This window comes from Triturus cristatus, chromosome 5_1 (genome assembly GCF_964204655.1).
Source record: "Triturus cristatus chromosome 5_1, aTriCri1.1, whole genome shotgun sequence".
NCBI classification, from domain to species: Eukaryota; Metazoa; Chordata; class Amphibia; order Caudata; family Salamandridae; genus Triturus; species Triturus cristatus.
Genome location: NC_140587.1, coordinates 312188817 through 312332995, shown reverse-complemented (window position 1 = coordinate 312332995; position 144179 = coordinate 312188817). Strand labels below are relative to the sequence as shown.

General features: G+C 43.3%; 1 long non-coding RNA gene across 1 annotated transcript; it reads right to left on the bottom strand.

Moving 5' to 3' along the window:
• Positions 1-60940: 60940 nt before the first annotated feature.
• On the bottom strand, positions 60941-123024 carry LOC146830846 (uncharacterized). The gene is made up of 7 exons (XR_014961201.1): positions 122916-123024; positions 122747-122815; positions 122613-122659; positions 100890-100972; positions 68029-68106; positions 62046-62289; positions 60941-61870 (listed from the first exon to the last, which is right to left on the bottom strand). It is a non-coding gene; the product is annotated as an uncharacterized LOC146830846 (long non-coding RNA).
• Between the last annotated feature and the right edge of the window lie 21155 nt (positions 123025-144179).

Genomic DNA, 144179 nt, shown 5'->3' with positions numbered 1-144179 from the left:
TACCTGATTAGCGTATGGCGCATTGCATTTCTCCTGCATAATGAATTACCCGATAAGTGTCTACGCATTGCCTTATTTTTGCAGAACGACATATCTGGTGGTGGTATTACGCATTGCATTATTTGATCCTGCAAAGTGCCTGATTGTTGCATTACGCATTGCATTCTTTTAATTGCCGAGTGTCTGATTGCTACGTTACGCATTACAGTATTATTATATTGCAAAAGTATCTGATTCTAGCATTACGACTGTGTGATATTATTTTAGGAGTACAGGAGATTGTTTAGAAGTGTCATTGATATCACCAGAACTTACAAGGGTTGGCTGGCCTAACAACCGGCCAGGAGAAATATTACACAACCTCATATGTTGGTTTCATATCGTGGGGTCTTATCGTATATCTTTTTACATAAAGTTTATACTTATTTTATAAAACTCGTGTTGAGTCTATTTGTGGTGTCATCATTGGGTTATTGTGAGCGCGGTTGTGAATGCTTTACACATTTGCCTTGAAGATAGGCCTGGCTGCTCGTGCCAAGCTAGCGAGAGGTGAGCGAAGCTATCTAAAAAAGATGACCTTCCTTTCCCTGACGTTGGAACGCAGGTCCTCACTTGGCCTAAGGTACCTACCTCAGCCAACCAGGGATCCCGGGTCTAATAGTGGCAACTTCTCCTATGCATTAATTTTCTGGTTATGTGTAAGTTTGTGGTAGTAATAAAAATATGCACACCAATAATATTCAGTAATCGTGCAAGAATCAGATTACCAAGGCATTTGAAAAACATAAATAAATAAATGAGGAAAAGCAATTGGTGACAATGTTTTCATTTGTAATTTTTTGTCACAATGACAGATTTACAAAACCGATATATCGTTCCGTCCGTCAGACCCTTTTGGTTGCAGAGATATATAGAGTGTATAGGTTTTCCAAAAACATATGAAACCCAGTCAAAAACTGATCTGTCGCTCAATATGATTTTTATTGTGTTCTGATCATAAAGCAATTCACATGGTAAAATCTAATTAATGAAAACTTGATAGGAAAGAACCCTGTGTATTTCAAAAATGTGCATAAGGTACTTAGTTTAGGAATTTGGTTATTTGTACACCTCTGAATTAGAAGGCATGTCTTAAAACGTGTGGTTTCCTGCACACTGACTTAATTTTGTGGGATAAAAATAGAGAGGCATCCAATTGGTAATGATAGCTGTTACCACATATCTTTCAATAAAAATGGTGCTCCACTTCTGTGGGTGGGCCTAATGGCTGACACAAAACGCCCTAAAACTCGACCTAAAAACATATGTGGAAAGCTCCATAATCTGTGCCCTAGCTCAGCCACCACCCGGAGAAACCTACAAAGCACAAACATTTCTGAAAACTAGACATCCTATTGTGGCCCAGATAGCATGGATCTCCCTACCTTATCTTAGCCACAATCCTCTTCAAACCTCAAACATTCGCAAAAGGCACACATTTTCAAGGTATTTCTCTGAGAGAAAGCTCCAGAAGCTGCAGAAATCCACAAATATCCTACCATCCAGCGTTTCCACACTTGTACCTATGAAAATGGTACCCTACTTGTGTGAATGGACCCAACGCATGGGACAAAAATGGTCCCAAAAAACAACATGGATGGATCAGTTTTTCCATTCAAAAACATCCCTTTTTTTAAATGTTGGTAGCTGTTGATTCTGGGGTTGGGATTGGCAGGCACCAAGAGAAACCTACAAAAGCCAGACATTTCTCAAGACAATTTTGTTATACATAAGGGTGAAGGAGAGGAATACTGAACAAAAACAAATCTGAGTACGATTGCACACCAAAAGTGCAAAATGGAAAATGTTGTTAACTAAACAAGGGTGGTTGCAGTTAATTAAACTGGGAATTAAGCGGTCATCTTTTTAAAGGTCGGATACCCTCATTATCAATGAGAAATCAATAGACATTTTGTCTCTGACATTATCTGTGTACACAATTTCTGTTTGTCCTCATTGATGTTCTTATTATTCATATTATTCATATTTATTGTTCTGCCTCAATAAAAGCTATTTTTGTATTTGATTAATCATTTTTTGTCCCTTCATGTGCCAGTCATGAATTAATGTTACGTATTTAACTATGTTTGAGTTGCCCTAGGATTTTGCAATTTCATGGATACCCTCACGCACCATAAGATGGCTTGCTTCGTCATAGGGTACATTCGCATCCCGACAACAATTGCCACCAGAGTGGGCTTGTTAGAAATGGGATTTCTGGTAGGCTCAGGCAAGGGCAGAAGCCAGGTAAAAATCTCCACTCTAGTCAGGATAAGGGAGTTACACTAGCTTGGCACGAGCAGTCAGGCTTATCTTAGAGGCAGCGTATAAAGCATTTGCACATAACCCACAGTAATACAGTGAACACACTACAAAAGGACACCACACCAGTTTAGAAAAATATCCAATATTTTCATATAATTAAAACAAGACCAAAAACGACAAAAATCCACAATACTATATGTAAAAAAAGGTCTGTAGTTATCAAAATAAGTTTCAAACAAAGTTCCTTGATGTCAATAGCCCCGTCCGGGGCTACCACGGCGTCGTGAACAACAAATCCAACAGTTCTGGCTGGTCGCAGTGTCGCAGGCCAGCTACGGTGTCGGGAAGACTCGCAAACAGTACCTGTGAGAAATGCAGGGCGATGAGGCCCTCGAAGTCACTCGCGTTGCAAGTCGAGCTCCTCTCTGATGGAATCAGGAGCACTGGCGTCGACAGGCATCGGGTGCTGCGGTGCGAAGTGCAGCGGTGCGGCGTGCGGTGCCCTCAGGTCGCGGTGCGAGCAGTGGCGGCGTCGGATGGTGAAGTCGGTGAGACCAGGGTCGCGGTGCGAGATGCAGGTGCTGCTCGTCACGGTGCTAGCAGGTCACGGTGCAAGCAGCGGTGTCGTCGTTGCTGAAGCTCTGTCGTCGGCTGACGAGCGGGAGTCGATGTTGCCGGCGTCGGTGGGCCAAGGCTGTGGTGTGGGATGAGGGTGGTGCTTCGGGTGACTTACGAGCTGTGCCCTAAAACCACGGTGCAAGCAGCGTCGTCAATTTCGGCATGGAGCGGCAGGGAGGCCAAGGCATCCTTGTGAAGCAAGGCGGTGCGGAGTGCGGTACCCACAGGTCATGGTGCGAGCAGCGGCTCGGTGGAAGCCTCAACAGGCGTCGTCGGTGAGACCAAGGTTGTAGTGCGGCATTGCGGCAGAGCTCTCTGGGGTGCCAAGGCTTCGACATGAAGCAAGGCGGTGTGGAGTGCGGGGCCCACAGGTCGCGGTGCAAGCAGCGGCAGGGTGGTGGCGTCCACAGGTGTTGTCGGTGAGACCAAGGTTGCGGTGCGGCGTTGCGGCAGTGCCCTCTGTGGTGCCGTTAGGAAACGGAGTCGGCAGCGGCATCGTAGACGTCGTTGAGTTGCTTTTCCTCTGATACAGCACAAAGCACACAGTCCCCAGTGCTGCAGGCAGAAGAGCTTGGAAGTCTTTGCTGTTCCTGAGACTTCGTGAACAGGGGGCAAGCTCTACTTCAAGCCCTTGGAGAGACTCACAAAATGGGTTGCAGAAAGTCCAGTCCAGACCTTCCACTGCCCAAGACAGAAGCAACCACTGCAGGTCAGCCCAGCAAAGCACACAGCAAAGTGGTAGTTCCTCCTCACAGCTTCTCCAGCTCTTCTTCTTGGCAGTCTTCTTGATCCAGATGAGTTCTAAAGTTCATGGGTCTGGGCCCCAGTATTTGTATCCAAAAATCCTTTGATCCTCTAGGCAGAGGGTGTCTGTGCACAGCCAGAACCAGTTCTGCCTTCTCTGGTATGAATTCCTGGCAGGAGGTGGAGACGGCATTGTCAGAGGCAGACCAAGCCCTTTGAGGTGCAAGGAAATCTCCTCCCCCTTCCCCCATTGCAGCCCAGATCTATTCAGCCCTTTTCTGACCCTACCTAGACTATCTGGAGCCCTCCTGCTCCCCAGCCTTCTGTCATCCGAAACCCAGACAGGCAATCCACATTCCAGCAGAGGCACACGGGATGACTGAGCAAGAAAATACTTACTTTCTAAAAGTGGTATTTTCAAACACAGAATGTAAAAATCACCTTCACTAAAAGATGTATTTTTACATTCTGAGTTCAGGCATATAAAACTCGAATTTCTACCTTGTTCCCTGGGTCAGTTTAGGATTATAAAATGCTATAATCAAACTGCCCATTCTGGCTTATGAGAACAGATAGCCTTGCAATAGTGAAAAACGATATTGGCTGTCATTCACTATCAGGACATGCCACGCACACCCGGGCATGTCCTACCTTTCACATACACTGCACCCTCCCCACAGGGGTACCTTGGGCACCTTGGGCCTAACTTAGGGGTGCCTGACATGTAAGAAAATGGAAGGTTAGGAACTGGCAAGTGTGTGCACTGGATGGGTCGACATGGCAGTTACAAACTGCGCGCAGACTCTGCAATGGCAGGTCTGAGGTACCTTTTCAGGGCTACTCACGTGGGTGGGACAATCAGTGCTGCAGGCCCACGAGCATCATTTGATTCACGAGCCCTGGCACACTCAGTGCACTTTACTAGGGACTAACAAGTAAATCAAATATCCAATCGAGGAAACACCAATCCATAACACAATTGACACAGGGAGCGCCTGCACTTTACCACTAATCAGCAGTGCGAAAAGTGCGCAGAAACGTTACGCCAGCAAAAACAAAGTCAAAACCGGGAGGTCAGAAAGCAAAAACTCAGGGGAAGCACGCCAAATATGCCAAGCCTAACAGGGCTACATCCTTGAGGAGCAGGGAGAGCACATCTCGATATTTCTTGTGTTAATCTATCAATGGTGAAATAGTGTGATGTGGGTGGCCAAACACATAGGTTTGTGTATGAAGGTGGGGAGACTGTTCACGCTTCCTAAAATACGGAGATCAATTGACTAATAAAAATACCTCAAATAGGAATAGAACCCTTTATTACAGTCCCTTTGTGGAATAATTAAAAATGAAAGGTGAATTATTCAACCCTTGGGGTTGTTCAACATGTTTCAGACCTTGAAACTCACTCCTTAGATAAGCCAAGGCTTTCTTTGGGACCTTACAATGTAAGAATCTCTGTATATGTTGACTATATAGTTTTGTATGGTGCAACAAAACATGGATACTCAGGTTTAGTACTTGACCCTGCAATCCTTACTGGGCACCTCAGTTGCCACTCAGTTTCTCAATCTGTAGTGGAAAAAAAGTAGACAGTAGTCCTCATTATTTCTTCCATACGCCTTCTACAAATTTGAACATAGTCATCTGGTGATGAAAGTGTCACTACACATGCACCCAATGAGGTTTTACTACTATACTATTGTGCACACCATGCATATTTCTGTGTTGTCCCTTATTCAAACTTCATACTCTTTGTACCTTTTCCTGGGATCTTTCTACTGGCCTAAGTTCATGGGTCTAACTAAAGGCAATTATAACTATATATCCCATACCCCTATAAATAGTCTAAAATGCCATAGTTCTCTAGGGTAGTATTCTGACATGTGTTCTCTTCTTCCTGTTTAAATGCTGGTGTTTATCTTGTTAACTACTGTAGAGAATAAATGGAGTCAGATCTTCCTTTTTACCAACTGTAGAGTTACTCCTTCCTTCACATTTGAGAATGCGTGTGGATGTACAAAACAAAATAGCGTACAGTTGTGTTTTTTATAATAAAGGAGGGGAGCATCCTATCAACATTCCACAGTAATGAAACAGTAACTCAGCTCTTATCAGTTTGGGGGGTCTAACTAATTAAATAATGAGTAACTTGTTTGCCGCTGTCAAAGTGGCAGTTGAGTTATCCCCACTCAATAAAATAATTATAAAAGGGAAACCTGGTTCGGTTAACTTGGGCAGCCTTACTAAGTATACAATGGGTAATTCATTCTTCGCTGTTAAAGTGGATACTCGAGTAGTTGAATTACTCCTGCTCAATAAAATAAACATGAAAGGGCATGCGCCTGTACCTATCATTTCTGTTGCTCTCTATCTTTGAGGACGGTGTCCACAGTTCCGAGCAATGTTTACCGTTGTGTTGTCTTTTCTATATGTCATTTCCTAAACTGAGACTGCAGTATCAGGGGAAGTGTAATTCCAAGCATTATTTGGTCATCACTGTTAGTTATTTTGAGCGAGAACAAATTGTCTTACGTGTGTCTTAACAATTCATTATTTTGCGACAAAAGTTTAGTCATTGTGATTATCCATAAAACTGATGTAAACTGAATATATAGAATAGGTATTTTACTTTGAACCCAGATCTAATATCCCCACTTCACTCCGGCTGATTAGTATCCTAAAGGTTGTCTTACTAGATGTTTCTCATGTATATGATTATAATTGATTAGAACCTAATTACAATTGTGGTATTTATATAAGGTGTAGGTAAAGCTGTATGCATGTGACAATTGCCAGGGCTGGAGAAGGAGGACTAGCATTTTAAATATCTGCTACAGCAAAAATAGAAGTATGCCATCCATTAGTGTACGTACCAACATTACTTTGGGCGGTATCATTCAAGGAGTGCATCACATAGTTCAATTATGTGAGTCTGGAGTCTAAAGATCTATTGCTGCTCCTTGTAAAATATGGTAGTTTGTCATCTATTGGTGTTGGTACATTGATTGAATCAGGCAGCCTCATTCATGGACATCCACAGAATGTCATAATTCAAGCAAATTATATGAGTCTGGAGTCTAATGATCCATTGTTGCTCCTAGCAGAATAGGCAAGTAGTTACAGATTTTTTTGTTTAGCCATATTTTCTCTATGCCAGTCCACCATATGTTATCCTCATGATGACCTATGTGTAAAAGGTAGCTGGTGAGCTTAGTGGTAGTTTTCTTACAACAGATGTTACTGCTAGGCTCTTGGATCCTCACCTTTATCTTACACTTAGTCATGCAAATGTATCATAAACCACATGGGCATGTGATCAGGACAAATCTCGCAAAATCCACTGTGTCTGAGGACCCAAATCCAGCTTTTAACTTTTACTTGTTGACCACACGTGTTACAGTTTCCACATGGGTGATGTCCATTTATCTTCAATCCAATGAATAGAGTATTAGTTGTTATAGCATCCATGGTTGACTTGACAAGTCAAGGATGAACTAATTGATCACGGCGACTCCTATTGTGCTTGAATGCAAATAAGGAGGTTATCGAAGCAGAAGTTGGTGAAACTGAATCTACCCTTAAGGAAATAAGATCATCTAGCAGTAATGGTATTAACTTAATGCACTCAACATTGGGGTATCAGCACCTGTACATTGAACAAAAGAAGAAATCCTTAAAACTATATAGACCTGGATGGCACTGTTGCTAATGCAATGACAATAACTATTCCCCCTTCTGTCACTAATATGTTGAACTAAGTCTTGTCCACTGCCACAGTACCAGCTATCTTTAGGAAATCTTGCAAGCCTTTCACCTGGTGGACTATGATACCTTGATCTGTTGCGTCAGATCAGATGTTGCAGAGTCAGCAGATGCAGTCAAGTTGTTGTTTCATTTTTTTTTTTTAGAATGCAAAGCATCAAACTTGGCCCTTCTGAATCATCAGGATTAATTATAAAATACTACAGGCTTTGCACTATCACTGTTCCTGGTCAATATATTAATCAGTCATCAAAATGAGAGGGTAGTAGTACTACTCTTGTGCTGATGACACACAGATGTATTTGTGGGGCGAAGGACCTGGCCATATTAATACGGAATGGAGCTTAAAAGTAGGTTTTTTTCAGGAACCACTTGAGCTATTTGGCTTGCCCACTGCTTTTGCAAAAAGAAGCAAAAAATCTAGATTTTAAAACCTGCCTTCTTGTACCTTAGGCATTTGAAGCAGGTACTATGCTACCAAGACAAACTCATCATAAAAGTCTATCAGGCTCACTCATTAACTCAAAAAAAAGAAAGCAATGTCCATCTTAAAAAATTACTAAAGGACAGATCGCACGTGCAACTTGTTTGAAACACGGCAGCCAGGTCAGTGCTGATTTAAGAGAGAGACTTGTGTAACATTATAGTTAATTAAACTTTTATTTATAATTGAGTGTAAATTTAAGCACTGTTCATTGGTGCCCAACTCCGTCCTGAAATCATACTAAACATCTGACACTATATTATTGTCATGGCGCAAAATCTCTGGATGATCTAAAATTACTCTGTCCATTATCTTTGTAATGGAATTAGTCATTACTCTGCCCATCATCTTTGTAATGTAATTAGTCAAAGATAGAACGATAACACTTTGGACCACCCGTCCCTCTTTTTGAAAATAGGCACAATTACTGAAGTTATCTTTAAGATGATCAACTGGAACCCCATCTGCTCCTGGAGCTTTGCCTATGGGAAACCTAGGTGAAACTTCAATACCTTCATGCAGTTCGATTGTCAATCCAGACTCGTTTAATGGCAAATTAACCTCGGCTAAACCACAGGAGTGGTCATGCGATGAAAAATTTCCATAAACTTCCTTGAAGTGCTTTAACCAAATATCCGATGCAATCACAGCAGAGATCTAGGTCTCCGGTTTATTTTTAAAGAAAGCTTTATTGATCACCTTCCAAAATGCACTAAAGTCCTTAATTTCGCTAGCTATTATCAGGGACTTTCAAGCTTCACACCTAATTATGCGTTTCCTATTAGCGAGAGTCGCTCTGTAAACTATGCGGCACTTACTGATCAATGCACGTCTCATTGAACTATTTTAACAGTCTTCACAAAATCAGCGTGTGCTCTAGGACACTTTACATCAAACCATCTACATTGTTTCTTCTGACCATTAGCTATTTGACAGGTAAACATCTCCCTGAATGAAAGGCTTAAAAACTCAAATCATATAATTATATTGGAGGGGACAAGTCGAAAACCGAATTTAATGACAAGCTGATCATGGATTGTATGAAGTTAGAACATGCCTCCAGAAAGCCATGATGAATGTATATGAAGAATATCTGTCAGTCCTCGGACATACCAGAATTCTACACAGTTAGAAATGGGGGTCTCTAGTTGACAGAGAAAGGTACCTTTGACCAAATAGACAGGGGAAGGGGGATACACACTTTAGATAACCCCTGCTCACCCCCTGGGTAGTTTGGCACGAGCATACAAACATCCCAAAGGCAATGTATTTGAACTCAAAACACACAGTAATACAGTGATAACACCACAAATGGACACCACACCAGTTTAGAAAAATAAAGTATCTTTATCTAAACTCAACAAGACCAAAACAACAAAAATCCAACATACATGTAATACGAATATGTCTTTTCAATGGCTTCAAGCAACTGGGTCCATAGAAAACTATGGATGAGTGATTCTACACAAAGTACATGTAAATGCGTCAAAAGTCAAAGCCAAACAGCCGCAGAGAAGGGAAGCGTGGAGAAACAAAGAGATGCATCAGTCCCTGAGTCCTCGGGGAGATGATGTGAACGTTCTGCTGCACACAGGAGAAATGATGGGTTGAATCCGGACTGTAGGGGGAAGTGATGCTTTGAGTCCAAGACGGTTCAGCTCCATGGCTGATGCATTGGAAAAAATTGCCACACAGGTGCAAGGCGTGGAAATCCAGGATGCGCTGGCAATCGATGCGTCAGCAGCAAGCGGTACTGTGTCCGTTTCTTCAGCCGTGATCCCATGATGCGTCGGTTCTTGTAACCATGACAGGCGCTGCGCCGTCTCTACAGAGGCGTGGTGATGTGTGGAAATTCTTCTTACTCGGTGATGCTGCATCGGAAAAATAGCCACAAGAAGAGTGATGCATCGTTTTTTCTCAGTTCTGCAGGTTTCTTCCTGCTCCAAAGAGCAGGAACAACATCCATAGGCTAAGAACTGGAATCGGCATCTTCTGGCATGTCAGAACTCTCAGCAGCAGAGTTCAGGGGAGCTGCAGGTGATGTCTTTGTGTCCCAAAGAGATCGAGGCAAGATTCCTTCAAGAGCGATTTTTCTTCTTCTGATTCAGTGATACTTCTGAATGTTACAAAGGAGAAGATTTCTGCTCAGCAGGTCGCGCCTGTAAAAAAAACAAGAATGACTGAAAATAAAATAAAAGAGGGATACAAGATACCTGACTTCTTAATAATGACTAAAAGAGCTAATACAAATAAAACCGGCACAAGTAACATCAGTCTTTCATCACAGATAGAAGTAACAAATCAAGCAGAGCCTGCATTGCTCTCGCAACTGGACTATGAAACAGCAGAAGAGCAACAACAAGAAAGTGACTATGTTCTTACGAGGGTCAGCGAGGACTAGGTAAGTCAAAAGGACTCAGAAGATGTGACAGTCCAGAAAAACCTGATCATAATAAGCATGACAAATACATTCATAACGGAAGCAGAAGTTCACAAACAAATTTCATGAGACTCTCTTTTTTAGTTAAAATTTAGTAGCTGGGAAGAACAGGAACAGATACACGAACTGATACCCGAGACAGTTCAGCCAAGGGATTCATCAAGTCCCCCAGAACAGGTGATAGCTCGGGAGCAATTATAAATAGAATTATTAGAATCCACAACTCCTGTACACTCCACGGGTACACAAAGGCTTGACCATCCAAGGACTTCCTCTGTAACCTCAAAAGGAGCTGTTGGAGCAGTCAAGAGCGCAAAAGCAACAGTGTTAGATCAGAGCAAGGTAGGAGGTATCTGCAATATGGACAAAAAGACATCATTCAATGATAACAGTCCCATTACAATTCAAGCTAGGGAAAATGAAAATAATTTGTTCTCGGCAGAGATTCAACATTCAGTTCCAACCAGTAAACACTCCCTCAAAAATAAGTACGATCTCAAAGATGTAGGTGACAGAGTTCCATCTAGCACATGGGGTGTCTTATTATCGACTCTGGATTCAATCTCGTCAGCATTCTCCCACCAAGCGGATAAATACGACCTCCAAATGGACCTTCTATATATCATGGCTACCTACATTGTAGGAATAGACAAAAAGTTACAGTCACTCAATTATTTCATTATGAGAGCCCAAATCAATTGTCACTATTTACCGCAAGGAGAGCGCTAGGAAAGTTCAACATCAATGTTGACGGATATATTGAGGGAAATAAGAGCACAAGCAGCAAGGTCAGCTACTAGCGAAAACTTCAACGAATCCGAGGAGAGTAGTCAAAAAAACATTAAACCCCAGTAGAGAAGCCTCAAGTAATGGAGGCCGGTTCTTCAACCAACCGAACCTCTACCACGGAAATTCCACAGTCAACAGAAACAACAGACAGCCCCCTTGACAGTCAAGTCAAAGGGACAGTGATTCATCAAATCAGTCCTTTTGTGGGGATAATCCTGAAGCAACAGAAATAATAGACAACGCCTTGGACAGACAGGTCAAATGACCAGTCTACAGAAAAATAGAGGAAGAGGAAAAGTTGGAGATAGAAGAAGCAAATCTGAGGCCCACAAAAAATGAAAAAAAGAGAGCAAGAAAGATGTGTAATAAAGGGAAATCAGCGCAACAAATGAAAATATGGTAATTATTCTCTCAGCAGAAGAACGAATGTCCTTCTATTCAGGAGAACGTACATAAGGAGGATTTAGATCCAGTAAGTAAGCAGCTTCCGAAGCCCAGAAATAGTTTCTAATAGGAAAGAGAACACAATAGCCCCATTCAACTCGAATAAAGATATAGTTCCACAGAGCGGGTCTGCAGTCCACTTTGAGCCTGTTCCCAACAAACAAATATCAAAGGCACCTATGACAGTGGATTCTCTATGCCATAATCTGGTAGGAGAATATAAGCCTGAGGCACAAGTGCGAAGGAAGTCAGTAAACAGGGAAATTATACTTGAGGCGCAGAAACAGAGTAGTTTACACGAACAACAAGGTGATGGAATATGGCCAGTGCAAAAACAAAACACAAGTTGAGCCTTGGAAGGTCGCATGTCGCAAAATGTCGGTCACCACCTCAGAAGACTGACCCAGTTCAAAAGCTCATAACAAATGGAAACTATTCAAATCAGTTAGTGTTTCTTCCCAATTACATCTTAAATAGAGGCTCAATCATTAATTTGATAAAGGAAATAAGTGACATAGCAGATATTGAATTTACCAACTTGCTATCAGTTGAATTCAAAGTTAACCCATTGCTGATTAACAGAGAGGCAACAGTAACAAGTTAGTCCTCACCAGAAATAGTAGATAACATCATGATTCATCAGCAAAGGTTCAAGTCCTGGGGGATTGAGCTACAAAGGATTGAGGTACCATGCTACCCAGGGCCTCTTGTACCTATAAAACAAAAAGGGAGAGCGATCTTAAGGGGTGCAATTGGTGCAGGAACCAACCAAAAAGAGTATGAGAACCTAAAAATCACTAAGTCCTTAAGCACGAACACCCAAGGAGGAAATTTACAAGTTAAAAACAAGATCAATTGCGGAGTAGACGACAAATGAACGGGGCCACTAAAATTCCATGCCCACACGCAATCCTGACAACACGTGTAAAGGCCCACAAAAAAGTCCTAAAATGCTTAGCATCTGCTCCTGGAACACCCATGGGTTAGAAAACCTACTAGAAAACAACAAAGCCATTGATTTCCTCTTAAAATATGATATAATGCTGACGCAAGAAACGTGTAGTCTTAAACCCCTGCCAATCTTAGGTTACACAGATTTTCATATACTGGCAGTAAAATCAGCAAGATTGGGCCATCCAAACTTGAATGGTCTATGGAAATACCACCAACGGGGACCAAATAAATCCCTGTAATAAAATTGGATAATCAAAAGACTAACATGACACCAACAATAATAATTTTAATAAATATCTATATACATCCATGAAAATGACCAAAGAGGCGCACATGAATACCTTGATTATATTGATAAAAACAATGCAGAGACAGCATGCGCAAGCACAGTTCATCATCACAGGTGATTTCAACACAAATTTATGCAAAAACGTCTGGAACCTTCATCAAATGGGTAATAGATTCAGAAGTCAGCTAGAATCGTTAGGTGTAAAACATATGCATGGAAACACCAAAGAGGGCTCTCCTGCATCAATCACCTTTCTAAGTGGGAACAAGAGCTCAACTATTGACTACATGTTAGTGAATGAACATGTAAGGTCTCAGAGGCATAAATTCCAAATAATTCAATGCACAGAGAGTGATCATTTCCCACAATCAATACAATTGGAACAAATATTTTCCTGTCTGATTGCACCCAAAGATTTAATCACCATGCCCTTCGTATGTAATCTAAAAAGTATGAGATGGAGAGGAAAAGGGATAGAGAAAGTAATGGCTGAAGTATATCTTCAAGCAGGAACAAAAGAAGAAATTGAGAAGGGAATAGGGATGCAAGAAAATCGACAATCGGTAAACGGGGAAAGACTAAAGGCTTGGATCTCCTTATTAGCTGTTTTATTGGAAAAATTTGCACATGAAGGGAAGCAAGCGCACCATATCTCATACAGGAAGTACATTCCGGCAAACAGACACCAACCCTTGTACTGCATGAAAAAAGAAAAGGAAAATGCCAAATTTTGCGAGAAATTGAAATAGTCTCAAAGCAGCTAAGATGCAGAGGAATACCAGATAAACGTAAGCTTATAAAAAAAATGAAGAGCTCAATACAAGAAAAGCTGCCGGGAAGCAAAATTAAATCACCACATGCTTATTTGGAACAAACTGCTCATGCCAAGTAAACAACCAGACGGGAAAGAATTTTGGCAAATGATAAACATTCTGATGCACGTAAATTCCAGACATCATACCGTAGGTATCAACGCAGACATGTGCAAGCGATGTACAAAGAACCAGAGTTCAAACTAAAAACAGACAGTCGTGATATCATAACTGAAAAGAGAAGGGGCTTGTTAACAGCTACACAGATATCCTCAGGAACTCAAGAAAAAACCATCATGAATAAGGAACATCAAAGCAAAAATATCCTTAAACTTACAAAAACAGACCAATTAACACAGATCCTGAAAAAACTAAAAACAGAAGGTATACCACATGCTCTCTTTAAGGTCGAAGCTTCGCACTGTTTTTTAAGGAGCTGTTTTGGACAAATAGAATCCCCGAATAATGGAGGGTAAGTATATTTCAACCAATCTTTAAAGGTGGGAATCCATCACTGCCTAGCAACTATAGACTTATTGCTTTAATAGATGTTGAAGCTAAGCTATATGCCACCTGTCTGCTAGAACATCTCAAAAAATGGTCAGATGACAATAAACAGTTACCTCGGTCCAACTGAGTTCGGGGTTGGGGCAGGTACCTAACTAATCTTTCAGCTCTAACGCTAGTAATCGAAAATGCCAAACAACAGAACAAGTGGATATTCGCCTGCTTTTTCGACCTAAAGTCAGTTTTCTATTGCTTGCCCCGAAAACACTTATGGGAAAAACTAGTAATGTGGGGCTTTCCTAACAACTTATTGAATGCCATTAAAGACCTGTACACTGATACCTGAATTCAGGTGAAAATAGGTGACGACAGTTGCAAAACAAAGAAAAGAGACAACCACAATGGATTAAAACAGGGGTGCATGTTAGCTCCAAGCCTCTTTAATTTGTATTTATCCGATCTTGAAGAAGCACTCACTGAAGCTAACAACCATCCACGAACGTTAGCCAAAGAGGAAATCAGGTGCCTGCAGTACGCTGATGACATAGTGCGTCTTAGCCAAACCCCAACTGGGCTTCAACGAAGCATGAGTACACTAGCTAAGTATATGGATCGGCATAGGTTAGAACTAAATTTATCTAAAACAAAGGTAGTGCGGTTGGTGGATGCCAAATACAAAAAATATGTGTGGTTTCTGGCCTGGAAAAAAGTCGAGGTAGTTGCCTCATATAAATTTCTGGGGTTTAAAATCAAGAGAAAACTGAGTTATAAGCATCAGCTTCTAGCCATGAGGGCTTAAGCCAAAAATCTTATATACAGCTTCAATTTACTAAAAAAGAAATTAAGCTTTCCATCCTACAGCCACCTGCTATCAGTTATGTCGGCACAGTTAATGTCTTCTGTCACATATGGTAGCAAAATTATGAGGGGTCGCGAGATTTCAATCCTAAACAACATCCAAACAAACAAATTATAAAAATGTCTTCCTCAAGTCCGAGTTAGAGTATGGTTTGACCAATTAAATATTCCGGAGTAAAAGTGCCTTTAATAAACTATGTGGAAGGCTGAGAGCAGCCACAACCGACTCAATTGAGAATCTGTGCTGGAAAGAAATAGAAGCTCGAAGAAGAACAAAATGCAAGGTTCCTGGGGCTGCAGGTGATTGAGAATCTTTGCGCTTAAGAAATCACAAATTCAGGCATGGGGAAACATGGCCCTCAACAAAACATTAAATCTGTCAACAAAACTCCTGTCTAACATAACAGATGAAAATCAGCTTATTACAAATATGTCATGCCTGGACGGTGATTAAGTCATATGGTACCAGGAAACCTCAGGATTATTTATCAGTGCATTTCTCAACAATTAAAAAAAAAAAAGAAAATTATGAATTTACGCTTTGGTATGTGGGAAGCAAAGGATCTGATCCTCTCCTGGAAAGACCAGCTCCAAAATCAAGACTGCAGATTGTGCAATTACAAACATGAATCCTTATCACATATTCTGTGTGCATGCCCGAAGTTATTAAAAGAAAGATACTTTTGAAAGAAATATTCATTAATATGAACATAGGAACATGCAGAGAAGCTGTAAATACCTGGTTAGGTGCGTCTTTGATTCCTCTGGTTTGCAGGGGAGTAAGATTCATAAATATGAATCTAAAGGAATTAGGAACAGTTCCAGAAGAAAATCAAACAATCTAATATACAGTTTTATGATGAAGGTGGACATTATGATGAGGACGATGTTAGGGTTGCAGTAATTTATGGACATGGTCTTGATTTTATTAAGTGCAGAACAATGAGCAAAGACGTTTATACTTTTTATTAATGTTTTTTACAGCTTTAAGTAATGTACATGAAATTATATGATGTAATGGTTTTAGAAGACCAAACATTTGAATAAACTTGACATAAATGACATAAAAATGGTGTCCCTGAGACTTCAGAACAGGAAGCCAGCACACACAGGCCCTTGGAGACTCTTCTTCAAGCAGGTTCACCGCAAAGTTCCAGTCTTTGTCCTTTCCGTTGCAGAAACAGCAACTTCAGGCCAACCCCACACAGCATACAGCAAAGGTGCAGTACTCCTTCTCACAGATCTTCAGCTCTTCTCCTTGGCAAAGGTTCCTCTTGAGTCCAGAGGAGATCTAACGTTCTGGGGTTTAAGGTCTACTACTTATACCCCATGTTGTCTTATTTCTCTTTGTGTAAGGGTCTCTGAGCCCAGTCCAAACCAGTTCTATCCTCACTGGTGCAGTATGACCACAGGGGGTGGAGACAGCATTTTAGAAGGGAGACATGTCCTATTCAGGGGCAAAGGAATTCTCCTCCCACTATTCTAAATACAGATAAGCCCCATTCAGCTCAGCTCTGAACCATCCAGGAAGGACCAGGAACACTTACGTCCCAGTGTCTGTCTACAGTGAATGCACATCCCCAGCCCCTGTCACTCCAAAACCAGACAGTCAATCCACAAACAGGTAGGGGCACACAGAATACTTTCTAAAAGTGGCATTTTTCACACACATAATTTAAAAACCATCTTTAGTAAAAGATGTGTTATTAAATTCTGAATTCGGAGAGCCTAAACTTTATTTCTCTATCTCGTTCCAATGGGAAGTTATACTTGTTAGATGTTGCAAAGTATTTCCCATTCTATCCTATGGGACATATGGCCTTTCAATAGTGAAAATCGAAAATGGCAGTAATTCACTATCAGGACATGTCCTGCCTTTTACATACACTGCACCCTGCCTGTACGCTGGGGTACCTTGTGCTTACCATAGGGGTGCCTTACATGTAAGAAAAGGAAGGTTAGGGCGTGGCAAGTAGGTGCACTTGCCAGGTCAACGTGGCAGTTTGAAACTGCACACAGACACTGTAGTGGTAGTTCTGAGATACCTTTTCAGTGCTACTCATGTGAGAGGCACAATAAGTGCTGCAGGCCCCTAGTAGCATTTGATTTACAGGCCCTGGCACACTCAGTGCACTTTACTGGGGACTTACCATTAAATCAAATATGGCAATCAGGGAGAACCAATTGTAGTAACAATGTACACAGGGAGCGCTTGCAATTTGATACTGATCAGCAGTGGCAAAGTGCCAAAGCATCTAAGCCAGCAAAAACTAAATCCAGCACAGCATCAAAAATACAGGAGGTAGCGGCAAAAAGTCAGGGAAAACCACGCGAAAGATGCCAAGTCTAACATACACCAGCCCTGAATAGCTTACATCGACCAATAAGCAAAGATTAAAGGATAGCTTTTAGAGATGAAGGAAACAATACATATAGTATAGAATCCACTAAAGGTTTTGTCACTTTTTACACTCATATTGCCTCTGCACAAGGCATGGAACAGTGCCTTATATGGATAAATAACAATTACTCATGAGCCTTGTTGATTATTTTGAGGCTAAACACATTACAGTTTATGGTTTATGGTTTATCTTGAACCATTTAGGTATGCATCTTGTTTAAAGCTTGGAAGTTGGTCCTTTTTTTGGCCTATCTGCACAATCCACCTTGCACATTATGCTGTTTTACACATTTTATCAGGGTATAAGTAAAATACCATTATTACTGTTATTTAAGACACTAAAATAGAAATTCATAAGAAAGCTCTGTTTTATGTACAGGTAATGCCCTCTATGAGAACTTGCTTAACAGAAATGAATGTTATTCAATGTGTAATTAAACACCTGAAATAGTAATTTTAATTGATGGTTTCTCTTATTTTATAACCCTCAAGCTGCAATGAAGTTTTTATCTGTTTAACTAATTTTGTATTTTATATTTCATGATAGTAGCAACTTGATCAAATGTTTTTATTTGGCTTTTATTGCGGGGAACGTGATTAATTGGTTGTGTTGATATTAGATCAAATAGAACTTCACATTCTAATGACTTATATGATCTTGTTTGTTTCCCATAATATTCTGTTAACATAGCAGACCCATATTTAACGTTTTTGTTGACAGGTTTAATGTTGAGTGAGTCCACTGTTGCTTAATTGTTATCATTATCTGTCTGTGGAAATTGTTGTTCGCACATGTTCTTCACATATGTCTTATATTATGTGATGTATAGGAGATCAAGGATGAGGGAGGTAGAAGACGCGATGAACCATTCAGCTTCCTAATAGTCATACAAAATCAAGGGGGAATGGATCACTTGTACCTGCTACCAGGGTTCAGGGATAGTATCCGTCTTAGAAAACCCTCATTTACGTAGACAGGTCGATAGGCGGTATATCTTGATTCTCCGCCCGGTGATATACGTGACAGCATCGTCATTGGGTTTCTTTTATGCTTCCTCCACCTGGAGGGAACCACTGGTTATTTCAGTAGTGATCAGAAATAAAAGTGAGGGTGCTCAAGTGAGGTGAGTTGGTTAAAAAGACAGTCCTCATGCCACCTAAACTAAGACTTTATTCAGTTTGGAGCATGGGGAAAGGGTAAAAACAGTGTTGTGCGTGGTGGGACGAGCTATGAGCCCACTGCACTGATTAGTCCAGGGTGATGTTCAACATGTTTCAGCCCCTTAATTGCCCATGTGGGTCGGGGGGCTTTCATCAGGACCAAGAAAGTGTGAGGGAGATGGATATTGTCCAAATCCTGGTTTTAGTTCTGAGAAAGCTTCTCTGAACGGAGGTCGATAGTACCTATAATATAATGTAAAAGAAACAAACGGCGACAAAAAAAGAATAATTCTAATGCGTAAAAACAATGTCTCATGATGATGATGATCACTGTTCAAATTGGCCATAGTATACACTATAATAAAATATAAGCAAATGAGAAAATGGCAATTCTTTAGTACCTTTTAGGTTTCTGCATAAGGAACAGCTTCAGATACCTTTGAGGTGAGCATGTCGATATTTGAAAAAGTGAGTATATAGTTTGTGGTTGCTTGCTAAGACAAATCATGTTAGTGGGACCCACCTTGGATATCGCCTGCGATTGTGTTGTGAGTAGCATTATGAACGTCCCATTAAACTTGCCACCTGTGCGTTTATATGCGTCTTTCAGGCGTGGGGTTTGTGCGCCAAGCGGGTAGCTTCTAACAAATCAGGGTTGGAGCATAGGCGCAAGTTAGGCATGTAGTTAGTAATCTGGCAACATAATTTGATGGCGCTGTAGCTTAAGATGCTGGGGTAGTGGAGGGTTAATATTGAGGCTTCTTATGGGTACGAGTTAAAGTATAAACTAAGACCCGTATGCATACAGTGTCTAGATGCATATTCGTGAGGTGATGTGTATTTAATAATCATGCAGATTAAGTGACCCCGCTGTAACTTAAAAAGAACTTTGTACATTTTTATTTATTTATTTATTTTATTTATGGCATTTATAAAGCGCTCTGTAACCCTACGGGCATCCTGGCGCTGTGTACATGTAGCTGAAAGCGCTGTGCATCAGGGGCAGGAGGGATATCTTATGATTCTGGGTGGTTAAATTTTAGGGAAAAGCCATGTTTTCATCTGTTTTCCTGATGTTAATAGGTAGTCTGTTCCACAGATGTGCTCCCGCTATGCTGAAGGCTCTGCCACCGCAGGTAGCTTTCCTGATCCTTGGGATGCCGATAAGATTAGAAGAGGAGGACCGAAGGGACCGAGTGGGTTCGTACCACTTAAATTTGTTTTGAAGTGGTCGGGGGCCCATCCCATGTACAGCCTTAAAGACAGTGCATAGGGATTTAAAAAGGATCCTCTGGTGTACAGGTAGGCAGTGAAGATCTGCCAGGGCGAGAGTGGTGGAAGATCTTCGCCCTCGGGAGAGTGTCAATTTTGCCGCAGCCGCCTGAATACTCTGAAGTCTGGAATTCAAGTAGGCAGGGGATTCCAGTAACAGGGAATTACAGTAATCCAGGCGGCTGAGGATGGTACTCCTCACTATGGTGGCTCTAACCTGTGTTGGTAGAAGGGGCAGCAGCTTACGAAGTCCTCGTATTAAAGCAAAGCAGCTACCAACCTGCTTGTTGACATTGGTCTCGAGACTCAAACTGTCATTGAAGCTAACTCCGAGGTTCCTCACTGATTTTACTGGAGTTAATGACTCACCTGGCTCCAGCGGCCAAAAGCCCGTGGGTAGACTTCTAGTGATTCTACCTACTTTGCAATGCATTATTTCGGTTTTGTCACTATTGAATTGTAGAGAATTCTGATTTAGCCAGGAAGTCATTTCCCACATACAGGTGTGAAAGGTCTCAAGTGAGTCTGCATGGGCACCATCAAGAGAAATCATCAGCTGCGTGTAATCCGCGTAGTTGACCACGCTAATGCCGTGAGCCTTGATGATGCCCATCAGGGGTTGCATGTATACATTAAAAAGTATCGGACTGATTGCAGACCCCTGTGGGACCCCATATGGGACTGGAACAGACTCTGACTGGTACGGAGGAATTGCTACTGCCTGCCATCTGTCCGTCAAGTAGGAGTGAAACCAGTCAAGCGCAACTCCCCCGACTCCAATGCTCTTCAATCTTGTCAGCAGAATAGCGTGACTTACCGTATCGAAAGCGGCGGACAGGTCGAGCAAGATTAAAATTGCTGATTCTCCCCTGTCCGCCCTCATTCGTAGGTCGTCCAGAACCGTCAGCAGTGCTGACTCGGTTCCATGAGCTGGTCTGAAGCCGAATTGCTCTTCCTCTAGGATGTTGTTAGTTTCCAGGAAGAGGGCCAGTCCTCTGCTGACCAGCCGTTCCATGATCTTAATTGGGTATGGTAGGAGCGATATGGGTCGATAGTTTTTATGGCAGTTCGGATCGAGATTTGATTTTTTCAGCAGGGGGGTGATGACTGCCAATTTCCAGTCCTTTGGTACAGTACCTGTGTTGAAAGACTGCATACACAGCTGTCGAAGTACTGGAAAGAATTCATTCCCAAATTCCTTTACTATTTTGTGGGAAGAGGGTCTAACGGGGATCCTGATGTTATATTGAGGGCTATCTTCGAAAATTCTTGTTCTGTCGGGGTCTCAAAAATCTCCAAGGTGGCCCTTCGGGTGGGGCATCTTACATTACCTCCACTCTTCTCCCTATTCCCGGTGTTACTGTTACCCTGCACCAGAGGAATGGAGACATCCTTCATACCCTCGATTATTTTTGCAATTTTCTCCTGAAAGAAGGAGGCTAAACCATTGCATAGTTCTTGTGAGGGCTTAATTTGACTATTAGCACATTTCGGATGGGACAGCTCTTTGACTATCCTGAAGGTATCACGAGATTTGTTAGAGCTATTAAGTATTAAGTCTGCAAAATAGTTTGCTTTAGCTATGGTGATCTCTTTCTTCTAATACCCAATTGTCTGTCTCCAGGTCAGTTTCTCCTGCTCTAGATAATTTATTCTCCAAAGCCTCTCTGCCTTTTTACAAGCAATTTTCAGTTCTTTCAATTTATCCGTGTACCAGGGCACAGAGGGTTTTCCTCTTTTCCTAATAACTTTCAGTGGTACAATGTCATTAAGTTTCCTGGTCACCTCATTACATAGTAGATTGTAATTGGTGTTGATATCGTTCTCTAAACCAAACGACATCCCAACTTGACGGAAGTCTAACTTCCCTTCCTCTTTCCTTTTTAACAGACCCTTCCAGTCACGACTGATGAAGGTCCGAGTCTGTGTGTTTGTTGGCCCTGTATTGATCAGAGTATGGATGTTAAATAGTAGAAGATGGTGGTCTGACCAATCTACTGGTAGAGTTATTCCCATAGTAATGAGATCCTCTGCAGCGAATATTAAATCCAGTATATTCCCTTGCTTGTGTGTGGGGGTGGTTATCCATTGTTTCAGACCTAAGTTGTTACAAGATTGTGTAATATTGTATAAGGCCGTGTGTAGTTGGTCGTTATCCCACAAGTTGAAGTCTCCCAGTACCAGTAGCTTGCTGTGTGAGATTGACATGTTATTAATAACAGTGATCAGTTCCTGCTGTTGCAATGCATTAAAGTGCCCCGGTGTCCTATAGCAGATTAGGACCGTAATACAATGGCCTGAATCGTGTCTGATCGATATCCCGAGGATCTCGGCACATGAGACCGTGTCAATACACAATGTTGCGATATTTAGCTCTTCCCTGAAAATAATTCCTATTCCTCCACCTCGTCCCATATGTCTGGGTTTGTGAGCAATCTTATACCCTACCGGGCATGCCGGCCCCAACTCTAAATCCATTCCCACCGTCGTCCATGTCTCGGTTAAAAATAAGATATCCAGGCTGTTGGATTCGATCAAAAGCTGTATTTCAATAGCATGTTTCGGAAGGGATCTGACATTTAATAATCCACAAATTAATTCTCCCTTAGTGGAGTGCTTATTTTCCACATGCTTTACGGGGAAAAGCCTGATACCTGAGATCTGATCCGGATTAGATAGTGATTCCAATGGGAGGGGCTTGATATGTGGCAGATGCCCTAAGCAGTTGGGGCAAGGGTTCTTATCCTCAGAAACTAAGTTAGGGGCTAGGCGTGGGCAGTTGGCTCTGCCAAGCAGTGGATCCAGCAGCATCAGTGTTTCTCTACTATATCTATGGGCTCCAGGGTCCAAAGACGGTCGTACAAGGGGGGTTGCCCTGAGCCTGGTCTCGGCGCGGACAAGCTCAGACGAGCTTGCCTTGAGTGCCTTCGGCGCGCAATCGTCGCGCCCGCTGCGCTCGTCCGCTGCGCTTCTGGCAGAGACACATCCTTAAAGGATGTGGGGGAGTGGGCAGGGGGTGTGGCTGGTGACAGTGGGCGTGCCTAGCAATCCGGCCAATGACGTGCGGTCTATGAGGAACCACCCGCCCGCGTCAGCGTTCTGCCCGCTGTGCGAGGAGATGGTGCCTGTCTCCTTTTAAAATACAATAGAAACGCTAGTAATTGCACAATATATGCAGCTTTAAAAAACTCACAGAGTCCCTGCTCCCGGCTGTGCCTCAGGAGTAACAGCTAAGACGCTAAGGCGTCAGTATTGCGGAATGTTTGAAAGGCAATCATGTGGCGGTTGAGAAAATCAATTGGTGCGTACCTCAGAGAGTCCTATTACGGGCTCCTTTGGGAGTTTGTTGAGGGTGCAATAAACTGCTGTAAGATTAAGAGAGGGGATACAATTCAATATAAGTACATAGTACGATACGTTACGTGTGCTCCTCAGGCGATGCAGTCTCTATGCTCTTCGCACCAAGTTTCACAGCTTTCCACAACTTGTGCTGATGCTGCCTTCCGGGTCCCAGGTTTCACTACGGGCAAGGCTCGAATGCCATTAAATGACTGAAGAAAATGAAGAAAGACTTGGGGACGTTGTGGTAAAATGCATACCTCGTTTTTACAACAAAAAAAAAATGGGAAGCTGTGGTGTGATACCCAATCTTTTAAAAAAATATTAAAAAAGATACAAGGGTTCAAGGAGTTAAAAAGAGGTGAGGGGGTTGGGAATTAAGTCATTGATTGGTTGTAACACTTATTGGCAATGATTTTTTCATGTTATCTCTATGCAAAGTTATAGATGATCATCTGATGCTGAGCCAGGGAATATTATCATTCAAACCTATGAGATTCGTTTTTAGGCGGTGCACCCATCTTTGTTCCTTTTCAAATAGTATTTTCTCTGCGTTTTGGGTGATCCCCGTTAAGGCTTCAATGATGATCCAGTGAAGGTCATCAACAGTATGTTGTTCTTCAATCTAGTGGGTGCTCATTTTCATGGTGCCTCTCCTACAGTTCACGTTGCTCCTATGTTCACAAATTCTTTGCTTTACTTTGTGACAAGTCATGCCAATGTACCTGAGGTTGCAAGGACATGTAATCATATAGATTACATGTGTCGTGTTGCAATTAGTGTGTTGCCTCATGGTCCATTTTAAATCGGATTTTAGGTCGATCGACTTTGTGATGGTGGTTAGTTTACAACCTGAGCAGTGTCCACAAGGGTAATGGCCAATAACTGGCTGCATGTCCCATAGAGTGTTTTTCATTCCACTTACTCTTGTTTCTCGAGGTCGTGTATGGACAAGGATGCCCTTATAACTCCTTGTTCTCTTGTTGGCAAATCTCGGTTTTGGCCAGTCTAGTGAGCCTGAAGTTAGTATTTGCCAATTCTTATTTATGATCTTTTTAACTGCGTTACTCACTATGCTGTACGTAGTGAAACAGGTCACGAGATTAGGTGTAGACGCCTTGGGTGTTGATTCTAACAGACTCTCTCGTGGTTGGTTTCTAGCTCTCTTCTGGCATTTCTTCACTGTCTTGTTTGGGTAATCTCGTCTTGATGGTTTGGAACAGAGGTCTTTTGCTTGTGTCTTATACTCTGTCAGTTCACTGCAGTTTCTTTTAAGGCGGAGGAACTGACTGTATGGTAGGTTTTCTCTGAACGGGCGTGGGTGGAAGCTGTTGTAGGAAAGTAGACTGTTTTTTGCAGTAGGTTTGAAGAAGGTCTTGGTTTTGATTGTGTTATTCTCCACGTATATGGTTAAATCCAGAAAATCTAGTTGTTTTTTTTTTTTGCAGTGTAGGTGAATTTTAAACATTCATCCACTTGTAAGTACTAAAGAATTGCCATTTTCTCATTTGCTTATATTTTATTATAGTGTATACTATGACCAATTTGAACAGTGATCATCATCATGATGAGACATTGTTTCTACGCATTAGAATTATTATTTTTTTGTCTCCTTTTGTTTCTTTCCCCATGCTCCAAACTGAATAAAGTCTTAGTTTGGGTGGCATGAGGACTGTCTCTTTAACTAACTCACCTCACTTAAGCATCCTCACTTTTATTTCTGAGAACTACTGAAATAACCAGTGGTACCCTCCAGGTGGAGGAAGCATAAAAGAAACCCAATGATGATGCTGTCACGTATATGACCAGGACGGAGAATCAAGATATACCGCCTATCAACCTGTCTACGTGAATGAGGGGTTTCTAAGACGGATACTATCCCTGAACCCTGGTAGCAGGTACAAGTGATCCATTCCCCCTTGATTTTGTATTATGTGATGTAGACATCCCTATCAATAAAGTGCCTTGGGATGGTGGCTTTCCTGTGGAATTTTACAAAACATGCAAACAGATTATGGTGGCCCCATTGCAGAAAGTTTTTAGGGAGGCCAAACGCATAGGCGAGCTACACCCAAAATTTAGTACGGTGATTATCGGCCTTATTTTAAAAATAGAAAATGACCCCATTCAATGTTCGAGTTACCGCCCGATATGACCAATAAATACAGATATGAAAACATCTTAGCCATTAGGTAAAAAAGGTAATCCTGAAATAGATCAATGCTTCACAGGTGGTGATTGTACCGAGCAGATTGTCTAGAAATCACATGCGCCTATTGGCAAATATTGTATGGCAAGTGTAACATTACCATGGTGATAAGAATCAGCTGTCAATAGACATGGAAACGGCATCAGATCAGGTGGAATCAAGGTATTTATTCCATACCCTAAGTAGAGCTGGGATAGGTCCAAACTTTTTTGCGAAAATTAAATAGTTGTACACAGACACCCATGACACACATTGACTGGGAAAGTCACATGCCATAGACCTTATTTTATATTTCATGATAGTAGCAACTTGATCAAATGTTTTTATTTGGCTTTTATTGCGGGGAACGTGATTAATTGGTTGTGTTGATATTAGATCAAATAGAACTTCACATTCTAATGACTTATATGATCTTGTTTGTTTCCTATAATATTCTGTTAACATAGCAGACCCATATTTAACGTTTTTGTTGACAGGTTTAATGTTGAGTGAGTCCACTGTTGCTTAATTGTTATCATTATCTGTCTGTGGAAATTGTTGTTCGCACATGTTCTTCACATATGTCTTATATTATGTGATGTATAGGAGATCAAGGATGAGGGAGGTAGAAGACGCAATGAACCATTCAGCTTCCTAATAGTCATACAAAATCAAGGGGGAATGGATCACTTGTACCTGCTACCAGGGTTCAGGGATAGTATCCGTCTTAGAAAACCCTCATTTACGTAGACAGGTCGATAGGCGGTATATCTTGATTCTCCGCCCCGGTGATATACGTGACAGCATCGTCATTGGGTTTCTTTTATGCTTCCTCCACCTGGAGGGAACCACTGGTTATTTCAGTAGTGATCAGAAATAAAAGTGAGGGTGCTCAAGTGAGGTGAGTTGGTTAAAAAGACAGTCCTCATGCCACCTAAACTAAGACTTTATTCAGTTTGGAGCATGGGGAAAGGGTAAAAACAGTGTTGTGCGTGGTGGGACGAGCTATGAGCCCACTGCACTGATTAGTCCAGGGTGATGTTCAACATGTTTCAGCCCCTTAATTGCCCATGTGGGTCGGGGGGCTTTCATCAGGACCAAGAAAGTGTGAGGGAGATGGATATTGTTCAAATCCTGGTTTTAGTTCTGAGAAAGCTTCTCTGAACGGAGGTCGATAGTACCTATAATATAATGTAAAAGAAACAAACGGCGACAAAAAAAGAATAATTCTAATGCGTAAAAACAATGTCTCATGATGATCACTGTTCAAATTGGCCATAGTATACACTATAATAAAATATAAGCAAATGAGAAAATGGCAATTCTTTAGTACCTTTTAGGTTTCTGCATATCGAACAGCTTCAGATACCTTTGAGGTGAGCATGTCGATATTTGAAAAAGTGAGTATATAGTTTGTGGTTGCTTGCTAAGACAAATCATGTTAGTGGGACCCACCTTGGATATCGCCTGCGATTGTGTTGTGAGTAGCATTATGAACGTCCCATTAAACTTGCCACCTGTGCGTTTATATGCGTCTTTCAGGCGTGGGGTTTGTGCGCCAAGCGGGTAGCTTCTAACAAATCAGGGTTGGAGCATAGGCGCAAGTTAGGCATGTAGTTAGTAATCTGGCAACATAATTTGATGGCGCTGTAGCTTAAGATGCTGGGGTAGTGGAGGGTTAATATTGAGGCTTCTTATGGGTACGAGTTAAAGTATAAACTAAGACCCGTATGCATACAGTGTCTAGATGCATATTCGTGAGGTGATGTGTATTTAATAATCATGCAGATTAAGTGACCCCGCTGTAACTTAAAAAGAACTTTGTAAATTTTTATTTATTTATTTATTTTATTTATGGCATTTATAAAGCGCTCTGTAACCCTACGGGCATCCTGGCGCTGTGTACATGTAGCTGAAAGCGCTGTGCATCAGGGGCAGGAGGGATATCTTATGATTCTGGGTGGTTAAATTTTAGGGAAAAGCCATGTTTTCATCTGTTTTCCTGATGTTAATAGGTAGTCTGTTCCACAGATGTGCTCCCGCTATGCTGAAGGCTCTGCCACCGCAGGTAGCTTTCCTGATCCTTGGGATGCCGATAAGATTAGAAGAGGAGGACCGAAGGGACCGAGTGGGTTCGTACCATTTAAATTTGTTTTGAAGTGGTCGGGGGCCCATCCCATGTACAGCCTTAAAGACAGTGCATAGGGATTTAAAAAGGATCCTCTGGTGTACAGGTAGGCAGTGAAGATCTGCCAGGGCGAGAGTGGTGGAAGATCTTCGCCCTCGGGAGAGTGTCAATTTTGCCGCAGCCGCCTGAATACTCTGAAGTCTGGAATTCAAGTAGGCAGGGGATTCCAGTAACAGGGAATTACAGTAATCCAGGCGGCTGAGGATGGTACTCCTCACTATGGTGGCTCTAACCTGTGTTGGTAGAAGGGGCAGCAGCTTACGAAGTCCTCGTATTAAAGCAAAGCAGCTACCAACCTGCTTGTTGACATTGGTCTCGAGACTCAAACTGTCATTGAAGCTAACTCCGAGGTTCCTCACTGATTTTACTGGAGTTAATGACTCACCTGGCTCCAGCGGCCAAAAGCCCGTGGGTAGACTTCTAGTGATTCTACCTACTTTGCAATGCATTATTTCGGTTTTGTCACTATTGAATTGTAGAGAATTCTGATTTAGCCAGGAAGTCATTTCCCACATACAGGTGTGAAAGGTCTCAAGTGAGTCTGCATGGGCACCATCAAGAGAAATCATCAGCTGCGTGTAATCCGCGTAGTTGACCACGCTAATGCCGTGAGCCTTGATGATGCCCATCAGGGGTTGCATGTATACATTAAAAAGTATCGGACTGATTGCAGACCCCTGTGGGACCCCATATGGGACTGGAACAGACTCTGACTGGTACGGAGGAATTGCTACTGCCTGCCATCTGTCCGTCAAGTAGGAGTGAAACCAGTCAAGCGCAACTCCCCCGACTCCAATGCTCTTCAATCTTGTCAGCAGAATAGCGTGACTTACCGTATCGAAAGCGGCGGACAGGTCGAGCAAGATTAAAATTGCTGATTCTCCCCTGTCCGCCCTCATTCGTAGGTCGTCCAGAACCGTCAGCAGTGCTGACTCGGTTCCATGAGCTGGTCTGAAGCCGAATTGCTCTTCCTCTAGGATGTTGTTAGTTTCCAGGAAGAGGGCCAGTCCTCTGCTGACCAGCCGTTCCATGATCTTAATTGGGTATGGTAGGAGCGATATGGGTCGATAGTTTTTATGGCAGTTCGGATCGAGATTTGATTTTTTCAGCAGGGGGGTGATGACTGCCAATTTCCAGTCCTTTGGTACAGTACCTGTGTTGAAAGACTGCATACACAGCTGTCGAAGTACTGGAAAGAATTCATTCCCAAATTCCTTTACTATTTTGTGGGAAGAGGGTCTAACGGGGATCCTGATGTTATATTGAGGGCTATCTTCGAAAATTCTTGTTCTGTCGGGGTCTCAAAAATCTCCAAGGTGGCCCTTCGGGTGGGGCATCTTACATTACCTCCACTCTTCTCCCTATTCCCGGTGTTACTGTTACCCTGCACCAGAGGAATGGAGACATCCTTCATACCCTCGATTATTTTTGCAATTTTCTCCTGAAAGAAGGAGGCTAAACCATCGCATAGTTCTTGTGAGGGCTTAATTTGACTATTAGCACATTCCGGATGGGACAGCTCTTTGACTATCCTGAAGGTATCACGAGATTTGTTAGAGCTATTAAGTATTAAGTCTGCAAAATAGTTTGCTTTAGCTATGGTGATCTCTTTCTTCTAATACCCAATTGTCTGTCTCCAGGTCAGTTTCTCCTGCTCTAGATAATTTATTCTCCAAAGCCTCTCTGCCTTTTTACAAGCAATTTTCAGTTCTTTCAATTTATCCGTGTACCAGGGCACAGAGGGTTTTCCTCTTTTCCTAATAACTTTCAGTGGTACAATGTCATTAAGTTTCCTGGTCACCTCATTACATAGTAGATTGTAATTGGTGTTGATATCGTTCTCTAAACCAAACGACATCCCAACTTGACGGAAGTCTAACTTCCCTTCCTCTTTCCTTTTTAACAGACCCTTCCAGTCACGACTGATGAAGGTCCGAGTCTGTGTGTTTGTTGGCCCTGTATTGATCAGAGTATGGATGTTAAATAGTAGAAGATGGTGGTCTGACCAATCTACTGGTAGAGTTATTCCCATAGTAATGAGATCCTCTGCAGCGAATATTAAATCCAGTATATTCCCTTGCTTGTGTGTGGGGGTGGTTATCCATTGTTTCAGACCTAAGTTGTTACAAGATTGTGTAATATTGTATAAGGCCGTGTGTAGTTGGTCGTTATCCCACAAGTTGAAGTCTCCCAGTACCAGTAGCTTGCTGTGTGAGATTGACATGTTATTAATAACAGTGATCAGTTCCTGCTGTTGCAATGCATTAAAGTGCCCCGGTGTCCTATAGCAGATTAGGACCGTAATACAATGGCCTGAATCGTGTCTGATCGATATCCCGAGGATCTCGGCACATGAGACCGTGTCAATACACAATGTTGCGATATTTAGCTCTTCCCTGAAAATAATTCCTATTCCTCCACCTCGTCCCATATGTCTGGGTTTGTGAGCAATCTTATACCCTACCGGGCATGCCGGCCCCAACTCTAAATCCATTCCCACCGTCGTCCATGTCTCGGTTAAAAATAAGATATCCAGGCTGTTGGATTCGATCAAAAGCTGTATTTCAATAGCATGTTTCGGAAGGGATCTGACATTTAATAATCCACAAATTAATTCTCCCTTAGTGGAGTGCTTATTTTCCACATGCTTTACGGGGAAAAGCCTGATACCTGAGATCTGATCCGGATTAGATAGTGATTCCAATGGGAGGGGCTTGATATGTGGCAGATGCCCTAAGCAGTTGGGGCAAGGGTTCTTATCCTCAGAAACTAAGTTAGGGGCTAGGCGTGGGCAGTTGGCTCTGCCAAGCAGTGGATCCAGCAGCATCAGTGTTTCTCTACTATATCTATGGGCTCCAGGGTCCAAAGACGGTCGTACAAGGGGGGTTGCCCTGAGCCTGGTCTCGGCGCGGACAAGCTCAGACGAGCTTGCCTTGAGTGCCTTCGGCGCGCAATCGTCGCGCCCGCTGCGCTCGTCCGCTGCGCTTCTGGCAGAGACACATCCTTAAAGGATGTGGGGGAGTGGGCAGGGGGTGTGGCTGGTGACAGTGGGCGTGCCTAGCAATCCGGCCAATGACGTGCGGTCTATGAGGAACCACCCGCCCGCGTCAGCGTTCTGCCCGCTGTGCGAGGAGATGGTGCCTGTCTCCTTTTAAAATACAATAGAAACGCTAGTAATTGCACAATATGCAGCTTTAAAAAACTCACAGAGTCCCTGCTCCCGGCTGTGCCTCAGGAGTAACAGCTAAGACGCTAAGGCGTCAGTATTGCGGAATGTTTGAAAGGCAATCATGTGGCGGTTGAGAAAATCAATTGGTGCGTACCTCAGAGAGTCCTATTACGGGCTCCTTTGGGAGTTTGTTGAGGGTGCAATAAACTGCTGTAAGATTAAGAGAGGGGATACAATTCAATATAAGTACATAGTACGATACGTTACGTGTGCTCCTCAGGCGATGCAGTCTCTATGCTCTTCGCACCAAGTTTCACAGCTTTCCACAACTTGTGCTGATGCTGCCTTCCGGGTCCCAGGTTTCACTACGGGCAAGGCTCGAATGCCATTAAATGACTGAAGAAAATGAAGAAAGACTTGGGGACGTTGTGGTAAAATGCATACCTCGTTTTTACAACAAAAAAAAAATGGGAAGCTGTGGTGTGATACCCAATCTTTTAAAAAAATATTAAAAAAGATACAAAGGTTCAAGGAGTTAAAAAGAGGTGAGGGGGTTGGGAATTAAGTCATTGATTGGTTGTAACACTTATTGGCAATGATTTTTTCATGTTATCTCTATGCAAAGTTATAGATTATCATCTGATGCTGAGCCAGGGAATATTATCATTCAAACCTATGAGATTCGTTTTTAGGCGGTGCACCCATCTTTGTTCCTTTTCAAATAGTATTTTCTCTGCGTTTTGGGTGATCCCCGTTAAGGCTTCAATGATGATCCAGTGAAGGTCATCAACAGTATGTTGTTCTTCAATCTAGTGGGTGCTCATTTTCATGGTGCCTCTCCTACAGTTCACGTTGCTCCTATGTTCACAAATTCTTTGCTTTACTTTGTGACAAGTCATGCCAATGTACCTGAGGTTGCAAGGACATGTAATCATATAGATTACATGTGTCGTGTTGCAATTAGTGTGTTGCCTCATGGTCCATTTTAAATCGGATTTTAGGTCGATCGACTTTGTGATGGTGGTTAGTTTACAACCTGAGCAGTGTCCACAAGGGTAATGGCCAATAACTGGCTGCATGTCCCATAGAGTGTTTTTCATTCCACTTACTCTTGTTTCTCGAGGTCGTGTATGGACAAGGATGCCCTTATAACTCCTTGTTCTCTTGTTGGCAAATCTCGGTTTTGGCCAGTCTAGTGAGCCTGAAGTTAGTATTTGCCAATTCTTATTTATGATCTTTTTAACTGCGTTACTCACTATGCTGTACGTAGTGAAACAGGTCACGAGATTAGGTGTAGACGCCTTGGGTGTTGATTCTAACAGACTCTCTCGTGGTTGGTTTCTAGCTCTCTTCTGGCATTTCTTCACTGTCTTGTTTGGGTAATCTCGTCTTGATGGTTTGGAACAGAGGTCTTTTGCTTGTGTCTTATACTCTGTCAGTTCACTGCAGTTTCTTTTAAGGCGGAGGAACTGACTGTATGGTAGGTTTTCTCTGAACGGGCGTGGGTGGAAGCTGTTGTAGGAAAGTAGACTGTTTTTTGCAGTAGGTTTGAAGAAGGTCTTGGTTTTGATTGTGTTATTCTCCACGTATATGGTTAAATCCAGAAAATCTAGTTGTTTTTTTTTTTTGCAGTGTAGGTGAATTTTAAACATTCATCCACTTGTAAGTACTAAAGAATTGCCATTTTCTCATTTGCTTATATTTTATTATAGTGTATACTATGACCAATTTGAACAGTGATCATCATCATGATGAGACATTGTTTCTACGCATTAGAATTATTATTTTTTTGTCTCCTTTTGTTTCTTTCCCCATGCTCCAAACTGAATAAAGTCTTAGTTTGGGTGGCATGAGGACTGTCTCTTTAACTAACTCACCTCACTTAAGCATCCTCACTTTTATTTCTGAGAACTACTGAAATAACCAGTGGTACCCTCCAGGTGGAGGAAGCATAAAAGAAACCCAATGATGATGCTGTCACGTATATGACCAGGACGGAGAATCAAGATATACCGCCTATCAACCTGTCTACGTGAATGAGGGGTTTCTAAGACGGATACTATCCCTGAACCCTGGTAGCAGGTACAAGTGATCCATTCCCCCTTGATTTTGTATTATGTGATGTAGACATCCCTATCAATAAAGTGCCTTGGGATGGTGGCTTTCCTGTGGAATTTTACAAAACATGCAAACAGATTATGGTGGCCCCATTGCAGAAAGTTTTTAGGGAGGCCAAACGCATAGGCGAGCTACACCCAAAATTTAGTACGGTGATTATCGGCCTTATTTTAAAAATAGAAAATGACCCCATTCAATGTTCGAGTTACCGCCCGATATGACCAATAAATACAGATATGAAAACATCTTAGCCATTAGGTAAAAAAGGTAATCCTGAAATAGATCAATGCTTCACAGGTGGTGATTGTACCGAGCAGATTGTCTAGAAATCACATGCGCCTATTGGCAAATATTGTATGGCAAGTGTAACATTACCATGGTGATAAGAATCAGCTGTCAATAGACATGGAAACGGCATCAGATCAGGTGGAATCAAGGTATTTATTCCATACCCTAAGTAGAGCTGGGATAGGTCCAAACTTTTTTGCGAAAATTAAATAGTTGTACACAGACACCCATGACACACATTGACTGGGAAAGTCACATGCCATAGACCTTATTTTATATTTCATGATAGTAGCAACTTGATCAAATGTTTTTATTTGGCTTTTATTGCGGGGAACGTGATTAATTGGTTGTGTTGATATTAGATCAAATAGAACTTCACATTCTAATGACTTATATGATCTTGTTTGTTTCCTATAATATTCTGTTAACATAGCAGACCCATATTTAACGTTTTTGTTGACAGGTTTAATGTTGAGTGAGTCCACTGTTGCTTAATTGTTATCATTATCTGTCTGTGGAAATTGTTGTTCGCACATGTTCTTCACATATGTCTTATATTATGTGATGTATAGGAGATCAAGGATGAGGGAGGTAGAAGACGCGATGAACCATTCAGCTTCCTAATAGTCATACAAAATCAAGGGGGAATGGATCACTTGTACCTGCTACCAGGGTTCAGGGATAGTATCCGTCTTAGAAAACCCTCATTTACGTAGACAGGTCGATAGGCGGTATATCTTGATTCTCCGCCCCGGTGATATACGTGACAGCATCGTCATTGGGTTTCTTTTATGCTTCCTCCACCTGGAGGGAACCACTGGTTATTTCAGTAGTGATCAGAAATAAAAGTGAGGGTGCTCAAGTGAGGTGAGTTGGTTAAAAAGACAGTCCTCATGCCACCTAAACTAAGACTTTATTCAGTTTGGAGCATGGGGAAAGGGTAAAAACAGTGTTGTGCGTGGTGGGACGAGCTATGAGCCCACTGCACTGATTAGTCCAGGGTGATGTTCAACATGTTTCAGCCCCTTAATTGCCCATGTGGGTCGGGGGGCTTTCATCAGGACCAAGAAAGTGTGAGGGAGATGGATATTGTCCAAATCCTGGTTTTAGTTCTGAGAAAGCTTCTCTGAACGGAGGTCGATAGTACCTATAATATAATGTAAAAGAAACAAACGGCGACAAAAAAAGAATAATTCTAATGCGTAAAAACAATGTCTCATGATGATCACTGTTCAAATTGGCCATAGTATACACTATAATAAAATATAAGCAAATGAGAAAATGGCAATTCTTTAGTACCTTTTAGGTTTCTGCATATCGAACAGCTTCAGATACCTTTGAGGTGAGCATGTCGATATTTGAAAAAGTGAGTATATAGTTTGTGGTTGCTTGCTAAGACAAATCATGTTAGTGGGACCCACCTTGGATATCGCCTGCGATTGTGTTGTGAGTAGCATTATGAACGTCCCATTAAACTTGCCACCTGTGCGTTTATATGCGTCTTTCAGGCGTGGGGTTTGTGCGCCAAGCGGGTAGCTTCTAACAAATCAGGGTTGGAGCATAGGCGCAAGTTAGGCATGTAGTTAGTAATCTGGCAACATAATTTGATGGCGCTGTAGCTTAAGATGCTGGGGTAGTGGAGGGTTAATATTGAGGCTTCTTATGGGTACGAGTTAAAGTATAAACTAAGACCCGTATGCATACAGTGTCTAGATGCATATTCGTGAGGTGATGTGTATTTAATAATCATGCAGATTAAGTGACCCCGCTGTAACTTAAAAAGAACTTTGTAAATTTTTATTTATTTATTTATTTTATTTATGGCATTTATAAAGCGCTCTGTAACCCTACGGGCATCCTGGCGCTGTGTACATGTAGCTGAAAGCGCTGTGCATCAGGGGCAGGAGGGATATCTTATGATTCTGGGTGGTTAAATTTTAGGGAAAAGCCATGTTTTCATCTGTTTTCCTGATGTTAATAGGTAGTCTGTTCCACAGATGTGCTCCCGCTATGCTGAAGGCTCTGCCACCGCAGGTAGCTTTCCTGATCCTTGGGATGCCGATAAGATTAGAAGAGGAGGACCGAAGGGACCGAGTGGGTTCGTACCATTTAAATTTGTTTTGAAGTGGTCGGGGGCCCATCCCATGTACAGCCTTAAAGACAGTGCATAGGGATTTAAAAAGGATCCTCTGGTGTACAGGTAGGCAGTGAAGATCTGCCAGGGCGAGAGTGGTGGAAGATCTTCGCCCTCGGGAGAGTGTCAATTTTGCCGCAGCCGCCTGAATACTCTGAAGTCTGGAATTCAAGTAGGCAGGGGATTCCAGTAACAGGGAATTACAGTAATCCAGGCGGCTGAGGATGGTACTCCTCACTATGGTGGCTCTAACCTGTGTTGGTAGAAGGGGCAGCAGCTTACGAAGTCCTCGTATTAAAGCAAAGCAGCTACCAACCTGCTTGTTGACATTGGTCTCGAGACTCAAACTGTCATTGAAGCTAACTCCGAGGTTCCTCACTGATTTTACTGGAGTTAATGACTCACCTGGCTCCAGCGGCCAAAAGCCCGTGGGTAGACTTCTAGTGATTCTACCTACTTTGCAATGCATTATTTCGGTTTTGTCACTATTGAATTGTAGAGAATTCTGATTTAGCCAGGAAGTCATTTCCCACATACAGGTGTGAAAGGTCTCAAGTGAGTCTGCATGGGCACCATCAAGAGAAATCATCAGCTGCGTGTAATCCGCGTAGTTGACCACGCTAATGCCGTGAGCCTTGATGATGCCCATCAGGGGTTGCATGTATACATTAAAAAGTATCGGACTGATTGCAGACCCCTGTGGGACCCCATATGGGACTGGAACAGACTCTGACTGGTACGGAGGAATTGCTACTGCCTGCCATCTGTCCGTCAAGTAGGAGTGAAACCAGTCAAGCGCAACTCCCCCGACTCCAATGCTCTTCAATCTTGTCAGCAGAATAGCGTGACTTACCGTATCGAAAGCGGCGGACAGGTCGAGCAAGATTAAAATTGCTGATTCTCCCCTGTCCGCCCTCATTCGTAGGTCGTCCAGAACCGTCAGCAGTGCTGACTCGGTTCCATGAGCTGGTCTGAAGCCGAATTGCTCTTCCTCTAGGATGTTGTTAGTTTCCAGGAAGAGGGCCAGTCCTCTGCTGACCAGCCGTTCCATGATCTTAATTGGGTATGGTAGGAGCGATATGGGTCGATAGTTTTTATGGCAGTTCGGATCGAGATTTGATTTTTTCAGCAGGGGGGTGATGACTGCCAATTTCCAGTCCTTTGGTACAGTACCTGTGTTGAAAGACTGCATACACAGCTGTCGAAGTACTGGAAAGAATTCATTCCCAAATTCCTTTACTATTTTGTGGGAAGAGGGTCTAACGGGGATCCTGATGTTATATTGAGGGCTATCTTCGAAAATTCTTGTTCTGTCGGGGTCTCAAAAATCTCCAAGGTGGCCCTTAGGGTGGGGCATCTTACATTACCTCCACTCTTCTCCCTATTCCCGGTGTTACTGTTACCCTGCACCAGAGGAATGGAGACATCCTTCATACCCTCGATTTTTTTTTAAATTTTCTCCTGAAAGAAGGAGGCTAAACCATCGCATAGTTCTTGTGAGGGCTTAATTTGACTATTAGCACATTCCGGATGGGACAGCTCTTTGACTATCCTGAAGGTATCACGAGATTTGTTAGAGCTATTAAGTATTAAGTCTGCAAAATAGTTTGCTTTAGCTATGGTGATCTCTTTCTTCTAATACCCAATTGTCTGTCTCCAGGTCAGTTTCTCCTGCTCTAGATAATTTATTCTCCAAAGCCTCTCTGCCTTTTTACAAGCAATTTTCAGTTCTTTCAATTTATCCGTGTACCAGGGCACAGAGGGTTTTCCTCTTTTCCTAATAACTTTCAGTGGTACAATGTCATTAAGTTTCCTGGTCACCTCATTACATAGTAGATTGTAATTGGTGTTGATATCGTTCTCTAAACCAAACGACATCCCAACTTGACGGAAGTCTAACTTCCCTTCCTCTTTCCTTTTTAACAGACCCTTCCAGTCACGACTGATGAAGGTCCGAGTCTGTGTGTTTGTTGGCCCTGTATTGATCAGAGTATGGATGTTAAATAGTAGAAGATGGTGGTCTGACCAATCTACTGGTAGAATTATTCCCATAGTAATGAGATCCTCTGCAGCGAATATTAAATCCAGTATATTCCCTTGCTAGTGTGTGGGGGTGGTTATCCATTGTTTCAGACCTAAGTTGTTACAAGATTGTGTAATATTGTATAAGGCCGTGTGTAGTTGGTCGTTATCCCACAAGTTGAAGTCTCCCAGTACCAGTAGCTTGCTGTGTGAGATTGACATGTTATTAATAACAGTGATCAGTTCCTGCTGTTGCAATGCATTAAAGTGCCCCGGTGTCCTATAGCAGATTAGGACCGTAATACAATGGCCTGAATCGTGTCTGATCGATATCCCGAGGATCTCGGCACATGAGACCGTGTCAATACACAATGTTGCGATATTTAGCTCTTCCCTGAAAATAATTCCTATTCCTCCACCTCGTCCCATATGTCTGGGTTTGTGAGCAATCTTATACCCTACCGGGCATGCCGGCCCCAACTCTAAATCCATTCCCACCGTCGTCCATGTCTCGGTTAAAAATAAGATATCCAGGCTGTTGGATTCGATCAAAAGCTGTATTTCAATAGCATGTTTCGGAAGGGATCTGACATTTAATAATCCACAAATTAATTCTCCCTTAGTGGAGTGCTTATTTTCCACATGCTTTACGGGGAAAAGCCTGATACCTGAGATCTGATCCGGATTAGATAGTGATTCCAATGGGAGGGGCTTGATATGTGGCAGATGCCCTAAGCAGTTGGGGCAAGGGTTCTTATCCTCAGAAACTAAGTTAGGGGCTAGGCGTGGGCAGTTGGCTCTGCCAAGCAGTGGATCCAGCAGCATCAGTGTTTCTCTACTATATCTATGGGCTCCAGGGTCCAAAGACGGTCGTACAAGGGGGGTTGCCCTGAGCCCGGTCTCGGCGCGGACAAGCTCAGACGAGCTTGCCTTGAGTGCCTTCGGCGCGCAATCGTCGCGCCCGCTGCGCTCGTCCGCTGCGCTTCTGGCAGAGACACATCCTTAAAGGATGTGGGGGAGTGGGCACGGGGTGTGGCTGGTGACAGTGGGCGTGCCTAGCAATCCGGCCAATGACGTGCGGTCTATGAGGAACCACCCGCCCGCGTCAGCGTTCTGCCCGCTGTGCGAGGAGATGGTGCCTGTCTCCTTTTAAAATAAAATAGAAACGCTAGTAATTGCACAATATATGCAGCTTTAAAAAACTCACAGAGTCCCTGCTCCCGGCTGTGCCTCAGGAGTAACAGCTAAGACGCTAAGGCGTCAGTATTGCGGAATGTTTGAAAGGCAATCATGTGGCGGTTGAGAAAATCAATGGGTGCGTACCTCGGAGAGTCCTATTACGGGCTCCTTTGGGAGTTTGTTGAGGGTGCAATAAACTGCTGTAAGATTAAGAGAGGGGATACAATTCAATATAAGTACATAGTACGATACGTTACGTGTGCTCCTCAGGCGATGCAGTCTCTATGCTCTTCGCACCAAGTTTCACAGCTTTCCACAACTTGTGCTGATGCTGCCTTCCGGGTCCCAGGTTTCACTACGGGCAAGGCTCGAATGCCATTAAATGACTGAAGAAAATGAAGAAAGACTTGGGGACGTTGTGGTAAAATGCATACCTCGTTTTTACAACAAAAAAAAAATGGGAAGCTGTGGTGTGATACCCAATCTTTTAAAAAAATATTAAAAAAGATACAAGGGTTCAAGGAGTTAAAAAGAGGTGAGGGGGTTGGGAATTAAGTCATTGATTGGTTGTAACACTTATTGGCAATGATTTTTTCATGTTATCTCTATGCAAAGTTATAGATGATCATCTGATGCTGAGCCAGGGAATATTATCATTCAAACCTATGAGATTCGTTTTTAGGCGGTGCACCCATCTTTGTTCCTTTTCAAATAGTATTTTCTCTGCGTTTTGGGTGATCCCCTTTAAGGCTTCAATGATGATCCAGTGAAGGTCATCAACAGTATGTTGTTCTTCAATCTAGTGGGTGCTCATTTTCATGGTGCCTCTCCTACAGTTCACGTTGCTCCTATGTTCACAAATTCTTTGCTTTACTTTGTGACAAGTCATGCCAATGTACCTGAGGTTGCAAGGACATGTAATCATATAGATTACATGTGTCGTGTTGCAATTAGTGTGTTGCCTCATGGTCCATTTTAAATCGGATTTTAGGTCGATCGACTTTGTGATGGTGGTTAGTTTACAAACTGAGCAGTGTCCACAAGGGTAATGGCCAATAACTGGCTGCATGTCCCATAGAGTGTTTTTCATTCCACTTACTCTTGTTTCTCGAGGTCGTGTATGGACAAGGATGCCCTTATAACTCCTTGTTCTCTTGTTGGCAAATCTCGGTTTTGGCCAGTCTAGTGAGCCTGAAGTTAGTATTTGCCAATTCTTATTTATGATCTTTTTAACTGCGTTACTCACTATGCTGTACGTAGTGAAACAGGTCACGAGATTAGGTGTAGACGCCTTGGGTGTTGATTCTAACAGACTCTCTCGTGGTTGGTTTCTAGCTCTCTTCTGGCATTTCTTCACTGTCTTGTTTGGGTAATCTCGTCTTGATGGTTTGGAACAGAGGTCTTTTGCTTGTGTCTTATACTCTGTCAGTTCACTGCAGTTTCTTTTAAGGCGGAGGAACTGACTGTATGGTAGGTTTTCTCTGAACGGGCGTGGGTGGAAGCTGTTGTAGGAAAGTAGACTGTTTTTTGCAGTAGGTTTGAAGAAGGTCTTGGTTTTGATTGTGTTATTCTCCACGTATATGGTTAAATCCAGAAAATCTAGTTGGTTTTTTTTTTTTGCAGTGTAGGTGAATTTTAAACATTCATCCACTTGTAAGTACTAAAGAATTGCCATTTTCTCATTTGCTTATATTTTATTATAGTGTATACTATGACCAATTTGAACAGTGATCATCATCATGATGAGACATTGTTTCTACGCATTAGAATTATTATTTTTTTGTCTCCTTTTGTTTCTTTCCCCATGCTCCAAACTGAATAAAGTCTTAGTTTAGGTGGCATGAGGACTGTCTCTTTAACTAACTCACCTCACTTAAGCATCCTCACTTTTATTTCTGAGAACTACTGAAATAACCAGTGGTACCCTCCAGGTGGCGGAAGCATAAAAGAAACCCAATGATGATGCTGTCACGTATATGACCAGGACGGAGAATCAAGATATACCGCCTATCAACCTGTCTACGTGAATGAGGGGTTTCTAAGACGGATACTATCCCTGAACCCTGGTAGCAGGTACAAGTGATCCATTCCCCCTTGATTTTGTATTATGTGATGTAGACATCCCTATCAATAAAGTGCCTTGGGATGGTGGCTTTCCTGTGGAATTTTACAAAACATGCAAACAGATTATGGTGGCCCCATTGCAGAAAGTTTTTAGGGAGGCCAAACGCATAGGCGAGCTACACCCAAAATTTAGTACGGTGATTATCGGCCTTATTTTAAAAATAGAAAATGACCCCATTCAATGTTCGAGTTACCGCCCGATATGACCAATAAATACAGATATGAAAACATCTTAGCCATTAGGTAAAAAAGGTAATCCTGAAATAGATCAATGCTTCACAGGTGGTGATTGTACCGAGCAGATTGTCTAGAAATCACATGCGCCTATTGGCAAATATTGTATGGCAAGTGTAACATTACCATGGTGATAAGAATCAGCTGTCAATAGACATGGAAACGGCATCAGATCAGGTGGAATCAAGGTATTTATTCCATACCCTAAGTAGAGCTGGGATAGGTCCAAACTTTTTTGCGAAAATTAAATAGTTGTACACAGACACCCATGACACACATTGACTGGGAAAGTCACATGCCATAGACCTTTCCTATACACAGTAGGACGAAACAGGGATGCCCACTATCCCTCCCTCATGTGTTGGCCGTGGAGCCCCAGAACATCCAAATCTGTGGCATTGAGATGTCAGTGGGGTGCAATAAAATCATGCCTTATGCTGACTATACCCTGTGGACCCTTACTGGCCCAAACATTCGATGCAGAACCTAATCTCCCTGACTGATGCCTTCTCTGGCTATACAATTACCTGGAATAAGAGTGAGGTACTTCTGTTAACCAACTGAAAGACTTGACCTGCCGGTGGCGGCTTTGGCTTTACCTGGAAGACCCCCAGGGTGAAATACCTGGGCATCTTAATCAACAAAGGACTTGAGTAAATGGTTGCAGACAATTTCCAGCCATTGATGACAAACATGGAATGTGATTTTCTTTCGTGGTCCGCTATGCAAGTTTTATTTTGAGGCGGGGCACAGATAGTGAATATGATGGTGGTGCCCTGGTTTAATTATGTGCTGGCAATGCTACCACATCGGTCTCAAAGAGCATGCTCTACACCTTCAATAAATGCATTAAAAGGTTTTTGGGGGCTGGCAGAAAGCCCAGATTAAAACCTTCAAGATTACACACAGACACTAAAGCAGAAGGGCTGAGCCTGCCAGACATGTATTTTTGCTACACTGTGCATCATTTATTGCAGCTGATCTACTTTTTGGTTGATAATGACAAGCTGTGGGCTTGGGTGCCTTTTGGATGCAATGCAGTAAAGTCGCCATCTGGTCTGGGAATACTCTATGATACCAGTACATTAACATCTATTTCCTGCTCACCTACCCTAAAAGCGATGTGGGCTAACAATGAAAGATTTCCATAAATTAATGAGTTTGGACAGCTGTGTCCACAAAGCTACATCAATTGGGTCCAAAGAGGATATAAAAATAGGTTGCAGAATGGTCAGGTGGTCCCAGTGGGTGTAGAGGGGGATTCGGACTATTGATGACCTCCTTGACAAGGACGCCTTTCTGTCCTGAAGATGATCCTAAATTGACAGGATCGAAACACCGTCGACCACTATCCACCAGCTCAAACGCCTTAGGCGCATGCCAACCTGGTTCATTGAAATGATGAAATGTACCAATTATACCATTGAGTAATTTGTTATGTGAACCTTTTAATTGTACATATTGCTTATCCTTCTGCGCCGTCTGCTGTGGTTTGTTCACGTTGTCACTTGCGCCGTTGTTTCACAAGCACGAGCACTTTGTACACCTTCCACACTAGGGTTGCCTGAGTATTCATACCCTGTTGTGCTCTTACCACCACTGTTTAAATTCATTTGATTTCCTAAAATATATGACGCCTATGGGCGCTTTGAAAGAACAACCCTTAGCCTCTTCTCCTTTTTTTGCTTGCTGTAATGTCTTGTACATACCAGTTTAAATAATTCCAATATATCCCACTGAGATATTGTCGCATTTACACAGTATTCACCCAAATCTCAGTTGGGTCTATGGGTATTACTCCTGTGATTGTTCTACTTTCTGTCCTTTGAGGCACTCAGAATGGATTTTGCATTACCGCAGTAGGAATATTGGAAGTCTTGGCATTGTTTGAGGGGCAGACAGTGCTGAGACTCTATCCTCCTTCCCCAGTCGCCTCTTTTGAAGCATGTGAAGACATGGAAACTTCTAAGGGCACCATTTCCAATTTGTACCAGATTCTCCTAGATAAATTGTACTCAGACGGTACATGACTAAGCTTGAAACATGCTGGCAGATGTGGTTGGATCTTGACTACTCAAAATGTGGATTGAAGTGATCTCATGACCGTACTCTATGGAAAGCCAGTTTGAAGTACTCCTACTTTAAGGTTTTAAATAACTGGTTGTGGTTCCCATGCAAGGGAGGGATGTGACCTACATTGTATGCTTTTGTCTTGTACACACATGGGCCCCTACTAGCATGAACTATGGCACACATTACATGACCCAAGCCTCATTCACTATATGGACTCAGCTAAAACTTGCCACTTTGCATCATTTTTCGGATATAGACAACACCATCTCTCATTGGTGGAGATGGATGCCCTTTCTGGTAGCAAAGATATGTACACTGTGACACAGGTGATTTCCAATGACATGGACGGTCCAATGATGTCTGACAGAACTCTATGAAAGATGTATATACCATGTCCAAGAAGAAATGCTTTTCTTCAACAACATCTGGGGCCCCTTTATGCAACTCTGGGATCCTTAGTGTATGGACTGAATGTATTGCTTCTCTCCCCACTTTCCCTCCTCCTTCTAGGCATGGATATAGGTGATGGGTATCAAACAGAAAAGGCAGGAAAGGCATAATACATGGGATTGGGAAACCATTGACACACATGCAGAACTACTATCACATTTGACTAAGAGGGAGAACATGGGAGAAGTGTTATGTGCATATATATTAGAACTGGGAAATTTGTATATGCTTTACCTTTACCTTTATACAGAGGAGGGAGTGCGAAGGGATGTTCATGGTGATGGGAGAGATGAGTACTGTGATGATGTTTATAGATCCTAGTACTGCGTATCCGTGCACTCTGTTTTTGTCACCATAGAAATAACATCGATTGGGTGGCTTATACTGTCACATACAATGTTCGGGGCTACAGTGGGTGCCATGATTGTTCATTATGCTTATATCCTTTTTCTTTTTACTTCCTTTTCTTATACTTTTCATGAAACGTATGTGTGATCCCTTCCTACACCTGTATGGGTTGCCATGGACTGTACAGCGATATTGATTGTAACAATCTGCAAAACCAATATAAAAATATTTTTTTAAAAAGAACATGCAACAGCAGAGACCAGTAATTTAAAAAAGGTGTATGAAGCCATTAGAGATCTGTCAAAAGAATTTTGTCGGAAGGCACTGTGGAGAATTAAAGAATATAATAATGTCTCTTGTTCAGCTGGTAAATCTGCTGCACTGAGATAGGGCATTGGTACATGCTTGTCTGTTTATGACTTTGCCATACCTCCATCTCATTCCATATATAATACCCAATCAGATAACTACATCTAGAGACGTGCTTATTTCTCCTTTCCTAAACAGCCTATGCCCATGCTTTCTACCTCTTGCGCTAGCGAATCCCCCCATAATAGTTGCTTTCTACGGTAATCTAGGCATTCATTTTCCCAAGTGTCCCTTCCATCAGTAAGCAGATTTAAATGATTGTGTGAAGATCTATGTTGTGCCAGCAAAGTCCAGAGTGTCTGGGAACTCTGTTGTCCAGGATTGTAGATCTGAGACATCCATATGTTTCTGAACTCCCATAAACAGACAGAGGTGAATATATGAACTCACTCCTCACTTTTCTATGATTTAGCAGTTAAGTCAGTGGGTTGCAATCACCCGCTTTGTGTCATTGACGCTTCAAGAAGAGGTATCTTACGTTGCTTGCTTTGCTGGCTCTTGCCTCAGTGGTCATGGCGGTGGTATGGTTGTGGGTTCATCACAACACTTTGCGGCATGACTTCTTCATACTGTAAGTTCATTTGGTTCTAGCAAACCTCTTTATGCAGGCAAATTAGATACTGCTGGAGCAGTTCAATGGCAATTAAGTATCTCTCATGGTGATGTATTGTCTGTGGTTATGGGCCTGGTTGTTTTCCCAACATCAATTGTACGGACGTCCAGACATTGTTCTGAAAGAAGTTCAAAAGGTCTCAAGTGTTTGTCAGTCCCATCATCAAAATGAAAGCTGTAAGTCCCTATAGACAAAGTTTCAGCACCCTTTGGGAGGATAGGGGGACAATACCCCATATGAGAAGCACAAAGTAAAAACAACCCTCAGCAAGGATCTTACCACAAAAACAGAGTGGTCCAGCAAAATCAGAGTGAGGGCAACAGGGAGTGCCAGCAAGTAGAGAGCTAACATGATTTGTTTAGAGAAAACGATGAAGGCCAAAAGAAACATAATGCATTACCAATGCGGGAAAGCTCCTTTCAAAATAACCAGGGACGAGCTAAGGAACAGGGTAAACATATATTTGGGCAGATGTGGAACAGGGAGCTTGTCTCAAATACTGGACATCAACAGGCGCACATGCAGACATATTTAGGTTTGGAAACCATATTGACCAGTTGTATTCCAGATTTTTGACATTCCGATGACCAAACACTTTATTTGACCGTGCTTATCACCTATTCTCCAAACTGTCTAATGTCAATTTCCTAATACAATTATCTTCTTTCATAATGAACAGAATAGTATATAGTCTACGATTATATATCTATTTTAAATATAACACATGTCCATGTCATAGATGCCTTTATCTTGCTAAAGGCCAGATGGGTGTTCATAGGCATGTAATTATATTCTTTCACATTGTACATTGCTTAGAAAGTTTTGCTTATGAAAGTGTGTCAGATCTCAGCCTTATGCTACCCTGCCAATTATTGTCCTGTTAAGTAGAACCAATGAAGACTTTTGTGTATTCTTCACATATCTAGACTGAATGCTCAAACTTATTTACGTTTTTATTTTATATTAATTTTTATTTAACAATGTTTGAATTTTGTTTCAAATGGTGTCAGGATGGTATTGTAAATACATCAAAAAGTTGATCCTACTTACTGTTTTGAGACATGGCCCTGTTATGTGACTCAAGACATCTGGAGAAGCACAACCAAAATACCCTGTCTTGAATTGCCATTTAGTCCACATCCTTTCAATTCAATGGCTACATGCATGTACAGGCACTCTGTGGACTGCTTCTGGATAGAAAAACCTTGTTGCATGATTTCTGTCCCAAATGCTCTTGCCAAAGACTAATGGAAGATGTTGCCATAAAGTGTCTTTTTCAGAATGAGACAAATACTCTGCTCCTACTACTCTGGCTTCAACTTGGTCTCTTTATTTTGTGTGAAATAGGTCCACAACAGTAATAAATGTGCAAAATACAATTATTTTTGTGCAAAATAAAATTATAGCAGAAGAGAAAACAAATTTAATTTCTCATTTTCAAATGGCATGGGCCAGTTATTATGATTGGGGGTACGTATGGTGAGGGACCATCCTGTTCCTGAGTAAATCTAGGACACTAATCGTTAAAAATGGTTTCACAGGACCAATGGATCATCAATTGATGGTCCGCCCTCAACGTTCCAGCTAGTACAATGGACTACGCCGTTCAGCTAACCGTTCGTCAACTACAGTCAAAACTTTCCCTACAGCATAGCACAATATTATATAATTGCATTTTAAAATTCTATCATTGGGTCATAGGTATGATGATCTTGTTAAATTCTAAAAATGAGTAGCAGCAAACTTCTACTTTTATCAAAGCATGTGCAAAGTTCAATTATTTGTGGAAAGGACAATTGAGCGTTTTGGCTGAAGGGACACATGCCACTCACCGCCCCAACCGGTAAACCCAACTTCCACTTTATAAAGGCTGGGACCTGCCCCTGCCTGACCTTCAGGGCCACCTTCATAATATTACCACTTTTTATGTCCTGCAGGTAAGGCTGGGCATGCCCATCATAGTATGATCCATTAAGTAATGCAGATTATCTCTATTGCGCACGTCCTCAATGTCAGCCTTCCTGGAGCACTCATTTACTAAGTTTTTTATTATTTTTTCTCCTGGACTACTAGAGATATATTTTGAAATTCGTACCCCACTGGAATATCCAGAGAGGCCTTGATATCTAGGAGAGTAACAGCCCATTGGCCAACATACTTTTCCTTCAGGTAAGGTTTTATTATTTGCTTTAGGGAGCCCTCCACCTTATGGAGAGAAAACCAATAGTTAAGGATCCGCTATTCATATTTCAATAATATGTTAGTGAGGCACAGTTCTAATATCAGGGTACTGATTATAAATTCTCTGGGCAAGCTTAGCCATTTTTTGGGGGTTTTCATTTCAATAGTCTGCAACTGCTTAAGCCATTTTTATGGCATGGCCTCACAACGATGCAATAATAGATTTGCAATTTTAGCATTATAGGTCTCTCTTAGAACCTCAACAAACTTGTGACCCAGAGAAAGGTCCAACCTATGTAATGCACCTACAATAGCCTTGGAATGGTCTTCCTGAAGATCTATATGGGATTTAAAATGTAGATTATATTTAAAAAGAAGGCCTAAATATCTGAATTCATTTACCCCCTACTCTATGTCCCGGTAGGTGTCAGCTTAAGTTTCTGGTCCTTTAGTACATTTCAACCTATTAGTAACACTTGCCCTCCTGTGGGTAGATGGTGTCATGATTCAAAGTATGGGAAAAGGTGTAAGTTTTCTATAGCTATTGACTTAACAGATTATCAGAAAGTCATTGCCCTTTCAAAAGGTATTTTGGAACAAGGACACCCGTGAACTTCTAGAACTTTCCATGATTTCTGTGTGACTGCCGAGGCTTCTGCTCAAAGACTTGACACTGCTTGATATATCCACATTCCGTGAGGACAGTGACAAGGAAGAAGAATTACTTACTTACTTAGGCCTACTACCCCTCCTGATATACAGGCCATCAACCTGGACTCTCCAGTCCTCTCTGTCCTGTAATTTGCTTTTAATCAGACTCAAAGTGTAACCCATCTAGTTGCAGTCAGCCTCAAGGCCTTCCTCTTTCCTTTTTCTCTTGAGGGTTCCAGATCACAGCTTGCTTGGTGGTGTTTGATGCCGGCTTGCGGAGAGTGTGACCTATCTAGCCCGGGGTAACGAGCTGTGTCTAAGGTGTCCACTCGATCTCATTTCTTCTCTTTGCTGTGGAAGTCTTCATGAGCTATTCTATGACCAGCAGGAAGAGAAAAGTCGAGAGCAAACAGCCCTGGTGGAATCCAGTCCTCACTTGTAATGTTTCCGTGAGTGGTCCTCCATGGACTGTCTTTCAGGTCCTTCCCTCGTTAGAGTCCCTGATGATTCTTACAAGTATATCTAGCACACTGTATTGGAGGATGAGTTTCCAAAGAGTCTCTCTATCTACCCTTTCAAATGCCTTCTCATAAACGATGAAGTTGACATAGAAGGGAAGTTCCATTCCATCAATCGCTCAATGATGATGTTCAGTGCTGTGGTCTGGTCATGTAGGATCTATATTTGCGGAAACCAGCTTGCTGGTCTCTCAACTAAGTGTCAACATGTTCCTTAATTCGGTTCAGAATGACTCTGTTGAGCACTTTGCCTGAGCTTGATAGAAGAGCTATCTCTCTGTAGTTTGCACAGTTACTCAGGTCACCTTTCTTGCAGATCTCGATGAGATATCTCTACTTCCAGTCTGATGGCACCTTTTCCTCTTTCCTGATCCTTCCAACATGAGTTAGAGCACGCCTACTGATGTTTTAATGTCTGCTTTCAGTGCCTTTGCAATAATGTTGTCAAGTCCTGCCGCATTCCCATTTCTCAGATGTTTGATGACTTTCCATATTTTGTCTGTGGTTTGTCTTCTGCAGTCGATTGGCAAGTCCTTGTCAGCTGGTTGTATGTCTGATGGAGACTGCGGCACGGACTGGTTCAGCACACATTTTTGTTGTTGGCCATCATTACTCCTGATTGTCCTGATTGGCTTCCCAACTTTGTCTTCAACAGGTTTTTCTGGCTTGCTGGATTTGCCGGAGAGTTTCATCGATATATTCTGCTGGGTTCTTTCAAGTTTCCACGGCTTGCTACTTTCTGGGCTTCTGTGGCAAGACCACTGATAAATCTTCACTTGTCTGCTCCTAAGCTTCTATTTGCTTCTTTGTTGATTTGGTGTATTCACCTTGAGCTCTCACTTTTTCTGCTATTGTTCGACTGGTGTTCACTGCAGCTTTCTTTTCCTTTCTCTCTTGGATTTTGCGGAGAGTCTCAGCAGAGATCCATTCTTTATGCTGATATATATTGGGACCCAGTACCTCCTGACAGGTTGATGTCACTTTTTCTTTGATCTTCTCTTGCTGACTTTCTACAGGGTCTCTGTCATCTTCTTGTTCTTGTACGACTTGAAGATTGTTACTGAGGGTGACTGAATATTCACTCCATTTCTGTGCATCTTAGAAGAGGGTGGTGATTTATTGCTCGTGCTGGTTTGTAGGTTTCATCAATGCTTTCACCAGCTTTAGCTTTAGCCTGGCCATGACAAGATGATGGCATGATGCCACGTCCTCTCCTCTCATCACTCTCACATCTTGCTGGAACCTCCAGACCTTCTTGGCAATGCAGACATGATTGAGCTGATTTTAATCAGTAGAATCAAAGATATTGAATTTTAAAGTTGTTAGCAAAAATACTGACAAGAAGCAGAAAGAAGCAACCTTGGTCATCTGGTCGCAATGGACCAGGACAAAGTTAAAAGTTAAGGTCAACCCCAATGGAGTGCTGGCTGGTCACAAGACCAAGTTCGGCCTGCCCAGAATTATACCTTATGTCTTGATGTGAGGTCTTCATGGTGTTATTTAATGAGGCTTCGCGTCGCTCGGTATCAAATATAGTGATTGAAGTTGTATGGCTTTGTGGGTCTCTGCGTCGCTGCACACTGGATCTGATGGAACCTTCAGTTAGGGAGGGAGGAGTGCTCTCTGATGCCAACAAAGTCTCCACGAACTGAGGGGCAACTCTTGAGAATCAGGAGTCTGTCTAGCAGAGGCCACCAGAAGGGCTCAGGCAGGTCTAGTTGGTACTGGTCAGCTAGGCAGTTGCATGGGAGGCCACTGGAAGCTAGTTGTGTCCCTGTGGATCAAACACGAGGTCAGCCAACTGACCATTGGAGTGTCTCAGAGTAGCCTAGAATCAAGGTAAGCAGGTCAAATCTTCCTTTGTCAGACAGCAAGGCAGTCCTTCAAGGAGCAGGACAGTCGTACTTGCAACTTGTTTTCTCCCTGTAGCTCAAACAAGAGGTCAGCCAAATGACCATTGGAGTGTCTCTGAGTGGCCTGGAATAAAGGCAAGCAGGTCAAATCTTCCTTTTCCAGACAACAAGGCAGTCCTTGAAGGAGCAGGGAAGCCCTTCATGTAGCAGGGCAGTCCTTCTTCTAAATCTTCCACAGGTCCAGGAATGTTCTAATGATTGCTTCTGTGGGTCCTGTTTTTATACCTGGTACCAGCCTTTGAGTGGGGAAATTTACTGGCATACCCCCAAACTCATTGTTGTCAGTTCCTCCCCTGGGTTTGGCTTCAAACTGTCTAGGATGACAAAAGGTGGGGCAAGCCTGGTGTCAGGTTGCTTTGTGAGTGCTATGGGTAAAGTCCTTTGAAAGGTTCTTATGGCAGGGTACAGCTCCTCTCCAGTCATCCTGCAAGGATGGCACTGCCCAGCTACATGCAGGTCCTCTCCAGGCACAATAAACATCCTTGATGAGCGAACCATTAGCAGGCTCAGCAGTTAGAATACCCTTCAAAAGGTCCCAGAGTTTTTCGGAAGGAAAATACCAACTTTCTAAAAGTGGCATTTTCAATATTGTCATCTAGAATCCGACTTTACCATTAAAGAGAATTTTAAACTACAATTTATTTGAGTGTAAACATAATTTCTCTATCTGCTCCCAGTCTGATGTTAGCACTTCTTAAATCTAATAAAGTAACCCAGTGTTAGTCTATGGGGGAGATATGTCTTACAACAGTGAAAAACGCCTCTAGGTTTTTTTTTCACTTTCAGGACATGTAAAACTCAACAACACAAGTCCTACCTTCTAAATAGTATGCACCCTGCCTTTTGAGCCTCTAGGGCCTACCTTGGAGGTGGCATACAAGTAGTACAGAGGAATATTGATACCTGGCAAAATGTTTACTTTGGCAGGTCGAAATGAAAGTTTGAAACTTCACTACAGGCTGCAGTGGCAGGCCTAAGACATGTTTTAAAAGGTCAATGTAGTGTGTGGCAAAATGAGTGCTGATGTCAACTATTAGCATTTATTTAAAAGACCTGGGTACATGTAGTGCCATTTACTAGGGGCTTACAAGTAAATTAAATGTGCCAATTAGGTGTAGTCCAAATTTTACCATGTTCGAAAGAGGAGAGCGCAAGCACTTTAGCACTGGTTAAGTCCACAGAGTCCTAGTGCCAACAAAAACCAGTTCAGCAAAACTCAGAGGGTAACAGCAAAAGGTTTGGGGGAATACCCCACCAAGGATATCAAGCTAACTCCTCCCTAACCATCCTGTTCCATAGTCTCTTTTCTACCATTGTAGCTTGGCAATAGAAATCAAAATTTGTGGTTAAAGATCAGGTGTTTGAAATGGGGTATCCGCTGAATTGTTCTGTTAAAATGCCTTTGACTCAAAGTTATAATGTAAAGATTGTGGTGAGGAAAAAGTAGCAGTCAGTGTAATGAATTCTACTCGCAAGTAATGAGAGCAATACAAAACTATTCATTCTATTGCCACTATGCCAAAATATAAAAGATGGATTTCACAATAGCTGACCTAAATGAGCACCAGACATGAAGTTTGAGGCCAGTCCCAAGGAGCATAATTCAATGCTAGATGTTTCATTCATTTGACAAGGAGGCGAAGGAGAGCGTGTTCCCAGTGGAGAGTTCTACTGAGCCTATTTTTCAAATTTCCCTGCATCCGGAAAAGGATAATGAGGAAAGATTGCTGTTGGTCAAATATTCTGTTTGTGCATCGTCTAGTGAGAGTGTAATACGAAATATTGTGTTTTCAATAAAGAGCCCGAAAGAAGTCTGTGGTCAGTTTGTGAGTGTGATTGGCTCAAAAATACATTCATAAGACTTGTGCTGCATCCCAGAAACAATCAAAGAGAATACATTTAATGGTATGACCACCGCATATTCCAATAGTGGTCGCCACATGTTGCATCAACCCAGTGGAGGAATGTATAACCACGGGCCCACTGTGGAATGTGAAGAGGGGCCTGTTAGTCTCACAGTCCTCACAGACATTCATTGGTCTTGAGCTAGATAGGGCCCCATGAATAGTGAGGGGCCCATGAAGGGCACCTCAGGGGTTGCAGGAGCCTGATCACGCCCCTGCGTCAATCACTGCATTTACCGCCACACCCCAATTACACCCTGATATCTAGGGAACCTGCTTGACATTATTCTCCTAGCAAGGCAATACCATCTCTCACTCCCCTTTTCGCATAAGTATATTAAACTGAGGAAATCTACTTTTTTCTGTGCTCATGGCTCTTAACATTCCCTTTGATTGTGTCACTAGGTCAGAGCACTGGCAATGGTTAATTATTGAAAGAACGGAAGCTACTAGAAACCAGCAGATTACATTTTGCCAAGATAGTAGCATTGTCAGGATCTTTCTGGGAAGGATAAAAAATAACTGACTATAGATGTATAATTATAGTATAGGTATGAAAATGTGCGTAGTTTCCCTTTGCAGAATTACGTAAAATTACCCAAAAATTAAACAAAATTCTGCATAATTAGGCGAAATGCATCTCCAGCATATCAGGCTAAAAAATGACACCGGAGCTGCATTTCGCGATCAAAAAGGGGCACGATGCGAAGGTCGCATTGCCAGTGTGAGGCCATTTTTTACTTTTACCTACTGCTGGCCTACTTTCTCCTTGTCTCCTAGGACCATCCACCTCCATGAACCTATCCACCCCACAAACCCATCCACCACCATGAACCCATCACCCCATGAACCAATTACTCTCCATGAACCCATCACCCCATGAACCAATCAATCTCCATGAACCCATCACCCCATGAACCAATCCACCTCCATGAACGCATCACCCTATGAACCAATCCACCTGCATGAACCCATCACCCCATGAATCCATCCACCTCCATGAACACATCACCCCATGAATCCATCCACCTCCATGAACCCATCCAGAACCCATCCACCCCATGAAACCATCCACCTCCATGAACCCATCCACCCCATAAACCCATCCACCTCCATGAACCCATCCACCCCATGAACCCATCCACCTCCATGAACCCATCACCACATGAACGCATCCACCCCATGAACCCATCCACCTCCATGAACCCATCCTCCCCATGAACTCATCCACCTCCATGAACCCATCACTCCTTGAACCCATCCACCCCATGAACCCATCCACCCCATAAACCCATCCACCTCCATGAACCCATCCACCCCATGAACCCATCCACCTCCATGAACCCATCACTCCATGAACCCATCCACCTCCATGAACCCATCCGCCCCATGAACCCAGCCACCTCCATGAACCCATCACCACATGAACCCATCCACCCCATGAACCCATCCACCTCCATGAACCCATCCTCCCCATGAACTCATCCACCTCCATGAACCCATCACTCCTTGAACCCATCCACCCCATGAACCCATCCACCCTATCAACCCATCCACCTCAATGAATCCATCCACTCAATGAACTCATCCACCTCCATGAACCCATCACTCCATGAGCCCATCCACCCCATGAACCCATCCACGCTATGAACCCTTCTACCTCCATGAACCCATCCTCCCCATGAACTCATCCACCTCCATGAACCCATCATTCCTTGAACCCATCCACCCCATGAACCCATCCACCCCATAAACCCATCCACCTCCATGAACCCATCCACCCCATGAACCCATCCACCTCCATGAACCCATCACTCCATGAACCCATCCACCTCCATGAACCCATCCGCCCCATGAACCCAGCCACCTCCATGAACCCATCACCACATGAACCCATCCACCCCATGAACCCATCCACCTCCATGAACCCATCCTCCCCATGAACTCATCCACCTCCATGAACCCATCACTCCTTGAAACCATCCACCCCATGAACCCATCCACCCTATGAACCCATCCACCTCCATGAATCCATCCACTCAATGAACTCATCCACCTCCATAAACCCATCACTCCATGAGCCCATCCACCCCATGAACCCATCCATGCCATGTACCCATCCACCCCATGAACCCATCCACCCCATGAACCCATCCACCTCCATGAACCCATCACTCCATGAACCATCACTCCATGAACCCATCCACCTCCATGAACCCATCCACCCCATGAACCCATCCACCTCCATGAACCCATCATTCCATGAACCCATCCCCCCTTGAACCCATCCACTCCATGAACCCATCCACCTCCATGAACCCATCCACCCCATGAACCCATCCACCTCCATGAACCCACCACTCCATGAACTCATCCACCCCATGAACCCATCCACCTCCATGAACCCATCAACCCCATGAACCCATCCACCTCCATGAACCCATCTACCCCAGAAACCAATCCACCCCATGAACCCACCCACCTCCATGATCCCATCCACCTCCAAGAACCCATCACTCCATGAACCCATCCACACCATTTATCCATTCACCTCAATGAACCCATCCACCCCATGAACCCATCCACCTCAATGAACCCATCCAACCCATGAACCCATCCACCTCCATGAACCCATCACTTCATGAACCAATCCACCTCCATGAACCCATCGAGAACCCATCCACCCCATGAAACCATCCACCTCCATGAACCCATCCACCTCCATGAACCCATCCACCCCATAAACCCATCCACCTCCATGAACCCATCCACCCCATGAACCCATCCACCTCCATGAACCCATCCACCTCCATGAACCCATCCGCCCGTGAACCCAGCCACCTCCATGAACCCATCACCACATGAACCCATCTACCCCATGAACCCATCCACCTCCATGAACCCATCCTCCCCATGAACTCATCCACCTCCATGAACCCATCACTCCTTGAACCCATCCACCCCATGAACCCATCCACCCTATGAACCCATCCACCTCCATGAACCCATCCTCCCCATGAACTCATCCACCTCCATGAACCCATCACTCCTTGAACCCATCCACCCCATGAACCCATCCACCCTATCAACCCATCCACCTCCATGAACCCATCACCACATGAACCCATCCACCCCATGAACCCATCCACCTCCATGAACCCATCCTCCCCATGAACTCATCCACCTCCATGAACCCATCACTCCTTGAACCCATCCACCCCATGAACCCATCCACCCTATCAACCCATCCACCTCAATGAATCCATCCACTCAATGAACTCATCCACCTCCATGAACCCATCACTCCATGAGCCCATCCACCCCATGAACCCATCCACGCTATGAACCCTTCTACCTCCATGAACCCATCCTCCCCATGAACTCATCCACCTCCATGAACCCATCATTCCTTGAACCCATCCACCCCATGAACCCATCCACCCCATAAACCCATCCACCTCCATGAACCCATCCACCCCATGAACCCATCCACCTCCATGAACCCATCACTCCATGAACCCATCCACCTCCATGAACCCATCCGCCCCATGAACTCAGCCACCTCCATGAACCCATCACCACATGAACCCATCCACCCCATGAACCCATCCACCTCCATGAACCCATCCTCCCCATGAACTCATCCACCTCCATGAACCCATCACTCCTTGAAACCATCCACCCCATGAACCCATCCACCCTATGAACCCATCCACCTCCATGAATCCATCCACTCAATGAACTCATCCACCTCCATAAACCCATCACTCCATGAGCCCATCCACCCCATGAACCCATCCACGCCATGTACCCATCCACCCCATGAACCCATCCACCCCATGAACCCATCCACCTCCATGAACCCATCACTCCATGAACCATCACTCCATGAACCCATCCACCTCCATGAACCCATCCACCCCATGAACCCATCCACCTCCATGAACCCATCATTCCATGAACCCATCCCCCCTTGAACCCATCCACTCCATGAACCCATCCACCTCCATGAACCCATCCACCCCATGAACCCATCCACCTCCATGAACCCACCACTCCATGAACTCATCCACCCCATGAACCCATCCACCTCCATGAACCCATCAACCCCATGAACCCATCCACCTCCATGAACCCATCTACCCCAGAAACCAATCCACCCCATGAACCCACCCACCTCCATGATCCCATCCACCTCCAAGAACCCATCACTCCATGAACCCATCCACACCATTTATCCATTCACCTCAATGAACCCATCCACCCCATGAACCCATCCACCTCAATGAACCCATCCAACCCATGAACCCATCCACCTCCATGAACCCATCACTTCATGAACCAATCCACCTCCATGAACCCATCGAGAACCCATCCACCCCATGAAACCATCCACCTCCATGAACCCATCCACCTCCATGAACCCATCCACCCCATAAACCCATCCACCTCCATGAACCCATCCACCCCATGAACCCATCCACCTCCATGAACCCATCCGCCCCATGAACCCAGCCACCTCCATGAACCCATCACCACATGAACCCATCTACCCCATGAACCCATCCACCTCCATGAACCCATCCTCCCCATGAACTCATCCACCTCCATGAACCCATCACTCCTTGAACCCATCCACCCCATGAACCCATCCACCCTATGAACCCATCCACCTCCATGAATCCATCCACTCAATGAACTCATCCACCTCCATGAACCCATCACTCCATGAGCCCACCCACCCCATGAACCCATCCACGCTATGAACCCTTCTACCTCCATAAACCCATCCTCCCCATGAACTCATCCACCTCCATGAACCCATCACTCCTTGAACCCATCCACCCCATGAACCCATCCACCCCATAAACCCATCCACCTCCATGAACCCATCCATCCAATGAACCCATCCACCTGCATGAACCCATCACTCCATGAACCCATCCACCTCCATGAACCCATCCGCTCCATGAACCCAGCCACCTCCATGAACCCATCACCACATGAACCAATCCACCCCATGAACCCATCCACCTCCATGAACCCATCCTCCCCATGAACTCATCCACCTCCATGAACCCATCACTCCTTGAACCCATCCACCTCCATGAATCCATCCACTCAATGAACTCATCCACCTCCATGAACCCATCACTCCACGAGCCCATCCACCCCATGAACCCATCCACGCCATGTACCCATCCACCCCATGAACCCATCCACCCCATGAACCCATCCACCTCCATGAACCCATCACTCCATGAACCATCACTCCATGAACCCATCCACCTCCATGAACCCATCCACCCCATGAACCCATCCACCTCCATGCACCCATCACTCCATGAACCCATCCCCCCTTGAACCCATCCACTCCATGAACCCATCCACCTCCATGAACCCATCCACCCCATGAACCCATCCACCTCCATGAACCCACCACTCCATGAACCCATCTACCCCATGAACCCATCCACCTCCATGAACCCATCAACCCCATGAACCCATCCACCTCCATGAACCCATCTACCCCAGAAACCAATCCACCCCATGAACCCACCCACCTCCATGATCCCATCCACCTCCAAGAACCCATCACTCCATGAACCCATCCACACCATTTATCCATTCACCTCAATGAACCCATCCACCCCATGAACCCATCCACCTCAATGAACCCATCCAACCCACGAACCCATCCACCTCCATGAACCCATCACTTCATGAACCAATCCGCCTCCATGAACCCATCCAGAACCCATCCACCCCATGAAACCATCCACCTCCATGAACCCATCCACCCCATAAACCCATCCACCTCCATGAACCCATCCACCCCATGAACCCATCCACCTCCATGAACCCATCACTCCATGAACTCATCCACCTCCATGAACCCATCCGCCCCATGAACCCAGCCACCTCCATGAACCCATCACCACATGAACCCATCCACCCCATGAACCCATCCACCTCCATGAACCCATCCTCCCCATGAACTCGTCCACCTCCATGAACCCATCACTCCTTGAACCCATCCACCCCATGAACCCATGCACCCTATGAACCCATCCACCTCCATGAATCCATCCACTCAATGAACTCATCCACCTCCATGAACCCATCACTCCATGAGCCCATCCACCCCATGAACCCATCCATGCTATGAACCCTTCTACCTCTATGAACCCATCCACCCCACGAACCCATCCACCTCCATGAACCCATCCACCCCATCCTTGTGCACCGCTCCCCCTTTTTTCAAGTTGATTTTCAATTTTTGTCTCCTTTAGACTGCCTCGACATGTTTATTTTTAATGTGTGGAAACCCTTTCTGTCTATTTTTGTTCCTTTTTTTGTCATCCCCACATATTCAGTGTTATGGCGGAGGAAGGCAGCACTTCCACCATGCCATCAAGGCCCCCCTGGACAACCATATGTTTTATACAATTGAATGTTTGACTATTTCATTTTGCAGGTACACTTTTCAAAGTCATACTTTCGCTATAACTGATTTCACATTCATTAAGTGTTGTTTTTAACTTGTGCAAATGCTGTGGTTGCTTGTGGGATATTACTAAGTAAGTGTCCTCTGTTTTGTTATAGCACCTACCCAGGAAGAGGCCAGACCACCATCCTTTAGATGGGCCAATGATGGGTGAAGAGTCAGCTAGAAGGAGTGGTAGTGGTGGTAAGTTGGTTTCCATTCTCAAGAACAACTGCTGTATTTGTTAAGGTATTCCTTCCTTACTTAAGCCTGATCCCTAATCCCTTTTTAATTATCCACCTTCTGATAGTTCTTTCTCTGTCTTGCCACCAATTACATAAATGGGTAGCAGAATTGTGTTGCTAAGTGCACATTGCCCAGTGTCCACTAGACCGTCTTCCAGCCCATCCAATCCTGGCTCATGCCACATTTTGCTGACGGCTTCTCCCTAAATTTCTTTATCTATTATGCCATTTCTTACACTGATCCTTCTCTTACCTCTCTTTTGCAACATGGTGCATATGAGTAACATCACATAACCCAACTTTTCCCTAGCCAGTGCTTAAATGATCCCAATACCTGATGTTTTAATCAAATCTTTACAAACACTTACAAGTGACCTAACATAGTTATTAATATGTTGTACTCTAATGATTTAGAGCTCAGGGTTTGGTGTGGGGTTTGTACGATTGATAACGAGATTCTACAGTAAGAACACTAGAATTATTATTCTTATGATATTCTATGCCAATAGTAGTCCAAAAAACATTCTACCACACCAAGTTAGCTCAGTTTATGTTGTATGATAGATCTAGTCAAATATCATGGCTGCAAAAATACGTTTAAATCACTGTATATCCCTGCGGGAATATATATTTACCTACAGTTTAGCCATTTCTTTAAGGTCACATTAAGAATCTTGTGAAAGTGTCCCCCCTTGAATATAACTAATGTATTTACACATTTCATTGAGTTCTGCCTTTTTTTAAAATATGCAAAAGATCCTCCGAGATTATTTAATGCCACATGCTGCAAATAGTAGAGTACTATGCACATTTGGTGTAAAAGAAAAGCCCCTGGGACACATAATCACAAAGAAGAAATCCAGTGACCCCAGACAAACAGCAACAATATGTGACTGTCTGAAAATACAGTCCATGTTCTTGAAGTGGAAAGACACTTTTTTCTTCTTTCGTGGGCCAGAGGGCCAGCCACAGATTTCTGGGGTGTGACAGATCATCCCTGTTGGGAGAGAGCAGCTAGACTCCGTCTTCAAAAGTGGAGGCCATTGCTGGGTAATATTATCGGGGGAGGAGGAGACAGTGGTAGCAGACGCCTCCAGTGCTACTCAGACAGTGGAACCCCAGAGGCCACCACAACTTCACTGATGCCAACGCAGGTGACCAAGTCTTCTACCATCACAGCCATTACCTAGACCAGCCCAACCCTCCACCCCCTCCAGGAGCCTAGAGGTCATCCTCCAAGAGGTGATGGAAGACCTCTGACAAGTGAGAGATATCCAGAGGGAGATCCTTGACAGACTTGACATTATTGAGGGACTGTTAAAAATGTAATTAAGGAGAAGGCATTGCCTGTTGTGGGTGGAATCAGTTATGGGGAGAGATAGATTAGTTTAAATGTTTTTTAGGGTTTAGGTAGGTTTGGCCAGTCACTGTTGAGAACAATTGGGAGGGTAAATTAGTTAGATTAGTTCCATTATGTGTAGGTGTTTTCTATTGTTTATAGAGGGCGTGATGTGGGTGGTAACAGTTGGGTTACGGGTAAAATTCTTTAGGTATATTTTAGGGTTTCGGTAGGGGGTGGGCCAGATGAAGGTGGTGGTGAGGGTAGATTTATTTTGCAATTAATAGGTTTATTCAAAACGAGTTTTGATTTCTTTTCATTGATATTTTAATCCATGCATTACTGTTTAAATTAAATGTAGCATCCCTGTAGATCAAAACAGGAAGCTCCATCACATAGAACATACCTACCCAAGGCTGAACCCTGACTTGTACCATCATAAAAAAATTGTCCAACCGTATCCATCCGCTAGTCTGTCTGTGCCTGAACTCCCTTAAAAGGCTACCAGTGCCACTTCCAGTCCAGTGCACCCTCTTACTGTCGGAAAATTGAACAGGCCCAACCCTCACTCACCTTTAACGGCTTCATTTTACTTAAGCAGCAACCACTTCCCATCAGAAATAGTTGTTTGTGCACTGCCCTACTCTTTGCATTGATGGCTAAGTAGAGTACTTACTTCAGTAGTACATAGATGTGTCACAATATTTGTAGTGCCAATGCCAACCCTGACATAAACCCACTCCCTACTTCAAGTTCAAGAAACGTCTTAGCTTAGTAGAAAAAGTATTGTTTGCCACCTACCCCATATGATCCAATATTACATTGATACTTGGTTTATTTTCAAAGAGTAATACTGCTGGTGGTGGCGCTAATAGGCAAGATGCCACAGGAAAAATGTGTTTATTCTTATTGTGAATGAAAGTGGAGAACCAACCAAAGATTCACATTTTGCAACAGTCAACCCAGCTGAAAGAAAACACAGAGTGGCAAATCCATGCCTGAGGCCATCACAAATCACAATAGTGCACAGAGTTATATTTATTTATTAAAGTAAGCATAATAGACCATCACACCTCATGACTGGGGTGAAGGTTACATTGATAGAATCCAGGGAGCATAGATTTTGGAAAAAAGTGCACTCTGCCTATTCTTGTCCAACCATCCCAACCATTGTTGAAATGTATTCTCTGCAATATGATCTCCCTTTCTTGCCTGAATAGGCGGGGTGGTGTGGTCAAATTTACAGTTTTTGTTAACTTCATCCTATAACATTTTGTGTAGCTTTGACCTTTTCCGCCACCAAGTGTGAGATCTGTTAATGGTGGAAATTTTCAGTACAACAGAAGGCACAACTTGAGGGAAGAGGTTTAGGTATTTTATGAATGGATGGATAGGGGGGAATAAGGAAAGGTGAGAGATATACAAACATAACATTCATCAAGTTCATCAGAACAATGAATTTGTTGTGAAAGGAAGGTAATAGTTCAGTTAACAAATTCAAACTGTCTTTCAGCCCCCAGACTCCCAAGACTCCGTAGTTAGCTGATAGTTACCTAAGCCTGAGAAGTGCAAAACAGGGAGGACACACACACAGTACAAAAAATTGTCATAGTAAAAGAAAAATGATACTGTATGCAAATGGACGGTGCAACTACAATGTTCTGGCATTGTCCCTCATAAGTGCAAGGCTGACTCACGTAGCAGGAGCAATATGAAGCTTTGTTGCAGAAGAGAAGGCCAGTAGAATGCAAAAAAAAAATGGCAGAGTCAGAGTAAGCATTGGCATGAGGAACAAGTGGATGAATCATAGGCTGGCACAGTGGTGTACCATTAAGTAATAACCAGTCTCTCAACACACCTCTCTTCAGTTTACAGGAGTTGGCCTCTTTGAGTACTCTTGTTTCCCATAGTAGTAGGGAGGCATTGGTCTTCTTCTGGCTGTTGTCAAGGGTTCTTGCTGATTTTATTTCATCCAGAAAATGAAAAGAAATTAGGTCTTAGGGCTGGATTTATTTTTTAGCAGGCGGTCTGTTTCTCCATAAGGGACATGGAGTAAATAACTCCATAAACCTGATGGAGGTGCCACCACCAAATTTAGAAATGACCACCAAGCTGGTGTCACAACCACTCACCTGGAGTACTTGTCTGCAGGGATGATGCTGGATCTCCGCTCTCCTCTACAGCAAATTCCGACTGAGGTTGGAACCCTTAGCCAGCTGGCGCTCTAGAAGGGTAGGTGGATTGGGAAGAGAAAACAGGCAGAGATCCTTCATCTTGGGACCTGATGTGGAAATCCTCTGGGAGATTGCCTCCTACCCTGATTTCTGGGTTTTCAATCAGACCACTGCTCATCTCAGTAGGAAGAGGTATAATGATCTGTAATCGGTGTAAAACAAGAAGAGCTAAATGACGCTAAAATACAAGTGCATTTGCATTCATGAACTGTTTAACAAGCAATCAACTACTCTGTGTACCTACACAGGCAAGAATTCTAGCACATTCAAACAAGAGATCCTTACTTCAGGATTGTTCTAGCTTTTTAATCAATACTCGTTGATTCCCATAATAGTATTCTTGATTTATCAACAGAATGTAAATTCCAGTCAGGGATCAATGATCCTACTCAGTCATTGTTGCCTTGAGTAAAGCGCACCCTGACCTATTCGACAAATACATTCAAGTTACTTGACATAGTTGATGCCCTAACCTTCGTAGTGTGTTGGACCTTGTCGATAGAGTAACGCTGTTTTTTGTTCTTTTATTCTTTTCCAGGAGCAGAGTTCGACAGCCAGAGTGAGCTGCCGCAGGTGCAGACATGAGGATTCAGGGAAGTATGAACTGAACTCTGAATCTGGGGCGAGGTTCCTCAGAAGGGGGCTGGACTCCGACCAGAAGAAGCCAAGCATTGCCCTGTGGTTTGGGCCACGTGTCCAAAATCTCACAAGATTACAGGTGGCACATGTTTTCTAGGGAGCAGGCCAGATCTTCGGAGATGGCCTCAGGGAATTAATATGATTTAATACCATCATGAAAATACAGGGCATAAATAATGGCTTCAACAAGTAAAGCTTTAGCACAAATGCCCCAGGGGATTACACTCATAAGAATACAGGGAAAATAATGGCACCAAAATTAAGGGTCATACACAAAGGGTCCCAGAGGATACCACTCTACGAGCTCCCAAAGAAAATTGGTCCTGGGAAATTACACTCAATGGGCTACCAAGGAAAACGGGCCCTGGGGATAGCAACATGGGCAAGCAAGGTGAATCCCATTGTCTGATGATGCAAGAAGGAGCGAATGGCACCCACAATCATCACAGCTGGTGACAATTTCTGAAGCACTGGCAGAAATCGGTGTCACAGCGGTTCTTGTAAATGCTGTTTCCGGTTTGATGCACATTTCGATCAGCATGACGGAGCCATGCACCAAAGTGGGATTTTCTTTCTGAAAATAAAAAATAAAATGCTCAAATAGGCATGGGTGTAGTTTTCAGAGCCCATTACCACCATGGTTTTCCAGGTGGTGACGGGCTGTGACAACTGACCTTTAATTTTGCCTATATAAATTAGGTTAGTAGCAATTGAGGCCTGCCTCCGACAGCCCTGACTCCACAGGGCTTTGGATGGACTTAATCATGGAGGAGATGGAGTAATCTCTGCCGTGATTAAACCAAAGGTCCACCCGCATGTAAATACTGCGGGCGGATCAGAGTCTTGGCAGTATAGATATGCCATTGCAATGGAGTATACATAGCGTTAATTAGGCCCTAAGGTACCAAAAGGACAATCAAGTAAAGTTGATATCACAGTAACACGCTAAATGCAAGTGATGACCTAGAATGACCCTCCAAGCATTGCATACCAAGTTTACTGTTCTCGCCCCGCTCTTTTGGAACTCCCATCGCACATCTCCTTCCTATGCACAGTTTCGGAAGGACCTCAAAACCTTTTTATTCCTGCGCGCCTACAATGTCTAGTCTCTCTCTGCTGACGGCCACCGCATTATCCAAAGCGCCATGAAACCGTATGGTATAAGTGCGCTTAATAAATGCTTTTAAATTCAAAATTCAAATTAAAGACCGAGGCAGACTTATCCTTCTGACTGCTACAACTACCCCAGCTACACTGAACACATGCTATAAAGGTACACTGGCCACCGGACATATAAGGTACTTTATTGGCCGACTGCTGAGTTCTGGCCACTGTTCCTTCTTTCCATGTTAACAGGTCATTGAGATGTGATCCATGTACACCACTGTTGGGTCACGTAGATAGTCTTGGACTATCTTCTGAATTGTTAATAGAGCACCTATTGGCTGTGTTGGCATTGTATCCGCCTGCACACTTGACTTAAGTCCTGCAATGTGAAGACAACCAACTGCAGAGGTTGGGAGTCAACTTGAGGCTGTTGTGGCTGTGAGTTTGGTAGCAGGCAATGGTGTTGGTTGCAGCTGCAGATATTGTTAGCCAACAGCACAGCCATCTCTGGAGGTTCAAGGCTGCACTTCAGTTCTGCCCTGGCCATGAATTTGCAGTCATTCTTTTTCTGACAATCCAAGTCTTTTATATTGAGACACCTTGCATTGAGAAAGAAACAAAAGTGGCCAGCACTTCTTTGTACTGTGGATCCAGTATCATGAATTACTACATCTGCCCCTACACCTTGCCCTGGGTTTGCATCCCAAAAGTAGTGCAAACCTGTGCAAAATAATTATTTTGAATTTACTTTTATCCCAAGATTTGTTTTGCAATGAAAATTAGTCTGAAAGTAACACAAAACAGTGCATTACACTACTTTTCATCAAAGGAGCATTTCATGGGTGGGAAATGGGTGTTCCTATGCAATCATCCATGGCTTTTGCCCAAAAGCCATGTCTACTAACAATAGTAGAAAGGGCTTTTCAGTAAAAAAATAATGTCTCTTTGTAGCTGAAGAAATGGAGAAATAGAAATGTTTTTTCTCTTAACTTGTCCCACTTTGCATGTGTGCTGCACTGTTCAGCACACATTAAAAGTGAGAAAAAGTTAAAGTTATAAGTATGTGCAGTTCTGCATATACTAATCAACAACGTTTGGTGGTCGTTGTTTCAGTTTCCTTTGACGCGGTTTTCGCGTAAAATGTAATCTTCTCAATACTAAGTCACATAACCGTGCGCAAATTATACGTCACTGCTTTCCAGTAACGTTTAAAAGTTAAAGTTAGCCTAAGTATAGTATTTTGTACTGGAAGGGTCCCCCTCTAGTATAAAACCTTTACTAGACATGATGCAGACACCTTTGCACTCTCTTCCTCTGATGCACTTCAGTGAAGCAACTTTGGTTGTGTAAATTTGCCCCACAATCCTTGGAGGCCACAATCTCGTTTAGTATTCTTTGAGTATAAGTGAAGAATTAAACTGTTGACCAAAGAATCGCGTTGAGAAATTTTTGTTCCACCTTTTGCAAATGGTCATGAAGCAGGTGCAACAACAAGATTACTTGGCTCATTGCACTCTCCTCTTTACTGATTTCCCAAGTCATAAGTCAAAAGATAGTAGCAGTTGGATCAGGCACTCCACTTACCCCTGTTTTACCACCTCTATTGTCAGGGTTTTGGCAGTCGCATAATCATCAATAAATCTGTGCAGCTCAAATAGGCACTACAGCCTTCAGAAGGCTCATTTTCAACCTGTTGTCACCTCCAGTATGAGAGCTTTTACAGGTACTTTATTTACACACTGCATGATTCTCAACTGCTTCCGGGCTTTAAATAAATGATGAAAATGAGTGAAATATTTTTTAAGTGTAGCCAGCACGTTGCTGACTACTTGTTTTTTGTTTAGGAGGTCCTGCAGAATTAGGTTTATGAAATTTACTATACACATGACTCTGGTGTGTACACCATCAGTATTACTGCCATTCTCTATGGCAACGGACATTTGTAGACATTAGTATTAAAGTCATCAAAGATGCTGGCAGCTGTATGCAAAGTCGCTGAATGCCCCGAAAAGCATCATCGGGGTGATAGTAGCAGGTAGCTGATGCTTCGTTCCCTGAAGGAGGTCCAGTGTGCAGTGATGTGCATGTAATCAGTTACATGACAACTGGATTACATGTGCGTAGTGAGGTAGATGGACTAAACAGAGCTCTCCTTCATACCGTCATCAATTGCAGTGCTTGAAGGTACAGTTCTGGCACACAAATATTGGACAAATAGATCTGGCTGGGAGCCTTCCATTTTGGGCAGGGATCTCCACAAAAACTAATGTAATTATTTTTTTCATAAAAGTTATTTGTACATTAATGTTAAAATGCAAATATCTTATTAAAATATTTTATAATTACATTACAAATATGTACTATTTTTTAATATATTTTTAACATTAAATTATATTGATTTATATTTTAAACTACGTTAATTAATTTATTGTATTTTAACATTATTTCCTAATCGGTTTTATTGTAAGTCCCTAACTACATTCATTCTATGGAAGGATGTTGCAGTAACAGTGCTTGGCCATCTCTAGTGCTGGACTAATTCACCTTTGCGGTGGAGTAGTTTACAACCATTTGTACGTCCCTTTGTGGCTGTAGTAACTTTAGAAGGACAGTTTGTGAATAGGAATGGGCTTACGCTTTTATAGGTGGGTAGATGTCCCTCCTGAACCCTTCCCTGATTCTCCACTAAACCTTCTGTATGCCTCCCTATTCCCCTTTTCTTTAGTTGTAAGTATTCCCCATTTTCTAGCTACTCTATTCTGTCCTTCCCACATTTACTAGTAAAACATATACTTAAGTGTGCAGGGACTTCACACTAGGGAAGGAGATATCCGCACGGAAAAATATAGGAAAGACAGAAGGGTCAACTTCCCTATGTAGGTTTGTGAATAGCATTTTGTAGTACATTATGTAGTACTACAAAATGTACTGCAAAATCCAGTTTGTGAATAGATTCCGGTAATTCTAACTTTTCTAAAGTCCAACAATGTGTCTGCTTTCCCTTACATTGAAATGGAATAGAAAATGTTGCCACTCCAAAGTCCAACACTCTTCCTACTGTTGCTCAGATTGAAATGGGGATAATAAACATAACCCCTCAAAGCCCAACACTTTTTCCGATGGTTGCTTATATTGGAATGGAAACAGTAAATCTAACCTCTCCAAAGTCCAGCACATTCCCTATTGGTAGGAAGGTGAAGTATTATGTGGTGATGCTGCTTAACTTTCACGCCTCTCACAGACCCCAAAGATGGTCTTTGGATTCACAATAATAAATCCTGAGCTCAGTCCTAGTGGCGTGGCAAAGAGCAGTCAGGCCTTACTAGAGGAACATCTGTTAACCATTTTAGAGTGCCATGTCTGAACTGGGGTGGCAGAGTGGGCTAAAGAACGGTGATGGATTAAACCCAGATCAGTTGACTGGGGGTGAGTGCTTGCAATGTTCAACACTCCGTCCATCATTTCCTTTGGTTTAAGTATTTTAGAGTGCCAACATAGACGATAGGTAATTGACATGACTAAAAAAAATTCCAACACCAAATTATAAAAATAAATCAGATTTAGACACCAAAACGAACGAGATCAGATACATATAATCAGAGTAATGGATTTTAGAAGAAAACATAATACTGCAGAACTTTTGCATTGCGGTCAATGGGAAAAGTGGTAATGACAATCGGTCACTTGCAGGCCTAGGTGCATGTGTCAGAAGTCCCATATCTGATGTCATTGTGTGTCACTAATTGTATATAAATCGAAATCATTGTTGTACTAATTATTGTTATTTACAATTATGTGCTTGGTTGGTATCATGCTGGCCAAGAGTAATGTCATGTATTTTGATGGTTATCTCAGGCCCCTGCACTGGGAGTCATAATGGTAACAGTTATCTGAGCCTCCCATTTTGCCAAAGGTACAGGACTAATAAAACAACATAATTGCACAGAGAGCTATGACTATGGACTGAGTACATACATTGTTTGCAAGTATTTTCCCTGTGATAGCTCGGGCTGAAATCTTGCAGGATTTGATGGTCTCGCCAGCCATCTTGGGTGCGGTCAGAGACGCGGTCTATTTAAACTGCGCCGGTCCGCCAACACGCTTTTTATAGAGGACTCAAACAGCACACACCGACCTGCTCCAGCTCAGCGTCATGAAGCCCCTGATGCTTTTGACATTCCTGACTCAGTTGGTGGCTTGCCCTGTGGCAGAGCTGTAGGAGAAAACACAAGAATTATAAGGGCTTAATTGATAAAAAAAAAAGACAAGAATAGGTAAAACTGAAAACTCATCATGTAACAGAACGGGTAACTCCTGGCCCAGGTAACACAGATATTTTGGGATATTATGACTCGCGCTTAAAGGCATTAATATTAACACACAACTAACCCAGGGTCAAGAACATTAATGCATAACTTGTGCATGCTAATAGTCATGGCACAAACGCATGGATGTTTTTGTGGACATTTATAAAGGTTACTAAATGTTGTTTGACATTGTGTTCTTCACACAATCCAAGGATCTCAAAAGGCTGTGATAAAAACAGTGGCGCTGTTACGGACAATTCCTTTGATGCACATATGTTTTGTAATTCATGAAGTCTAGCAGGTATTATGCAGAAATGATGCAACTTCTGTAAAAACAATCATAGAAAGATTAAACCTATATCATAAATCCAGAGATGCCAAATGTTTGTATAATGATTACACTCATGAAGGGTGTATTCATATATCTTTGTATGTGTGATCCTGATTTGTATGTCTTTCAGTAATCAACCAGTACAACACTTTTCCAGTCAGAGAAGATTTTCCCGAACATCGCATTCTTACCAAAAACGGCCTTCCAATTGATCAAAGAGTCATAGATCTCACTTCATGGAGGGTGGATGAGGGTTTAGCTCATATATAGATTCCTCTGGTAACTCCGTCCCATTTTGTAAAGGTTGACAACAGGACAACATGACGGGGAAGACAACGTAATTCTCAGAGTAAGCTGTAATCCCCAAATTACAGATAGGGCACTAGGAGGTGGGTCTTTATTGTCTCTGCAACACCATGGTGCAAGTCAACAGGTAAGGTTCCATCGCTGAACATGTCAGAACATGAGGCCCACAAATTTAACGTTGCCCATATGAAATGAACTCGCAAATAATTCTGTAAGACGTAGCCAATATGTTAGCAACTTTTCAGATGGAAAACAAAATGCTAAGGCAAGACATGGCCTCAATCCAAGATCAGTTGACTAAAAGAGACAACCATCGGGTGTCACCTCCCACTCACGGTAAGACAAAAACATTCTGAAAACCCCTGCCTTTTCTGCTTCTGGTGGCGCCTTGGCATCCGCCAATTCCGCTTTCACATCGCCTACGCAGATTCAAGTGGTAACTCCTGTGCCTGTTCCTTTAGGCCCGCCAGAGATAGTCAAAAGTTTGGCTTTTTCATGATTCAATGCCACTTACATTTCATGGCTAGAACAATGGCGCTTCCCGATAACACTATCAAGGTGGCTTTTTTTCTTTCATGCTTAGTTGGGGACACTGCGATGTAGTCAATTCCGTTAGTCAAGCATGACCCTCTGTTTTATAATTTACTGCACTTACAAGAGGCCATGCAAAAACACATATCTTGTCACGCCTTTTTGCAGGTGGCAGAGAATGAATTATTGAGTCTAAGACATAGGTATCGGATCTCTTACATTACATTAAAGCTTTTAACCAGCTGGGTATAGAAGCAAAGTGGCCAGAAAATAAAATAATAGCTCTCTTCTATCGGGGACTTATGGATGAGCTGAAAGACTTACTCTCACATATCTTAGAACCACCAGATGACTGTGCCAAGTTTATCAATTTAGTGGTCAAGTTAAATCATCGGATTTATTAAAAGAAGGTTGAGAATGGAAAACACCCAGACGCTAAGCTGATCAATTTTCAGAAAAGAATAGGGGCGATTCCCAAGCTAGGGCCTCACCTGACTCCACCGAACCAATGCAAATTGGTTCTATTCGAGGACCGTTGACAAAAGATGAAAAGGATAAGAGCAGAAAACTGAATCAGTTTTTTTATTGCAGTAAAGCAGGGCACTTTGTAAAAGAATGCCTAGCCCGTCCCCAGAAATCAAAAAACAACCACCGGTGCTTCCACAGCTGCGACTTCATAAACAGTCGCACCAGCAAAAAACGATTTAACTTGGTAAGCTATAATGCCTGAACGACAGGTAGGGCACAAGGAGGTGGGTCCTTACCATCTCTGCAACACAATGGTGCAAGTCAACAGGTAAGGTTGCATCACTGAACCTGTCAGCGTTGAACCCAAGGTGGGTAAAGGAGATGCGTGTCCCAGAGCCAAGCAGCTACTGTTCAATTCTACCTGGCCTGTAGAGCCCAGGTGCAGAGTTGTCCTGGCTGTCGCTGGTGCTGAACAGGAGCTGTGGGAGAGCTGCTTTTACCGCTTATACTGTGCTGCGGGAGAATCGGGTGCAAAATATCAGCAATGGAGATGCTGCTGACGTTGGACGAAAGTTGTATGGAGTTCCCTCTACCTGCAAAATCGAGTGAAGGGGTTGGTTTCTGGACTGGCGATTAACAATCCTTGGCAGTGGTAAGTATAGCAGATGGGTGCTTCAACGTCTGGAGGTTCTGGGGAACATGGTAGCTGCCTGAAATGTCATGGAGGGCAGGGCTACAGTTCCCACAATGCAGTAGACAATCTAGATTTGGGTGAACCCTCGAAGGACCCGATGGCCAGCGATTCTTTGGATCCGGAACATTGTTTAACCTGCAGTTTGCCGCGGACTAGTGCCACTAGGCTAGGGGAGTCTGAGGTTCTCACCCAGGTCCCTCTGTCTGAGGCAACGGTGCTTTAGCCTAGGACTAGTCTCGGTAGTGCAGTTCCAGGAGTGTAGCCACAGATGGAGCGTAACTATTCATCCTTTGGCTTGTGCAAGTCCTGTTTTCGAGACTCAGGTCTCCTTTTTGCACTCTCTGATACAAGTTGGTTCAGAACCGAGGTTCTGGTGTCATGGTTAGCCCTTACATCCTATACTTAGGGGTGTCAGGGGTGTGGGTGCAAGTGGCCAATGAGCTACTAGCCCTAGCAGCTAATCTGCCCCTGAGGTGACCACACCCAAGGTGGTAAGTCAGATTTTCTACCCAGAAGTCTTCCTTAGTTGTACAGGCCAGTCAACCTACCCTAGAAGTATGAAGTATGAAGTATGGGGCTGTACATCTCCTGAATACCTAATTTTCCCACCTGTCCAGGTGCAGATGTTCCTGGTGCCAGGGTGAGGGCTGTTTCCTCCTTTGGGAGGCAGCCTGGTTGCATATCACATGCGGTGCAGCCTTTGAAGCTCTCCTTCTTGAGATGCCACTTCACTAGTGTTCTGCTTGGGTTTTCTGATCAGATAGAACTCGCTCATCAGAGCCTCACTATCCCAGCCAGAACGTTACCCCCTCCCTAGAACCTATTTACAATCCTACAACCACATAAATCTATCACCTAAGGACAGGGGATTCCTACTATGCATACCAAGATCTCACAATCGGCGGTCTCGCGATCCCATACGGATCCAGACCTTTCTGCCCATACGACAGTATCACAAGTGGCGGCCTCGCGGTCCCATACGAACCCAGACCTCTCTGCCCATAAGACAGTATCACAAATGGCGGCCTCGCGGTCCCATACGAACCCAGACCTCTCTGCCCATACGACAGTATCAGCACAATCGGCGGCCTCGCGATCCCCTATGAATCCAGACCTCTCTGCCCATACGACAGTATCACAAGTGGCGGCCTCGCGGTCCCATACGAACCCAGACCTCTCTGCCCATACGACAGTATCACAAGTGGCGGCCTCGCGGTCCCATACGAACCCAGACCTCTCTGCCCATACGACAGTATCAGCACAATCGGCGGCCTCGCGATCCCCTACGAATCCAGACTAGGCCTGGGCGGTAAATTCCGTTCCGTTCGCGGAATTTGCGGAATTTGGGTAATTTCGCGTTCCGCGGAGAACGCGAAATTGCCCAAAAATCTGCGTTCCGCGACTTCGCGTAATTTTTGCTTGTTCGCGGTCTCAATATGCGTGTTCGCGAGATATTTCACCCCGAGCACGCAAACAGCGATCGCGAACAGGAAAAAAGTATCGCGAACAAGCAATTCCGCGCGTTCGCGGAATTTCTGCGTGTTCGTGGAGATTTTTTACCGTTTCGCGGAGATTTGCGTAACGCGATTACGCAAATTCCGCCCACCCCTAATCCAGACCTCTCTGCCCATACGACAGTATCACAAGTGGCGGCCTCGCGGTCCCATACGAACCCAGACCTCTCTGCCCATACGACAGTATCACCAGTGGCGGCCTCGCGGTCCCATACGAACCCAGACCTCTCTGCCCATACGACAGTATCACAAGTGGCGGCCTCGCGGTCCCATACGAACCCAGACCTCTCTACCCAGACGGCAGTCTCAGCACAATTGGCGGCCTCGTGATCCCCTACGAATCCAGACCTCTCTACCTAGACGGCAGTCTCATACGACAGTTCATCCTATGATCACCATAACATACAAAAAGGGAATCAGTCTCACTATTCATCAGATCACACAAGGATTGCCAGTTTGGGCATAGCCTGTTCTCAGGTTTGAGGGGCTCCTCTTTCCCTTAATCAGTTACCACTTACCTGATCAGGGTTAACATCTGTTCATGTAGCCGCAGCTATTCTGTTAGGAAAGCATCTGTCTCTCAGTTCTTCTCCGCCTTCAAGATGGCGTCTGTCTTCCCTGGAATAAGTAGTAGCTTTACTGCTAACGGCTAGATGCTGCCTACGGACTGAACATGTAACTGCCTCAGACTTTCACTAATATAGAGGTGCGTTTCCTCATGGAAAATTCCGGCCCGTAACCTGCCGCCCACCAAATTCTTGTACCTCCCCGTACCAAGGACACGTTCCCAGCCGGCCGGCCTGATGTAGTGTCTTCGGCATGAAGAAAAATACAATCCTTCGATAAGGGCCGGCCTGAACCGGTTCTCTCCAAGCGAATAACACCTCATAACTAAAACATTACGTTTGACCTAGAAGAATCCCAAGCTGCCAGAGCAGAAAGAAAGATGGAGTCTCTCCCGTTTGAGGCCTACCAGGCCTGAATTCAGCACGGCTCCATGAAATACCCTCACTACAGGACAGGTTATCCCTAATACTAACGAATCTATCCCCTAGGCTATATGTGCAAGCCCTGATCTATGGGGAAGAGCACAGAATCATGTCGAAGTGCCTAGTAAATAGGCTCCATTCACTACTCTAACCCTTAGGCTTGAATGGTAAGAGACTGAAGTCACATTCAATCACCTGTTAATACAAGAAGACCGGGAAAATCGAGCAGAACATTTCACCCTTGACTTCAGTCTATTATACATTCATTAAACAGAACTAATATCTATGGAAGAATAATATGAAACAAGACTAACTGATCTATGTCTAGTACCAGGTGTGCAGAATTGAAGTAGTGAAGGAATACACTGAATAAAGCAACAGATAGAAATCAAAATGCCGATAGTAATCAGAATACCTCCTAATATTTGACGTAACATATGTAAATCAGGTAACCAATTAAAGAGCCAGTCAAACCAGCCCTGGTCAATGTGTTTTCTAACTTCTTCTGTCAAGTCATGTAATTTGTCAATGTGAACCTGAATGGATTTTGTATGATCCGACAAGTTAAAACAACAAAGACCCTCAAAATCAGAACAATCGTGTCCATGTTTAAGCAAAAGATAATCAACGGCCGCTCGATTTTGCAAGATAGCTCTACGTTCACCCTGGGCGTCTAATAGCATGTCAGACAGGATTGTAGAAGTATGATTGATGGATTTTACCATCCAGCAGGCCATTTTCTCAATAGATTTGGCATTATAAACTGCCAAAGCAGGAACACCAACAATTGAAACAGCCAGGCTAAGGTATTCAGACTTGGAATATAAATGCAAAGATGAGTCACAATCATCCTGTAACCTCACTGTATCTCGAATCACACGAGAGTTGGCATTCGGATGTGAGGAAAACATGAGCAAGCTCAGTCTAGTAATGGCACAAGGGCCTCCAGAAATATTTGCGGGGATATATGGCCAGGAAGTATTACCACATGAGAAAAGCCATCCGGCAGGTAGTAACATCGTGCGATAGTGACTGGGGGTAACTACCATACTCTTGCAAGTCATGTTGTTCTGAACAGAAGTACATGTTTTCGGTGTCCTTTGAAAGCACAAAGTTCGTTCATGAGCGGTGAATGAGGTGGCACCTTTCAATTTTAAACGCATACATTCAGAAATCGCACTAGGATCACAAGTAAGGAAAAAACATAAATCACCTTGTGTGATATTATAGGTAACTATTTGGGACTGGACAGGCGGTATCGGGTCTGACAGTACAGTACACAAGGGGCAATACTCATGGGCAGCGAAATCGCCCAGAAGAACATTGGGACGAGCATTTGTTATATTAAAAATATGAGTCAGGGTCTCCAATGAAGCAGGGACAGCAACCAAACAAGTTGCCAATATATCAGTTACCGATCTCATCGGTGTCAAGCAGAAATGAGGGGTCTTCGTCACTTGCTTGGCCAATGTAACCCAAAAGTTTGGCGACGAATCCCACGCAGCGAAGGAACGCGACACTCGGGTTCTCAACTCAGCCCGGTTTGATGGGATCCCTCTTCTCTCGTCGTACCATCCCAAAAGGAGTCCAATGCCGACACATCCTGCAGCAACAGTCCAAAGAATGATCTGAAAAAGAATCAAATACAGGCATTATTCATTCTCGTAAGTAACATTTGTCAGCCGGGACTGCTTCCCAGCTATCTTTCCCTGGTCTCATAACTAAAATGGTATTGTCCTGACCGGTTGCAATCACTTCTGCTTGTTCAGGGGGATTCTTAGGCGACTGCACCCAAACTCTGGCCCCAGGATTATCTGTGGAGCCAAAACCTTTCTGGCCTCGTACCGTTAGCAACGTTGGGGCAGTGCCTTTTGTGATCTCACCGCTGAACACAGGCATTATTAGCAATTGAGCCACTCGGTCAGTTTTATGTATCAGTAAGTCAACCTCACTGCTATTCAGCAGGAGCACCTTAATCTCTCCCTGATAATCACTATCAATGATTCCTCCAAGCACCTGAATGCCTTTTACAGCCAGCCCCGATCTAGGGGCAATTAATCCGAAATTTCCAGGTGGTATCTGAACACCAACACCTGTTTCAAGGATGACTCGATCTTTACTTTTTATAATGGTGTCATCCATGGCATGCAAGTCTAAACTTGCCGCCCCTGGGGTCGCTCTGCATGGAGCCAAAGCTCCGGGAGTAATCTCCCAGTACATCACAGTCTCCCTGATCTCATTAGGTTGAGCATCAACATTCGGAGGAAACAAACGCATAAGTGGGGATTCAGCATTTAGAAAAGGACGGTTATTCAAAATCAATAGCGCTTGAGGCAAAAAAATCTCGCCAATTCTTATACTTGTCATCTGTTAATTTGCGAAGTTGGTCTTTTAGCAGTCCATTCAACCTCTCCACAAGACCCGAGGCCTGTGGATAATATGGTATATGAAATACCCATTCAATATTGTTTTCCACACAGAATTCCTGTACCAATCTTCCACGAAAATGGGATGCATTATCAGATTGAATTTGGAATGGCACACCATAATACATCATAATCAATTCCAATGTTTTAATAGTATTCAATTGAGTAGCTTGCTTACAGGGAAGGGCCACCAACAGGCCACTGTATGTATCAACAATAGTGCAAACATATTGACAATTCCTACTCATAGGAAGTGGACCAATGTAATCAATCTGCCAAATTTGAGCGGGCAATTTCCCGCGATGTAAATGACCTTTAACAATTTGGGGCACTTTGCGCTGCCTGATATGCTGACAAATGGGACAATGTAGAATAACATTTTTAATTAAATCTAGGGGAATATAAATTTCTCGTTCAGCAGCCCACCTGCTAGTGGCTTTTTCTCCAAAGTGTCCTGCTTTCTGGTGGGCCCATTTCGCCAATCCCGCAATATCAGAATATTGCGTGTCCACCACTGCCTCAGCAATTTTAGATTTCTCATCTGCAATGTTATGAAAGAATTTGTCAAGAGAGTCTATCGGGGTATGAGCATCCACATGGAAGATTGTAACAGTACTCTGTGGGAGCATTTCCCAAATCTCCTGCCATAATTCTTTTCCCCACAATTCCTTGGAATGGATTTTCCAACTATGGGAATGCCAAGTCGGTAACCAAACTGCCAGTCCATTGGCAGTAGACCAAGAATCGGTAAAAATATGACATGTGCCAGGTAACTCTTGTTTCAGAACTTGATAAACAGCATAGAGTTCAGCAAATTGACTGCTCTTACCCTCACCAGTTGTACTCAGCAATTTTTGTGTGATCGGATTATAGGACACTGCCTTCCAATGCCGTTTCGTCCCTATGAACCTTGCTGAACCATCCGTAAACCAGACATGGTTTCTGTCCTCTGCGGACAAATCATCAAAAGGTTTACCCCACTTAACAGGAGACTCCTGTACTAAAGGTACGGAACATTCACTCTCAGTTTCAGTTGATGGCGCCCGTGCCACCTGCTCATGCAAAGATGCAACTCCTTTTTGTCCCACACGTGCCCTGTCTTGTATATACCATTTCCATTTAATCACACTCGCCTCTTGAGCGTGTCCAATCCGGTGAGTTTTCGGCGAACTCATAACCCACTGCATGATAGGAATTTCAGGTCGCAAAACTATATCATGTCCCAAAGTCAATTGCTCGGTATCCACCAGAGCCCAATAACATGCAAGTAACTGTTTCTCAAAAGGTGTATAACGCTCACCAGCATCAGGTAACTTTTTGGTCCAGAAACCTAACGGTACTCTACTCTTGCCTTGTTTCTGCCACAAACTCCAATTCGCATAAAGGCCTTGTACAGACACATTCAAATCCACATCACCATCACATACAGGCCATAAATCCAGAGCATGCTGAATTGCTTCTTTAGCCAGACTGAACGCATCGTGCTGTGGTTTACCCCATTCAAATGCATTCTTTTTACGAGTGACCTGGTACAAAGGGGCCAATATTTGACTCAAATGAGGAATATGCTGGCGCCAAAATCCAAACAAACCAATGAAGCTTTGGGCTTCTTTCCTATTTCTCGGAACTGCAAAATCAAGAATTTTCTGTTTAACCTGAGGGATCACTTCTCGGTGCCCTTCATGCCAATTAATTCCCCAAAATTTCACAGCCTGGGACGGACCTTGTAATTTATCCGGGTTGATTTCCCAACCTTTCTCACGCAAGCACTCAATGACTCTATCCAATTGGGTCTGAACTTCCTCTTGTGATTCACCTTGGATCAAAATATCATCAATATAGTGACATATCTGAATTTGTGGATGAACTGGTACCTCAGCCAGATGCTCTGCCACCAGCCGGTGACATATCGTAGGACTATGCACATAGCCCTGAGGAAGACTTCTAAACGTCATCTGACGCCCGTTCCACGTAAAACTGAATTGTTCCTGACACTCAGGGGCAATCGGAATCGAAAAGAAAGCATTAGCAATATCAATGGACGCATACCATGTACCTGGATGTTTTTGGATTCTTTCAATTAGGGTAATAACATCCGGTACTGCAACAGTCAAAGGGGGTGTGTGTCTATTCAATTCTCGATAATCAACAGTCATGCGCCAAGAATTATCACTCTTACGTACAGGCCAAACAGGATTATTCCAAGCAGAAGTAACTGGGGTTATAACTCCTGCATCCACCAACTCCTGAATAGTGGTACTAATCTCTTCATGACCACCTGGAATACGATACTGCTTCTGACGAACCACTTTTGTCGCCTGGGGAACTTTTATGGGGGGCATTCTTAAACGACCAACCCGTACAGGCCTGGACGATATATAATGTTTAGTTCCAAATTGGTAACATCCATCATCTAAGTGCAAAGTCATTCCTTTCAAAATATCAATTCCAATTATGAATTCTAAGAGTGGCACCACTAATACAGAGTATTCTTTTCTAGGAATTCTACCTATTCTCATTTCAAGTAAGGTTTGAACTGCGGGAGTTTCCTTTCCACCTAATCCGGTAATTGTAAAAGGCTGACCTTTAAACTTCTTTGATTTTCCATGAATAAGAGTGGCCTCTGCTCCTGTATCTACCAATGCTCGGGCCCTTTGGATATTACGATGTCTCCAATAAATATCAATATCTACATAGGGTCTATTATCTCTGTGAGCCCATCTGTGTACTGGAGCTTGACCTATTTCCTAGTCCTTTTTATTGTGTTCTGTGTACCAGGATAAATCAGGATAAAGACTCTCACGGTTCCTAGGTATCGATACCTCCTGTTCATATCCATCTCCATTACGGAATGGATTACTGTTCCCTGCATTGTACTGCGGGTTTCGATCGGCCAATATGTGTCGATCCTCTCTCCTTCTCAACTCAGGGGATTGATCCCTATCATCTCTACGTCTGCTGTTAACACAATCATCTCTCCCCCTCTCTCTTTCCCCCTCTCTCTCCCTGTCTCTCTCATGACGGGGGGACAAATCACGCGCATAACGTCGATCATCACGACGATCAGAGCGCCCACGGCGGTCGTCATCACCGCTACCGTCAGAGAAACCACGATCACACTCAGTTGTCCGAACACGCCGGGCACCCTCCTTTCGATCCAAGCCACGTTTGCGAAACATTTCCCACAAACGAGAAGTAGTCTCACCATCAATGTCCTCCTTTCGCACACCATCAGCCAAAAGAGCAAGAAACATATCACGTCTAGTAAATTTATTTTCACCAGGAGTACGAGTGTCAGGCCGGGACTGCCGTTCAGGTTTAAACCACTCACCCAACTCACCGAGTTGGCGTACCGATTCCAGCACCACAGATAACATGTTACTAGTCTGATTAATCAATAAAGTCATCATGACCTGCTTATAAGCAACAGGGGAAGAACGAATAATACGATTCCGCACAGAAGATGTCAAGAAAGCATCAAGCAACCGGTCAGCAGTATTCAGAAAAATTGCCGTTTTCATCACCTCCTCTTTGAGACGTTGCGCAGCATCGCGCAAAGTATACCACGGTTTGTCATTCACAGGCCAGTCAGACTCAGTAGGATATTTTTGATTACAACCCTCAGTCGCCAATTGAAGCAAAGAAATTTGACCACCACCATTAAAGTTACGAAAATGATCCTGTACAGTAGAATCCGAACTCAAGGAACAAAACTTCAAACAATCGCCAGCATCCAACATAATGCCAGCAGCGCCCAGTTCATAAAGGCGCACCATCCATGTGAGCAAGGGCTCACCAACTCGCTGCCGAAATCGTTGCAAAATATCACTAATTTCTTGTTGAGTAAAATCCTCCAAAGAGTCTAAAGCAATACCATTCGGAGCACCGGGAGCCTGCTGCACCTTCCGTCGAAAAACTGGATGCACCGAGACCGCGGGATGAGCATCACAAGGAGCTCGACCAGTACACGTAGAGGAACAATCAGTGGAAGAAGCATTGACCCCGCTCGAAGGACGAGCGGAATCACGGGGTGCACCATCAGAGGCGCAAGAAGCAGATTTACAAGCACGGCCGCAGCGAGAGGACTCGCGCTTGGCAGACTCCTCACCCGAGGAAGGAGAATCACTCGAGTTCCAGATATTACCATCCCATTCATCAGGATTCCAATCCAGTCCGGCTTTCGCCACGACCAGACGCACCTTCCGCGTCGAAACCCGACCACGCCGATTTTTGTATTTATAACGAGCAATTCGCACAGCCGCCCTCTCGGCAATAGTTTGGTACGTCTCAAGTTTATCAGCAAGCAACTTATTTTGACACCGCAACAAAGTATGAGCATTCTGAATCTCAACAAAGTTCGCTTCCAAATCCTTATGCAAGTTCTGCAACTTCAACAACCTCTCATGGAGAATCCTGTACGCAGACAGAACAATCCAACCTCTGCGCCCTAAAACGGGAAGCTCATCACCCTTAGCTACCGGCGCCTTCTGTAAGCAAGTAATCACATTAGCCGGCTCCGCCAGGTCCAAAAAAGAATTCCAATTCTCACTCAAACCAGTAGAATCAGCCCACTCACGGGCTAAGGCTTCATAAGGCGTTGAATCCCAGCCGGGGATATCAACGGGCAACTTAAAAGTAGATTTAGACTTTCTAGAAAACATTTTTGAAAAGAAAGAAAAAGAGAAAAAGAAAAAGAAGAAAGAGAAAAGAAAACTACACGCAGGTAGATACAAATAATATACTAACAAAACCACGCACGCACCAAAGGCAAATACAATATAACCACAACGCACACAGGTTTCGTAAACGGTTCGTGACACCAAATGTTCTGCTTGGGTTTTCTGATCAGATAGAACTCGCTCATCAGAGCCTCACTAACCCAGCCAGAACGTTACCCCCTCCCTAGAACCTATTTACAATCCTACAACCACATAAATCTATCACCTAAGGACAGGGGATTCCTACTATGCATACCAAGATCTCACAATCGGCGGCCTCGCGATCCCATACGGATCCAGACCTTTCTGCCCATACGACAGTATCACAAGTGGCGGCCTCGCGGTCCCATACGAACCCAGACCTCTCTGGCCATAAGACAGTATCACAAATGGCGGCCTCGCGGTCCCATACGAACCCAGACCTCACTGCCCATACGACAGTATCAGCACAATCGGCGGCCTCGCGATCCCCTACGAATCCAGACCTCTCTGCCCATACGACAGTATCACAAGTGGCGGCCTCGCGGTCCCATACGAACCCAGACCTCTCTGCCCATACGACAGTATCACAAGTGGCGGCCTCGCGGTCCCATACGAACCCAGACCTCTCTGCCCATACGACAGTATCAGCACAATCGGCGGCCTCGCGATCCCCTACGAATCCAGACCTCTCTGCCCATACGACAGTATCACAAGTGGCGGCCTCGCGGTCCCATACGAACCCAGACCTCTCTGCCCATACGACAGTATCACCAGTGGCGGCCTCGCGGTCCCATACGAACCCAGACCTCTCTGCCCATACGACAGTATCACAAGTGGCGGCCTCGCGGTCCCATACGAACCCAGACCTCTCTATCCAGACGGCAGTCTCAGCACAATTGGCGGCCTCGCGATCCCCTACGAATCCAGACCTCTCTACCTAGATGGCAGTTTCATACGACAGTTCATCCTATGATCACCATAACATACAAAAAGGGAATCAGTCTCACTATTCATCAGATCACACAAGGATTGCCAGTTTGGGCATAGCCTGTTCTCAGGTTTGAGGGGCTCCTCTTTCCCTTAATCAGTTACCACTTACCTGATCAGGGTTAACATCTGTTCATGTAGCCGCAGCTGACTAGAAGAATAGGCTACCCTCTTATACAAGAACACACAGCACATGTTGGTTCACTACAAACTGGATACTTTATTACTCATTGCATATACAATCACATAACATTACGATATAACACATAACCTGCAAAGAAAAGTGAAAGATTAAGTTGTACACTCTAATAAGAAAGGGTCGACATCACCTTAGTAGTATGTAGCCTGCACTCAGTGGTCATCTAGGCTCCCTTCTCGTCTGTGCCTCGGCTCGCCTGGAATCACCCTTCTCCGAGTCACTGGGACCTCTTCCTTATCGGCTACTCTCTCCTCTCTGGTTATTCTGTTAGGAAAGCATCTGTCTCTCAGTTCTTCTCCGCCTTCAAGATGGCGTCTGTCTTCCCTGGAATAAGTAGTAGCTTTACTGCTAACGGCTAGATGCCGCCTACGGACTGAACATGTAACTGCCTCAGACTTTCACTAATATAGAGGTGCGTTTCCTCATGGAAAATTCCGGCCCGTAACCTGCCGCCCACCAAATTCTTGTACCTCCCCGTACCAAGGACACGTTCCCAGCCGGCCGGCCTGATGTAGTGTCTTCGGCATGAAGAAAAATACAATCCTTCGATAAGGGCCGGCCTGAACCGGTTCTCTCCAAGCGAATAACACCTCATAACTAAAACATTACGTTTGACCTAGAAGAATCCCAAGCTGCCAGAGCAGAAAGAAAGATGGAGTCTCTCCCGTTTGAGGCCTACCAGGCCTGAATTCAGCACGGCTCCATGAAATACCCTCACTACAGGACAGGTTATCCCTAATACTAACGAATCTATCCCCTAGGCTATATGTGCAAGCCCTGATCTATGGGGAAGAGCACAGAATCATGTCGAAGTGCCTAGTAAATAGGCTCCATTCACTACTCTAACCCTTAGGCTTGAATGGTAAGAGACTGAAGTCACATTCAATCACCTGTTAATACAAGAAGACCGGGAAAATCGAGCAGAACAACTAGCCAGCGTGTCAGGAAATGAGGTGTGACCTCCTTCCCATCCAGGCCATTGTTTCTGACTCCAGAGAGAGTTCACAACTCTAAGCAGGGGGTGAGATTACTGTCTTGGCTGCAGCAAATGCAAGCTGCCAGTAAGAGCACAGGAATGGCTGGGGCAACCAAGTGGGCAACTTCTTAGCTAGCCACCTGGGTGCACGCCACATGGTCTTCAACATGAAATTTGTGTCGGGGTAATGAGGCATGTTGTTTGATACCAAATACGACATATTTAGACTGTACCATAATGGAGCTGCTAAACTTGAATTTGCCCAGGTACCAGCACATGTTATCCTATAGACCGTCTATCACCTGCAGTGTCCTTTAATGGTAAAGGCAAATATATGGACATATAAGTTTGCACTTACATACCCACACCTTTAATATAATGCATCCTGCCTCCTGGGATTTAGGAGACCTTCCTTAGGGGCAGCTGGCATATATTCAAAATTGTGCATTGACTTGTGTGGCAAGGGCAAAGTCAATTTCAAGCAGTTTATACTGCTCCTGCAGTCTGCAATGGCAGGCCTGCTGTCAGTAGTTCACTTGGGTCACTCAGGATGGCGCAAACTAGGGGGTTAAAGGCCTTTGCCAATTGGAGTTACCAATTCAAACTTATCAGTTTTAGGGAGAGAGCACTGGCACTGAGCCCTGGGCAGCAGGTTCCAGTGCACTTTTAGAGTCATAACCATCAGCATTGGGGCAAAAAGTGGGGGGTGGCTATACAAAAAGGGTACTTTCCTACACTATTGTTGCTTCAATTGGATGGGAAATAGTAAATATAATCCTTCCACAGCCCAACACTTGCTGTCCGTTGATTAGGTAGGACTGGGAATAGTAAATCTAACTCATCCAAAGTTAACACGTTTTCTTCTTTTGCAAACATTGGAGTTATAATAGTAAATCTGGCTCCTTTAAAGTTCAACACTTTTTCTAATGTTGTTTATTTGGGATTGTTGTTATTATCTTATTATTAATTTCTTTTTTCATTAATGTCTTTAATGTTTATATTATTTATACAAAACAATTGTAATTGTTTCTTTAATTTGTATGTTTTTTCATTTTCATTTTAATGTAGTGTGATATATATGTGTGTTAATATATCTTTGTTAATTTACCTTTTTAAGTTATTGTTTAATTTTAATTTTTAAGTTATTGTTACTAGTTTTAATGTAATTTGTGTTACTTGAGTACTGTTTTATATATATTTTAAACTATATATATTTACAAATTTAGTAAGTGAGTCTACTATGCATAAATAGTTGACTTGGCATTTACTTTTATCACTAATGCAGTTGTTATAGCACTTTTTCTAATCTTTGTGGCACTTATTTGGCACTGTTCACTTTAGTTCGTCAACAGGCGTAAAATAATATGAATATCATGATGATCGTTTAGGTTAATTCGATACTACCCTTGAAATGGGCACTTGCCATACTACGAATATGTATTATATGTTGTTTTTATTGAAATTTGGTAGATAATGTAAGCAACTGTTTTTTATAACAGAAAGCGAATACCATTTTGGAAAGTTTTATAGTAATGAGACAATGCTGTTCTTTAGTGTTTAGCCTTTTAACATCATGAAATATTAGTCTGTTGTCTAGCTCCACGTGAGATATGGGAGGAGCTAATTTTAAGGTGCAACTGTATAAAAACACTATTGGGTTTCAACATGTCATGTGATCAAGACCGGGGAAACCCGGTCGAAACGCGTCATGTTGCTGGAGGAAAAATAAAGCACGACATAACTTGAACTGCTGAGTGGTCCGTACCTGATTTTCCGTTTTTTGCAAGAGGACGTTTGGTATCAGGATTATGGTTTTGGACTGTTGTTGTGCACTTGGTGAAGAAGATGAAATAAAAACGACATCCAACTGACCTTGCCGTGTTGTGAACTCCTTGGTGCCGTGGTCGCTCTGGTGGGGGACGCTGCCGAGTTTCCTTTCAATATATATATATATATATATATATATATATATATATATATATATATATATATATATATATATATATTCAATGAAAAACCAAAGGTTTCAGGGGCGTTATAGTTAGGAATTGGCATTTAAAAAACCTTTTAAATTCACTGAAAAAACCATTGGTTTCAGGGGTGTTATAGTTAGCTGACATTTCCCTCGTACAAAACCCTAGAAATTCCCGTTATAGCTAGTTCAGCTAACTATAACTCGCGCCCCCGCAATGCACTGCTGATGACGTCACATATTACATCACTCATGACATGGTCAGTGACATCACTGATGACATCACTGACGACATCTCAAATGACATCACTGATGACATCACTGATGACGTCATCCATTGAGTATGTGTTTCTGAACAGTTTTATTATGTTTAATATATATAGGGAAAGGCCTGTTGAAAAATAAGTGGGTGTACAAGTGTGTGAATGGATGATTTTCTAGGTGCGTAACTGAGTCTATAAGTGAGTCATTAAATGTATCTTAGTGCAGACTAGTGACTAAACTATGTGAATGTCTGTATGTGTCTGTGCGTTGGTGTATAAGTGGCTGCATGGTTTTGTGAATAGCTATATGAGTGTCTATATGGGTTGTTGATTGGTTGTCTGAGTATCTGTATGGGTGCCTGAGTGTTTGTGTAGGTAGGGTGTGTGTGACTCTGTGACTAGATGTGTGAGTGGGTGATTCAGTGGGTGCATGTTTTTAAGAGTGCATCTGTGATGGACTGTATGGTTGGGTGAGTGTATGTATGGGTGTGTTAGTGATTGAATGTATATCTCAGTTGTACATGTGTCAGTAACTACATATGTGAAACGCAGTGTATATGTGTGTAAGAGTATATAACTATCTATATGTGAGAGTGTGTGATGTTGGGAGTGGCTGTATGCGCCATAGTGCAAGGATATCTGTGTCATGTGCTGTTTGTTTTTCTGCCGGAAGACACAGAATTTGTTAGTATTTTTATGAGTAAGTGAACTTGAGTGTTTTTAACTGTATAGGTGAGTAAATTTTACTGTGATTAATTATTTACATGACTGACTAGATGTATCAGTACCTCAATGGATGATTGGCGGTGTGTGAGTGTCTATATAGGTGTATAAATGCACAGAGTGACTGTAAGTATGAGTGACTGTACAGGTGAGTGAGTGGAGATGTATGTAGACCTAAAAGTCAATGAGTGGGTGAGTAGTTATTGGTATTGGAGTATCTATGGTTGTAAAAATGGCCGTCTGAAATTTTGAGTCGGTGTATCAAAGGTTATATTAGGGTGTGAGAAGATGCACTAATTTACCACATGGATGACATCATCAGTGATGTCATCAGTGATGTCACTTGAGATATCATCAGTGATGTCATCAGTGATGTCACTGACCATGTCATGAGTGATGTAATATGTGACGTCATCAGCAGTGCATTGCGGGGGCGCGAGTTATAGTTAGCTGAACTAACTATAACAGGGGAATTTCTAGGGTTTTGTACGAGGGAAATGTCCAGCTAACTATAACACCCCTGAAACCTTTGGTTTTTTCAGTGAATTTCAAAGGTTTTTTAAATGCCAATTCCTAACTATAACGTGCATGAAACCTATGGTTTTTTCAGTGAATTTCAAAGGTTTTTTAAATGCTAATTCCTATCTATAACTTATCTCTGAAGATATCATGAAAAGCATTCTTTTTTAAAAGTAGGGTGCACATTAGTTTTGTGGAAAAGCATCTTTGTGATTGGTTAAGAAAAAGCAGTTTCAACGTGGAGTACATATCATAGGATAAACTTTGCTCAGCTCAACCACACCTGCTACTTGCATTTGGAAGGCACTGTTCGAACTTAAAACAATCGTCAACTTTTAGCCTGCATCTGTTGTTAAATGTTCAAGAAAATGTTACAAAAAAATATCGCAAAGTTTTAAAAAATTGATGAACTTTTAACCTGCACGTATTGTGGAATGTTATTGAAAGTGTGTTGATAGAACACGTTGCACTTCTGACTTCTATGTGTTGTTGAATATTTAAAAAAATGGTTCATATGGAAAATTAAAAAGAAACCAATAGAGAAGTTTTGAAACCTAAAAGAATCAAGGAACTATTCTAATTTATTCTTTACATGTATTTATGTGTGCAGCAACAAAATTATAAACACAACAGCACTAGGAAGAGGAAGAAGCAGGGAGTGGGGGCGGGGGGAGATGGGCAGAATGGCACACATGCACAATTAAGTACAACACACATATAGACTAACAATGGCCAAAATGAAACACACCAACAAGGAGCATAAGTCACACAACCTGCCAACATCACACCACGAGCATAGAAGTGAAAACCACGCTGCATTCATACAGGATGTGTACAAAGGCCAGTCGTTGGTGTTGTGGGATGTCTGCGACCGTGGTCATCATGGATGAGATGCCCAGCATGTGGCACATGGTCGAGTTCACTGTGTGTTATGTTGCCAAACGGCTGCTCCTCCCTCCCACGAGCCCCCACACTTTTGTACGGTGAGCTGTTGTATCTCGTGCACTCGTACGGCACGCCATTGTAATGCCTATTTGCGCATGTCCTGCTACAATCCAACAACAACATCACAGTGCCGTTTGGAGGTGGTGCATGCCACTTTACAACATCGACTGCTGCGGCTCTTGTAACAGGCCACACCAGAACACAGAGACACACTTACCGCACTTCCTGTACACGGACATGTCCGAGACACCCCGTTACCCTTGCCGGATAGGCACACCCCTGCACTGACCTGTGGACAACAGACCAGCACACGCCAGTTGTGCATGCAGGAGGATGCGTATGTAGCTACACATCCAGGCTCACTGCCAACGCTGAGGTGACAGCACACTGTGATGTTGCAGGGCTCGTGCCTATCATGCTAAGGCAATGACCACAGGGACACACTTACTAAGATGTGGGTTTGGGGGGCATTGGCGGTCCTGGAGTTGTTGAGATGAGTCTTCTGGCCCTCATGGGTATCCCTGTATCATGCTCATTGACTCTATGGCACCTGTGGGTGTTCTGGTGTGGCTCTTGGCTGTGTTCCCTTTCATGGTGCAGGTAGTTGTCCTGCTTAACACCAGCAGAAAGCAGGTGTAAAATCCCTGGTGCTAACGCCGGAATTTGTTTCGCATTGCATTTGGTGTGAAAGTTGTGATGTGATTTTTTTCGTGTGCACAACAATATACAAACTGAGCAGTGTATCTCGTCAAGATCCAGCACCTGACGCACTATTCCCAATCAATATAAATACAATGAGATTGCTTAATAGATTTTGTGTGTACACTGTAAGTGCAGCCAATACCTCAGTGCAATACAATACAGGATTTTAGTATTTAGAATAAATCGCAAAGGTGCACCTCTTGTCGGGAAGGGCTACTCTCCATTTCATTATCAGCACTTTAACGGAAGTAAAGTTGAGATAAATCTAACACACTATTCAGAAGTTGGTGCAAACTGCAGATATCACTAGTATTCCAGCGATAAGTGCCCCACAATTTAACACCATGGTGGACTCCATCAAATAACAGTAATAAGAACAAGAAAGAGTCACACAGCAGTTAAGAGAACAACCAAAACATTTTTTTATTTTTTTTTCAAACTTTATTTTTTATAATAATAAATATATAAACGATAAACTATTTTCAAACTTTATTTTTTTATTAACATAAATATAAACAATAAACTAATAAACAAAATGTACCAACAATAATACAAAATAACAAGGCGGAACACTCCTGTGGGAACCACGGATGTCGACAACAGACCTGGAAAATCAAAAAGATTGTTAAAAAAAAACAACATGGTATTCTCAACAAAATACCACAAGAAACAAATCACAGATATGTAAAATGTATACAGCGAACACCATTTTATAAGTTTAACTTACAAAAACTGTAAGGGCCCGATTCACAGAACTAACTTAAGACAAAATCCTAAACTTACTACCATTTTCGTATTCACAGAATGCACTTACTCATTTTGGTATTCACAGAAGACACTTACTCACTTCGGTATTCACAGAAGTTAGGAGTCCTAACTTTAGGACTCCTAAATGCCTTCTGTGAATACCGAAAGTCTTAAAATTAGGATTTTTCTCAGTTTAGGAGTGCTAAAGTTAGGAGTCCTAACTATACTACTACTAAACTGAGAAAAATCCTAATTTTAAGGCTTTCGGTATTCATAGAAGGCATTTAGGAGTCCTAAAGTTAGGAGTCCTAACTTTACTACTACTAAATTGAGAAAAATCCAAATTTTAAGACTTTCGGTATTCACAGAAGGCATTTAGGGGTCCTAAAGGTAGGAGTCCTAACTATACTACTACTAAACTGAGAAAAATCCTAATTTTAAGGCTTTCGGTATTCACAGAAGGCATTTAGGAGTCCTAAAGTTAGGACTCCTAACTTCTGTGAATACCGAAATGAGTAAGTGCCTTCTGTGAATACCAAAATGGTAGTAAGTTTAGGATTTTGTCTTAAGTTAGTTCTGTGAATCGGGCCCTAAATGTTGCCGCTTTAAAATATTTACCGAATCTGAGGAAATTTTTTTGCAGAGGGCACCACGCCCACAACGTTTTTCTTCAGTGGTGAAGAAATTTTTTACTTTTTCCAAGGGGCAAACAAAGACCAATGCCACCTTCTTCATTCGCAAGATTTGCCAAAGAGTTCTGTTACGAGGGGATCCTAACAAAAAATACTGGTGCGGCACAGCAAGTATGATGAAACACCTAAGGACCCTTCATCTAAACAATGTTGCACGAGAAGAGTGCAAACAGATGAGAAACACTCCTGTTCTGTATCTGTAAAAAAGAAACACAAATAAATATATATTAGTAACTTTCAAATTTATACTATTCCATTACTGTACAAACACATTTTATATAAAAACTGACTAAGAAACTATAGCCCTGAACCACAAGTGTGACGATCGTTAAAACACTACATGCATAGTGCATACTACTTTGAAGCAGTTCATGCCCTAAAGCCTACCTCACTAAAAGACTACATGCTAACTGACTAAATGATTACAGTACTATAAGGAGACACACTGGGTGAGTGACAGGGTGTTTGCTAGAAGAGTATGAATACTAACTAGGGAATTGAAGGTGTGAAACACAAGTGTGTAGGTGATTAGAGGACTGCATCCATACTGCATAGGCATTTAAAGCAGTCCATGTGCTAAGGCCTGGCTCACTGCATGACTACTTGGGTACTGACTGAATTATTAGAGTACAGCAAGGAGAGTGCCTAGGTGAATTTATAAGTGCTAGGCTTTTCGCAGAGGTAATGGATTAGTACTTGGTACTGAATGGGTCACTAGAGGAGTGCAAAGGGAGTGACAGGGTATTTCCTGGAAGTGTATGGATACTGACTAGGGAATTGAAAGTGTGAAAGACAAGTGTATAGGTGGTTAGAAGACTGCATGCATAGTGCATAGGGGTTTGAAGCAGTCCATGTGCTAAGGCCTGGCTCAGTGTATGAATACTTAGGCACTGACTGAATGATTAGAGTACTGCAAAGATAGTATCTTGATGAATTTATAAGCGTTTGGGTTTTAGCACAGTGAATGGATTAGTACATGGTGCTGAATGGGTCACTAGAGGACTGCAAAGGGAGTGACAGGGTATTTCCTGGAAGTGTATGGATACTGACTAGGGAATTGAAGGTGAGAAAGACAATTGTGTAGGTGGTTAGAGGACTGCATGCATAGTGGATAAGGGTTTGAAGCAGTCCATATACTAAGGCCTGGGTCACTGGATGAGTACTTGGGTACTGACAGAATGATTAAAGTACTGCAAGGAGAGTGCCTGGGTGAATTTATTAGGGTTTGGCGCAGTGAATGGACTAGTACATGATGCTGAATGGGTCACTAGAGGAGTGCAAATGGAGTGACAGGGTGTTTGCTGGAAGTGAACGGATACTGACTGGGGAATTGAAGGTGTGAAAGACAAGTGTGTAGGTGCTTAGAGGACTGCATGCATAGTGCATAGGGGTTTGAAGAAGTCCACATGCTAAGACCTGGCTCTATGCATGAATACTTAGGCAGTGACTGAATCATTAGAGTACTGGAAAGAGAGTGTCTTGGTGAATTTATAAGTGTTTGGGTTTTGGCACAGTGAATGGATTAGTGCATGCTGTTGAATGGGTCTCTAGAGGACTGCAAAGGAAGTGACAGGATATTTCCTGGAAGTGTATGGATACTGACTAGGGAATTGAAGGTGTAAAAGACAAGTGCATAGTATGTTAGAACACTACATCCATACTGCATAAACATTTGAAGCAGTCTATTTGGTACTTAGAAACTGACAAAATAATCAGACTACTTCTAGGACAGTGCTTAGGTAAAACTTTTAAATGTTCAGTTCTGCCACAGTGAACAGAATAGTACATGATACTGCACCTTAGTGTCAAACCCTGACTCATTTTATCAATGCATAAGTAAAGACTAGCTTCTAATGCTACTAAAACTTGACAACATGAGAGGTTTTAAATAAGTTATCTGTCAGCAAATACACGATGTTACCAAATGCTTCTCTCACAGTGGTTCTCAAATGCACACAGACTGACAGTGTGATTCTAGACAACAACCACTATACCTAGGAGTTTACCAAAAATCATTCACTACTGTGGAAGTGGTAAGCGAACTGCACACAATCTTCATATTTCAGGACTGCACTTTTATGTCAAAGCCTGACTCATATAATCAAAGCATAAGCAAAGACTGGCTTCTAATGCTCCTAAAACTTCACAACATGACAGGTTTTAAAACAGGTATATGTCAGCAAATACACGCTGTTACCAAATGCTTCTCTCACAATCCTTACCCAAATGCACACAGACTCACAGTGTGATTTTAGACAAGCAACACTATCCTAGGAGTTTACCAAAACTCATTCACTACTCTGGCAGAGTTAATGGTACTGCACACAATCTACATATTTAAGTACACCACATCAGTGTCAAAGCATGACTCATTTAATCAACGCATAAGCAAAGACTGGATTCTAATCCTACTAAAACTTCACAACATGACAGGTTTTAAAACAGTTATCTGTCAGCAAATACATGATGTTACCAAATGCTTCTCTCACAGTGATCCCAAATACACACTAACTCACAGTGTGATTCTAGACAAGCACCACTATCCCTATGAGTTTACCAAAACTCATTCACTACAGTGCAAGTGGTAAGGGAACTGCACACAATCTACATATTTCACAACTGCAATTTACTGTCAATGCCTGACTCATATAATGAAAGCATAAGCCATAACTGTCTTCTAATGCTACTAAAACTTGACAACATGACATGTTTTACAACACTTATCTGTCAGCAAATACACAATGTTACCAAACACTTCTCTCACAGTGGTTCCCAAATGCACACAGACTCACACTGTGATTCTAGACAAACAACACTATCCCTAGGAGTTTACCAAAACTCATTCACTACAGTGGAAGTGGTAAAGGAACTGCACACAATCTACATATTTCACGACTACACTTTAATGTCAATGCCTGACTAATTTAATCAACGCATAAGCAAAGACTGACTTCTAATGCTACTAAAACTTCACAACATGACCGGTTTTAAAACAGTTATCTGTCAGTAAATACACGATGTTACCAAATGCTTCTCTCACAATCCTTACCCAAATGCACACAGACTCACAGTGTGATTTTAGACAATCAACACTATCCTAGGACTTTACCAAAACTCCTTCACTACTGTGGAAGGGGTAAGGGGACTGCACACAATCTACATATATAAGTACAGCACATCAATCTCAAGGCATGACTCATTTAATCAACATATAAGCAAAGACTGGATTCTAATCCTACTAAAACCTCACAACATGACAGATTTTAAAACAGTTATCTGTCAGCAAATACATGATGTTACCAAATGATTCTCTCACACTGATCCCAAATACACACTAACTCACAGTGTGATTCTAGACAAGCACCACTATCCCTATGAGTTTACCAAAACTCATTCACTATAGTGCAAGTGGTAAGGGAACTGCACACAATCTACATATTTCAGGACTGCACTTTTGTGTCAAAGCCTGACTCCTTTAATCAAAGCATAAACAAAGACTGGCTTCTAATGCTACTAAAACTTGACAACATGACCGGTTTTAAAACAGTTATCTGTCAGCAAATACACAATAGTACCAAATGCTTCTCTCACAATCCTTACCCAAATGCACACAGACTCACAGTGTGATTTTAGACAATCAACACTATCCTAGGAGTTTACCCCAACTCATTCACTAGTCTAGAAGAGTTAATGGGACTGAACACAATCTACATATTTAAGTATAGCACATCAGTGCAAGTGTGCAGTTCCCTTACCACTTACAGTGCAAGTGGTAAGGGAACTGCACACAATCTACATATTTCAGGACTGCACTTTTGTGTCAAAGCCTGACTCATTTAATCAACGCATAACCAAAGACTGGATTCTAATGCTACTTAAACTTCACAACACGACAGGTTTTAAAAATGTTATCTGTAAGCAAATACATGATATCACCAAATGCTTCTCTCACACTGATCCCAAATACACACTAACTCACACTGTGATTCTAGACATGCACCACTATCCCTAGGAGTTTACCAAAACTCATTCACTACAGTGCAACTGGTAAGGGAACTGCACACAATCTACATATTTCAGGACCGCACTTTTCTGTCAAAGCTTGACTCATTTAATCACATCATAAGCCATAACTGTCTTCTAATGCTACTAAAACTTCACAACATGACAACATGACAAGTTAAAACAGTTATCTGTCAGCAAATACATGATGTTACCAAATGCTTCTCTCACAGTGGTTCACAAATGCACACAGACTCACTGTGTGATTCTAGACAAACAACACTATCCTTTGCACTATACCAAAACACATATCTTCATCTAGAAGTAGTACTACATTTTAGTATAGAAACATAACATAACTTATTTCACAAATTCATAAACAATGACTGGTTTCTAATTCTACCAATATATTAAAACTGCACAGTTATCTGTTTACAAACACATGAAAAACACAAATGCTTATCACAGAATGGTTTCTACATGCACACACATTGTAGAGAAAAAGAGTACTCCCTACACTAATAAAATATATTAGTCTGATTAAAATCAAAATAGTCTACATACATCCCCTCACAATTAAATAACTCATCTTTCAAGTTATTTTGTAGATTAAGAAGTATATCAATCACTCACCATATTTTCTTTTACAGAATCTCTGCACTGTGCACCTCTCAGCAAAAGCAAAGAATGAAAAAGTTTCCCTTTCATTTTCCACACATATACATGTAAACATCAAATCACAATCCTTCGCACATAAACTCAAAAGCAAACACACATTTCTATTGGTTAAACATTTCAACCCTTTCCAACTGAAATACATTTCAACCCTTCCCCCAATCTGCCTTCTGCCTGTTACCATAGAAACAGGTCATGGAACACTGCACTGAGCTCACAGGTCACAAGTTCAGCACACAATGTTCCTACACAAGACAGGAAGTGTGCTTGACTTTTCAACATATCAGCTTATCATATATAATGTTACAATCTGTTTTTGTTAACCAATAACAATCATACCTTTAAAAAACAGAAATATACACCCTACCTTTCAGTGTAGAAAGTTGTCATGCAACCAATGATTTCTTGTCATTTTTCAAAAAACGTGGCAGTGGATCCGCGCACCCACCGCGAGAGAATCCGTGCATCCAACGCGATAGGATGCGCGCACCTCCCTGTGTTTTTTTTTTTTTAAAAAGGGGGCCCCAGGGGGTCCTTCTGGGACCCCCTAAGCACCTCTAGAGGGTCAAAGTATTTCCACTCTGCCCCTTTATATGTTTTACACACTTATTCCCCTTGCATCTTCAGACTCGCTTCTACCGAGGCAGAAAATGGCCGCCAACAGTTCCTGGTTTCGAATGTAGAGAGACACTCGACAGCCAATTTGAATTCAGCACGCGATCGGGAAGGTGCGCGCTCGATTCAGGGAGGGTGCGCACTCGGTCTGGGGAGGGTGCGCTTACGGTGCGGGTACGGTCCGCGGATCCTCCGCGGCCACAGATTTCACTAACTTTTTTACCCTAATTCTCTCAGGAACTACTGAACAGATTCACACCATTTATGCAAAAGGCACGAGTCTGAACTGAGGACTACCTCTTTGCCAAATTTGGTGTCATTCCGTTCAGCGGTTCGGGCTGTAGCTGCGACAACAGATCCTAAGGGGAAATTGCATGGGGAAAACGCGTTTTGGGACCCCCCTTTTTTCTCGGCCCCCGCTTGACGGATCACCGTAAAACTTTCAGGGTAGGAGTGGAGCGGAGCTGGCCAAAAGTTTGGAAAATTTCACGAGGATTCGTCAACCGGCACTAACGTTATTCCAAATAGAATGTTGCGGATTTCCTATGGAAAATAGGTCCGAACTATAACTATCTACTGGGGACAGCCAGTAGATTATTTATATATATATATATATATATATATATATATATATATATATATATATATATATATATATATATATATATATATATGCAAAAAAGAAGCATAGAACTCTGGGTAGTTCTCAAGTTTAGGTGGAAAGCAGCTCCTGTATGGAGCACTCTCAACACCAGCGACACTCTGGATCTGCTCACCTCAAATGTCTGTTTTTCTATCAAAATCTTTAAGCATAGGATTAGCACAGTGCCATCCACGCCGAGATAGAAAAGGACAAAGTCTTTTGCCATTTGTACAGCAAAGTCTTTAAGCATAGGACTAGCACAGTGCTGTCCGTGCCGAGCTGTAAAATGACAAAAGCCAATTTGAGGTGAGCAGATCTAGAGTGTCGCTGGTGTTGAGAGTGTTCCATACAGGAGCTGCTTTCCACCTAAACTTGAGAACTACCCAGAGTTCTCTGCTTCTTTTTTGCATAATTTATTCGTCACTCTATGCCTGAAAGGGTATTTCTTTGACTTATACTGGGTGCTCCCTTGTGTCTGGACAAAGCTATACCTCTCTGAAGAGCTCTAATTAGAGCGAAACACTGTGTCAGGGGTTGCTTTTGCTCATTTCAGGTTGGCTTGATTGGTATTTTACCAATTCAAAGCTGTAATCCTGTGCCTGGAGTGGTAATTGGCTTTTGTCATTTTACAGCTCGGCAAGGACAGCACTGTGCTAGTCCTATGCTTAAAGACTTTGCTGTACAAATGGCAAAAGACTTTGTCCTTTTCTATCTCGGCGTGGATGGCACTGTGCTAATCCTATGCTTAAAGGTTTTGACAGAAAAACAGACATTTGAGGTGAGCAGATCTAGAGTGTCGCTGGTGTTGAGAGTGCTCCATACAGGAGCTGCTTTCCACCTAAACTTGAGAACTACCCAGAGTTCTCTGCTTCTTTTTTGCATAATTTATTCGTCACTCTATGCCTGAAAGGGTATTTCTTTGACTTATACTGGGTGCTCACTTGTGTCTGGACAAAGCTATACCTCTCTGAAGAGCTCTAATTAGAGCGAAACACTGTGTCAGGGGTTGCTTTTGCTCATTTCAAGTTGGCTTGATTGGTATTTTACCAATTCAAAGCTGTAATCCTGTGCCTGGAGTGGTAATTGGCTTTTGTCATTTTACAGCTCGGCAAGGACAGCACTGTGCTAGTCCTATGCTTAAAGACTTTGCTGTACAAATGGCAAAAGACTTTGTCCTTTTCTATCTCGGCGTGGATGGCACTGTGCTAATCCTATGCTTAAAGATTTTGATAGAAAAACAGACATTTGAGGTGAGCAGATCTAGAGTGTCGCTGGTGTTGAGAGTGCTCCATACAGGAGCTGCTTTCCACCTAAACTTGAGAACTACCCAGAGTTCTCTGCTTCTTTTTTGCATAATTTATTCGTCACTCTATGCCTGAAAGGGTATTTCTTTGACTTATACTGGGTGCTCACTTGTGTCTGGACAAAGCTATACCTCTCTGAAGAGCTCTAATTAGAGCGAAACACGGTGTCAGGGGTTGCTTTTGCTCATTTCAGGTTGGCTTGATTGGTATTTTACCAATTCAAAGCTGTAATCCTGTGCCTGGAGTGGTAATTGGCTTTTGTCATTTTACAGCTCGGCAAGGACAGCACTGTGCTAGTCCTATGCTTAAAGACTTTGCTGTACAAATGGCAAAAGACTTTGTCCTTTTCTATCTCGGCGTGGATGGCACTGTGCTAATCCTATGCTTAAAGATTTTGATAGAAAAACAGACATTTGAGGTGAGCAGATCTAGAGTGTCGCTGGTGTTGAGAGTGCTCCATACAGGAGCTGCTTTCCACCTAAACTTGAGAACTACCCAGAGTTCTCTGCTTCTTTTTTGCATAATTTATTCGCCACTCTATGCCTGAAAGGGTATTTCTTTGACTTATACTGGGTGCTCCCTTGTGTCTGGACAAAGCTATACCTCTCTGAAGAGCTCTAATTAGAGCGAAACACTGTGTCAGGGGTTGCTTTTGCTCATTTCAGGTTGACTTGATTGGTATTTTACCAATTCAAAGCTGTAATCCTGTGCCTGGAGTGGTAATTGGCTTTTGTCATTTTACAGCTCGGCAAGGACAGCACTGTGCTAGTCCTATGCTTAAAGACTTTGCTGTACAAATGGCAAAAGACTTTGTCCTTTTCTATCTCGGCGTGGATGGCACTGTGCTAATCCTATGCTTAAAGATTTTGATAGAAAAACATACATTTGAGGTGAGCAGATCTAGAGTGTCTCTGGTGTTGAGAGTGCTCCATACAGGAGCTGCTTTCCACCTAAACTTGAGAACTACCCAGAGTTCTCTGCTTCTTTTTTGCATAATTTATTCGTCACTCTATGCCTGAAAGGGTATTTCTTTGATATATATATATATATATATATATATATATATATATATATATATATATATATATATATATATAATTTACATAGTTAGTTCACATTAATAATCATAACTCTTCTTATATTAATTTTATTTGTAAAATTAGGTTTCATATATGTTTATTCAATACATATGTTTATTCATTTTAACTTTTGAGGTATTGATAATATTTTAATGCAATGAGTTTTATTGTTTAATTTCCCTTATATTTTTTATAGAATATGTATATATTTATATATTTAATTTACATTACTAATTGAAACTATTTTTAATTGTATTATTATTTAGCATTTTAATATTTGACATATTTTACACATAATAGTATACATATGTGAATATTCTGATGAACTTGTCTTTTTCTGATGATATTCTGTCCCACAATATATTTTGGTAGACAATATTTTGATTCGGGCAGTGCGTGTTGTTTTCAATATTCTGTCATACAACTGACTACACACTATGATCGAAAGACACAGGGATGCTTCAGAAGAGACTGCCACCCTCTTCTTCTTCCTCACTACCACCTCTTTCGATCCGTTGAACTTCTTTTTTCTTTTCTCTCACTACCAGCAGCTATGTTTTTGATGGACTCTGCCCACATGATTGTATGATGATTTTCAGATAGGCCCCTTGGTGACTGGTATCATAATATCCAACTGGCTTACGAAAATACACTTTTGCTTGCAAATTGAGCATTCTGTGATGTGCTCCTCTTGTGGCGTGAGTCTAAGGAAGTCTGTAAACTGGTGAGGAGAGTGTTCTTATGATGCCAAAGCCTGAAAAACATATTGAGATGAAGCTAGGTGGTTATGCTGGCCTTTCTCTAGGTGGGCTGTGCCTGCGGTAGGGGTGATGTTTACTACAGGTTTGTGGCGTCTTGAAAATATGTAAGCAGGTGGTGATGGTGAACCTACATGACTAAGGGCAGGGTGGATAGAAGTGAGTTGTACTTCCTCTGTGCCACTCCCCACACTAACAATCACTGACTGATCATCACCTCCCTCACTACCAAGGCTTTCAGGAACCTTCCTTTACCTTCATCTCGCATGGCGGGCCTTGGTTGGGTTCCAATCCATTTGGAGAAGTTGGGAGAGTGCTTTCTGTTCCTTGCCAGAGATTGTGAAGCTTATGTGTCCAGTGGAAGAGCAGTCTTCTACTTCAGTACTTCAGATGTTGCAGACTATGATCCCTCTTGTTGACTTTCCTGTGAAGATTCTGGTTGTTGCTGGTATAACTCACTCCATTGCTGAGAAACCTGGGCTTTCGTTTTGGGGATGATGTTGTTGATCCAGGTGTAATCCTCCTCCCAGCCTTCTTGTGCCCATTGGAAGGTGCAGCAAGAACGAGATATTTTCAGCCCTTTTGTGACGGGGGTCGGACTGCCATTATCACAATCCCCTAAGGCCCAGAGGTAGGGGAAAGAAGCCCTTAAAGCCATGTTCAAGGCCCGCAGCGCAGGATGATCTATCTTCAGCCCTGTCATGACAGGGGCCTGGACTGCAATCACTACAATCCCCTGAGGTCTTGAGACGGGGAAAAAGGAACCCTCAAAGCCAGGCTCAAGGCCTGCAGCATAGGACATGCTATCTTTGGCCTTGTTGTGATGAGGCTCCAGACTGCATTTTCCACGATCACTTAAAGCCTGGAGGTGGAGGCGAATGAAGACTGGGACAAAAACAGACCCATCTGCGCCCAGCAGTGCCAGAGTGTGACTGGACAGGGCCACCCCTCTTGGCACCACCCAAGGAGACTTGTACGATATGAGTAAGAAAAAAACTTCTCCTGTTTTAAATACCCAGAATTAGGCCTACAAGGGATCCAACATCTTGACCTTTCTTACTTCTGCTGTTGTAGCCATTTCTGAGGAGATTACTTCTGTTTAAGAGAAACTGGGGCTTCTTCCTAAAATAACTTTAGTCTTATCTACAGCTAATCTGACTGTCACTTCAAACCCTAGCCCTCTGGAAGCTTGTAACATTTGATTGAAGCTGTTGTCCAAGTCCAAAGTTGCCTCCTCCAGTGTCTTATACAAATCAGTTGTGCAACATGGAAAGTGATTCCTGAAGCAGGATGCATGGCAGGCTTTCATTGTGGCTAGTAGTTTCACAAACAGCATTAGATTCTGGGAGGTTGTTACGCTTCAACGCTGAAACTAGGATGCTGATTTCACAACATAGTTCCACTGATAATTGGGTCAGATACATTGAGGGGATTTATAATGCCTAGTGACCAGGGCCGGATTGGCCGTAGCGGACACCGGGCATTTCCCCGGAGGGCCACCATGGTGGGTGCCGGTTTTGGGCCCCTGGTGGCCGTTTTTGTTACCGGGGACAGCAATATTGTCACCCGTAACAAAATCGGCCGAAACCGGCCCTGGCAAACAGCTCGGCTGCACCCGCTCAGCCCCCCTAGGGGGGCCGGCCGAGCTGTTTGCCAGGGCCAGTTTCGGTTCCCAGTCTTGCCCTGCCTGTGTCCTTCTTAATATGACTCTGCATTTCACTCTGTTCTATCTTCTGAGTGTTAATTGCCTCTTCTTTTTGCTTGGGAAGAAGTGAGTTGCTATTCCAGCCTTCCCAACAGCAACGCTCCCGGTCCTCAAATCTAATATTTTTTGTGGGCTCCATCACTTACCATTTAAATAAATGTTGCCTTCAGAAACAGACTTCCTTCTCTCTCGTCTAAATTGGTATTAGTCAGTCAAAAATAATGTTTATTTAGACCACAGGTCTTTAAACAACATAAAAACATAACACTTTATATAAATATTCTAACATCATCACAAATTCAGCAACAATTGCCATTGCAGTAGGCTGATTTCCATACACTACATTACAGAATTGCACAATACTCAATATATAGATCATAGGCGCGCCTGTGTATAAACATAGATACTTTAAAAGTATAAAAAATTCTATGTCAAGAATAAGTGTTGTCTGCAAGATATCGAAGGCTAGCCACAGCTTTTGACCGAGTGAAATAGCTGCTCATGAATGACAATTTACAATGAGACCTAGCGTTAATCGGGAAAGCTCAGACCTTGCAGGCCAACAGGGGTGGTTACACAGGGCTGACCATTGAAATAACCATCATATGGGATTAGAGCAGACTTACTCATGTTCCCCAGGTCTGTGGGAAACTTGTTTTAGGATATACACAATTTATCGAAAATCCGCGTCATGCAAAGCTTCACTCGGGAGTGAGCTCTCGCCAGAACTACAGCTTATTGCCCTTGTGACACCTTGTGACCCCAAACTTGCAATCATTTTATGTTGTTTCATTGCATTCTAAATTAGTAAGGCCTCTCCTTGTATCTATGGATTGCCAAGCCTACCTGTTTGAGGGCTCCAGTATATCTTGTACTGCACAACAGTCAGATTAAGAGCTGCTATGACAGGTCTGTTTATGGAATATTTTGTTTCATTTGCATATAATGATGGGATTCCTTCTTGTTGTGTGTGATTTATTGATTGGATCGTTTAGCCAAGTACAATTGGTTTCATATATTCATCAAATAATCTGTTCGCCTTCAGGTGTCACAGAAACACCTTTGATGCCCGGGTAACGACCAATATCTATCTCGGTTTAATGCAATCCAAGCTCCAGAAATAGCTACAAAAGTGATCTAGTTAGACTAACATGGCAAAATCAGCCTGGGAAAATAAAAGTGATAGGTGGACTGGCTGAATTAATCTCAGCCGCTGACAATTACCTAAGGTACTCTCCAGTCTGTCGTTTGCGCACTATTGTTCTTTAGGTTGAGATCTGTCCTATATAAATCAGCACAGTCGTGTTCTGAAAAGAACAGTCCAGACAGAATTACAAGAACAAGTCATCTCCAGACAGAAACACAAGGAGCTACAGACCAATACAGCCTATTCGGTCAACTTGAGCTCAGTGGCACAGTGAGCGCAGGACCCACCTGTGAGCCCAAGGGCATGCCCATCGCATCTGGAGGGAATCCCTCCAAAATCAAAAAGCTATGCATTGACCATTTGATTTAATTTCAGCCACAAGTTGTATTTCATTCCAGGCTTTTTGGTCTTTAAGCCACTCTAGACAGAAACCAGCTATATGCAAAATTAGCTTTGTTCCTGCTTCAATAGCATGTGAACTCTTGCAGAGGTCATTCAAATTCATCTTTTGTTTGCAGTTTAGCAATACCTACTGCTTTGATTATATAAGAGATAAAGTGCCCCTGGCCCTACACTATAAGGATATTGCAAGCCAATCGAGAAGTTCAGAGGTTATGGAACTCCGAGGGGACTTGCAAAATCCTTACCATGTATGCCAGGGGGTACTTTATCCTATATAACACATGATCACACCATCACCTTTCTCACAAACCATTTAAAACCTTGGTGCTTAGCTCTTTAATATTAAAGAGCGAGCATGTTTTTAAACATGAAGAATACAAAGAAAACTTCTAGTGCAAAATTACACACATCAAAAACCTGTTAGTTAGCTACTGCAAATAGATATTAGAAATGGTTCAATAGAAGTCAGTTTATTTGTTAAAAAAAAAGCTACGCTAGCTCAGAATGTGTAGACATGTAGAATGATTCTAGCTATTCCCTATCTATGGAGTGCAAAAAATATGTATGTATATGTGCTTGTCATTGTAAGCTAAAAAATAGAACAGAAGAAAAATCGGCAACTGGGTGCGTCACAAGTTGCCAATAAAGAAGAACAGGGGTGGGTCCTCCATTTGAGTGGAGGAGTGTCACACCACAGATAAAAGCCACAGGCCAGAGCTGAAAATAAAAATGGTAATAAAGTTTATTTTTTACAATTTTATTTTTCAGCAACTGACCTGTCCCGAATTGAGTGACATGACAGTGCAGGGCCAGTACCGCCGAGTGACAGCAGAGAGTTGTGTGCTTTATGATTGCAATGGCCAGCCAGACATGCACATTTTATACTTCTGTATCCTAGAAAAAGTTCAGGACCGCTCCCTCCAACCCTGGGGCTGCTCTCATTCTGGTGAGAGCAGCGCCAGGATTAGTTAGGGGAGTTAGCTGGGTTCAGCGTTAGAGCCTGCCTTCAGAGAAGACCCTGCTTTACCACCCTTGGGACATGCCAGCCGCCACTGATGAAGAAATGAGAAACTGCCCTTTTACAGGGATTACATAATCTCATGTATTACAAGGAAAATTAAATACTGGCGATAATGCACAGATTACACTACTAGCATGAATTATATAATATAAGTAGTATATGTTATGTAGACATATTAATCATTATCTCTACTCAATCTAAATGTGTACGATGATATGAGAGTTATTAGGAGGGGGATGGAGAACGTGAATTTTCAAGACCAGGCTGTAAGGCTTTCTCTGTCTTGTCGCTGGAGCTATTACACACGATAGTCTACAGGAACCCCGCTGTTTGAAACATGAACGCTTCCACTTCATTTAGTTTGATGAACCTGTTAGTTGCTGTTGTGGACCGGCTCACTTTCCACCATGCGAATTCTCCCTGAAAGTCTCTCACCAGGGGAAAACCATTAATAATATGCCTTTTCTTGTAAAATAATTCATGATAATTCACTGCAAAAATGTTATGCCTAAGATTTTAAATTGAAAGCATGTGGCATGGAAAATGCTTATGCCAAAAGACCTAACACTGCGAGAAAAATGAAGTGAGCCAGATACTCAAGTACCATGGAACACCACTAGGGGGCGTATGGTCACACTAATTTCAGTGAGATGTCCTGTGAAGTTGCTAGCTCCTAGGAAACAAATCCTTCCAAAGTGTGAAGTGTAACTTTTTTTTCTAGGAATCACTATGGAAACTTACCAAAACAAATGATAAATATGCTGACAATAGCAAAGACGATATAAGTGTTCCCCCTAGTAAAATGCTACAAGCATTTCATACACAGAGCTGTAATCAGATAGTCACTCTGCAGAGCAGTGTTGTGAGCTGGTCCATAAATGCTGCCGAGTACAAGCCCTTCTTTATTGCTCCTGGGGCAAGCTGCACGTAGGTTGACGCAGACACTGTGCCGCATTGTGAGGAGGTCTGACTTCAGGGACCGCAATACAGTCCTCTATTTTCCCCTTGCAACACTCGGTTTACACCTCTCTCTTTCAAAGAGTTGCTGCTTCCTCTAAATGCAAATAGCCCATCGCTGGCCTTAAGAGAGAGACTCTGCGAGGTCAAAGTTGAAAAAGCAGAAAGAAAGAGTCTAAAAGAGAAAGAAGGAATGAAAAATTAAAGAAGAAAAGAAAACCACCAACAAACAAACGGAACAAGCCTTTGCAATGCAACAGGTTTCGCATTTGTCAGAGTTAGAGCTATTGGCGTTGTAACTGATTATAATGTCTTTTATCTATGTGTTTTAATTTGGAGTGTAGTGGATGTATGAACACAAACACAGTACGAAGGGGAAAAAAGAATCTGTTTTAAAATCAATAGTTTCACTGTTTGAAAGCAATAATGTAGGGGCATATTAACAACGGCCAGCGATAATTATCGCTGGCCGTGCTTAGCGATAATTATATTATCACAGGCTATCTCTGGTATTTATCGCCCTGGTAGCGCGTTATTAACAACGCGTTACTCCAGGGCGATAAAGATTCCAGAGATAGCGAGGTTATCGCCCTTTTCCAGGGAACATCGCTGGTTTTCCAGCTATGTTCCCTGCAAAAGGGCGATAACCTTGCTGATACGACCCATAGGGGGTGCATAATCCACCCCCTATGTTAGGGATGGCTAAGTCAGGATTTTTGCAGACATTAGGTTTTGACGAAAACGGACGTTTTTGCCAAAATCTAATGTGTGCTAAAATCATGTGGGCTGCCTTGTAAATATTGTGATGTAAACATCAGCGATATTTGCAAGGTAGTCCATCTTGGGTACACCCAGTAACACCCACTTTGCATCTCATTGGAGAATCAAAGTGAGGCATTGGGGAAAAGGGTGCTAACATGCGATTATGCATGTTAGCACCCTCTTGTAAATAGGGCGCTGGTTTTATCTCCGCTTTTTTGGCTTTGTGTAAGCCAAAAAAGCGGATATAAAGCCCTTGTCAATATGCCCCGTAAACCCCAGGGTTTTGAGTTAGAAAGAAAATGAATACATATATAAAATTTGCACAAGGTCAACCAGGAACCTGAGAGGAATGATTAAGCGGCTAAGCTGTGAGAAACTTGGCCTTACTATTAGAAGCTTAAAGGCAGGCTAGGCATCAATGTGCGCGACACAAAATAGTGCTTTTGAAGCTGTTTTCCTCGCTAATGTCATCTCTCAAGGTCAATAAGGTAACCAATGTTTATTCTTTCAGGATAGGTAATGGTGGCATCAGGAAGGAAGCGCTCTCGTTGCTGGCCTGCTATATTTAAAGAACCCTTACATAATGCTATCTGTTCATGTCATGCCGAGCAGCTGCGGCGCTGGCAGTGCTCTGAGGCAGCGTTGGCTGCCCCGGAGGAGAGCGGGGAGCAGCGTCCTCGGGTGCTTTTTGAGGACTCCTCTTTATTTATTTTATTTTATTTATTTTTAACAACTTGTAGAGTGCAACAAATACCCATGGGCGTCTCGGCGCTGTGAGCTGGAGGTACGCAAATGCTGGCGGGAAAATGTATTGGTTAAAAAGACAAGTTTTAATTTGTTTTCTGAATGATATCAGCGTGGGACTAGCCTTAATCTGAAGGGGGAGAGAGTTCCATAGTTTAGATGTAGCCACTATGAAACTTCTGTCATCCCAGGTGGCTTTCCTAGTTCTGGGAACAATCAGCAGACTGGCATCTGCTGAGCGCAAGGGTCTGCTGGGTGTATAGGCTCGGAAGGCTGTCTTTAGACATTCTGGTCCTATGTTGTGTATTGCTTGAACTTGGGGGTGCCCGATAGTATCCTAGCGGCTGTGTTTTGTACCAGCTGCAGTTTGCACAGGACTCTTTCTTGGGCATTGATTAAAAGGCTGTTGCAGTAGTCAACTTTCGACATGACTAGAGCACAGATTTACTTTCTCCCGATATTAGCTGGAATGAAAGGTAGCAGTTTCTTTATTATTCTTATAAAAGTATGAGGAGACCACTGCATTGACATGGGGTATGAAAGATAGTTTATCATCAAAGATGATGCCCAAATTTTTGGCCTTTTTTACAGGGTGTGGTGATGGACTAGTCCCACCCCCTTGCTTACCGCCACTGTTTTTAAAGTGTGCCGCGCTGCAAAAATAATTTGTTACAAAACATCAAGTTTCAGCAGAGGTGCATGTGGAGCTAGGCGCACATTTGAAAAGAAAGTCGTGCGGCTGCCATTGCCTGCTTACTCAGACGAAAAGAAAGGCACCCAATCGCTATTGTTATAGTGTGCTGTGTTGCATAAAAAACACCATGTTTTCTAAATCAAAAGGTGCAAGTCCGGCGAGCTGCCCATTTCGAAAATATAATGTGTGGCCACCATTGCTAATAAAAACAAGTAGGGCAAGCTGCGCATTTTGAAAATATCATGCCAGGCCGCCATTGCTAAAATAAAAACACTAAGCGCTGGGAAAAAAGAAACATACAATGTTTCAAAAATGGAGCCGCACACAGTAAAAGAAAAGGGGCGGGTCACCATTGTTAAAGTCCAAGCACGATGTGCTGCGCTGCAAAACAAAAAAGTCATTAAGTTGTGGGAGAACGTGTTGTGCCTGCAACAGCAGGTAGGAGAAAGTCATGTAAGACAATAGTGTTCACAGACTGCAAATAAAACATACTGAGTAACAACATATGTAAGAGGGTCAGTCCTCATTTGAGGTTACAACATGACAAAAGGAGGGACTACTAAGCCTATTCACAAATCAAAAGCCAATATTTGCAAAGGACAAAAACAGGGAGCAATTGAAAAGATGGGTGGGAAAATGGGTGGAGCTTAAAGTCTATACCTGAATATAGCATGCCTCGAAGAGACAGTTGAACCGCTGCCTAGGTGAGAGCTAAAAACTAACTGAGAACAGGGGAGAAATGTAGAGGCTGGCGAAAGTTGTCCAGCTTGCAGGTAAAAGCCCTAAAGAGAGTTAGTTGTATGGTTCCCATCTAATATTAAGTTACCACACATAACAGATGCATGAACGTCGGCAGAAAAATTGCATTATGTTTGGGTTATTTAGGTGGTATTTTATTTATTATTGGTTGATATACACAAATTACAGTAATTCAGGCCATCATCGTTTTTACAGCCACAGCTTGTGCAACCACAGTGGGCTGGGAGGTAAATGACTCTAATATAATGGACGAGCTACAAAACTTCAAAGGTAGAAAAGCACGAAAATCATGCTATAGAAATGGAGAGAGAGAGAGAGAGTTAAGGAGACTCTACTTGATCAAGAACACTTGTCAACCTGTGACATCACCAGACACTCAAAACCTCTCATGTAAAACCATTGCTGTACCAATGAATCTAGAACGTTTTGGCAACACTAGTAATCGCAGCACCAAGCTAACAAAGCAGTTTTGAGTTGCACAGGCGCGTCAGGTCTTTCGACACTCTGCAAAAGCCATTATGATAGTTGTAGGCTATACCTTGATGTCCTGTCAGGCCTTCCTGTGTGGTGGAGCTCTGTGATCCCTTGTCCTTGGCTCAGAAGTTTCCTGTTTATCTTTTATTAGTGTGCTTAGCTTGCCAGACAGCCTCCCTCGAGTCCTGGTTAAAAGGGCTTGAGTTCTATATGTTTTCTGTTTTGAGAATATTAGAGTTTGAGGAATAATTCATAGGGTGATAGAAGTGTTTTAAGAGTGGTGGATTGAGCAGGAATTCAGCCAAAGTCTGTGCAGAGATCGGCTTTAGGTTTGTTACAGTTCCAAATTGTGCCTGTCCTTTCCTGAGTGGAGGGATCTCTAGTGCAATGGTGAGGTGTAGTAGTGCAATTGACAGGTTTTTGGTAAAGCGGAAGTTAAGGTATTTTCTCTCATGTAGTACGGGGTTGTGTGGTGATAAATGGGGGAGATGGTTTGTGGAGGGAAATAATTCACGTGTTCGTTTTTGGTAGAAGTGTCTTACTAGTGAAATCACAATTTGTAATTGTGCATTAAACATTCTTGTGTTTGGAATGCACTCCAAAGATGTTATGGAGACAGCAGCTTTTCTTCATCATAGAGCACCATGTGGTATTTCAGCTTCACTTGACATTCCGAGACAAATATATCACTTACAACCACAACTGTCCTGTGGTGCTGCTCTTTTTTCTGTCAACTACAACACATTCTCTACATTACCAAGAGCTCTCCTTGTTGAGTTGAGAACTGTCCCTCAGCCCTGGCAGAACAATGTGATCTGCATTCAAATATGGTATGTATATATTTTTTGTATACATATGTGTGTGTGTCGCTGATAAAACCAAAGGTTAAAGTGACTTTATAGTTAGATATGCTAACAATATATAACTTTACATTAAAAAAGCTTAGAAATTCACTGTAAAACGAAGTCGTAACGTCATGTTTTCAATGCAAAAAACACTGATAGACCAAAATTCACCACTTATAGTTTATTGAGCTAACTATAACTTGTGCCACCGCCATGTGCTGTTTATGACAGTACAGGATTTCAGTGGGGGTTGCCTCCCGCGATTGAAGGCTGTGTGGGGTTGGATGCAGGGCCTACCCCTCATGGGTGCCCAACCCACGCCTCATATGGCCTCTGGTTGTGCAGGTTTTGCGGTTGGCCGCAGGGCCTGACCAGAGACCAGGCCCTACAGTCAACCTCCTTGCCCCCCGTGGGTGGCCAATCCTCCGAAACGCAGGAGTCTCAGGGCCCTGATGAACCTTCCACTTGTTTTCTAATTTTGTACCCTGGGGGTGAGGGAGTCCCTCTGGAACCCAACACAAGGGCTGGGGTCAGACCATATTTACACCAGTCCTTTCTATATGCTTTAAAAAATATTTTCAGGACTCGGGGACCGAATCGCCAAGTCCTGAATTGCAGCCTAAACATTTTTCTTCATGGTGCAGCTGCTAATCACATTGATTAGTCCCACAGGATTCAAGCGAGCCGGCCAATCAGAATATATTTTTTGTTGTTTTTTTTCTTGCAGCAATTGCTATCTATATATTTTGAACGTTAATTTCTCTAAAAAGATTGAACAGAATTACACCACATCACAAAAAACACATTTTCTGGTTAAAGATCTAGCTTTCTGCAAAGTTTGGTGTGGATCTGTTCAGCTGTTTTTAGGTTGCGTCTGAGACAGCGCACGAGCGCTGCTCTGGCGATCTGGGGTAGATACTGTATGGAGGAGAACCCACATTTTTCATTGGCTTGTGTCTTTGTCCGTCCTAAATACTGGTGTTTGATTCCTTAATATGCTTGTTAGTCCCTCCTTAGTACGGCCGTGTGGTCATTTGTGTCCGCCCATGGCTACTGGCCCCTTTACTTCGGTTCCAACACGTTTCGTGTACTTTTTCTTTATTGAGAAATGGCCGCCGCTTGTTTTCAATGCCATAGGTCTTGCATTTAAATGCAAGACCAATGGAATTGCCAATATTCTTATTTTCAGCGTGCAATGCGCTGTTTTGGGTTCACAATGGTGGTTTCACACACATTTGCGCACCCGCCCAACTCTGTTGTTTTCGAACTTCTTTGTTTGAAACGGCAGTAGACTCTTTACCACAGCTGGAAGCGAACCGTTTCACCAATGACGACCGCGCCCTTTTGTTTACTTTTGCGCGGGCCCCAAACTCTTTTTTCCCTAAACTTATATATATATTTTTTTTAATGCAGCGGAACCCAAACCCGGAGAGATGGCTTATGAGGTTGGCGCATAATGGATTTTACGCCTGATGTGATGCTGATTGCATGATAAGGATTTATGTTGCAGGATATAATGCTGAGTACAGTGTTTTGCCAGTAGTTACTGGTTGTGTTTTACATTTATTATTTGTGCTTGTGATGGTCATCTTCTCGACCCTGTGTTCACTAATATCCCAGCAGCCACAGCCGAGGATCCCAAACCTATGGCCTGGACTGACCACTCGCTGGTCACGTTCTCTATCCCGAGTAGTTCCCCTCCCGAAACAAAGGCACCCACCGCGTGCCTAAAACGGCCCTGGCATAAACTCCAACATCTTAACCTTGCTGACAGCCTAGGTGAGCTTAACCTGGAGGGCATCAACGACATTGAAACGTCGTGTGTGGCCTTCCAGGACTGGCTCACCAAGGGACTGGATGCTGCAATACCGGCCAAGTGGACCAAAGGTCGTAACACCCCCTCCAACCCTTGGTATGATGAGAACCTGAAAACATTGAGGAAAGCATGTAAAAAAGCAGAACGTCACTGGAGGAAGGACTACAAGCGGGAGGAAAAAAACGCATACCTGGTCCTGCTTAAAGCATATCACAAAGCCATTCGCTTGGCTCGCGCAGCCTTTTTCGCCAACGAGATTAAAACAAGCCCCAACCCCACGAAAACAATCTTTAAAATCGTCCAAAAAATGCAACATGGAGACAAGCCGGCCTCTCACATCACTTCCACTCAGCAATGTGAAGATCTAGCCACCTTCTTCACTGAAAAAGTGAAGAAGATTTACGATTCCTTCACTCACGACCTGCCAGAGGACTTGAACTCTCCCAACGTCACCTATGAGGGCTCTAAGCTCTCCTGCCTCCCAGCCATCTCACGTGAGGAAATAACTACAATATGCAAAAAGGTAAAATCCGGCGCCCCCGCAGATCCCATGAAGCCAGCTTACTTTCAGGGAGCCCTGGAATTCTTTCTTCCACCTCTGACCTTACTCCTTAATCTCTCCTTCGCAACGGCAACGGTACCCATCTGCTGGAAGCAGGCCTGGGTTACACCCATTATAAAGAAGCCCACTCTAGACCCCTCCAAGCCGGAGAACTACCGGCCGGTCTCACTGTTACCTTGGGTGGCGAAATTAGCGGAGGCCCACGCGAACAAAGTGCTTAATGACCATATGGCGAAGAATAACATCCTGGATCCCTCCCAACATGGGTTCAGACCGGGTCACAGCACGGAGTCCGCTCTCCTTACCTCCACAGAACACCTACGGAAAATCATGGACACCGGCAAAAGCGCCGCGCTGATACTGCTAGATCTCAGCGCGGCCTTTGATACGGTCTCCCATGCCATTCTACTCAAACGACTGGAAAACGCAGGGATCATAGACTCAGCACTAGAATGGTTCCGTTCGTTTCTCACGAACAGATCCTTCCAGGTATCGGCCCCCCCTTAATTTCCCAACCCCAAGATATAGGCCAGGGAGTCCCGCAGGGCTCTGCCCTCAGTCCATCCCTTTTTAATCTTTACATGCAACCTCTGGCGGAAGTTGCTAAAAAATGGGACCTCATAATGGTATCGTACGCCGACGACACACAACTGGTCATCAGCCTTAATGAGGCTCCCTCTCCCGATGCCACTAGATTCAGGGATGGACTGACCGCCGTCGCCAACTGGATGACAGCCAATTGCCTTCAACTTAATGGAGGTAAAACTGAGGTGTTGCTCATGGGCAAAAATTCCAACATCTGGAGCAACCTTTGGTGGCCCCACTCATTGGGCCCAGCCCCCCCGCCTAAAAATCTGGCAAAAAACCTGGGAGTCTGGCTGGACTCGACACTCAGCTTCCAGGCTCACACTAAAAAAGTTGCCGCGACCTGCATTGGACTACTGAGAAGCCTTCATCCCATCTTAGGCTTCTTCGATTCCAAAACGAGACAACTCATCGTACAATCGACCATCTTATCCAGGCTGGACTACGCGAGTGTCCTGCTATTAGGAGCTAACAAAGCGGAGATCAAGAGATTCCAACGAATTCAGAATTCCGCCGCCAGGGCTATAGTAGGTCTGCCGAGAAGGTGCTCCGCGAGAGCCACCATCCAAAGACTACACTGGCTACCGGTAGAAGCCCGTATCCATTTTAAGGCCCTTATCTTTGCCTATAAAATTCTGAGTGCTGAGGGACCAGAGCTCCTTCGCCCGTTGCTAACGCCCCACAATCCCCAACGCAACCTCCGCTCCAAAGGGCAACACCTAGTACTGGTCCCCCACACGAAGTACTGTCGCATAGGAGGACGCTCCTTCAGATTGCTAGGGGCCAAATTATGGAACTCCCTCCCCCTCCACATCCGCTGTATTGACAACCTACTGGCTTTCCGCAAAGCTATCAAAACTCTTCTCTTCCCCCCCATGTAGGTTCTCTCCCTTCTTTTTTCTCCCAGTTGGTTACGATGGTTCTAGCGCCGGGACGCCCCGTTGCCAGGGCAGCTGTTGCGCTTTACAAAACTGCTAACATAACATAACATAACATGGTTCTGACAGTAGCCCAATTGGCCCTGTCATGTGTATATAATCCCCTGTAAATATTGCCTAGTGCCAGTTGGCACAGTGTATATTGTGTGATTACTATTCTAATGTGGTTATGATAATACAAAGGCTATTTTTATACATAACCTTGTGTGGAGTTCCTTTTGTGGTGTGCCTAGTATGTTGGGGCTGTGTGTGTGTTGCGCAAACGCTCAACACATTGCCTCTGGGATAAGCCTGACTGCTCGTGCCAAGCTACCAAGGGGGTGAGCAGGGGTTATCTTCAGCGTGTAACTCCCTTGCCCTGACTAGAGTGGTGGTTTCTGCCTGGCTTAGGCGCAAGCCCTAGCCAGCCAGAAATCCCATTTCTAACAGTCAGATGTTATCTTTTACTACTGTTGTCGCTATGTGTTGCTAGGTATGCCTTGTTGTTTGAGTATATTTCCCGATGCTTACTACAGTTGCCTATGTCAGGTCAGGGTGCTGCTGAGGCACCAATTTATACACTGCTGACAATGCCTTTTATTTATTTTTTAAAACCAAAACACATCTATCTATCTATCTATCTATCTATCTATCTATCTATCTATCTATCTATCTATCTATCTATCTATCTATCTATCTATCTATCTATCTATCTATCTATCTATCTATCTATCTATCTATCTATCTATCTATCTATCTATCTATCTATCTATCTATCTATCTATCTATCTATCTATCTATCTATCTATCTATCTATCTATCTATCTATCTATCTATCTATCTATCTATCTCTCTATCTATCTCTCTATCTATCTATCTATCTATCTATCTATCTATTAGAAATGGGGGCTCCAGTTGGCAGTGGTTTGCACCCTGTCCAAGTAGGGACCCTCACTCTAGTCAGGGTAAGGTAGTCACACAGCTAAGATGCCCCCTGCGCACCCCCTTGGTAGCTTGGCACGAGCAGTCAGTTGTATCTCAGAGACAATGTGTAAAGCATTTGTGTACACACACACAGAGTAACCCAGTGAAAACACTACAACAGGAGTCCACACCAGTTTAGAAAAATACCAAAATGTATCTGAATAAAACAAGACCAAAATGACAAACATCCAACATAAATAAGTCAAAATATCACTTGTAAAAGGTTAAGCAATTTTAGTCCATAGAACGCAATGGATGCCTTCTTTTTAGCACAAATTACCTTAGATGCATCAAAACTGAAAGACGGTGCAAGGTGCAGGGGAGGTGAGGTGCTGGAAAAGGAAAGCGGTGTGTTGGTGCCTTACTAGACAGGGTAGGTGAAGCTTTGGTTCCTTTCTGCCAGGGGAGGTGATACGTTGGTTCCCTACTACTAGGCAGGGAAGGTGATGCATTGGTTCCTTACTGTCAGGGAAGGTGATGCGTCGGTTCCCTACTGGAAGGGTAGGTGATACATCGATTTGCGGATACACGGCGTTGGTTCTTTACTGCGGTGCAGCGTCGACAAGGTATCAACGTTGAGAGATGATGCACCAAAAATCCAGTTGCACCAGGATCTCCACTACGAATTTCAGATGCCAAAATCACAATTTTACAAATACTTGCAGTTTAGGCACGCTGTCCTTCCCAGTGTTGCAGATTTAGAGTCCCTCCCTGATTTCAGTCCCAACAAAGCTAAGCTGTTTATGGGTGACCTACAGGACCTTCAAATTTCCAAGATTTACCAGTCCCTGCCCCACTACACTAGATAAACTTAGGGAGACATGGGAGGAATACCATGGCCCTCTGGATGGAGAAGACTGGACGGAAGCACTGGCTTCCCCTCGAGGGCGGCAATAGCAATGCGCCTCCGGCTGATCCAATTCAATTACCTACATCGGGTCTATTATATGTGCGTTAGGCTGTGGAGGGCGGGTTTGATAGCGTCCCACTCCCTACATTGTGTGCGTTGTGGTCAGGAGGATGGCAGTGTACGGTGCTTGTGAAGTTCTGGCGGGGGGTACTGGCCTGTCTTGCTGAAGTTCTGGGGTGGGAGCTCCCTTATTCCCCCAAATTGGTGCTGCTTCATATAATGGAAGGGGTAGGGGGAAATATTTATAAGCGCCACCTAATGCTATTGGAAATTACGCTTGCCAAACGAGACATTGCACGGAAGTGAAAGGCAGAGACCCCGCCCTCATTGTCAGCATGGAAAAATGGTCTTGATTTTAATATGGGTCTGGAGGCTACTATTTTCAAAGCTTGAGGGTGTCCGCACAAGCACTTTAAGATCTAGAGGAGGTGGGTTAATTATAGAGGCCTATACCTGGAGCCCCTCTCCGCGGAGGATGTTGCGGTTCTGGGTTAATTGGGCAGGAATGTGATACAGAGTTCTAAAAGGTCCAGTGGGATTTGTCATCTGTGGGCGGGCGAAAACCCGCTGCTTATTGTGTGCTGCAAGGACAGTGCATTGGGGGGGGGGGGGTTTGTTCCTTTATTATTTCATTTTTATAAAATGCATATATTAAAGGTCAACGCAATATCCATGATGAACTATGTAGCAGTCAGCCTCTGTCTTACAGAGCTCTGCATTGTATTTGACAATTGACGCAATAAAGATTGTTTACCAAAAAAAAAAAACAGTTGCGCTGCGTCGATGCGACATTGACAGAGCAGGCACTCATTGATTTTCCAGCTTCAAAGCAGGCGCTGTGTCAATTCCACAGCCGGCAACCAGGTGCTGTGCTGGAGTCGGAGGGGGTGTCACGGACGTCGGTGACACGGTGCTCAGGCCTCACGCTGTGATGTGTTTTCGGAAGTGCTACGATGGCGAGCTGGGGCCTGCTGTGAAAGCCGATCGGGAACCACGCTTCATGTCAGGCAGTGGCGGTGCGGAAATCTTGTGCAGCAATGCATCGAGAAAGCAGGTGCTGGGAGTTGATGAGTGTATTTTCTCCTTAAGATCACCGGATTCTACTTCCAAGGGCCCAGGAACTGGATTTGGCACCACTTGCAAAGTCAGTACTCTCAGCAGAAGAGCCCAGGCACTGGTAGGTGAGCCTGAGGCTTCTTAGCAAGAGGCTAGCACGCACAAGCCCTCGGAGAAGCTTGAAAGCAGAATGTAGAAAGCAAAGTACAGTCCTTTCACTCCCAGGACAGAAGCAGCATGCAGCAGGCCAGCACAACAAAGCGACAGCGACAGTCCTTCTTACAGCATCTAACTATTCTTTCTGGCACAATGGCCTTAGTCCAGAAGTGTTCTGATTTTGGGATGTCAGAGGTTCAATACTTCTACCCCTTTCTGCCTTTGAAGTAGGAAAACTTAAAACAATAAAGTATTTGTAGTGCACAAGACCCTGCCTCTCCCTGACCTGACCCCAGATACACTACACTACAGGGGGGTGGGGAAAGCTTTGTGTGAGGACAGGCACAGCCGTATTCAGGTGTCAGTGACAACTCTTCCCTCCACATTATCTCAGGAAGGACCATCAGCCTGGTGATGCGCCATTAGGAAGTGCAAGGCACACCTCAACTTCTTTGAATGACTGTCAAAAGCGAATGCACAAGAGCCCAACCTGTCAGCCAACCCAGACGTGTATTCTTGCAGCCAAGATCTGGAACGAGTTCCCAGTCAACATCAGACGCTCCCCGAACCTGCACGTTTTCAGGAAGGACCTCAAGACCTTGCTCCTCGACTGAGCTGCCTACCCCCTCCCTCCCCCCCAGAGCCATGAGACCCTCACGGGTAAGTTGCGCGCTCTATAAACCCCCTGATTGAATGATTGATTGATTGATTCTACAGACAGGCAGAGGCACAGAATGGCTAAGCAAGACAATGCCCACTTTCTAAAGGTGGCATTTTCAAACACCAAACCTAAAACCAACTTTGCCAAAAGAGGCCCCAAACTCCAAATTGCTATCTGCTCCCAATGGGACATTACACCTAAAAGATATTTCAAGGCAATCCCCATGTTACCCCATGGGAGAGATAGGTCTAGTAAACAACAAAATTATCAGTTTTTCACTATTAGGACATGTAAAACACACCATTACACGCCCTACCTTTTAAATACACTGCACCATGCTAATGGGACTACCTTGGGCCTACCCCAGGGTTCAATTACATGTAGTAAAATGGAAGGTTTGGGCCTTGCAAGTGGGTGCACTTGTCAGGTCGAAATGATAGTTTAAAACTGCTTACACAGATACTGCTGTGGCAGATCTGATACATGTTTGCAGGCTGCTCAGGTGGGTATCACAATCAGTTCTGCAGGCCAACTAGTAGCATAGGCCCTAGGCACACCTAGTGCACTTTACTAGGGAATTACTAGTAAATCAAATATGCCAATCATGGAGAAAACAATCACCAATACATTTAGACAGCGAGCATATGCATTTTAGCACTGACCAGCAGTGCTAAAGTGCCCAGAGTCCTGTAACCAACAAAAACAGGTCAGAAGAAATAGGAGGCAACTTGCCAAAAGCCATCAACAACCTCAACAGCTGAATCATAGCATGGGCTGACACCCTGGCTCTCCTCAGGCGCAAAGGCAAGAGACCGACCAGGGGGCAGCCTGTACACAGTGGAAATCAGGCTGATGAAACACCACTGCAAGCAACTGGGGCACAAATGGAGAACAAGTAAAGACACCACAGATAAAGACATCTTCAACTCAACCCTAAGATGGTACCACCAGAAGAAATGGAACACCCAGAGCACAACTCCTGCAGATCAAGTTAACACCAACACGAACACCAACAGCAACAAGGAAATCTTTGCCATCATCAAAGATTTCATTGCACCACTCTTGTGATTTAAATGCTCCACAAATACAGATGAAACTTTATACTTTTTATCTGATTGAAACAGCCTAATGCAGTCCTTCCTCACTAGACCCCCAAAGCAAATATTCTTGAGCTGTTATGAACCTACTCCAATTCAAGATATAACAAATCTCCTCCCTAAATGACATAGAAGACACAAAACAATTATAAAATTAAAACTAACATGCAAAGAAGTACAATTACAAAAAGTTAATTCCACTAAAACCCCAAAGGTTGGAGTACAGTACCCGAGGAACCTAAGGTTTCTTCATGAGTCCTTATTTAACAAAATCTCTCAAATATTCAGGAGCCCTGTGGAACCTATGTGTTCTTCTAGGTTTCTGTACATCCCTTACAGGCACCATCTTGATTCTCTCTAATCGGCCTCTACCTCCCATATTCTCTCCTCTGCCCACATTCATAGGAACCTTCATGACATGTTTGTCCAAGATCTCACTCTCATAAATTAAAAGGAAACTACTGTACCCATCCTCCTCATCCAAATTCACAAGACTTGCTTCACAATATCGTACCACCTTTCTTCAGTTCCACCATTCTCCATTTTCAAGTACCATATAATAAGGATGCACCCCCTTAACCTTAAATTGCCATCAAAGTTTTTTTGTTATGTTATGTTATGTTAGTAGGAGCTTATAAAGCGCACGGTCACCAATAGGTTTCATGGCGCTAGTTGTTTGATGTGTTGCGGCCGGGCAGGCTAAACGTAGATTTGCGTATACAACCAGGTATTGAGAGCTTTTCTGAAACCCATCAAGTTATCCTGCCTCCTGATGTCCAATGGTAAGGAGTTCCAGAGGCTTGGGGCAAGGGAGAAAACCTGCATCCTCCTTGGCGTTTGAGTTTAAAGACTGGGACAGTAAGAAGTCTTAGAATGGCGGATCAAAGGTTACGGCGTGGGACATGTTTAACAATCAGGTGACTGATGAATTTGGGGCTCCTGCAGTGTAAGGCCTTGAATATCAAACATCCGGTCTTGAAGACTGCACGTTGGGCGATGGGTAGCCAGTGCAATTTGGCTAACAGGGGGCTGGCTGAAAGCCATTTGGGATGTTTGAATATCAGTCTCGCCGCCTGGTTTTGTACTATTTGTAGACGCTTGAGTAGATACACAGGCAGACCGAGATGGATGGAGTTGGAGAAATCGAGATGCGAAAGTACAAGGGAAATCACTGCCTGAATGAGAGCCGATTGAGTCAGTAAGTGGCCGATTTCAAATTACCTGCCACCCTGCTTGATCTCATCTTCACGTAATCTCCCACACAGATCTCCCCCGCACCTTTTTACCTCTCCTCTGGGAGAATGGGCTTCAGTCTCACGTGTGCAACAAAGAAGAATGGTCTTCAGTCACATAGCTCCACAAAGATTCCATCCATGCTGGCAGCATCTTAGTACCAGCTTTCCTGCCGATCACAAATTTGAGGAGAACTTCTCCTGAAATACCATTCTTACTTGACATCTTTTCTGTTAGCCATAGCTTATTTCACCATGTGGTTAGCTCTCTCTACAATACCATTATCTTGTTGGTTGTATAGGCTTGTGCAAGAGTGTTTGATACCGCACCTTCCTCATCTCCTCCGAAACCAGTTACAGGGATTTCCTTCCACCCTAATGATTTCCTCCATGGTTCTTATGGTGGTTTTAGTAGTGCTTTACCTAAGAAACCTGATTACGAGCCATTTAGAATGAACAACGACCATTACCAAGGCAAACTTGAGCTCTCCTGCCTTACTTGACATCTTTTCTGTTAGCCATTGCCATTTGAATAGCTTATTTCACTATGTGGTTAGCTCTCTCTACAATACCATTATCTTGTTGGTTGTATAAGCTTGTGCAAGAGTGTTTGATACCGCACCTTCCCAAAACATTCCTCATCTCCTTCGAAACCAGTTGTGTGCCATTATCAGTAATCAACTTATAGGGATTTCCTTCCACGCTAATGATTTCCTCCATGGTTCTTATGGTGGTTTTAGTAGTGCTTTACCTAAGAAACCTGATTACGAGCCATTTATAATGAACAACGACCATTACCAAGGTAAACTTGAGCTCTCCTGCCAAATTTCCCTTTGGTTTGAAAAAATCCATGCAAACACTGTGCCACACCATTCCAAAATCATTGATCATTCCCCCACATGCTTTACTACCAGCTTTTAACCTCTCCTTACCTTCTTTGCAATCATCGCATCATTCTACCCATCCCTCAACATCACCATCAATCCCTAGCCACCAAAAATTCTTAAGCAACCTTTTTTTAAATAAAGTCTGTCCCAAATTGCCCTCATGAGCTAGGTTAAGCAATTTAAATTGGAGACTCACCGGGTGAATAAACGTATCCTCTCTCATTACCACCTCATCCCCGTCAACCGATAATTCATCAAAGTGTTTATATATGGACGCACCTGCACACTCATCAAACTCTACCATCTGCTTCCCTTCTTAATCATCAACACAAGTTATGTTACGATAAATTGGCATCATCCACCATTCATTGGTGCCACTCCTCCTTTGATACAGCACCCTGAGTGCAATCAAACACATCTTCCCCTTTTGCCACCGCACCTTCCTTCTCCCACACTTCCACTTTAATCTTATCCACCATTTGCCATTCCAAATGTACATGTGACAAGCAATCAAGTTGAATGTTACGCCATCCTTGAATATGATCAATGGAATATCGACACTCCTGAAGGAGGGATGCCAATCTTGCAGACTCTTTACTTACTCTCTTGGCAAAAGTACTTTGACCAACGGTTTATGATATGTTCGAAGTGTAACTTGGAAATCAAATATCTACATGTGGAAATATTCCATTTCTCTTGCTGTGGCCAAGGCCTCCCTCTCAATCACAGACTAATTCCTTTCACTGAGAGTGAGTGACCTGGAAGCAAAAGCCACTGTTGTTTTGTCACTGGCATGTGCTTGAGACAATGCAGCCCAAAGTCATACCGCACTGGCATCCACTGTAAGAATCATTTTTAGCCCAACATCAGCCTTCACATGTCATCATTAATAACATCATAAGCTACTTGTTGATTTATTTCCCAAACAAAGGTGCAACCTTTCCTCAGAAGCATACTGAAATCTTCAGTTTTATCAGAAAATATTATATAAGCTTAGAGTAGTTTTCTATTAGACCTGGAAATGATCTAAGCTGATTTTTAATGCATGGAGCTGGAGCATCCTTGATGGCCTTTAACAGATCTTTTTTTGGTTTCACCCCACCTTTAGAAAGAGTGCACCCAAGATATTCAATGTCTTCCACTAGAAATTTACATTTCTCTTTTTGGGGGTTTAACACTGCTTCAATAAGCCTATCTAACACTTGTTTGAGTGTGATGTTGTGACTTTCGATGGTCTCTCCATACACCAAGATATCGTCCTGAAAAAATATTACTTTACTCATACACTTGAACACTTCATCCATCATTCTTTGAAAGACACTTGCACTCGAAGATAGCTCAAAATGCATCCTGGTGAACTGAAAAATGCCTTCCATAGTTACAAAGTCTGTAAGTTACTTGAAATCATTGTGTAATTTGATCTGGTGGCACCTACTTTTCAGATCAAGCTTGCTTCAAAACATCCACTTTTAAGCCATAACACCAATTCATTTATGTTTGGCAGAGGAAAATTGTCAGTCACAATGTTGTGATTAACACTGCATAGATCGACACCATCTGCCTTTTCAGTAATTACAACTGGAGAAACCTACTCAGAGCTCTCAACCTAATCAATGATTCCCTCACACACTATGTCATTAAGCACTTTTTTGACTCCACCCCTTACTACAATAGGTGCTCTCCTTAATTTATGTTGTACTCAGAGAGCATCAGGGTTTAGCACAATTTTATGCACATATCCCTTTAATTCTCCTAATCCATCTGCAAATACCAATCAAGCCCCCTCAATAATTTCATCCACTGAAATGTCATCTACCACCATAAACTGGTTAGGAGCTCTTGGGATGATGATTATATGAAGATTTTATTGGTGCTGCCACCCCAAAATTAGGAGGCCGGATTCTGCCACATATAATTTACAGTCAACTGATCTATCATGGAACTCAATTTAAGTCAACATAAGCCCAACAATATAAATCTTTTCACCCTGGTACTCCCCAGGATTTATATCCTTTGGTAATAGGCATATTAGGCCACGGTCACACTAACATAATCCAGGTAGTTATTTTGTATAGAGAGCCTGAGTCTACCATAAGCTGAGAAATCTTGCCTTTGATCCCGAAATCTGCTTTTGGTCTAATATGCCTCCCAGAATATTCATTTAAATCATCAATGCATAAAATTGTATCTTCCTTTTCATACATCATACCCCCACTCCCTTTACATTCTTCTTATATCACAGCAACTTTAGGTTTGGCATTACTGTTACACATATGCGCAAAGGGACTTTGCTTCCTGCAATCCTTTCCCACAGCAAAACATTCTTTAAATTTTGAATTGTGAAAGTCACTCCTACACCTAGAATGCATTTTGGGCCAGATGTACGACCCGTGAAAATAGCGACTCGATATTTGCGGTAAATTGCTACTCGCAAATAGTGAGTCACTATTTGGTACCTAGTAACACCACAGACAACATGATTGCGTATTGGTATTGACTCGCCACGCTATTTGGCTTACTCGCTATTTGCCAGTCGCTAATGTCTCGCAAATAGCGAGTCCCGTTAAAAAAACATATTTTGCATCCGCTATTTGCAAATGTTCATTAAACAGGCTAACTAAGCACTAGCAAATGGCGAAATTCATAAAAAAACACTTCCTGTTTGAGCTAAAGGACCCCAAAACAGGAAGTGGTGTCCAAGGATACTCCTGAACAAAAGTCAAGCACATTTTCAGGTGCAGCAGCACTGTTACACACTGCTGATTGAGCACTAGAGACATCATGAGCAGCAAGGACAGCAAGAAGGGAAGCAAGGAGAGGCTGAGAAAGCTGAAGTTTTTAGAGAAAGAGCTGGATATAATCATGGAGGAATGCTGCAGCCACCACGAGGAGCTATTCGGTAGTGCCTCACACCGTCTGCCTGAGACTGAGAAGAGGAAGACCTGGCGCTGTATGCAGCAACACATAAATGCACTAGGAGTTGCACACCGCTCCATAGACAGCATAAAAAAGCGCTGGTATGATCTTCGCTCCAGGGCAAAGGAGAGGGTGGCAGCATGGCTGGAAGAGGCGAAAAGAACCGGAGGGGGGCCATTCACTTCAGCTAAGCCATCAGCAGCTGAAACAATGGTGGAAGCTACCATGGAGAGGGCAGTTGTAGAAGACGTTGGGAGCCTTGATACATCCCAGCCATCAAGAAATCCTGGTAAGTGAAAAATGTGCATGTGATGTGTGAATATTCACTAACACCTATACTGTGCATGCATTCTAATTAACCACAAGCAAACATCCATGTACAAACAAAAAACAACACTAGTGTTGCATCATGGAAGATGTAGTATGTAATAAATACAGTGTAGTGAGGGAGTGACTTGAGCTGATAAACATTGCAACACCACTGAAACAGTGACTCACATTTTTTTTTATTTTCTATCATTTATTGTCAAATAGACACACCATTGGAAGCATACAACACTGCTGATGACACAGCAGGTAGCCACAAGCCTGAGCAGATGGAGGAAAGGCAGGATGTTGAGGACACAAGTGGGCACAGGTCATCTGATGTCCCATCTACTGTGGCTATGAAAATGTAAGAAACGAGGCTGTGGAAAACCATAACCTGCGTGAAGCACTGCTGTAGACAAAAATGTCTCTACAAATGTACACACACTTACATGGTATAAATCAAAAGGTCATTTATATGTAAATTACTTCAGTGAAATCAAAATTAGGTTAGATCACTACACTTTTCAAATAAATATTACTTATTTGAGTTCAGACAGTGTAAGTATTAAACAAAAACATTATCCGTTAATGTCATATTGTCCAACAAAAATCAGTATATGACTGAATTACAAATTTTCAAAATCAAAATGCAGAAAATCAATCCCAATGCATTTCGGGTTAATACTAAATCCTTCGTCAGGGGAAATCAAATCGACAATAAGCAATGATCAGTGGTATTTTGTAGTTGTATCTTGAGGTCCTCCGTGCAGAGCTACAACAAAAAACCAAATGAATGTCTAATGAGAAGCTGTTTAAACAGAATAGCAAAATTCTATTAGGATTTGCACTCGGTGAAGTGAATAGGTCAAGTCAACAGGAGAAAGGAAAAGTGAGTGAAGGCCCATTCACCGTTCGGCAGCAAGAGTTTGAACCTATGTTAGTGTTTATGCCATGTACAACAATGCATCACCAGCAATGTGCAAAATTCAAAGTGTCTCCTTGATGCTAATCCGTGAATAGAAATGAGTCTAGTGCAACTGCATCAATAGCTTACCCCAACTTGATCTTGCTACGTTGCAAGTGTCTGAAAGATGCGTCCCTCTGAAAACATGATAAAAATTCCATGCTGTTAAATCGAAACCGCCACGTTATGATACACTAAAGCCCGCAGTTTGAGGCACCACTTACCCGTCAAAGCCCACACGCAATTCCAAGACAGCCACTCCAATTGTTGAAACGGTCTGGTCCGTTGGTGTCCTGAAACGAGTACCAAAGAAACCGCCCGTAAGCTACAGCCACACGCCGTACACCAGAGATGCAAAAAAAATGAGTTCCAAACAAGACCACCGAGGCTCACCTTGTTCAAAATACTCCAGCAAACTTCCGTATTCCACAACGCGCCCATTGCGGTACGTAAAGTGCTCTCGTAACGTGATGCGACATTACCTCTGTTTTTTAAACCACCAAACTCATGAAAATAGAAAGCAGACTCAAAGGAGAGCGAAACATAAAAACTCCGATTGGTCCTGTGCCAGAGCAATATAAAGACCCGATCAAACAAATCGCCACCACATTCAGGCCAGCTTAGCATACGTGTAAATAAAGAATATTTTCGTATCGCTACTTTGTGTAAAAAGAGCCACTGTTCTTTACGTATTCATTCACACTACGTGTATAGAAATCGGTGTCTAGGACTAACAAGGCTCCCCCTTTATCAGCAGGTTGAAATGTGATCGTTTTATCCTGTCGTAGTGCGTTCAAAATGCGTGACTCTTAAGAGATAGATTAGAGTGTTTAGGTTTTGTATATTTGATATTTTCCAAATCCTTCTTTACCAGAATCTCGAAAGTATCCAACAATTTATGAAAGAGTGGAGACATGAATTTGCTCTTTGGGCGAAAAGGTTGTGGTATTGAAACCTGTTCTTCAACAGTAGTATTCAGAGAAAACCATCTCAATCTTAGCTTTTGCATGAACTTGAAAAATGATATTTCGGTTTCCAAACTATAAGATGTGTAAGTCGGAACAAATTAAATACCTTTGTTCAGTGTCTTTAATTCTTCAGTAATTAAGTTTCTATGCGAAATATTCATTACCAAGGAACTTTTTTTTTTAGGTTCCTCTGCGGTCTGCCCGTTTCTGTTAACTTTTTTGATTTTTCCCCTGCGGGTACGCTTTCTGGAGGTCTGTTGATTTTTCCGGTTGTGACTTTGACGACTGACCGCCCACTAAAAAAGACGATTTTGTGACGGATGTTGTTGTTGACTCTCCTGTTTGTCCATTGGTTTGTGTGAGTAACCCTGCTGCAGGTTGTTGTTTGGACAATATGACATTAACGGATAATGTTTTTGTTTAATACTTACACTGTCTGAACTCAAATAAGTAATATTTATTTGAAAAGCGTAGTGATCTAACCTAATTTTGATTTCACTGAAGTAATTTACATATAAATGACCTTTTGATTTATACCATGTAAGTGTGTGTACATTTGTAGAGACATTTTTTGTCTTCAGCTGTGCTTCACGCAGGTTATGGTTTTCCACAGCCTGCTTTCTTACATTTTCATATCTATTAGGGACACAGGGCTACATCCCTTAACGTGAAGGCACGCTTTAACGAGTACTTAAACTTTGATCAATGATCCTTACATTCTAAATAAACTATCACACATCAGGAGTGCAGGCCCACTTCTCACCTTTTACCATCTACTGTGGCAGGAACCACTTCTCAGGCCACACCCACTGTCACCTCAGCTGCACAGCAGTACACAACACCACAAGCCCTCTGTCCAGCCGTGTGCATCTCTCACGGCCAACACAACAGTCCCTGGGTCGGAAGAAAGGTTTGTCCTCCACTGGATCAGCCAGTCAGGCCATGTCTGTCTAGACCGTGAAATGCTGCAAATACAGCACCTGCAAAACAAGTCACAAAGACAAAGAAATTTCAGGATGACCCAGGGCTTCTGCATGATAACCAACAAACTGGCTGAGAATCAGGCCAGTATTGAAGCAAAACTGGATGCCCTCAACAACACTGTGGCAGACTTAGCCAAAGAGTGGTCTGCAGAAAGGGCAAATCTTGGGCGCATGGTGCGCAACAGAGCCAGAAACTCGACACATTGAGCAGGGCCATCAGTAGGCTGGTGAAGGCTACCAACAAACAAAGCCAGCGCACACTTGGCCTGCAGCTGGAGAGGGCCCATTACAGAGGGGATGTAGCTCACGGCCTAGAGAAGATAACAGCAATAGGGAAAACACTACAGACTAATCAGATCATTGGTGGCATTGGTGGGACTGACAGCAAAGTGTCACGCTATAGTAGCATTTCAGCCACGGAGACACCAGTGATGCGCCATAGCAGCAGCCGGCACCTTTCGTGGGGTAGTGGCAGCTCTGGCCAGGCTACATGGAGGAGCAGGCAATTAACTTTTTTGTCTTCCAAAACAACATTACGATGACTTTAATTTCATTTTTTGTGATAAGGTAGCCCCAACTTATATATATTTTTTGCTTCTGCCTACAGTTACTGATGGACATGTTGTCCTAAGTTTGATAATGGATGCTTGAAAAATAATTCATGAAAGCAAGAAGGGTACAGAGTTCCTCGTGTATAGTGACAGGCGGTGACCGAGAGTGGTGGAGAAAATGTCTCAACCAACCAATCGTGAAGAGAGAGTAACAGGAAAAAAGGGGAAAATTCCCCTTGGGGGAACTAGAGCTCTCACACACCCAGCAAGCTAGGTGTCATGCTTCATCATATGAGCACTGCCCCTCGTCAAGTCGGCGCTCCCTGTCACTATACACGAGGAACTCTGTACCCTTCTTGCTTTCATGTCCTCTGGGGTATGTGCACTGGACCTCTTTAAACAACGTGACCCCTAGTCCCTATTCTTTGTTAATATATTGAAAAATAATTCACCCATTGATATTCACAAATTGTTCTGTGTTATGTACAGCTGAGTGTCTAACTGATGTGTACGTACCTTTCAGAAATAGTCGTTGACAATATGGTCCCTGCGCCTTCTCCCCTCTGCTGTAGCGCTACCATCCCTTTGATGTATGGCAGGTGGTCCCGGGTCCTCATCCTCAGAATTTGTGTCAGACACATCCATGGGCATTCCGCCCCTGCAGGCCAGTTTGTGCAGCATGGCACATGTTGCCACAATTTTACAGACTGTCTCTGGCACATACTGTAGAGCTCCACCACTCTTATGTAGGCATCTGAAGCGCAATTTCAATATTCCAAAGGTACGCTCAATCACTGTCCTTCTGCACATGAGTGCAATGTTGTACCGCCTTTCATGTATATGGTTGGGAGACAGATGCGGTGTGAGGATCCACAGATGTAGGGCATACGCACTGTCACCTGTTGTGAGATATGTGATGGTGAGGTTAAATGCTTACAGACATTCAAGTGAATAAACATTTTTCTGGGGACTGGTAATAACATTATCTAGGAGGTATCCATCATCAAAATCACTTCTTTCTAACCATTGATATAGACCACTGTGCCTGAAAATATATGCATCATGGGTGCTTCCAGGGAATTTGGCTACAATTTCTGTGATGATGTTTTTAGCATCACACACAACTTGGATATTGAGGGAATGTGTGCTTTTTCTGCTATGAAAAATGTATTTAATGCGGGATGGTGGACATATGGGCACATGGGTCCCATCTATGCACCCTATGACTTGTGGGAACCTTGCTATTCTGTAAAAATCGAGTTTTGTTTGCTCTAATTCCTCATTATCTCTGGACATGTATATGTGTTGAAGGATGTGGTATAGCATGGCGTCTAGGAAATTATGGAAAAAACGTGAAAGGGCACTCTGAGACACACCACCAGCCACTGCAATGACATCCTGGTAACTACCAGTGGCCAAGAGCTGGAGGGAGCACAAGACGTGTACATGTGTGGGAATTGCATTGCTGCACAAGATTCTGCTCTCAAGTTGTAGCTTCAAGGTGTTATGAGGTCTAGTATGACCCTGCTACTTAGCCTGAGCTGTTCATAAACCTCCTCGTCTGTCTTATCCAACAATGCCAGCCTGCCTCTGAATATCCTCTCCTGTCTTCTCCTCCTCTGCAATGCTGCCATTATCTGCCTCCTCCTCACTAACACGTACAGGGCAGCCATTGTGGAAAGGTTTGTGATGCATTCTGGGTCTGTTTTTATAGGTTGTTCCTGATTACCACCTGTTTCTGCTTAGTGGTAAATTGCATGCGTAAATAAACCTTTTTGCGCCTAGTCGCAATTTGCGACTGCTCGGTACACGCAAACTCGCGATTTTGATAATGCAAAAAGCGTTTGCTTTTTTTGCGAGTCGGTATTCTCTCGCAGCTCAATTTGGGCAATTGTGATTGCCTTTAGTATATTCTATACGCCCATTTTTGCATGCGCAAATCATTTTGGGAACGATTTTGTGCATGCAAAATGGTTGTACGTCTGGCCCTTTGTTACTTGACCTGTGAAAAGTTGCTATTTTTACTAGAGGGAGTATAGTGATTTGTAGCTATTAACACCTCTGTCCCATGGATCTTTTCAATGCACTTGACTTCCCCAGTCCCATTGTCCCTCTCCTCCATTTCCATCATGCATAATGTTGTGGTTGCATGTAAAATTTTAATCTTCACATAACTACATTAGTATCGTTAGCAAATTTATTTCCCAATCTTTTATTTGCTTCCTTCTATACATCAGTGATTTCTTCCTCATCCTGATCCATAGGGACAGGTAAGTACTTAAATACATGCTGCCCCTCTTTGTCAAGTGTGCTCAACAGAAGTGCCTTTTTCCTTGGTGGCCAAAAACCCTGACCATCCAATGCTTCCAAATAGTTCTCAAATATGTCTATCATTTCTTCCCATTCAAATGGTGGAGAGCCCATGTGTGTTAAAAACAATTTTGGCGGTATTATTCCAGAAGAGGTTTTGAAATCCATAACAGCAGATGCATACTTTAGTAGCCTGATACATAATTAATGTCTTTAGATGCAAGAAATAGTCCTATTTCACTCTCTATAGTTTATTTTCTTCCTTCTGTTATTAGTCCTTTCACGTTTGTTGGGCTCTTTTTTTTCAACTTGAGAAGGAGGAGCCCAAAGCAAAAGCAGAGATAGTTGGGAGAATGCAATGGTGAGTCGATGTTGGCTGAGAAATCACTGTCACTCAGGTGAGTGCTGCTAGTGTTTTAAGTTTTACATTAATGCAGACTGTTATACTTGGACCGGAAAATGCAGGACTCGTGCCGCATTGAACTCAGCTGCTGCTCTGAGGCAGTGTAAGCTCACTCATGTGCTCACAGCCTTACTGCTGTGCCGTGTTGATCTGCCGCTCTTGGGTAATCCCTTGCAATGAGCACGGCTCTCACCTGTGGCCTTGCTGCTGTACTGCTCTTATATGCCGCTGTAATGCAATCACACATAGTGAGCGCATGGGCTGTAAAGCAGACCAGAATCATCATTGAAAGGCACCTGGGCAAAGTATGAAACAGGAATTTGAGCACTTTGGTCATCCAATCAAAATAATATTCAAATGCCTTCAGAGCATATGTGGTCTGTGTCCAGAGGGTGCTTGGAGTGCAAAGAATTCTGTTCAAAAGGGTTCACTAGACCGCAAGATGTTTTATGGGCTGAGGTGGTGATAATCACCAAAATCTTGTGATTACAACACTCCACAAATACAGATGAAACTTGATACGTTTTTTTCTGGATAAAATGGCCTCACACAGTCCTTCCCCACAAGCCAGCCAAAGCAACTGACTTATGTGGAACTCCTATGTATCAAAAACAATTCTATAATGACATGGGTAACATTCTTGTGCTGGGATGAACGTACACTAGCTCAAGATATACCAGCCTCCTGCCACCCCCAGCAACATCAACCCTTCACAGGACCTCTGCAACAAACTCTTGGAGTTCTTCTGTAAACAATCACCCCTATGTACAGCAACATTGACCCTCAACCTGACCCCATCACCGTCACAACTCAACTTCCCATCATGGCTGAAGAATGAACCCTGATCTTGTGGTCTACCATCATCAACATCTAAATCTCTTTTACCATGAAGGCCATCCACTTGAGGGTCCTCTCTGACCCTTGTCCCCACCATGCCTTCAAAAAAGGACTTCTATCAATCAGCGAAGCAATAACACCCATCCTCAATGCCTGGCTGGGTCCAAACTGGGGTGGTGTGGTGAGCAAAAGAACAATGGATTAAACTCAGATCTTTGTGACTGGGGAAGAATGTTTGCATTGTTCAGCATTCAGTCCATCATTTGTTTCTTTTTGCTTTTGTTGCACTAAGTGGGAAGTGTATGCCAAGACATGAGTCCCGTGCTCACTGCACCACTCAATTCAAGCTAGCCTGGCTGATGAGGGGTGATACTCTGAACGAGTCCCAGGATGCTTGTCTCTGGTCCAGGAATACCTGTCTTGGCAGTTCGGGCTGTACTGTTCCTATCTGGAACAGGGTCAAGACTGATTTGCATATGCATGGGTCCAAACTTGGGTGGGGTGGTGATCAAAATAACAACGGATTAAACCCAGATCTTTGTGACTGGGGTGAATGTTTGCATTGTTCAGCATTCCATCTGTCATTTGTTTCGTTTGCTTTTGTCACCCTAAGTGGGAAGGTATGCCCAGACGTGGGTGCCGTGCTCACTGTGCCACTGGATTAAAGCTAGCTTGACTGATGAGGCGTGATGCTCTGAAACAGGTCCCAGGATGCTTCTTTCCGGTCCAGGGAGGAACTGGCATGGCAGTTCGGGCTGGACTATTCCCTTGAGGAACAGGGTCAAGACTGCTTTGCATATGGCTGGGTCCAAACTGCAGTGGTGTGGTGAGCAAAAGAATGATGGATTTAACCCAGATCTTTGTGACTGGGGGTGAATGTTTGAATTGTTCAGCATTCCATCCGTCATTTGTTTCTTTTGCCGCCCTAAGCGGGAAGGGTATGCCCAGAAGTTGGTCCTGTGCTTACTGCAACACTGGATTCAAGCTAGCCTGGCTGATGAGGGATGATACCCCGAAACTGGTCACAGGGTGCTTGTTTCCAGTCCAGGGAGGAATTGGCTTGGCAGTTTGGGCTGGACTGTTCCCATGAGGAACAGGGCCAAGACTGATTTACATTTGGCTGGGTCCAAACTGGGGTGGCGTGGTGAGCAAAAGAACGATTGATTAAACCCAAATCTTTGTAACTGGGGGTGAATGTTTGCATTGGTAAGCATTCCATCCGTCATTTGTTTATTTTGCTTTTGCCTCCCTAAGTGGGAAGTGTATGCTCAGACATGGGTCCCGTGCTCAAAGCGCCACTGGATTCAAGCAAGCCTGGCTGATGATGGGTGGTGCCCCGAAACCGGTCCCAGGATGCTTCTTTCCAGTCCAGTGAGGACCTGGCTTGGCAGTTGGACTGGACCATTCGCATAAGGAAGAGGGTCAAGACTGAGTTGCATATGGCTGGTTACAAACTAGGGTGGCGTGGTGAGCAAAAGAATGATGGGTTCAACTGTCATTAGTTTCTTTTGCTTGCATCAAATCAGCCACATTCTTGGTGATAAGACCCACTAATTAAAATGCGCACTATTTAGATTAGCAGCTAAAATGTACAATAATTAACCCCTTCAGTGCCACGCCCTTTCCCCCTCCTGTGCCGGGCGTTGCACTAGTGGGTGGGGTTCATGACGAGATAGTCTCGTCATGGGCACAGCGCAACCGTGCTCCATGACAAGACTATCTCGTCATGGGCACTGAAGAGGTTAATTTAAAAGTCAAAGCTGAATTAACACGCATTTAAAAATGTGAAAACTGCAATAGGAAGTAATAACTATGTGTATAGGCCATAGGAATGCAAAGAACCAATTTCCTATGACTCAAAGTAAATATAATATTTCTGCAATGTGCACAAACGTAAGTTAGAGGCTTGACCTTAATGTGACATGCTTAGAAATGTTAACCATAACTGCTGAATGTTCTGGTATAATACATTTATTATACTAAGAAGCAACATATTATTTGTAATGATTAACTTCCGATTCTCACCTAATTTCACTTTATGCTTGAATAGAATAGTTTCACATTTAAAACAATATTCTTGTCCGTAATAATGAAATGCATTACTAAACAGTATTTTGCAAGTTGATATTTCACTTCTTCAGCTTAGTTCATTGTGTATACAGTGAAAAGATTAATATTTAGAAGGCCAACCTGCATTTGATCCCAAAGGAAAAGAGGCATATGTTTCCAGAACTTAACTATGTAAGAATGTCTGTAGCTGACTTGTGAAAAAGCTTTGCAAGCTGCATGCATTTTTGTGGGAAAGGAAGAGCTGAACCTGCTCACAGACGAGTGCTGACATTCAATTGGTCCAGTGAAGAAGAAGCCTGCTACAATCTTCGCAACAGATATTCATGTCTTTAATATTAGTGTGTGTTCCTAGTTAGATCGAATGCTTTTTTAGATGCTTTTCAATTCAATTGTTACTCCACTCCTTGCCTACCTTTTTGTCATAGACTGACTGTCGTGGCTACTACTGCTTCTGTTCATCCTTTATTTTGATGCCTAATTTTTTAAGATTGATTCTGTATCCGAATGTTCATTCAATCAATCAATCAATAATTTTTAAAGCACAGCATTATCATCCCTAGGGGAATCTGGGTGCTGAGGTTGCTGTGTCTGCATCGAAAAGACAGGTCTTGAGTTTCTTTCTGAAGACTGCCAGGGAGGGTGCCATTCAGAGATGGAAAGGGCCGTCATTCCAGGCTTTTGCGGCAATGTAGGAGAATGCGCATCCCCTGCTGCAGGTGCGATTGATGTGAGGGAGATGTGGGAGGACGAGTGAAGTAGAGGGCAGGTGTTGAGGGTAGATGGAAGTTCAGCCGGATGTTAATGTAGGAAGGTCCTTGTTTGTGGAGGGCTTTGTAGGCGTGTGTGAGCATCTTGAACTGGCATCTTTTCTGGACAGGGGGCCAGTGGAGGTTTCTGAGGTGAGGAGAGATGTGGGTACACTTGGGGAGGTCCAGGATGAGTCGGGCTGCAGTATTCTGTATTGTCCGGAGTCTTCTAAGGAGTAGGGTGGAGATACCAGTGGGAAGGGTATGCCTAGACGTTGGTCCTGTGCTCACTACACCACTGGATTCAAGCTAGCCTGGATGATGAAGGGTGATGCCCAGAAACCGGTCCCAGGATGCTTGTTTCCGGTCCAGGGAGGACCTGGCTTGGCAGTTCGGGCTGGACTGTTCCCACAAGGAACAGGGTCAAGACTGATTTGCATATGACTGGGTCCAAATTGGGGTGGTGTGGTGAGCAAAAGAATGATGGATTTAACCCAGATTCTTGTGACTGGGGGTGAATATTTGCATTGTCCAGCATTCCGTCCATCAATTTTTTCTTTTGGATTGCAATGTAAAGCGCATTGCTGTAGGCGAGGTGGCTGGTGATGAGTGCTTGTGTGACGGTCTTTCTGGTGTTTACTGGGATGCATCTGAAAAATTTACAGAGCATACAGAGGGTGTGGAAGCAGGAAGATGCGACTGCGTTGACTTGTTGTTTCATGTTCAATTGGCTGTCCAGGATTATGTCAAGGTCGCTTGTGTGGGTAATCACTGTGGGTGTGGGATCGAGTTCTTCCGCCCACCAGCAGTAGTCCCAGGCTGAAGTGTTCTTTCTGAAGATCAGTTTCTCAGTTTTGTTGGAGTTCAGTTTGAGGACGCTGTTTCTCATTCATTTGGCTACATTGGTCCTGGTGTGGTGTTGGTTTTGGTGTTAGAGGGGTCCTTGGTGAGTGAGAGGAGGAGCTGAGTGTCATCGGTGTAAGAGACGCTATTGAGTCCGTGGGATCTGACGATGATCTGTCAATAAGGATGTGGTGGGCCACTGTGTTGAATGCTGCAGACAGGTGAAGGAGAATTAAAGCCACTGTTTCTCCTTGGTCGAGGAGGGTTTTGAAGTCATGAGTTGCAGTGATGAGTGTGGTCTAGGTGCTATGGTTGGCCGGGAGACTTGATTGTGATGCGCTGAGTAGGTGGTTTTGTTCTAGGCAGTCAGTGAGCTCTCGGTTGATGGCCTTCTCGAGTACTTTAGCTGGGTATGGAAGCAAGGAGATCGGGCAGTAGTTTTTGAAGTCACTGGGATCGGCTGAGGTCTTCTTGAAGAGGGGTCTGATATCTGCGTGCTTCCATCCATCTAGAAGGATGTTGTGGAGATGGAAGCATTGAGGAGGTTGGTGAGTTCAGGGCTGATTATGTTGTATCTGAGGTTGAAGAGATGGTGGGACAGGGGTCAATGGCTGCCCTGTAGTGGATGGAGGACATGATGGTCGTGGTGGTCTGGCCATCGAGTGGGAACTAGGTATCTGTGGCTGGGGCTCACTTTTGAATGAGGTTGTCGGGGCTGAACAAGGTGGGTTGGGGGTTTAAGTTGTTGTAGATGTTGGCAATGTTGCTGTGGAAGTAGTTGGATAGTGAGTCGCAGAGTTGTGAAAGGGACGTACTGCATTTTCTGTGGCAGTTGGGTTGGAGAATTCCTTGATAAATTTGGAAAAGTTCCTTAGTGTGATTGGCTGTGGCATGGATGCAGCCAGTGATGGCTGCTGTTTTGGCCTCCTTGATATGCCAGTGGTAGTAGTTGAGTGCTGTTTTGTGTGCTGCTTTGTCAGAGGGGTCCTTGGTGATGTGCCATCGCTTCTCGAGTAGAAGATAGTTGCGCTTGGTGGTTCTGAGCTCTGGAGTGCACTAGCTGGCTTGTCTTGGTGATCTGTTGGTTTTTGCCAGGTTCAGAGGGGACTTTGTCCGCGCATTTGCTGATCCAGTCGGAGAAGTTGTGGGCAGCCTTGTCGAGGTTAGCTGATATGTCGGATGGTGTGGTGTGAGAGTCTGCATCTATTGGCTCTCGGTTTCTTTTCCCCAGCTGCAGGGAGTGGCGTGGCGCTTTGGTGCTTGGTGGTGGTGTTGTGGGCCTTCGAGATATTAAAATGGACGATTCTGTGGTTGTTGAGTGAGTCTTATGTTGTTGAGTTCTCCAGTAGGGATGTGGCATTGGAGTCCTTTGGGTCCCTGATGTGGAAGTTGAGGTCACCTAGCAGGACATAGTATAGGGAGTCGATGGCGAGGGGTCAATGATGTTGCTGATGGCATTGCAGAATGGTGGCCGGGGTGCTGGTGGTCTGTATGCAAGGGTGCCTCTTAAAGTTGTCATGATGTCGATGTGTAGTAGGAAGTTAAAATGCTCCATGAAAGACATTGGGCCATTGTTTATGGTGGAGCATTGAATGGTTTCCTTGAATATTATGGCGATTCCTCCACCGAACTTGTTGGTGCAGTCCCAGTGTATCATTTTGTATCCGTTGGGGATGGTGGGTTGGAGGCAGGGTTGAGCTATGTTTCAGTGATGAAGGTGCGCCGGGAGTGGTGCAAAGTGGTAAAATGGGCAGTGTAGGAGGTGGGAAGAGGAGAGTGGAGGAAGAGGGGCCTGGGAGCAGGAAGCCTGGGGGTAGGTGTGCTGGTAGCAGGCACAGGGGGCCAGCTACCAGTGGACTGCTGGCTGCTGGCAATGGGCAGGCCCCTAGGACAGGAGCGGTCCAGAGCAGTGGTGGCAGCAGGGAGAGCAGGAGGCCTTTAGCTTACTGAGACTCGGCTGAGTTTCATGAACTACTCCTTATGGGACGTTCTGCTGCTTTAATTTGGCTTTGAGCTTTCTGCTCCTTTGATCTCACTCCTTTGAACTTGAACTCTTCATGAGTTCTACTAATTTTGAAATTCTGGTCCTGTCCTTTAGAATAGGAATTTATTCATTTATGGAATGCTCTTGATGCATTATTTGTTTATTTGTTCTAACCAAACCTTTTTATGAGTTTCTGTAAACTTACTAAAGATTTGTTGACTAATTTGAATGAAAAGAACAGAAAGACACTTACTAATCTCTTAATGAGAATGAAAGCTTTTAAAACGTTTTCAAACTCTCATCATTGACTGAACTTGGAATTGTATTCGGAATTTAGCTTGTGATGATGAAATAGCTCTCTGAATCAAAATAGGGTGGTACAGATCTGTCACTTGAGGTGAGGAGAAACCAGAACGGGACCAGAGCATGACCCTGTAAGTGAGGGTAATTGAGAGGGTGAACAATATTAATTACTTTTGGCCCCAATCCGCACTATTACCGGACACCTGGAAACATGCCACTAACATGCCCTTGCTCAAGAAATCCTCCACTGATCCTGCCACGCTTTCCAACAACAGACTCATCTCTCTCCTACCACACCCAGCAAAGGTCTTAGAGGAACTAACCAACTGACACCTCACTGACCACCTCAGCAACCTCCAGCTCCTCAACTCCATGCAGTCCGTATTCAGGCCCAACCAGAGTACAGAAACAGCACTCACTGCTGCCATAGACGACATCCACATGGTCCTTGAAGGGGGGACATGGCAGCCCTCATTACCCTGGACCTTTGACACAGTCCCACTCTCCATCATCATCCTCCATCCACATCCTTGGTTTGGCATCCTGGATCTGCTCCTTCTTAATCGCTAAAACACAATCTGTCAGCCTGGCATCCTTCTCCTCAGAAGCCTGCAATCTCATCTGCGGACTGCAACATCAACATTGTTTTGTACGTTGGCGCTATGCAACTCATTCTCTCCCTCTCGGACAAGACACCCCAACACTAGAAACAAGTTCACCCCCTGCATGATCGAAGTTGCTAACTGGATGAAAGCCAGCTATCTCAAGCTCAACACAGAGAAGACAGAAGTAGTGATCTTTGGTAAGAACACCGCACTATGGGACTACAACTGGTGGCTAGCCACATTCGGCCCCACACCCAGCACCCATGCCAGGAACTTCAAACCATGCACTCATTTCAAACTCCTTACACACTCATTAAAGGCACTTCGCAAATTAGCCACACTTATCTGAACATTTGCATCTCTGTCCACCAACCACCCAGACACCTCTGCTTCGCAGGACTCAAATTCACACATGCATACACAGAACCACATCAGGAGGAAGGGTGTTCTCTTACATCTCTTCTAAAGCATGGAATGCCCTGCCAGTCCACATCACAGCCTCATCCTCTGTTCTTGAATTCTACAAGAAACTGAAGACATGGTGTAGGAAATGGCCCTTTTAGTATGGTGCCCTGGAATGTTTTGCTCCAATGATGTTGACTCTGAAAGTGCACTGGAGGCTACTGCCCAGGCCCCAGTCTCAGTGCTCTCTCCATAAAATGGTTATGTGTAAATTAGCATCCCCAATTGACAAGAACTTTAGCCCCTTATAAGTATCTAGCATATGGAGCCAGTCATACCCAGAGCATGGGTGGTAAAGAGGTCCCCAGGTCTTGCTGCACTGTTTTGCCGCCCTGAGTGACCCAAGTAAACTACCAACAGCAGGCCTGCCATTGCAGACTGCAGGAACAGTTTAAACGGCTCCAATTTGACTTTGCCCTCACCATATGTGGTAGAGACAATGAACTGATTGTTTCCTGTGGCAGAGGACTGGTACATGGTGTATGAGGGCAAATATTTCTGGCTCCTGGAGCTGTCCCAAGCTACAATTTCCAGCCTTACCCAGATGGAGCATTTTGACCTTCAAAAAAGTGATAAAGTCTGAATGTAAAATCATGGACCTGGGCGAGGAGGCAAATATATATGACCTCTGAGCTATTGCCTCCAAATCCAAAGGCTTAAAAAAACAATGGTCTACATGTTTCAGCCTCCTTGTACCAATCGCAAGGCTTTCGTCAGGACCAATCTGCCACGGCGGTTTGCACACGCTAATGCGCACCCTAACCTGAGGAAGGAACACAGAGGGACTGCATAACTTACGGTTCTCGTTGTACCTTCAGAACATTATTAGAAGGCGAATCAATCTGTAAGACAAAACAAACAGAGAAACAGACAAAACATATGGACGTTAAGTACACTTCTATAACCACATATGTCGCCACTGGAGTGTCTAGGTGCCAAATGGGTGTCTGGCTTTGACGAAGTAAGTACCCTTACCTTATTCCTCCATTATTAAACTTCCATTGGGCGAATAAAGGTCATTTTAAAACACTATATTTCTGCACCTTCACTTTTTCACACTTACGAAAAAACCCGCTCCGCTGTAACCAGGCGTTGTAGCACACCAGAGGTGCATTCAGCCTCTCTGGTTGGAACCCTATGATGAAGCATGTCACCAACTGGGTTGTTGAGTGAGGGTTCTCTTATCAATTAAGAGTGACTTCCTTTACTGGCTCTTGAATCCTTGGCTTCACTCTTTTGTTGTTTGTGTACTTATTATTAGGGGGACCAAGAGTGGCTCCATTTTCCCTCTGTCTCTTGTTGATATGTACCGATGATATTGCCATAGAGTCCCGAAGAAGGCTGCTAACGCAATCTGGGTGCACAGTACCAGCCATAACATGTTGCTGTTGAACAGATAGTAGAGCAATAATGCCCTGGGACCATCACCCTTTTGTTTTCTTCTACGGGAAACCCAAAAATAAATCTAGTTAGGTTGGTATTTCCCAATACACAGTTTTATTGCTGGTTTTGTGATCGTTAAGCATATATATATATATATATATTCACTTAAAAAACCATAGGTTTCACACATGTTATAGTTAGGTGGATATTTCACTCGTAAAAAACCAATGAAATTCCCCCGTTATAGTTAGTTCAAATAACTATAACTCGCGCTATTGGTATTATTAAAGCTTCTGCAGAGACCAGAGGATGATTATTGTTTCCAGAGTGTGCCCTTATTTGCTGAGCAAACTGTTGATAAATTTATGCGCGCCGGCTTTGGGCGTGAAGGGCTGCACAACTCAGTGGATTTGATGGGGCCACGAGGCGCAGAATTCGCTGTTGCCTCACATGTGGGGGAAACAACCATGGATTATGGACTCTACGGACGCTTTACCGGCTCATTGAGGTGCCGTTTTGAATGTTTGATTCCTTCCCATTCAGGGTGAATGCAGGCTGCAGTACTACAAGTCCCAGCAAGCACTGGGGTCCCATCTGAGAGCCCATTGGAGGGCAGGTAATTTAAATTCAGTGCTGCAGTAGCGCGAGACTTTGGAGTAATGCCTATGATTAAGGAAATGTTTTCCGAAACGCGTCAGGCTATTGGTATTATTAAAGCTTCTGCAGAGACCAGAGGATGATTATTGTTTCCAGAGTGCGCCCTTATTTGCTGAGCAAACTGTTGATAAATATATATATATATAAATATATATATATATATATATATATATATATATATTTTTTATATATATATATTCACTTAAAAAACCATAGGTTTCACCCATGTTATAGTTAGGTGGACATTTCACTCGTAAAAAATCAATGAAATTCCCCTGTTATAGTTAGTTCAGATAACTATAACTCACACGCCCGCAATCCACTGCTCATGACGTCACATATTACATCACTCATGACATCACTCATGACATCATCCTTTTGATAGAGCGGCTGTCGCGCGGCTATAGATATTTATGTACTTTAACTGCAATTTTCTCAGGAACTACTGAACAGATTGACTCCATATATGCAAAAGGCACATCCCTGACCTGAGGACTACCTCTTTGCCAAATTTCAAGTAATTCTGTTCAGCCGTTCGGGCTGTACCTTCGACTAAAGGTCCTATGGGAAAATGCATGGGGAAAACGCGTTTTGGGACCCCCCTCTTTCTCGGCCCCCGCTTGACGAATCCCCCCGAGACTTTCAGGGTAGGAGCTGAGCGGAGCGCCCCATTAGTTTTGAAAATTCGTCAACCGGCGCCAAAGTTATTCAAAATAGAATTTTGAGATTTCCTATGGAAACACGGTCCTAACTATAACTATCTACTGGCGACCGCCAGTAGATAATATATATATATATATTCACTGAAAAAACCATAGGTTTCACACATGTTATAGTTAGCGGAAATTTTACTGATAAAAAACCAATGAAATTCCCCCGTTATAGTTACTGCAGGCAACTATAACTCACGCAACCGCAATCCTCTGCTGATGCTAATACTGTATTTAGACACTTATTTGCCCATGTCTTCTTCCATACATTTTTAGCTATACATATATTACAAATATTTTTTTTTCATAAAGACACATATGTCATCAGCAGAAGATTGCGGTCGCGTGAGTTATAGTTGCCTGCAGTAACTATAACGGGGGAATTTCATTGGTTTTTTATCAGTAAAATTTCCGCTAACTATAACATGTGTGAAACCTATGGTTTTTTCAGTGAATTTGCAAGGTTTTTTAAATGCTAATTCCTAACTATAACGTGTGTGAAACCTATGTTTTTTTCAGTGAATTTGTACGGTTTTTTAAATGCTAAGTTACTTTACGCCATTCGTGGCGTGCGCGCCCACTTAACGCAGTTCGTTCTGTGCGCGCACGGTGCGCTTCGCGCACCGTGCGCGCACAGTGAGCACGTGGTGCGCTTTGCGCACCGCGCGCCCACTTTACGCAGTTAGTGCCATGCACGCACGATGGGCATGCGGTGCGCTACGCGCACCGCGTACCCACGTTACGCTAGATGGGCCATGTACGCACGATGCGCTTCGCGCACCGCGCGCACATGGAGGACATATGATGCACTTTGTTTTGAAAGGTAATATTTTAATTTTTCGTATATTTTATAAGCCATGCACAAATGGTGCCCTTCGGGCACCATTTGCACACAGGGTGGAGAGAGTGTGGATAATTTTTTTTTTAATTTATTTATTTTTAAAATTTTAGTTTTTTTCAGCTGTGATAAGCCATGCACAATTAGTGGGCTTCGGCCACAAATTGCACACGGGGTGCAGAGAGTGTGGATGATGTTTTTTTTTTTAATTATTTTTTACCGTACGCGTACGGTAAGCGTAATCGGCGAAATTACCGAAAAAATAAAAATTCCGTTTTTGGCCTTGGAGGATCTTTGGGGACTCCCTCAACATGCCTATGTGTGTGGGAGCTGTCTAAACAGCCCCTTTACATGTTTTTGGGCTTTAAATTTAAAAAATCGCTCTCAGTGCGAGAGAGAAAATGGCGGCCGCAGCTTCCTGGTTTCGGCCGATTCAAATGTTTACTAAGATCTAAGAGCCAATCAGAATCGCGCTCGCGCACGCCACCGTACGCGTACGGTAAGCGTACCGTAAGCGCACCGTAAGCTGGCTCAGATATATATATTGATTTAAAGGCTATTTTCTCAGAATCAAGTGAACAGATTTACACCAAACCTACAAAAGGCACTTCCTTGACCTGAGGACTACCTCTCTGCCAAATTTCTAGTAATTCTGTTCAGCCGTTCGGGCTGTAGCCCTGTCTAAAGGTCCTATGGAAAAATGCATGGGAAAAACGCGTTTTGGGACCCCCCTTTTATCTCAGCCCCCGCTTGACGAATCCCCCCGAGACTTTCAGGGTAGGAGTGGAGCGTAGCGCCCCACCTATTTTGAAAAATTCACGAGGGTTCGTCAACCGGCGCAAAAGTTATTCAAAATAGAATGTTGCGGATTTCCTATGGAAACGTGGTCCTAACTATAACTACCTACTGGCGACCGCCAGTAGGTAATATATCTATATATATATATATATATATATATATATATATACAGAACTCCAGTTATTGAGCTGAGCTCCACCCATATGTATTATCGGCATGTGGCTCATAAAGTATGCCCTATGATGAAGCATGTCAGGAAATGTGGGTAGGGGAATTACTGCTCAATGAGCAAGATCCAGAGATGGTGACAATCTATTTTTTCCACTATTCCTGGTGCGTAACATGAGATAGTTTGGGAGGAGAGATTAATGTTTTTTTCCTCTCTTACCTCTGTGGTGTTTATGAAAGTTTGTGCATGAGACATCCAAGTCCCACACACATGGGAGAAACAAAGGAATTGGCAGACAAATTGAAAAACATGGGAGATGCCAGTAGGCCCTTACCCTCATAGGGGACAGGTAATAAACTCTGCCCTGCTTACTAAAATTGGTATTGATGTCACCTCTGACAGTCCTCTATGATCCTGCAACGTGAGAAGAGTCAGACTGGTTTAAGGGGGGATGCACATGGTGTGCCCCGGTGGGCTCAAAGCCCAGCTCTATGTCTCCCTTGTGATCTAAAGTTCTCAGCACATATGCATGATCATTATTTATTTTGAGGTAGGGGCTAAACCCTACATCCTGGTTGAATGAAATTAAGGCAGGGGAGCACGCCCTCCAGAGTCGTGCAAGGTGACCTTTGTCCATCCCATCGGCGCTGAACCAGACTACTTCAGTCTCTGATAGAATTTGGAGAATCCTGAAAGCAAAAGATCCATGTGCTGGTTGATGTCCAGTGCAGTATACAAGGCTACCACATATGCGGCATGCCTATCCTTAATTAATTTCTTTTCAGGTTTCCTTGAGCAAGCATTGGCTCAGCAGAAAACCTCAGATAATGCCATAAAAGACACATCCAATCTGAAGTCCACAAGTTTGGATGTCAGACATTGGCACTCCCACTAAACAGGTGTGGGAGCTTATACTGTTTTCTGGGTGCTTGTCTATTCATGTAGTTGGTGTGTTTTTCGTATGTGCTATTGAATCCCCTCCCTTCCCTGAATACGCTTTTGCAACAGATGAAGGAGCTTATTTTGAGTTTAACATGTGGTGCGTTGGCCCACCAGATCAATGGAAGGATCTCCTCCACACCCCAGGTGGAAGATTGACCACCATGCTTAGAGGACCCCATCAGGCAGCCAGGTGATGGTTTCTGTATTTTCAGCTGAGCCATAACCGCCACATCTCCACTGAAGGCACTGAAGCGTTTGCTTAATGCTGTGCAAAGTGGGGAGTTAGTTATTGAAGAAAACTAAAACCAAATTGCCTTGATCTGCTGGGAGTTTTATCCCAGTACATTGGAGTCATTTAATTGGTATCCTGGTAGGAACTGTCTGGCTTTCCCCAGCAGTTTGGAACAGGATAAATGTATGTTGCAATGTCGTACTTAAATTAGGCAGACAATCTGATTTACATTTCTTGTCGCTCTAGAGAGGCCCAAAAGTCAGAAACATGGTGGTTCCCATTATTTTAGATGGCAAACTGTGAGAGAGTCCCAGAGTTTGTAATTCATACTAATATACTTGGAATTTGGCAGATGGGATATTACAAGTGCATTATGCGGTGGACGGGACGTCCTCCACTTTTTGACAAAGTATTCCATCTGCCACACCATAAATATGACCCTAAATTCCTTTGATCTGTGGGTGGTGACAGTAGCACTACCTTTTTCAGGAACTCTACAGCAGATGTTCCAACTAAGACAGTCAACCGGCAGAATTCCCATGGATCTAGAAGTACTTTCAAAGTCAGAAATGTCAGGGCATCATGGATGCTGTCCTGGGAGCCACAGCGTTCTTTGACTCTAGAACAATTTAGCTAGCAGGAAGAGGTTGTAGTTCAGGTATATTATGTGATATGTGTAATGCTATGTTTCATTTTATGTTATGAAGTATGTTAACTTATAAGCCCATTGGTAGCCCAAAAGTAGACTAGCAAAATGTTTACTTGACCTAAGCTAAAAGGCAAGTTTGGGATTGCTTGTCACATACTCATTGGGTCAACATAAATTAAAGTAATTATTAACAAATGCAATACTCAAAATGTGCTTATTTGCAAGCAATATTGCTTTTAAATTATGCACTGCCAGTCAGTTGAAAGTTATCTGCTAAATATACTTAGTTAATTCATACATGAACAAGCATCATGATGGTTGGAGGGCTCTATTGAAAATGCTTTTATAATTGAAACAGGGGGGCAGAGGTACATAACTCCCAACTGAGACATTTTAAAAACTATGAGGTGAGGAGGGAATGCATGCACTGTGTCAGCACAGCAGGTGTCAGAGCCATTGGGAGTTAGAAGGAAAGATATACATTGTGGGAACTTTTTCAGGAGTCACAAGTCAATCAGAGATTACTCTGTCGACTTTGTGTCAATCCAAGATGTACACCACAGGTTTCCTGTGAACTTAAATGGCACCAGTAAATGAATCAGTGCTTAGCCTTGTAAAAAGAACTACTTTGTTTAAGATTCATAACACAGCACAATACTGCACATAAATGATTTAGAGACAAGACATTAAAAGTAGAGACTATAGTTACTCTTTATAAATTACTGTTTGGAAGCAGTAGAAACTACTCTAGTGGGATATATTTTACAATACATTTGTGTCACTGTCTCCTGTTATTTCTGATGTCCCCGTTGAAGTCTCTGTGAAATGTAGAGGTCCCTTGGGCAATTACCTACGTGGGTAGGTCTCACTCCCTGGAGCACCAAATTAGTGGCAACTCCCTTCAGTCACTGTTGCAGTGGTCTTGGACGTCCAGGCTGAAGCCCTACTCCTTTCTCTTAGAGGTTTGTGAGAAGGATGATTTCTTCCACCTCTGCTTTTTGTCCCTTCTCCCGGATTACCTTTGAATCCACATTACAGGGACGGTACACAGTAGGATCCCCACTTACCGTCTCCTCAATTACAGAGTAGATAAGGTTACCCCCCTCTTTTTCCCTGGTCCTGATGAAACACCACTCATCCGTTTGGAGTATATAGGTGTGAAACATGTCGACCTTTTAACCACTTTCATTTCCCACAACACACATCGAGCAGTAGCAGGTTTAATTTTCCTTACGAGCCATGACTCTTGGAGTCTGTTTTTAGCCATAGCACCAGTGTCCAGCCATTAAAGTATTCCAAGGACACTCATAGCTATTTTGAACACACTCACTACACCATTCTACTCACTACACGTCTGCCCCACCACCCATCACATAGGGCCTTCCGGTTTACCAATACAGAAGGTGTCCAGCAAAGAGCCCCCGTGCGGGGCCCATAGGGCATTGCAGCTCCAGCCCAATGAGGAGCTGCCCTATGATGAAGCATGACACCTCTCGGGTGTGTGAGGACCCTTGCTACTTAATGGAGCTCCCCCCCATCCTCTTCCTTCTCGCACCTGACCTTCTGTTTCCGTTTGACTCACCATCCCCTTCCTTAGGAACTGCACACCTGATTGTTTGAACCAAGAAAACTATACCAGAAATAAGGAAACGCTTGTATGCCCTAAGATCCTGTACAAAGGAGAAGGTGGCCAGCAATATGGCTGAGGCTTATAGCACAGGTGGAGGTCCCTCCAAACATCCTCCTCCCACTCCAATAGAATCACTTATTGAAGGGACACTTGAACCTGAAAATGTGGTGGGAGTGTCAGACATTGACACCGCCAATCCTGTGGGCTCTAGTCAAGGTACATTTTTATATTGTATTACATTTTCCATACTATATTGTTTGTTAGTCTTCAAGTATAACATATTAGCTACGAAAACTCCATTTAGAGGTTTGCTGTAATTTGACAATGCATATAATCTGCATGTCAAAAACACATAACTCAAACTATCAACAAGATTACGCAAATTTAGAAACCATTTATTTACAATAACTATATATACACATTATCACAGATCACACCCAGGATGTGTCTGAAACCATTAAGGTTGATGAAGTAATTGACATACAAGTGGAAATTGAGGACAGCACAATTGCTACTCCCAAGCCCAAAACTCCAACTCTAACTACTAGAAGAGCAAAGTGGCACCACTATCAGACTTTGAGGAA